We start from the raw sequence: 144,179 nt of genomic DNA on the forward strand, positions 1-144,179 counted from the left end.
GAAAGGTCATGAGTTATGTAAGAAAATTGGCCACAATTACTTTTTTTGATGCTTCAGAATTATTTCTATGTCTTCTAAGAAAAGGCTGTTTCTATTTATGTGGAAAAGCCTCCAGGAGACCATTCTAGCTTCTGAAAAGGCAAGGACAGCAATGCTTCAAGTAACCGTTAGGCTGTGTGATAAGCCTCACGCTGCATTTTGCTGATCGCGTCAGGCTCCAAGAGGCAAATATTGTAACTTTATAATATGAAATTATGTTCCTGCTGAGCATATGACCAGAGAGCTGACAGCCATTTCACCTGGATTTAAAGGAGTCATTCAGCAAAAATCCACCTTTCACATTCCAGCAAGCAGGAGTTCTGCCTTGGGCTCTTCTGTCCTCCTTACGTTACAGTGTGCTGGCAAATCATTGCCCCCATTTTGTAATATGTTGTCATTATGACTTCCAAAATGATGTCTTTTCCTTGGTGACCAGTGCAGAAAAGAGAGTAGCCTAAACAGACATTTTTATTATAAAAGCATTCTTAATGACACTTCTCAGTAATGAAGCCATCAACATTTCTAAGAAGTGTTTGCACTGGTTTGAAAACTTTTCTGGCAAAGAGTATCTACATGCGATGCGTTTCAAGTAACAAATCGAAATGGCAAACGTGAGCAATTCAATACTGGATCCCCAGCAAAATTTAGCTGCTTTAGAAAAGCAGAACTACATTTTCCATAATGACATGTTCCACTTGACAACCACAACTCTGAAGAAATTAAGTATTTGCAGTTAGCTCTTCCCCTCCCCTTTCTTTTTTAATGAATGAAAAAGACATGGCACCTGTAGGGGCTGAAAAACATGTTGTGGTTGTAATTATGGAGCCATTCGGACCATACAGCTGGGATTCTGCCAAAGCCAGATGAAGGTGCAGGCTGCCATGTGGCTTGGAGGTGCTTCCTTCCCCTCCGCGCCCCCCCCCCCCCCCCCCCCCCCCCCCCCGCTGCCATTAGGATGCCAGTGAGATTACAGTCATGCTCTGAAACGTTTTGAAGCTGCTCAGGGAGACAGCACAGAAGTGCTGTAGGTCTCAGACTCCACAGGTTGATGCTTTGTGGTGGCTACCCTAACTTTGTGTGTGTATGCGCACATGTGTTTCCTCCACGGTTTGCTGGATGTGTGTCAGCCTGTGTTTCCACATCACCCCATCCTCCCTGGATAAATGAACCGTTCTTGTTCTCAGCACTGCCAACTCTCCTGACGGCAGCAGTTTGAACCTTGCCGTGAGACAGATGACAAGCCTGTCCTCAGGTGTTTCCTCCTTCCTCAACATGGCTGCCACCTTCCATTTTGGACAAATGGGTTTGCAGCAGCTATTTCACCTCCATGTTTCTCTGCGTGGCTGCAAGGCCGGCCTTCAGCACAGGCGCTACCCTTCACTGCTTTTAGTGAGACTGAAATTGTGCCCAGGTGACGAAGTGATGGGAGTTGTGGAAATCCTTCAGGAAAGCAGGAAAATGAGACAGGAGTGGGTGCCAGAAGCCAGACTGGGGGCTTGGAGGGATGTGAGGGAGCTGAGGCAGGTGGTGGACGGAGGGCTGGCATGGCGTTGCTGTCATGGGGGTTCAGGTGAACAAGATGGTGGGAGCCATGCAGGACCTGCTGGGGAAGGGAAAGCACAGCAGAACAGCAAAAAACTCCACATGACGGCCCCCGCTCTCACATGGGACAGGGATGAGGTGCTGCTGCGGCCCCCCGCGCAGGAAACATCCGACGGGAACTGAAAGAAGGGGCGTTTGAAGGTAGATGGGTATTTCCTTGCTGTTTGACAATTTTATTTAACCTGCATTTAATATAATGATTTATGTAATGTGTAGCTCAAACACACATATTTTAAATTATTATTTAAATGTTTTCAGCGTGTGAGAATTCATTATTTCAACAAGACTTAAGATTCCGACCATAATTACAGCACTTAATAATGGAAACTAATTAGTCTAAAGTTCTTCTAGGAGTTAACAAGATGGTTAATGTACAAGAACATTCTTACACACAGAGAAAGGTTATAGACATTTTTATTAGCCAGAACTCTGAAAGACTTCAAGACTTTTACTAAGTCTTAAGTAAAATCTGAACACCAGTATGAAATGTATCTCTCCATTAACTGCTACAGTACCTTTCTGCTTTATTTCCTAGTTTTTGAACATAACAGTTTATCAGTGTACCCTCAACAAATTGAAATGGTTATTTAATTTTATCACAACTCTACCTATCTTTAAATAAGCATTTTGGAACTGCTGTCTTCTTCTGCAGACTGAAATCTCATTCATACCTCAGGGCAGCTGCTATCAGATCATTCTTAATCCATAGTAATAGGAGATAAAATTTTAAAAAAATCTAGTGTGGAGAATGCTCACTTCATGGTATTTGTGTCGCAGTTGTTTTATTAGGTGTTTGGGAGAAGAAAAGAGAAACCATTCTTCTAACAGTAGATAATCTTTATCTGTGGTGCTCATATGGGAAAACTATTGCATGCCTTTGTGTACTTACTATAAAAAATTCTGAAACAGCATTAATATTTGTGGTTTCATTTGTCCTACCATCATTCTTTAGGCTCCTAAGTCCTGATCCTTCAAACCGAAGATGAGAGCACTGGCCCTTTTAATTTTATTGATAATATCTCAGGCATTAATGTCACTGAGGCCAGACTTACCCAAATGAACTGTGCACCGAATACCATGTGTGCAGGGTAAGAGGTTTGGCATTCCTTGCTCTTCCTGAAGTATATTATACCGCCTGCAACATGTTGTCCCAAAGATAGAGCTCCGTTTGATGTTGTATGAATAGACTTTGTTGTTCTCTCATCCTCTTAACTGAAAACTTGACTTGAAATTCAGTAAAGTCCCAAATAAACCACATGACAATATTCAAGAGGCAGGAGAGATTAAAGGGTTGGGCAATCTTTGGAATAGACAGGAATAGTTTATGCATACTAGAGATGTATTCCTTTATAGGGCATAGCTAATGATACCCAAAATATCTTCTCCCACACCCTCTCAGGACTTAGGAGGGGAAAAAAAGAGAAAAGTGAAATGATGCAGCATACCCTGATCTATCCACAGCATCACAGAAATGGATTATTCTCCATAGATTTTTAATTTTTTTTCTGTCTCAAAAACTCACATGCAGCTTAGTCTTTCTCTGGGTGTTTTTCAGTACCCACAACTCCAATCAGACTGTGAGGTCATCTTAGTTTATGAGTCAGGCTATCATACCTGCAATACAAGATTACAGGGATATAGCAGTATTTGCCGAGTTGAAAATGACCTTATGTACAGCTACATTGCTATTGAGCTGAACTGGAATTATACATACCTGACCCATACAGGAAGACTGGAATCTGAATCCCAAGAATTGAGAACATCTTTAAGGCTACTGGGTTCCACAGATGCACAAACATAAAAGCTTTCCTACTAGCACCTTGAAGTTACTGTGTCTGAATTGATTACTCAGCAAGTTTACCCACAGCAGCTGACAGAAACATGAATCAGTGCTAAAACCACATACTATTTTGACTGACATTGGAAGAAAACCAGTTAGACCTGCTGGATGTTTTGACATCTCTTGCTAAATCAAAGTGATTTTATGAGTTAATCTTTTATGGCAGAAAGAAATCAGCTAAGAAGAAACTCAATCTAGAAACAGTAGCTAGTAGTTTTTCTTAAAGCAATCATTATATTGACTCTCTTCATTTAATAATTCATACATTCCAAACAACAGAGGAATGTGCTTAGACTAAAATCAATGAAAAACAGATTTTCAAGGGAATTTGGGATTACTTTTCAATAATTTATGTTTATATTAAATGATCTTTGTTAATAGAGTATTAAGTATGTTTGCGATGCTTATGTTGCAAGGAAGTTGTACAATGAAGTACAGCATTTATTCGAAAAATGTATTATCTGTTCTCAGCATTACAGGACCATTTTACTTTCTAAGCATACACATGACATTCAGAATAACTTGGGTATAAGGTACTGGTTTTCAGTAAACATTTCAGTAGTTCAACAGAATTTAACTCCCACTGTACTATTAAACAAGTGACAGGCTGAAGGGATTAACAAAGTCTTAACTTTTCCCTGCTGTGTCAAAAGAAACACCTCCTTTCCATGGACAGACACAGTTGGTATGTGCTGGCCACAATGGAGGTGATGAATGTATTGTTTATCAGAAATGCTGGCTACTGTTAAAACTATTTCTGCCTTACTGCAATGCAAGCTAACAAGCAATAGACATGATGTTAAGAAACAAAATCTCCTATCAGTATCTAATTCTCGTGGTCTTGAGGATACATAATTAGACTCCATAACAAGCTGCCATGTGTGAAGGATTTTTCAGCCTTCTTCTCCAGGTTGCGTGTCTCTGCCTACTTGAGGAGCAACTTTAATTGGTCTTTCAATAGAAGAATCCTCTCTTTTCCAGAAAGAAAATGTTTATTTCTGTAAATATTTGGACTTCAGATGCAAAATGAAGTAAATATCAAGCCTATTTTTTCCACTAAAATACACAGGGGACTAAGTAATGGGACTGCTGATGTAAACTTACTTTTAGAGGTGTCAACCTCCAGGAATGGAATCCAGAATCTGTAGTTATAAAATTATTGTTATGGGGTAGCAGTTTTAATTACTATGTAATTTTAATTACTAAATTACTAAAGTGTGTAGTCTGGAGAAATGTAATGATGGACCAGCTCTTAATAATTGCCTTAGTGCAAATTCAGGGATGTGACTCCCACTTTTTAAAGCAAATTATCTTATTTTTGTGGCTTATAGGACTCCACAATTAATGAAGAAGAAAAATCTTAAATTCAAGGCAAATGTGCTATTACTGCCTGTTTGTCTTCCCTTTGGATACACGTAGTAAAAACAGTTCTGCATCTAACAGAGAACCTTTTACTCCTTTTAAATTACCACAATGTTTCAGTGTTCCATTAAAATCATTACATGGTAATATTTTTGCAGATTACATTGCATTAGAGACTCTTATGATGTCATCACACTGGAGAGAGTGTTGTCTAGAAAGGTTTCTTCTCTTTGATGCTGTGCCATTTTTTTGGTTCCTGATAGAAGGCATGAAGAGGCTGAGAAGACTTGATTGTCAAAAGTACCACTGAAATAGAGATGGAAGCAGAGCACTGCTGATTTGTGCAGCTCAGAAAGTTTTTATGTTACTTTTCTTCCACAGTTTCCCTGGGGAGAAAGACTGAAAATATAGGCTGCTGTCACCCTTCCCTCAGGAAGGAAGAACACTTCCACTTTGTATAATCTGGTAGTAAAGATGTGGGTTCAGATCCCCTCGGGCAGAGCAGGGATGTGAACTGGTTTTCCCACATCCTCAAGTGAACGTTCCAGCCATTGGAGTACTGGAAAGGGCTGGGGTTATTCCTCCTCCTGGCCTGTGAATTGAGACTTTTGTTTCTAAAGCTATTCATGAAAACTGATGGGCACTGAGATATTGCAGAAATGTCAAAAGAAACTGTTCTAGTCTGCCCTAAATCAGTTTTGTTTTGTTTTGTTTTGTTTTTTGTTTTGTTTTGTTTTGTTTTAAGAAAGTAACTAGTACACGGAGGATTGTTTGGCCATTTCCTACATTCGAGATAGTAAACCCAGCTGCTCAAAATGAGGCTTTCCCAGATGGTCAAACTCCATTGTCCCCATCAGGACACAGGTATTTTATTGCCTTATCCCCTGGGAGTAAGTGCACGCATCCTTATTGCTCGTTCTGCTCTAGTGCCTCGGGGACAATCACAAGATTTATGTTCATCTTCATTTGTTCCTTGACTCTTCCTGTACTGTGTTCAAGAAATGTATTGAGCACAGATGTTTTTCTTGGAAGGAGCACTGGGTCATCAGTTCCAGGCCTGCCAGAACTGGTCCTGCTTTAATTGCCCACTCCATCACCCCCTGGGTACCTCCATGCAGAGCTCTGGGGAAGCACCTCCTTCGATCGCTTTGCATTCGGAGTCTGTCGCTGGGAGCCAACTCTTACCACATATTCTGAGGTAAGTATCTGTGTGTCCTGAAAGCATAAAGCCTCTTCCTCAAGTATTTAATTTTTGTTCCTGGAAAAACTTGACATCTGGTAAATGCTGTTTACTTGCTTATTGAAACTAAACTTCTAAGTTACTTCTTTAAGAAGGAAGAATGTATTTTATATCTTGGTCTATTTTCATATAGAACCACTTTTGTTAAAAATTCTATACTTCTGTATTTCCTATTTTTTAATAATAGCTTGTACACCTAGATATGAAAGTAGTCTGCATTAAAATACTGAGTTGGATTTTTCCCTTGTTGACATATTTCTAAAATATCAGAAAATAATCAAAATGTTGAAAATATAAAGCAACATCATTAACTTTTATTAAAAATGGAGTCATGTAAAAACTCTACAATGTAAAGTCATGCTAACAAAGTATGTCTAATATTAATACTGTAAGTTTTGAAATAATTGTGATAAATTAAAACCACTTTGTATTTAAAACTGCTTTGTTAGTTTTAGAAAGAATTCCTGAGAACTGAAAAACAACAGTGATAACATCATTCGAACACTAACTTTTTATTATTATTCTGAGAGAGCATATTTCACACAAGTGCAATTTCCCCCCATTTTCCAATTGTACAATTAGATTTCCAACTTTCCAAACCACAGATACACTCATATTTTGAGTGTGTACCCTACACTTCTTGAGTCTGGAGGCTCGCAGCTGGGGGTGTTGATGCTACAGCAGTATCTGTTAGGCATCCTCCAAATGCCTCCATCTCTTTTCTGTCACCCTAGTACCCATACTCTTCTGAGAAGGCTCCCTCACTGCTCTCCTAGTATCATGCCACACGCAGAAGACTGGCTCATGCTTTTCCTCTTCATCCTGTGCTTCCCCAAATCCTACACAATGTAAAAGTGGAAGGCCCATTAACCACCGTGTAGGCTGCCTCTTAACCAAGAGGTTCCTAGTAGTTATCAATGTAACCTCTTTTTACACTGACTTAATTGTTCTTATGTGGACTTGCATATAAAACTAGAAACAGAAATATTTTACAAAGCTGTCATTAACCCCAGAACCAAGTCTTCTTTCTAATTCAGATTTAACTTCCTGGATCAGTTCGGTGAATATGAAATACAATAACTCATATGAGAAGCTAATTTTCAGATGTTTTCCAAGTCAAGGTAAAATGAATATATACTGGTATTTTTTATTAATTAACACATGCTCCTTTTTTTTCAGTTTCAAAATTAAAAGAAAAATGTAACTAAAAGAGTAACTAAATCACTACAATTCTCTTTCCTCTCTTAGTGCTGATGTTGGTAGCAAAAATTTAAATTCTCCTTCCATCATTCTCCTGTACTGTGAGAAAAAAAAACCTGAAATACTCTGACAATAAAATACATAATGGTGTGTGATGGAAGATCCAAACTATACTGAAGATTTTTACACACTTACCAAAAAATAACAGTACTGAAAAAGCTGGACCTTTAGTCATAATGTGCAACCCACTTTCAGAGCGATGGGTGTGATGCAGTGTTTGCCTGCATAGCTCAGAGTGACATGAAAAAAGGATGGTTTTGCAGTCAATAACAATGAAAAGCTTTTGTTTGGACATAGCTGTTTTGTCTTGATAACTGCACTTTCAAAAAGTTTATCCGAAATGCGGAATACCACCGTGCTCTGTGATGACCTCTAAAATCTTTTTGGCAGGGCTGACAGGGTGCTGATAAGGACCTGTCATACACCCCACCACATGAAGTCGCATGTGTCACTGACTTCTCATTAGCATGAAATCTTGACCCTACCCAAGTCAGATTTGTCATCAATTTAATTGTAGCCGCAATTACCTCCTTAATGTTTTTGAACACCTTCAGAGAAGACAATAAGCTGCTGCTGGCCAAGTCAAACAAGCAAGCAACTTCATGGCAGATTTCCCTGCCGTGATCTCCTGAGGAATGGTTTTGTCTCCTATTTCCAGCAATGACTGCAAGAGAGAATTGAAGTTCTTTGCGTTTGGTGAAAGGTTGAAGCTGGTCAGAGAGACCTGTAGATGAAGGTCTTCCCCTGTACGGTGCCGTTTGGCTGGCTGCAAGCGTTGCTCCTGCTCCGGCAGTGTATTTCCACCCAAATAACATCAAAAACTGTACTCTGCCAAGAAACGGGCCCAGCAGCTCCATGAAGACAGCCTGTGCTCTTCAAATGGCTGCATCCACACCACAGACACCAACTTACCAAGGTTTGCTTTAACTTATTTTGAATTCAGTTTGTTTCCACAAGATCTTTTGTAGGTGGTTAATGGGTTTTACCACCCTGCTTCGGAGGGACCCACACCCCCAGATCTTTAAAGGGGTCTCTGGGGTAGTGTGTGAACTGAGGAGACACCGGGAGCCCAGAGGAGCCCCTGCTGCAGCAGTGCCCTGGAAGACGTGCTGCCCTTGTACCCTTAACGTCTTTTCATCTAATTTCTCCCACCTATTAAGCGCCACAGGGTGACCTGCTCCCGATATGGGGTGTGGAAAGTTTTTCTGGAAATAACCAAGCCAACACCTCCAGGGTGCCCGGGGCGCGGCCAACCCCGTGCCCTCAAGGACGAAAAAGGCCACAAGGCATCGGGCGCCCCGGACGGCCTCACCGGGAGGCCCGTTGCCGAGGCCCGTTGCCGCCCGGCGGAGGCGCGGCCCTGGGGCGGCGGGGGCCGGAGAAGACTCCATCTCCCGGCATGCCGGGCGGGGCGGGGCGAGCGGCCGCGCATGCCCCTTTGCCATAGCGCCCGGCGCTCACGTCTCCCCCTCAGCCGGGCTGCGCGCGGCGGAGCAGCGGTAAGACCATGGAGGCTGTTCCACAGACATGGCCCCGGCCCGGTGGGGCCTCCGCCGCTGCCGCCGCCCCTGCTCCCCTCCTGCCGTTGCCGCCGCCCCCGGAGCAGGAGCGGAAGCTGGAGCAGGAGAAGCTGTCAGGGGTGGTGAAGAGCGTCCACCGGCGGCTGCGCAAGAAGTACCGGGAAGGTAACCGTGGAGGAGGGGGCCGCCCCCTCCGCGCCGCCCGGGCCTGGTGGTCCCGCTCCCCTCACCGCGGTAGCCAGGCTGGGAGCGGGGGGCTGTCCGGCGGGGAGCCGCCGTGCCGCGGCGGGAGGAGGGGAGCCGCCCCCGCGGGGTCTCCGCGCGGATCGGGGTGTCCATGTCCCCCCCATTCCCTCCCGCGGGCGAGTCGCTGCGGGGCGACCCGGGTCCCCCCAGCCGCTGCCGGAGCGCTGCGGGCCGCCTGGGCCGCGGACCGCTGCCGAAGGGGGTGTGTCGGGGGGGGGGGTGGCCGGGAACAGCGCCGGGCTCGCTTCCTGCTCCTCCCCGGGCGACCGGGGCGCCGCTACCGTCGGCTGTCCGCAGCCCCGCCGAGGAGCCCTGGTCGGGTCTGCCGAGGTTTTGCCGCTTTCCGTGGGCTCTTGGCAGCGGAGACCCCTTCGTGGCTCAGGAGGGCTGACGGCGCATGTCTAGGAGCTTTTCCCGTGGGATGTAGGAGAAAAGGATTGGTGTGCACGGATAATGCTGCGAGGTGAAAACGTGCATTTGGCTAAAGGTGTGCTACACCTCTGTATGGACATGGGTGCGTCCCTACGTTACCGCTCCGTGTGACGTTTAATAGCTCATAGCTGCAGCGAGGCCTTTCACCACAGGCAGCTTCCAAGTCGTATGGCAATGTTTTCCAAACTGGGAATCTGCAGGAGTGGGGAGAACAGTAGGTCATGAATGCCAAGAGAGATTGAATGGTAATCTGGAGAGGCACAGGTCTTTGTGAATTGTTTGTGCCTCCTGTCTTTTGGATGTGGAGAAATAGTTCACGCTGGAGCACTAAGCAAAAGAGTTGGGGAAAAGCTGATCTAAAATAAATTACTCTGAGTCCTTGAAAAATCTACTTTGTCATGAGTATTAATGCTCTTACGCAAGGTTCTTATGGGTGGTATTGGAATGCTTAAAACTTCCCAGAAATGCTTTCAGATGAATGTCAGAGTTGAGATTTGTTTGCTGAAATCTGTAGTCTCCTCAGGTTGATGGTAATGATCTGCCTAATCTTTATAAGACAGGTTACAAAAAATCATCCATTCATTCTTTCAGTGAATCCACAGCTCTTTGCTAACCTGGTGCATCCCTCAAGAAGGACACTTACGAAGTGGGAACCCTTTCTGTTGTAGGCACTAGTTCTTCCCTCTCTTCTATGTCTGCCTATAACACTTCTGTTAAAGTAACAAGGTCATTCTGCTTTCTTCAGATGTCTCCATGGGAGCCTGCCCGTGGGATTTGGGCACAGATATCTACCTGTGTAGACACTGATCAAGAGTCACTGTTTATTTTGGCCTCGGTGAGCCAAAACTGAAGGGAGGATCTCCCTTGTTCTCCTGACATTTAAAGGAACATAGTACATTTTAATAGTCAAATCCTGGCAAAAGAGCCCAGCTTTGAGAAGTTCATATTTCTCTGTTATTTTGGAGTGCCTGCAGATTAAGACAAGCATTGGCACTGTTAACTTTAAAAAAAATGTGAGTAATCACTATAATTGAATTTTTTTTAGATAAGAGCCTAAATTACACAGAAGTCTATGTAAGCCTACTTCTCAGCAAAGAGCAAGTTAGTATGTAAGGGTAAGTTGTGTTTTATCTTTAGTTCAATGTAATTGGTTAAATGAAAGAGCAAGTAGTACTCTTAACTTACTTCCTATGTCCTATAAATCATGTGCTAGTGAAAACCTTACAGTGACTTTTCTAGTCACTCTAAATTAGCAACATTGTATGTATTTTCATGGAGAGAGTTAAAACCCAAACAGTACATCATATCACATTTGTGCAACAAGGAGAGTTCTGCCCACTACCTACTCATCCGATAGTAGGTGGTCTTTACAAGTTACTAGTAGTTGTAGTCCTTCATATATGTCAGGTTGTTTCAACTACAGAATTTTATTTTTGGAGTCTTTTCTCCCTACGTTTATCTGTGCTTCTAAAAGCAGACTTGAGAATCTCCTCCCTAAATGACTTTCATGTCATTCTGAAATTGTAATACTAGTACATGCTTGACCTCTGAGGGATCTTTTCTTGGGTTTTTTTTTTTTTGTTTGTACCCTGACAGAATCAAAGTTGACAGTTTGCTAAAGAGAAGTAAAAAAAGCAACAAATCATGTGTAATTTCTCAGTACAAATTGATTTATAACTTGGGTATGAAAAAGCAAAAGTACAAAAAATGCACCCTTGGTTATATGCTTACAGCTTATTACACGTGGAAAGCCTCTTGTCTCCACAGTGCAGTGCATCCACTTCCATATGAAACAGAAACAGAGCTGTCTGTATTATTCCAGAATATTGTATTGTCCTTTTTTTGTTTGGTCTTCTTTTTTACTGTGCCTCTTCTCACATTTACTAGAGTTCTATGAAGCTAGTTTCCATTTTGTCTAAATAAGCAAACAGTACTGGAGTTGCTGTTGCATGGACTTCGGTGCTTTATATGTAGATATTAAAATAGAATTGCCTATTAATTTTGTTGGCAGAGGAAAAAGCATGTTGAGTATCCTTCTGAAAGCTATATGATTATGTTGCACAGAGTGGAGAGGTCTAAGAAAGCCCTTGGTATTGTAATATGATCTTAAGTTACTGTCTTCTGTTAGAAGTGTAGAAGGGAAATAGATGCTTCCTTGAGACACCGAGATGTTTGTTGATAGAAGTTATACAGGCTTGATTTTAATAAGCTGATTTGAGAATTGATTTGCCTTGCTGATGTTAGCAAGCCTTGAGTTTCAATGAGCAATTGTAAAAGGCAAGCCCAGTGTATTATCTGACTTGCTTATAACTGGCACCATTGTTATAATTTTGTTTCATTTCCCACAATGGTTCCCCTCTTTTTTGAAGATGAGCCAGTGGGAAAGTGACAATGTGCTTCAAAACTGCAAGCTAACATGTTTCTGAAGAAGTTGCATACTTGTAAAAGTGCAAAAACAATATTTCTAACCTAGGGATGCATCGCAACAAAATTTTTGCACTTTCTAAGGAATTACTAGAGTAAAGGTTAGGCAGCATCATGTCATCTAAAGGTTTGGTTTTGTGTTGTTTTTTTTTTTTCTTGGTGAAAAACTATAACTCTTGAGATTTATCAAAGCTGAATCTTGGCTTCTTTTTTAATTTCTGCATTTGTTGAACTACTTCTACTTGTAAGTATGGTGGATGGATTTTATATGTACTTCTGTACTGTGGCTCATGTCATATCAGCATGCCAGTGTATGACAAGCATCTGCCATGTTCAGAATGGTTCAGCTTAAATTCTTTGAAGTTTGCATTGAAGTGCATTTTTTTTTCAACAATTTTAACTTTTTTACTGTGTGACGAGTACTTACCTTTTCCTATTTTTGGGATACGACTAATCTAATATGACTTCTAGTGGGAATATTTATATTTTTTTCTCCTTTTTAATCTTTTTTGATTTCCTTCCCTTCCCCTTATACTCTCTCTGTTAATTAGTAAATAAAGAAGGGAAGCATGAAATCATAAGTGCCATGGCTGATTTGGTGTTTTGCAATGGTAGGATTCTCTTTTTTCCACTGTGGATCCTATGGTAATATTATATGTCATATATTTTAAAATGGTCTAATGAAGTTTAAGAAAGTTCGGAGTCTTTAGTGTGGGGGAAAGAAAGTGTATTTTTTTTTTTTTTTCAATTAAGGTGTTGATTGGTCCTTGTCCACACTGAGTAAATGTGTCAACTAAATTAGCTAATCATTAATAAGTTGTTTCAAACTACTTTAAGGCAGTGATACAGACAGATAAAACCTGTCTAGTGGTTCCTAAAAATACACGTAATTCCTCATGTTAGCCTATAAACTTTGTCTTAATGAAGAAAACTTTAAGTGAGACAAAGCACACTGAGGTGTAATGTGTTCATTTAGGAGTGTATCTCATTAGCATAAGACTCATGTTTTTCTGCCTTTTTACTTCTGTTTCCTGTCCAAATGGATTAGTTTAATCTTAATTACCTTACTCACCAGGGTAAAAGCCAAGAGCTGAAACAACTCTCAAGTGCTCAGTTATATACTTATGAGAAACTTCAGGGTTCTGCATGCTTGACACAAGCACTTAGAAAGTACGGAAATCAGGGGGTTTGATGAGACTTGAATTTCTTCTACTAGCCTGTTACAACATGGGGATGGAGGGGAAAAAAACCCAATTTTTGTTTTAGTCTCTTGCTCTTGGTTCTGTTGCCTGGTACTGTAGGTGACCCCAAATTTTACAGGATTTTCCTCTATGCATCTCTGAGGCACCTGCAGCCACGGGCTGGAGCATGTCGTATCGGTTGCATATATGCATGTATGTTGCATATATTGCATGTATGCTGATGTCTGTCAAGCCTGACAGGCTTGTAAAAGCAGATGTAGTGGTTTGTAGGGAAATAAACATGACCTATTGAACATCTGCTATGTGATGTTTGTTTTTTCTTTTTTGTTTCCAGTTGCTTATAGCAGCCAAGTAGGTTTAATTTTGACTGGGATAAAAATCCCTTCCCCTGATATAGAAGCAGCCTTTTTTCCTCCAAGTTGTTTGTTACCTTTGTAGTCACACAGAGCTGCATTAAGTAAACATTTTCTGTGCAGCATAACTCTGTTATAAATGGGTTTTGTATGTAGTCTGGAAAGATGATTTACAGGACCCTCTACTTCTCCCTGGAAATCCTGTATTGAGTACAAGTGGAAAAATTTGCTGAGGTATTTGTAAAGTTATTTTATGAAATGTTTTGCTTTGTGTTTACTAAAATGTTTCATTTCTTCTTCCATACACCTGTTAAGGCTGGTCAGGCTTAGAATCACGCAGAACTGGTATTTGTCCCGATATTAGTTACTGGATCACAGAAGCTGATAGAAACATTTCTAGGTGGTAGTTTGGTTCCTTAAAAGAAAGACTTGTTGAAACTAAAAAGAAGTGGATAATAACTTTATTAAGAAATTTTTAAATCCAGAAGATTAGGAAGAATTTACAGGACCCTGCCTGAGAATAATAAGTAGCGTGAGTAGGTAAGTGGTTTAGACATTCATGTGAGAAGTGTCGTTGTGAAGTCAGTTGTTTTATGGTCTCTTCCTCTCTCATGTTTTTCATGAAAAGCCTTGAGAGAGCTTAAGTTCTTCCTGATGTGAAACAGGAAACATTTTGAAATAGTGGCATTTTTCACAGGACAGGAAAACTTTGTCACTGAACTCCACACGATAAGTGAACAGTTGTTACTCCTTTTTTTTTTTAAAAAATATAACTGGTTTACTGTAGAAATAAACCTAAGTTTTCAAGATCTCCATTTGTCTTTCCACACTTGCATTAATTTCTTGGAAGAGGGAGACATTTTATAATACTAAGTGTTACATTTTCAAGCAATAGAAAGTAAATGTCATTTCATTAAAATTAAAATTGATGCTATTTTATGACACTGGCAATAAGATATGATTGCCCTTACTGTTTGCACACCACAGTTTTGCAGTGAAACTTTCATTAGAAATCCCATAATATTTTACAGTTTGGGGGATTGAGTCATTGGTATCATTTAGTTAGCCCACAAATTTTGAAAACCCACTGGCTCCGGCACAGACTTGCATGCACTGAACAACCGGCTATATGTAACCTTCTTCCCTGCTTCTTTATTGCCTTGACAGGGAAGATGGTGTTCCTATTGCAGGGTCAGCATAATGAAATCTGTAACTGTGCCTCAGCTGCTTCCGATTTTTTGCTCCTATGTTTGCACAAATCTGCCAAAATCAGTAGTTTCTGTAATGTGTTCATCTCTGCGTTGGTGGTGTTAAGGTGCAGCACGTAGTCCATCCCACAAAGTCAGGTTTGGGGGAAGAGAGGGGTGATAGTTTCCAATAGAGTAGAACCAACACCTGGGGGCAGTAATTGCTTTAACTATCACAAATAGGCTCCCCACTGTTTGTGTGACAGCCATCAGAGATTTATAGCAAATCAGAGACACAAATCATTCTTTAGGGTGATATAAGCTGACCCCCAATAGATGCTTTAAGTAGCAGACGGATTGTACCCTGGCAGTCTGTTTAGTGTAAACAGATAGATAGGAAGTTTACCCAGCGGGTCAGATGTAGAAATCCACATTTGGTCAAGTGTATTCTTTCTATGTGAGTAGAAGAGCTAGATAGAGGAAAATGAGATTCTTGCATTTTTTCCTAAAAAAAAAAAAAAAAAAAAAAAATTTATTGTGAAATATTTCAGGTAAATCCTAAGAAAAGTAAAGCAAATACTAGTCAGACAAGAGAAGAAAAATATTAGCTATGATTGCTTGAACTTTGCCCAAGTTGAAGTTCATGTTCTGTATTTAAACATGTAAAATTGGAAAACAGTGAGGCCAAAAATACCTATTGTCTTTCACAAAAATACTGGATATGCTGTTTTAGTAAGACAGATGTTCAGTAAGTTTCTAGTTTATCTTGTATACACTGAAAGTTGTAAATAGCATAGTATTAGCTGATATTCCTCATGTAATTAATTTTATTAATCATTGCCACAGTGTCCAGATATTTAGTAGTACAGCTAAATTTCAACTGACAAGTCACTGTTAACGAGGAAATTGTTGGATATTCATAGGAATTTGATTTCAGCTTTAGCCTAGTGGACAGTGTAGGGTTGCTTTTCCCATTTACTGTTTAGCATGTTGTAGAAGCTAGTTTACTGTTTCCAGCAAGTAAGTGAGAGGCGGTCTGAAAAGGCTAAAAATGAGATGGATTTTTTTTTTCATTCTACAGTGCATTTCCATCAACAACAAAAAAGAAAGCTCAAAGATCTTGCTAGGCATTGCTATGGCCAGCAGCCTGTCATCTCAAGTTATCTAGCATTGTCATGGACACCTGTTAATTGTGGGGATAGGTTTGCTTTGCACAGTGAGCAATTCAAAGAGTTTTATTAATACTATTGTACAAATATGAACATGCTGCTTTTGCTTTTGTCTTTCAGAGTTAGTTAATGTATTGAGCTTATTTTCTCTTCTTACCAGTTGTAGTTTTCCAAAATGAAATAATGGCTGTTCTAATTCCAGTTTTCCTTAAGTCTTAAACAGCTGTTTCTTTTGAGGGGAGTTCTTGCTTAAGACCTAAAACCTCATTGCATCTACCACAAGTGCATGGTGTCAGTTAAATTTTGGAATGCAAGATCTTGTTTGGTGATGGATGAAGTATGTTGTACTTGGTTTTGAGATTGTCAGAGATGACTGCACTGTTTTTTTGAAGGACACCGAGGGAATTAAGGAAAATAGTAATTACAAAACCTGCTTTGTGGGTGCAGATAGTACCTTTAACTCTGTGATTTAACTATTTTATTGCTTGCTAAAACAGAATGTTTCAAATAATTTGTTTGGGTTTTTGTCCCATTCTAAAATGAAAAATTCTGCCTTTAGCAAAACTGACCTGTTTTTTATATGCAGAGGGTTGTGTTTTGTTTAAAATACCAACTGAAATGATTTGTTGAAGAATTGACTAATTTTTTCTATTTATTGCATAAACATGCCTTAAATGACAATTCCATTTAACACTCTATAAAGAAATGTCTTAAAAAAAAAAATCTAGGATGGAAAAAACCTGGATTTTGTTTTTAAAAAAAGATTGCCTGGAGTTATGGTGTTGGGATTGTCCCACCAAGAATGGCAAACCTGGTCTTCTCACGCTGTGCTGGGGACCTTTAATGAGATCTTGTAAATAAGTGTGGAATGAAGGGAGTTTTTACTGAGCTTATATGATTCTTTCTTCTTTATTAAAAATGTTTTCAATTGTTGAAACTTACACCTAACGTTAGATCTCTATTGCTGTTACCCACCATTAAAACTGTCTTGTAATTAGGATCATTTAAAAATAACTTTTGCATGCCTGCCTCTGTGACAGGATTTGGTAACTCTTGATTACTCTGTGGTTTAGTTTGGGGGTGTGATTTGGCTATTCTTGGGCAATATTAATGTGGGTGGAAAATACTTAGAGGGATTCATCTGTTCTAGGTAAATAGTATTGGATTTTTGTTATTGCATTAGAAAAGGCTGTGTTAGGAAGAACCTACGAGTTGGTCAATCATTTCTTTACTGACAGAATTGTTGGAAAGAGGTGGGCTTTGGGCTTTTTGTTTTTACAGGAATAGCTAATCTTCAAGGTGAAAAGTAGGTAATCTATTCATTTCTAGGCAATTCTGGATAGAGGGGAGAACAGACATTAAATAATTTTAAAATAGTGTCACTGTAGTGATTTGAGAGGTGTGTGAAACTCCTGTTATGAGCCAGTCTTGCCAATCACATTTTTCATCTGGACATTGGCATAACTGGTTCCTTGATGGAGATCTGAGGTGTATGAAGATCTCTGAAGAGTCAGTGCTCAAAACAGGTTTTAAATTGTGTGAAAGGTGATCTCCAAGTGCATAGTAAGTGTGTTCAGTACCCTTAAACTTTATACTATAGTAAGGTCGTATGTGAGATGAAAAGTTTCATGAACAAAAATGAATATTAACTTTAAGATGTAATTGAAGATGCAAGACTTTTTTTTATTCCTTTAGATTAGCCTACCACAAACTTCTGTTTAATTTACAGCAATATGGATTGCTCAACAGAAGATTTTATTTATATTATTTCTTTAGTAACCATTAGTTTTGTGGTGAAACCTTCCTGCATATTTTACTGCCTTTTTGGTTACACAAGCAATAATTCATAAATAAATGTTTAACTCCACTAGAGTTAATACAGTATTGGCACATGGTTTATAATGCAGTGTTTGAAAAATTAATAAACAGTGGATTATAATGTATTGTTTGAAAAATTTAATACATAGCTCTACTGAGTTCTGGGTATCAGTCTGAAACTGGATGCTGCAAGACCTGTTGTAGTCACTACCTCAAAATCTCAACAGAGAGGAACCCTTATTTGCATTTTCAACTCAACGTTAGTGCAGAGTTCCTCTAAATCTGAAGTGCCTGTCTGTGCCTTCTCAAAGCACACTCTGGAGAAGAATGTGGGGAAAAAAAACCCCAAACAACTCACTACCATGGTACTTGCTCATGGGAAACTGGACCTCAAATGCTTCTTTAAAAGTCCCTGCACAATGTTGCCAGTATCTTAAGAAAATCCTTTATCTGCAGTTGTTTTGGAGCTTACATTAATGAAAGGGCAGACACATGGGCATCATATCGAACCCAGTATTGACAGTGGGTTAACAGCAGATGCTTAGACAAGAGTATATGAGAAGTCCTGCTGGAGTATCACTGTATGCTTGCTTACCATTCTGTCTTTCAGTGATTTCATGGTCTAGCAGCTCCTGAGTTAGCAATTGCATCTTCAAATATGGAGTTTGTCATGGATTTTCTTCCTTTAGCTTAAAGTTCATGTAGCTGGGCAAGCTTAATTATACATTTTGTGAAGAAACATCTTTTTTTCTTCTTTCTTTGAAGCTGTCCTTTTATGTTTTTCTTGAATGTCCCCTCTTAGAACAACCAGAAGTTGTTCCATATTTACCTTTCCTGTGTCACTCGTGATCTTGTGGAAGTCTGTCCTCCTCTGTCTTCATGCATCTTTTTTTAGCCTCTATTTAGGTGTTCCTCATACAGAAGCTGTGCTGTATCTGTCCCATGTTGCCATTTTCTGTATCTCTAGACCTGCTGTATTGCTAGATAAAAACAAACCAGAAGTGCACACAAAATTGACTTGATATAGGATGTATGATGGAATTATTTTGTCATTAATTTTTCACTTTTGTTCTGCATGTCTCTCCTAATAGTCTGTATCATTCCATTTTATTTTTGTGTCAGCTTGGTGCCAAGAAGCTGTTACTGTCATAGGCAGCTCTGTTGTAACTCAAAGTTCATGTCTTGGAGTGCTGGTAGTCAGCTCCCGGTCTGTTGCTATATATCTAAATTTAATATCCCTTATCTGTGGACACTTTTGCCGCTAATCTGACTTTGAGAGGTGCAAATCTCTGCCTTGTTCAGAACAAAATAAGAAGAGTTGCTACGAGAGCAGCATTCAGTGTTCGGAGGCGTTGCTGCTTTGCAGTAAGAAAGGACTGGCTAGTTAAGAACATCTGGTCTTTGCATATTTCTTCTTCCCCAACTGCCTTATTTCTTAAGTTTTAAGGAAAAGTGGTATTTGGAAATAGAATAATTGCTTAAGAATAGACCAAATGAAGTAATGGACTAAAAGAACAACAGTATTAAGTTTGGGATTTTGTATTTGTGATGTTTTCCCTCAGTAAGTGTTCACTAGTTTACTTTTTTCCTTTCTAATTAGCTGTGTATTCTTCAAACAAAACTTTAGCAACTGCATGTCATTCGAGCATTTCACAGTTGTCTGGAGCATGCAGTAAGATTCAGAATATTCTGGCAGAGAAACTATGAAACTTTATCTAAATTGCACCAGAATTAATTGGCTTTGAAAATACACTTTGAACTTGGCTACTGCTTTCTGGCTTGGTGCTGTATAGGTTCTGCACTTTGGCAAGAGAAAGATTCCTAAGAGTGGTGCTTGTTTTTCCCCATGTGCTGATGGGACACCGTCTATACCCTTTCTTGCTCTCTTTTGTCAGCAGAGTATATTCTGTCCTGCACGATTGCTTCTACATAAGGCTCTCCTGAAAGCTCTGGAAAAGTGACCAACAAGTTTTAGCAGAAAGCCTGGGGAGAGGGGTGTGCCTCCAACTTGGGTGTTTCTCTGCTCTGGTGGTCAGTTAGTGACCACACTAGTGTCTTTTATTATAAAGCATATCTCTCTGAACTTGGATCGTTTGGGAAATACTGAGGGATACTACTCAAATATAATGCTATAACTTTTTTTTGTCCAGTCTAATAACTTTCTCATATATGCTTGTTGAATAGCAAGCAGAATATGTGATTTCTTGCATAGCTTCCGTATTTTGTTAAAGCTAAGTCACGTCCACTCCCTTCCATCTCTCACCTTCCATCTCACACAAGGGAGTATAAACACCTAACTTTAAACATGACTCATTTTAATGATTGTACAAGTGTGCTAGATGATTGTTTTTGAAGAGAAAATTGGTGTGACATCCCTAACCCAAACTTAAATAGGGAGTAACCTGGATGGTTGGTTTACCTCTTCTAAGTATACAACTACCTGTACTTGTCCATCAAACCCAGTCTTGCTGTAAGTGAGGCGAGGGATTGCTGATGCTTTACACTCATGAGGCGGGGGGAGGTCGCCACTGGAAGAATTCTGTTATTACTGCCAATTAAAAGAAAGTATATGAAAGAAATTGCCATTAAGTGGGTTAGAAACAGAAATCTCTTACTGATATGAGAAGGGCAAGGTCATACTATAAGCTACTTTCAGGCTGTAGCAGACATTAGTAGTTAGCACAATGTACACGTTTGTGATTAAGAAACACAAAAGGAATTAGTGAAGATCATGCCAGTGAGCACATATTTTTCTTTCTTAGGGCAGAAATGTCCTTTTAGTAAGGTATACCAAGGATTTGCACGCTGTAGAAACCACAATAGGAATTGTGGCTAGCCACCACTAGCATTTATCTTGTTTTTGTTTATCAGTACATTATGTAAAGCAAGCTAGAAGTGGATACTTAGCAGCAAAAGAGGGAAAATCATCGTGTTTAATTACTTTGAAGTACCAGAATTTAACCTGCAAGACTTCTTTTTAGCAAGGTGAAAAGCATGAAAATAAGTCTGTCCCTGGGGATCAGCAAATTAATCTATCTGTGATTTTTCTGACCGTAATTGGTTTGATTCTTCAGTACTGTCCCCTAGAAGCTAACTGACTGAGACTGGCTAGATCAGGCAGACATCAATGAAGGCTTCAATTCCTTTTCCAATATATCCAAAGAAATCTATAGTCTAAGTTAAACTTCGTTTTGGCATTTTTGCACATATCCACAGCACTGGCCATGAACATGAACGCTACTAGGAAACTTTTCAGTCTTTCATTTCTAAAATTTGTCATGCACAGAAACCTGAAAGCAAAATTTCCCAGGGACTTGAATTTCACAGGACAACCTGAACAAAATCAGTATACTGAGAATATTGCTAGTTTCTCAAGTACTCGATAGCCCCTTCCTTCTCTAAGACCTGGAATTCTGTGTTTGACTAGAGAAAGGGGACCTTGTTTTTGTTTCAGGCAGGTAAAGTAATCTCTTGGTGCATTATGTAACTTCTTTTAATTGGAAGATGGAGATTTTGCCATGGAGATAATGAAACACTTTGTATCTAATGTGCAATTTTTTTGTTGTTGTTGTTTTTAGTGGGAGACTTTGATAAGATCTGGCGTGAGCACTGTGAGGATGAGGAAACTCTGTGTGAATATGCTGTGGCAATGAAAAACCTTGCAGATAATCACTGGGCAAAAACTTGTGAAGGGGAAGGCCGAATTGAATGGTGCTGCAGGTAAATCTTAACACATTTGAAAGATGCAATTGCATACTTCTACTCGCAATTATTTGTAATACAAGGTTTAAGCATTTTTTGGGCTTTTTTGCCATTTTAAGATTTCTTCTAAAACATGTTAGTAATTTATTGCTTCCTAAAACAAGTACCTTCCTGATGTTCCAACTTACTAAGGAAATACAGGTTATGAAGTGTTTTGTTATAAGGTGGCCTTTTTTTAAAGTATCTTCAACAAACAACTTTTTCCTCAAACACTGAAGCTGTTTGCAGGTAAACCTATGAAGTGATTTTCTATGCATTTGTCTGAACCTAAACTGAACAAACACAGAGAGTGTAGCTCAAGTTTAATTTTCAGGGCTTTGGTTTGATTTGTGTGTATAGTATTGTTCGATCTTTAAATGCAAATCTCTGATGCTTAATTTCAAGTCTTAATCTTAACTTTAACCTCTGTGAAACTTGTTTTAAATGGATTTTAAACTCTTAAATTCCTGTGTCATAAACATCTAATTTTTATTGGGTTGTCCCAATAGCAAGGTCATGATCCGAGTTCAGCTAAACTATTTCAATCCTTGAGGAAAATAAACTTCTGCAAGAGGAAGGTTCACTTGGGGTTCCTGCATACAGTTGGCATCCAAGGCATACCATGGAATCTGTACAACAGGCTACTGTTGAAATGTAACTGGGAAGAGAATTGATCAATGGTCTGTCCTTTGGGAATGACTTTAGACAGGCGAAAAGTAATGTTGTGTGCCCGTCTGTAGGGTGTTGCAGTGTGATGAGCAAAAGGCAGCAAAGAAAAGTGGGCATGGCGTTGCTAAATTTAACCTCATTACATAAGTCCTTTGAGTCCGTAAACAAACAACACAAAACCAGAAGGGAGGAACAACTATGACACAGTTGATCTGGTGTACATCTTGGTGGCAGCTCGAGCTGTTCTATGGCTTCTGGAAATGGAGCAAGTAATAACAAGCTGGTTTCCTTTATGCCTACACAGACTCTTAAATATTTGAAAATAATTTCTTTAAGTATCAGTCTTTTATCTTTTAGCTTAAAACCCCCAAAAAAACTAGTTAAGTGTTTCTCTGTAGACCCTTTTCTGGACATTTTCATGTATACTTATCCCAGTTACAAGAGAGGTGAATCAGTTGGAAAGAACGACACCCAAAAATAGACACAGCATTCCCCTGGCCTTGTCAGGGATAAATAAAATTAAGAAATATTATTGAGGTTGTAGTAAACTCTTGTTATGCTGCTGACCTTGTTTGGTGGGTTTTCTGTTGGTTTTCAGTGTGGGGTTGGTTTGTTTGTTTTTGTATTGGTGTGGCATTGATTTATGCTCACTTGTGATCCCCAGCTGCCCATTTCTTTTTTTATAGACTTCCTCAGTGGCTAGTTGTTTTCTTGTATTTGTGCTACTCATTACTTTTATGGAAATGCTGAAATTTGTACTTCTTTTTATTAAATTACATTCTCTTGAATCATACTGAATTGTAATTGGTGGACTTGGCAGTGCTAGGTTAACTTTTGGACTTGATGATCTTAAAGGTCTTTTCCAACCTAACTGATTCTGTGATTTCTTGCAGTATCTTCCCTCCCACCCCAGCTTGGCATAGTTTGCAGATCAGTTAAGAGGAGTACTGACTGTTCCCAATGTTCAGGTTATCTGTGAAAATACTAATTGTACTGGACCCAGCAACATTGCTTGTTATTTTCTTACAATGTGATTGGCAGCTATTATGTGAAACTTTTTTCAGTAGAGCTGTGTGCGCTTACTTTAAAGTAATTTCAGCTAAACTGTATTCCCTTACCTTGTGGCAAGCTTCTCTGTTACCCTGTAGGACAGGGTAATGTTCCTTGTGGACACAGTTGATGGCCTGTGTATTGAAATTGCTTTGCTCTGTGTCTCACTTGTTCTCTGTTTGTAGTTTCTACAAGATTTACAAAGTAAACATTTAAATAAGTGTCCAGTTCGGGCCTTGCAGCATGAACTCATATTAAAAAGAAAATCCACGTGGTAAGAGACACTAAAATGCTCTCAGTATAAAGCTTCAATTAAAGCATTTACCTTTTCAGTTTGCAAAGCCAAGGGGTCAGGAGTTTTACGTCTAGAAAAGAGGCGGTACTTTTCACTTTTGTGTGTCTCAGATTAAACCGGGGCCTGGATGGCTAGATACCAGAACGTATGAGATTGACTTTGTGTTCTGCAATTTTTTGTTCCTTCTCAAAGGGCCAAGAGGTGTGCCAGACAGATGGCAGGTCCCATTGTTGCTACTCCTCCTTGTGTCTGGGTGCATAATTGCATGCCAAAGACCTTGACTTGCATGAGACTCCCCTGAAGGCTTTTGCTCAATGCTCTAACTGTGTCACCGTGATAGCAGGAAGGTAGCTGATGTATGAGCTGAAGTTTAATTTCAGAGTGGAGTGCTGAAAATACTTGGGAACCACTGGTGTATACCTGCTGAAGGAAGGATAGTCTGGGCTATTTTGTTTTTCTTTGAAGAAATATCTTTTCCAAGATCTGAAACTGAGAAGTGGTTTTTCCACTAGTTAAAGAAGTTTTATTTAATCTTTTCTTCATTTTTCTTGTATTCTCTTATAAACAGGCATCTGATAAAATAAATCAGAGAATGCAGAATAACCACTAGAGAAGCCATGAGTATGTCTTGGGATCGAGAATACAATTTTTTTCAGGGTTCCCCTTTTGAAATTCTCTCTAGCTATTTAGTTGAAGCCACTGGAAAAAATGCTTATTCTGATAGTAATTGTTAAACCAGATGACATACAACTTACTATTTTACTTCTTAATTAGTTGTTGATTTAAACAAGCACATATCCAAACTTTAGAAACTGTAAAAGATGGAAAGCAGTATCTGATAGACTGTGCTGATGACCATATGCTGCATTGTATAGGGCCAGTTTTATGTATTGTTTCAGTGCAACATTATACAACTTTTAGCTGGGAGGGGAAGGGGAAGAGGGGTTAAAACTTTCTCCTTTCCAGTTGCACTTAAAGATCCCCTGAGTGGTGGTGTAAAAAGCCTGCAACACTCAACTGTCCTTCCCTTATGTTCTTTTTGTATCTTTAGAAAACCAAATGCAGTAGCACATGGTATTTGGAAACTAACATTTCTGTTTCTTTTTCCTTTCATTTCTATTACAACACAAAACTTAAACCAAAATAGGGTAAGATGATGTTTACTCTGATTAATAGTCCTAACTTAATTTTTGCTGGCATAGGTAGGCTGATGAACCTTTGTAGGGACGATGAATACCAGCCTGTTCTGGTTCTAGTTAGAACAAAATAAGCTAGGCCAGCAGGTTTGCTTTTTTCTGTTGCTTTTGCATTAGTGTTAAGACTTGTGTTGACTTGGCTATTTTTTAAATAACAAAAAAAAATTCTGCACTTCTAACTTAAAAATAGCTATCATAACAAAGCACTATTTAGACCTGCATTTTTTTAAAAAGTCTTTTGACTGTTTCATGAGCAAACCAAAGAAATATGGACTTGATGAAGTTACTGTCAGGTGAGCGCAGAACTGTTTGAAAAAAAACTTGCAGAGAATAGATTAGAAGTTTATCTTAAAAATGTGATTTACTGAGGACTCTGTCAGTGTCTGTCCCAGCATCCATTACTAATCAATATTTTCATTAGCAATCTGCTAGAATAAAGTATCTTTATTAAATTTTCAAATGAGATAAATCAGAAAAGAATTGTCACTCAGAGAGGATTAAAATTAACAGTGTTGTTAACTAGACCAAATATTATCAACTATACAAATACAGGTTAGGGAGTAATTGGTTCTGTCAGGCTTTCAGAAAAGCATTTAGATTCTGTAGCAGGCCACAAGATGAATATGAAATAGTCATGGGATGCTTTTGCAATAAAGGCAAATATCATACTGCAGCATGTTAATCAGATTGTCCACAAGATATGTAAAGTACTCCTCTGGCTTTATTTAGCATTGCTCTTAGTCAAAACATCACCTTGGCCACTGCATTTAAAAAATAACAAATGGCAGCTCAAGTTCAAGACAGATAAAGAAATTATTAAAAAAAAAAAAAACAACTGTTTTTTTCCACAAAAGCCGTGTGGTTTTTTTTTTTCTAGAAACTGCCTGGAGCTGTCTAGTCAAAAGAAGAGAAGGCTAAGTGATCTCTTACAGGATCTTTGAGAATAACAGATCTCTGCTAGAACTGGAAAGTTGATCCTGTTTGTGTCTGGAAGATTGAATGAATGAATACGTTTGAAGTCCTTTCAAAACCGTTGCAGCTTTTCTTGCTGAATGCAGTTAGTCAAGCAATTCACTTTCAGGAGAACGGAATTAAAAGGGAGGTGGCATAAACAGGAGGAGGAAAACCATTTCAAATAGAAGAAAGACTTAATGTTCATTGTTCATCTTTGATAATACTTGGTTCTGACAAAACTATATCTATTTGAACACTAGAGCTAATTAGAGCAGTGATCATATGATAACTGCTAGCTATTTTTGAATTCTTGGAATTTGCCAGTAATGAAAGATATTGCCTCCAGAAGCTAGCTTGGGGTGGATGGGTGGACGCAACACCGGAGAAACATCTGATTACAGACTTAATTGTATTTCTCGGAAGGAAAATGTCTCAAAACCCTGGAACTGAGACCATGTATGAAAAATAAAATGGAAAAATGTATTGTATACAAGTTAGTCAACTTGAAGTTTAACAAAATATAATTATGAGAATTAAAAAAAAAATCTAGTACTTTAGATTGAGAAACCTAGTGCTCTCACTTATGCTGAATACAGGATTTCCTTAACATAAAACTGGGTGCGTATGACAACAGCAAAGTATTTTCCAGTCCAGAGGAAGCTTTTCTGCTGTTCTAGGTATGATTAATGGGTATAAGGGAAATTGAGAATTCTCCCTTCCTTGATTTTCATGGGAGGCTGGGAGGTGGATGGGTTAAACCTATAGAAGAGTTTACACTTTTTTTTCAGGCCAGCAGCTCTGTCAATTGACATTAGTAAACTTATTCCTCAATGTGTGGGAGGAGTGGAGAAACATTTTGCAGCTCTGAAGGCAAGCATGTTATTTCTTTGTACCCTCACTGAGCATCATCTTCAATATTAAGTTTTGGTTAGTAAATATTGTAAGGAACATAAGTCAAGCTCACCTTTTCTTCATTATAAAGCAGAAAGAAAGAGATGGACTGTGTCAGTTCTTAACCTGTAAAACTGGCTGCTTGAAACCCTTGAGTATTGATAACAGCTATCAGAAACTGCTCTTTGCCATGATAAAAGCTGACCACACCAACTTTCATTTAGCTCATTATTACTTAACGAACTTAATGAGATTATATTAAGTTCAAATAATTATTACTTAAGAGAACTAACTACTGATTCTTTCATGGCTTTTAAATTTCATATAGTGTTTCTTTGGCAATTCCCCTCTCCTTTTCTTTAAATTATATATTCTATTGAACCCCTTGGTTTTGGTCACTGTATTTGAAAACAAAGCTTCTCTCTCATTGCTGGAGAGTATTAAGAAATGAATATGTATTCATATTGGCTTTTACTGAAACTTCCTATATGTGTCCAGCCCAAATGGCAGAGCAGGGGAGTCAACTTGAACAGGTTGTTTACCATTTGAGATTAAGTATGGAAAACAAATTTCACTAAGGAAATACCCAGATGATTTTTTTTTATTATTATTTATTTTTAAAAAGCAAAGACTTGCACTGGACAATTCACCTGTGTCTCTGCCAGCAAACTTAAACAGTTTAGACCCAAAATGTTTATTTCACAGTTTGTGTAAACTGTAGCAAGTGTTAGCTCAGGTAGCTCAGTACATTGCACAGTTCTTCACCAACAAGTATGTTAATTGTAGAGCTAATATTGTGTCATCACAGACTGAAAGTTTCAATGTCAGTTAAAAATGGAGCCATGACAGTTCTCAGAATTATAAAATAGATTCCTTAATTTTATTTCCCTTTGTAGATAATTAAGGGAAGTGCTGTTCATTACTTGAGACAGTTGTTAAATGTAGAATCTTATATAGCTGCATATTCAAAAACACAGTGTGATCGATGATGGCTTTTAATGGCCATGAAATGTGTGGCACGTAACTTGTACATCACCAAGTTACCATGGGATAAACTACTGAGTGCATGACCTCTGGTTAGGTACTGTGCAGTGACTGCCCACGTGCTTACTCTTACCCCATGGTATGCGCGAAGTCTGCTCCCATGAGTACATAGACAGCTCCTCTGAGGCCACAGGAGCCAAAAGGGCAACATGTAGCTGTCCTGCCAGAATTACTGTAACTTCAGAAAGGCATGAAACGGAGATAACCATCAGTGGTTATGAAGTGCAGTGTTGCCTGCGTTTTTTTGTTTGGATGGCTGTATTTGGTGGGGTTTTTTGGTTTTTTTGCTTCCTTGTGGTACTGCACAGGTGTGCAGGCTGGCATCTGAACCTGAAGAATTTTACCCAGTCTTGGGCCTTCTGTGACTCCGGCCCCTCCATCCACCAGCAAAAACCCAGGAGTAGAAGATGCTTCTCCTCATGGTTGACTTTGATAGTGTCCTATGTGCAGACATGGAAGGTCAGTTAAGAAGAACATAGAATTATGAGAACTCAGTTGACAAGATAAAAAGGGGTAGAAGGATGGAAAAAATACTGATCTGCACCAGTACCGAGAATGAGGAAGAAATGGCTTCTCAGTGACAAGAGGAGCTTATGCTACACTTTACAAGTAGGTGGTTCTCCTGTGCAGCAGCTCATTAAGTGTCAAGCAGGGCAACACATCAGCTTCTAGTGAGTAAAAAAAAGGTTAACAACATCAATAGTTGAGGAGAAAAAACAATACATTCTCCCAAGGTTGTGAACTTTTTGATGTGTTCTGACTGACATGACAGCATCAATGACAGTGCAACACTATTTAAACTGCCATTGATTCTGGATGTTTTAAGAGATATAATGAGAAAAAAAGACTTAGAATAAAAAAAACCACTGCAAGATGCTAACAAAGTACCAAGGTAGCTGATAAGCAGTAAGGAAAAAGATATTTTTTTCCCGAGTTTCATTTCTTTGACTAAAGGATACACAGAACTAAGTAGTTCTAAACTGATCATATGCTTATAAACAAATAATACAATATAGTGTAAAATACAACTTTAGTTAGCATACCAGCAATAATTCAAGTCTGTTTCCTGGGTTCTCTTTTGTTTACTGATGTTTTTAATCTCTCTCTTGCTAAGTTAAATGATTGGCTCCTTCTACTTTGTCAGTTTTAGAATTGTTGTCTTTCCATACCTGCAGTCTCTAAGTGATGGAGTTGGTATGGTTTCACAGTCTATTATATCTGGCAGTATTGCAGCCTGGACTGCTATTCACGCTTCTGCATGCGATCTTACTCCATACTGTTAAGATGTGGATTTTATTTCTTTATTCCACCTAGCTTCTCTTTGTTCTGAAAATAGCTTTGGTTAGTAAGGAATTCTAACTTATTGATTATAAATACAGTGTTTACTGAGTTTATTTCTCATATAGCTGTCTTTTCTGCTCTAAGGTTACTGTCTGCATTTTAGACTTTCTATGTTTAGTGCAAGAATGCCTAGGGCCTGCTTGAGCCAACAAAACTTGTTTGTGCTTTGAATTTGTTAGATGCAGGTCAGTTTTGATCTTGAGGTCCTGTAAGTACGTCAGCACGGAAATGTGTCCAGGAAAACTTGTTTTTTTTTTCTCCCTCACAGCAAGAATTAGTAACCTGGACGTAATGTGCTACTGTAAATGCATTTACTGATTCAAGGTGGTCATTTCCTACCAGCTTTGGAGTAAAGCGACTCCTATCTGTACCTGTTTAATTGTGTGTGTTTCCCTTTAAGAAACTCAACTCTAATGACTTGTTTTTCCCTTCACATCTTATATGGTGGAAAGACTGGATATATTTGGTGCCTATAATATCACCAACCCTTAGATAAGGCCTGTGTATTCCAAGTCCTTGTCTCTGTGATTTAAATGCAGCATTATACCAACAAGTCCTTTCCTGAATCTGTGGTGTAAAATACTGTGGTGTTATGTTCTTGATCCTGGTTTGTACAAGGTGTTATTAAACTACACTGGAATTCATGTTTTCTGGAATGTTTCCTTCAAACCTCTGCAGCTTTGTTAGAGGAAAATTGAGTGAGTTTCAAGAAAGTATCATAAAAATGGGTTGTTATGAAAACATCATTCAAACAAGTACTATTTTTGTTAAACTTTCCATGCAAATACTTGGCTGGCGCATCTAATTAAAAATATTGCTTTGTGCAGGGTGAGTCAGGCTTTTTAATTTCACAGCAACAAATTGTTTCCAATTCTAGTTCTGTTTTGTGGACAAAATTCAGTTATTCTCGAACATAATGCTTGCTTCTCATACGCTAATGCTGACTACTGGTTGAAGTATGCAGGTGCAATTTAACTTTTTTGATAACATTCATTCCTTTACACTGGTTAACATTTCTGTTCAAGTATGACTAGATTATTTTTTTCTGGTTCCTATTAGCAAAGTAATTAAGTATGGGAAAAAATTTAAAGCTAAACTAAGTTTTCCACAGTAATACAGCTACTGCAGATGTGTTACTTAAAATCCGAAAACACCTTAGGCAAACTCAATTAAAATTAACAACTGGTGTATGTAAGTCAGCCCATAAGCCTGATTATGTTTCTTTTCCCCCACATTATGTGCTTTGCAAGACACAGATGTTTCAAAAGCCCCTGCATTTATGGGGAGCTAGTTAATAACTCTTTGGACTTAGTGAAGAACTGTGATGCTCAGGTCACACCTGCAGTTTACCCTCTGGTGATATTCTGACAAGACTTCTGCTGTCTTGCTTTAGAAGGCTATCCAGATAAAACTATTTTGAATCTGTTTACTCAGCTGTGACTTATGGCCTAATTTTTGGAAATAAAACACCACTGGACTTCAACTATGTCTTTGGGTGTATCGCATCTTTCCTAAAGCTCATTTAAACTGAAAGAGGGTAGATTTAGATTAGATGTTAGGAAGAAATTCTTCACAGTGAGGGTGGTGAGGCACTGGAACAGGTTGCCCAGAGAGGTTGTGGATGCCCCCTCCCTGGAAGTGTTCAAGGCCAGGTTGGATGGGGCTTTGGGCAACGTGGTCTAGTGGAGGGTGTCCCTGCTCATGGCAGGGGGGTTGGAACTAGATGGTCTTTGAGGTCCCTTCCAACCCAAACCACTCTAGAATTCTATGATTTACCAAAGTTGCAGTAAACCCCAGATTTGTTTAAAACCTGACAGCACTTGTATCTCTTAAACCTCTGTCTTGTGTCTTATCTATAGTAGTAACCAAAAATAGCATTCTGTTTTTCTGGGGAATTTTTCTTTTTGTCTTTTCAGTGTATGCCGAGAATATTTTCAGAATGGTGGGAAAAGAAAAGCACTTGAGAAAGATGAAAAAAGAGCACTTCTTGCTTCCAAGACCACTCCAGCTTTAAATGTTCCCCAGACTCCCAAGATTGAAGATCCCTTGCCAAACTTTGGCTTGACAAATCATGAAGCTATAACGGAAGAGTAAGTTTTACTTGTTTTCCGGACTCTTTTTTCCCCTTCTGTGTGTGATAAGACCTACCTGGACATTTTCTCCCCATAACATACTAGATCAATGTGATGTATTTTTAATAGTTAAGAAAGGGCACTTTCATGTGAACATATATGCATGTTTCAAGAAACACTTATGTTGTATTATATCTTGGTGGATGCCATAAAAAAATTGCTTGAGAATGACAACTTAGTCATCTTCATTTAAGCATTAGAGCAATTTCACTTTTGTATGTCATTGGTGTGAAATGCAATTTATATTAAACCTTGAGGTGAAATAAGGGAGACGTTAATTAAGTTAGAATCTAATGGCTGTTCAGCATTGTTGAAAAGTCAATTGCTTATGTAAGTACTAAGTGCCAAATGTAAATATCAGAGTACTTAAAACTTTCTCTTCATAAATAATTGCAGAGAAACTCTTGATTCCAATTATACACTTCAAAAGCAATTTTGAATTATAACAATTTTAAATGTGCTAGCTTTCTGATGACTGGCTCTGCAGAAGTTGTAGTATCCTTGAGGTGTTTTCTTAATAACAGTTTTAATTTTGTTTTTGACCTTCTTCACTCAAGTAAGAATTTTATTTTTGGCATTCAGGAGTAGCTTTATTTCAGTCACAGTCCCATTCTCCTTTTTTCCTAAATAACATTGGTCACACTTGTGGCTATTCTATGTATGACGGAAAGAATTTAATATTTTGCAAGTATAATGGCATAATGAATGCATAAGCATGTTATTATTAAATGTTACACTTACAACTTGCTTCATATTCTTTATAGGCCAATTCTTACAACTGTCTGCAATGAGTGTTTGTTCTGTGGAGAGATTTTTCTCATTACTGTAGCCCGTATTCTGTGAACAGCACTTTAAGTTAGATACTGTATGAGTTAGGAAAGGAATGAGCATGTTACTAATTCTATGAGCAGATGTGTCTGTCCTTACGATCTGGTATCTTCTGTGGTTTCTCATGTTTGTAGAGTAACTTGCAAAAGGCATAAAGATCCCAAATGTGTATGTGGTTGAACAGTTACATGCAAAATGAAAACATTTTCCCTGCTGTTGCTCTATTATGACAAGACAAAACAGATGCTTCCAAAATGTAGTAGCTTCCCATAAGCTGGCTTCCCCCACCGACTCCTGTTTAGTGCTCATTTTGCTAAGTCAGCCTCAAAATGTGAATACGTGTTTTTAATGAGAACTGCAAGGCACTTTCACACAAAGGGCTGATGAGATATTAATACCTTCTGACATCTCGATAATGCTGTCATTTTGTTAACACATAATTTTCGCTTTACTATAAATAGCAGCTTGTTGGTACTTGTTTGTTTAAATCAATAGATTTGATGATCATACACCACTTAAAGTTGATTTGTCTTCCAGTGAGAGGCCTTGTCATGATAAAGCATTAGCTCTATCTTTGCATGTGCTCTATCTTCATACTTAGTACAGAGTTTATAATGGCCGTTGCAGAACTAACTTCACATGAGTTTCTTCTTGCTGCCAGTAGTCTGTAGCCTTACCTTTTATTCTGACTATTGTGTATAGAAAGTAGTTAATAGAGAAGTTTTTATTTAATAATTTTAAAAGTATAGTGAGTGATGATTACTTTTATCTTCATTCTCAAAACTTTAAAAATAAATACATCCATAAAGACATACCTGGCAAAGGCAAGAGTCATAACATTGACCTGAGTAAGCAATAAATGATAGTAAGGTTTTTAGTTGCTATACCGGACCTTAAAGCAACAAGGCATAGCTGTTCTAAGTTACTGCCTAGAGAAATCAAAATTCAGTTCCTGCTGCATGCCTTATAGAAGAAATCAGAGTTTATCAGAATAAAAATGGATTGTGCATGACACAAAGCATACTTTCCTCCTGAAATGCTTTTCTACCATGTCTACACTGATCAATTAGTGAAGTTTTTGAATCTTGGTGAGGTCTTGGTAGACGGGGTATGGGGGAGCTTCCCTCCCACGCACTTGTTCAAATACTGCCACTCCATTCTGGTCATGTAACTCTCCAAGTAAGAGTGTGGCATTGTCTATAGGTATGGTTAAGCCTGTGTCTTTTTGCTTTACTCTGGTAAGCGTGAAGACAATGATTTTGTTCTTCCCATATATGATCCTCTCTGAAGGAGTAGTAAAAACAGGTTGCTTTTGTAGGAGCTCTTTCTGAGCTTACCTTTACTGGCAAGCCATTGTACAGGAGCAAAGCTAGCTCAGGAATGAAAGGTCCTACAGGTAGTGAAAAAGATGCTGGGAGGTGTGGAGAGAAGTAGGAAGCACTCAGCCAGCTCTTAAAGGCAATGGTACGAAACATCACAGGAACCAGAAGTGCAAAGTTTACTGCAACTCAAAAAGTCACTCAGCGACTTTGGTGAACCTATTTCCAGTTGCTCATGTTGCTCACCTCTTTGCCAGATGAAAACTGGTGAGTCTCACAGAAGTAATTAATGTAAACAGTCCTCGTTTACTTTCGTCTGTATGAAAAGTAATGTATTGTCCACAGTATGTACTTCCATCCCAGAATGAGTTCTTATGTCTCTAGCATTACTACTGTGCCTGTTGTGAACCTGGACATTAAAGTGGCACAGTCTTGAAAGATAAAAGAGCCTGTTATCTGCTTTTAACAGCTACTCCCTTCAATAAATCAGTTCCCCCTTTGTTCTCTTTTTGAGTATTGTTTCTCCTCTGTCAAATCAAGCAGTCTTGCTTTTTATCCTTAATGTTAAAAATCACAACCTTTTTGGTATGGATTCTTCTCAGGTGCTAGTTCAACAGTCTCTTAAGGTACAACCTATGATTCTTCTTTCATGTATATCTCAGCAAGCTAGATCTTCCCATTGGATACCTTATGAATGTTACAAAAGATTTGAGGCGTACCAGTGTTGCCACTCAGAACCAGATGTATAGCTTTGTTCTGCTCTTCTGACAGCAGCATTCTGACAGCTTCTGAATTTTGTTCCCCTCCCATCCTTGATAAATAATAGAGTAATTGAAAACTGTAAACTAGGAGATCAGCGCTTTAAGCGATTAATTTCAGAGATAAAGTGACTTTCCTTATGGTCATATAACTGTGCTCTATTTCTATTTACTTCCAAGAGAAAATGTGACTTACCTGTATAACATCTAGTTGAATAATATGTGCAATTTTAAGGGGCCTAATAATCAAGAGCTGCAGTGCATTTATTAAAGTTCTTGAGATAAACAGGTGCAAAAATGCACTCATTCCCTGGGTTATGTACACTTCTTTACCACTTTAACTATTTTTTTTTCCTGCAGTATTCCTTACTGCTTTGTTGTTGTTATGAGTACAACCATGGCTTTGTTGGACTCCATTGGCCCTGTAGATCTGTTTCTGAAAGTTTTTGCAGTTATCTGTCTCTCTAGGGCTCAGTCTTTCCCAGAAAGATGACAAATGATATTTTGGAGATGCCAGTTGGAATTGGCTACAGAAACTTGAAGCAAAAAGCAACATTTGCTTGCTGGAAAGTTAGGTCATTCTCCTCCCTGTGAAAGCTGTGAGTTCGCCTTTGTTTGTCTCTGTTAATGGATTTTCGGTATTCTAAGATCTTACAAATCATGATGGAAACTTTTAGATTTCCACCCTGTAAATGATCCAATAGAAAAAGCTTGAACTGTTGGGTGCTAGTGGTCCAAGGGGTTACTGTTGACTAAGCTGTATATTTTCTTTTTTTTTTTTTTAAATACATGGATGCACTCATCAAGTTCTTTTAAAGAAGAGGCAGATGTAAAGTGTGCACTAGCGGACTTGAACAGAATTGTTTAACTCCAGCACTTACTGGTTTGTTGCAATTGCAAAGAAAGAATAAACAGCAGGGGCCTCCAAATTCAGAATGCAAGGAAAATGAAAAAATAAAGAACAATGTCTTTGATTTTAGGATGTATTTAGTAGCTGAGTTCTCGATATTAGTGATAACTGAATGCAACATTCAAGTTCTGATTCTTTCAAGAGAGATGGCATATCTATCAGGTTAGACACGCTAAGTGCCAGGACGAGGCAAGACATTGTAAGTGATGACAAGATACCTGACTGCCAGTACTTCTGTACAGGTCATTGATCTTATCTGATGCTACATTATATATACTGCTAACTGCCTTAGATATGAAGAAAATGCCTATGGTTGCAAACTTGAAGACCACAAATGTTGCTCGAGGCATTGGTCAAGGAGACTGTCCTTTGGAAGATAAGAATTCTTTCAGAGGCAAGGCAGCAGTCATTATTCTCAAAAGTTGCCAGGCATCTTTTTTTTTTATTATTTTTTAAACTATTTATTAACTTAAAGAAAAGAGCAATGATGTCTTTATCTTCATAAAGGCATTTCAGATTGGTTTTGCAGTTGGTCACAGATGATGTCAGAGCTTCCCGAGTAAAGGCAAATGTCATCTGCCAGTCTCTAGCATATCTTTTGCTATGATACATAGCTTCCACCAGACAGTACAAGAATATCCTCTCTTCATTTCTTCAGTCTGCTATTTTCTTGCTGATCTCCCACTCTTACAGTTTTTTTACCTCAGGAGGTTTTGGCTGAGATTATCATGGGCCAGTTTTTCAATGTGTGATTGTTTTGGGTTTTGATTTTGGTGGTGTGTTTTTGTGGTTTGTTTTTCTCCCCCCTCATTGTCCATGATATTTTGGAAGGGAGTATGTGCATCTCTGCAGCATTCTGGAACTAAAGTATTAAAGTGTCCTCAGCAATCTATCAACCTCTTTCAGTCCAAGCAGTAAGTCATGATTTCTCAAGTTAATCCCCCTTCTTTTTTTTTTTAATCATTCACCTTTTGTTGTTTGGTAGCATAGTTAAATATATAGCATTACAGCCATTGGCCTTCTTACCTATAATTTCACCCTGAATAGTAGGGTAACCACATAGTGGCAGATAAGGAGATAGTGGTTTGGGTTTTTTTGGCTTACTAAAATGTTCTCCAGAATTCTTATGGAATAAATCTTCATTTTTGAGTATTTCAGAAGTGTTATGATTAGGACTCATTCTTAAACCAGACGGCTATTTTCGACTATTTCTCATTAAAAAGCTTTTGGATACTCCAAAAGAAAACTGATTGCATGGCATGCAATTGACTTTTTTTCACAAGTAGTTTTGAGGGAATACTTCATTTAGATGTTTGGAATAACTTCCCTACAACCTGGGCAGCCAGCTCTGCATAAACTGATTTAACTCTTTCACACCATCCATTGAGAACAGAATTGGAGTGAACCTCCAGCATTTTAAAAATATTAGCTAACTTAAAGCAAATAATTTTTTTTTTCAGGGAATAAATAAATGCTTTCATTTTTGTATATTTTTGTTTACCTTGGAATAATACCATTATGTGTTCTCTTGTCTTTATTAAACTAATTATGGCACTTGACTTCAGACACCCTTTAAAATGGGACTGACAAGTAGGTAGGTCATGAAGTGTTGTCAGTTTCTCTTTTAAACTCCTGAAACTTCAACTCTGACTTGTGTGACTTCAACACCAGTAAATACCACATAAAGGTAAGTGGGAAACACAAAGCAATAAAGAAAGCCTGTCTAGTGGACATGCAAGTTGCCATTTTAATTTCTTACTACAAATTAATAGTATTACAGCGGCTCTGAACATAAACTTTTCCACTTGAGGACCATCTGCTTTATTGATGGAGCTTCATTCTTTAGGTATCTCAGCAGTTCAAGGCATTCACTTCTCGTAGTCACTACTGTGGTGTTCTATGAGAAATTTTTTGCATTAGTTATCTGAAATTGTAATTCAGAATATAGCTTCAAAAATAACATTCGATACAACTGTATTCTTGCTGCCTCTTAGATTGCTCCACTCTTTGGGGAAGATCAGATTACTTGATGTTGGTAGCTGCTTTAATCCATTTCTGAAGTTTGAAGAATTTCTGACAGTTGGCATAGATATTGTTCCAGCTGTTGAGGTAGGTAATGTTTGCTCAGTTTAATATAAATTGGATTCTCAGATATTTTGGAATGCTTCAAAATGACTGTTAAAAAAAAAAAAAAGTATGTTTAATATGTAAGTGTGTATCCTAAGTATCTGTCTCTTACTATATCCTTTCCCATGAACAGGCGCTGAACTGTAGTTGTGTTTTGTTTTAAAAACCCAATTTTTTTCAAGAGTTACGCCTTTATAATGCAATTGTGAATCTTTAAATTGGAAAATCTTAGTAGCCATCTTTTAATGGCATTTCAGATAAATCCTTGCATTTTAAAAGGCATATATGAAAATTGAGTAGGCTTATGTTTCAGCATGAAACTCTCAGAAGTTGCATTCGCTGACAGAAGGAAATGATCAGTGACTGTACTTGGTGAGTTTTTCTGGGGAGTTTTATTAACCAGAATTGCACTGTAAGGGGGCTTTTCAGTTTACTGCTACAAGTATTACTGAACTTCTGCAATCCCGAGGACAAATTTATCAGCATTTTTGGGGTACGTTGCTTCATTTGCTCTTGACCCAACTTTTGTCAGCCCTAATTGTCATTTTGCTTGGCTGATAAATGCTAAGTGGAATGAAAATGAAAAGATCCAGAAAGGAATGCATTTCTGCCAGAATACAGAAAAACCTTTGGCCATACACATCTTGATCCCTTACAGTTTAAAATCAAACTCTATTAAAATCAATGGCCTAAGGTAACCTTCTCTAGAAGTGGAGAGGTGAGAAGTGTACGAGTACAATAATACAGTTAACTTGAAAGTAGTGTTCTCTAATTTAGTCCACTAACACCTAATTTATATTTTTGTGTATATGCTTAGAGATAATGAAAGAGATTCTTGAAAAAAATCTTGAGTCTGAGAAATTGCTTTTTAAAGCAAGTCAATGTTAGTCTCATCTGAAACACAAAAGCCATTTTGAGTGGACTCCATCTTGCCTAACTTGAAGAATAGGTATCAGTTGCCCAAACATGATTGCCTTCCACCACTTCAGAGGCTGTAGGACATCTGCATAGGGCTGTTGGGCATGACACAGGATGTAAAGGAGACACATGTCACTGCAGTGGCAGCCTATGGCATCTAACATGGTAATACTTGGCAAGTAAATTTCCAGCTAAGACACATAGATCATGGGTGCCTACATCTGAGGTTCTCTGTTCCAGTTACAGTCAGTGGAGATCTATTAAAATAGGCAGTGAAACCTAAATGTCTGCTGTTTCACAGTGAGGTGAACTGTGTTTTGACCTTGTGAGCTGTATTGACCAGCTCTTCAGAGACTGTAATGGGTGCCTAGGCACCTGCAGATACATGAGCTGAATCTAATGAGTAATTTTTGGGTATGCATAGTTAATATTCTGCTATCTAGTCTATCGTGCTGTTTTCATAAGAAAATTACTTTTGTTTTCATGAAAATCAATTTAAATGTACAGTTATGTAATGGTTTAACCCAGCAGGCAGCTAAAATAACTACTCATGCCCCTCGCAATGGGATGGGGAAAAGAATTGAAAAGAAAAAGTAAAACTCGTGGGTTGAGATAAAGACAGTTTAATAAGACAGAAAAGGAAGAGAATAATAATGATAAAAGAACATACAAAACAAGTAATGCACAGCACAATTGTTCACCACCCAGAACCAATGCTCAGCTAGTTCCTGAGACACGCTGCCTCCCAGCCAACTCCCCCAGTTATATATGGAGCATGATGTCATACAGTATGGAATATCCCTTTGGCCAGTTTGGGTCAGCTGTCCTGGCTGTGTCCCCTCCCAGCTTCTTGTGCACCCCCAGCCTTCTCGTTGGCAGGCCAGCGTGAGAAGCTGAAAAGTCCTTGACTGCTTGGCAAGAACTAAAACATCGGTGTGTTATCAACATTATTCTCATCCTAAATCCAAAACACAGCGCTATGCCAGCTTCTAGGAAGAAAATTAACTCTGTCCCTGCTGGAACCAGGACAAGTGACGAAAACCATTATGGGAAGACTCCCACAAAGGTTACCGTGGATGTAATGGAGGAATGTGAGTAATCCAGGCCAGAACACAGGAGAGGGAGTAGTCAGGTAGCTGCAATTTCTGTGTACTAACCAGTTCTTCAGGCTCTCTCCCAGTATAAGGGAACGATAAGATAATTAATTTCTTGCCATCTGACATAGTACCATAGCTTGATGATAGGAAGTCCCCGGAGTGCTACTGTACAGACCAACATAGTTACTGAGAGACCTGTCTCGGGCTCACCAGCTTCTCTTACTTCCATTCTCTTGGATGCTGTGGTGTGTTCAGGGCACCTTGAAACCTAGCTAGCAAGCATTCTTGGAGTGACACGGAGTACAGTTTGTGCACTCAAACGCATCTGCTGGAATAAGCTTAGGCCCACCTCCAAACCAGAATTAATAAGCCCTGACATATTCAAGATGACTCTACTTTGAGCTGCATCAGCACCATAACCTCCTGAATAAATTTATCTTTAGGCCAGCAGTTGCCTGGGCTGATTTAAGACTTCAGAATAACAGCCAGAGGGTTCTTATGGTAGTTAATGTTGTCTTCTGACCTCAAAATTTGATCTGATAACTTAGTGGTAGAAGCTGAAAATAGAAGAACTGGTAAAGTCTTCTGATTTAGCAGATCTTTTAGGTAAGATACCAAAATACTTTAAAAACACACTGAAGCATGGAAGCTTCTTAGGAAGTCAGTTTCTTGAATAATGTTGAATAGAGGGTTAAATAATTCCTTAATTAATAAAAATAGATTAATCCACTTTCTGCATACAGAAATGCTTTGGATATAGACTAAGTAGTTGTGTAAAATACTTCAGCTAATTTGAGGAATAAGAAGGATGTAATTGTGGAAAAATTAGGAGAGGAACTGAAATGTTATATAATAAAAGAATTAATGTCTTTAAATTGTTTAGAATCTGTTTCATATAGAGAGAATGTGTAAACTGTAGAGAGATGGATATGGAAATATATTTCCATTAAAAGGTTTTGTGTTTTGAGATGGGGCGGTGGAACTGCACCAACAAAAGATCGGTATTCTCTTTAGCTAGGCATTGTTCACTCACCATTTTCGGTGTCTTGGTGTAAGGTAAGAATCTTCACTTTGGGAAAATCCAAATACAGTTTCATACTTCTGGGAAACATGCTGAATATGCAGCAGATGTTGTATTGAAGTAAATATAATCTGAGATAAAAAAGAGGCTGGAAAGGTACTGCAATTAAAAATCAGAATATACAAGTATGATTGTGTTCTTAAATGTCACTGGATGCACTGAAATATGTCTGCTGTTTCAGTGTCTAGAAGGATTTTAATGTCAGTTCAAGACTTGTATATCTAGTGTTTAGTAGCAATCTCCAGTTTAACAGCATTTTTGTCCTAAAACCGCCTGCAGAGTTCTGAATCCACTCAAAATGTACTGTAGTCCTGAAATTCTTTAGCGTTATTTCTACATAACTGTTTCATGAGTATTTTTCCACTACCGAGAAATACTTGCAGTCTAAATTGTTTTTTTAACTGTGTATGTATAACCGCTAACTTTTTAAGTCTTGCTTCTAATAAAGTTAGTATGTTACTCTGAACAATTATTCTTCAAAGCACTTCTTTTTGTTAAAACTTATTAGAGGATATCATGAAATTACTACTGTTGATTTCCTGTTCTAAATATTACAAGGAAGCAGAATATAGCCCTGCAGGTATAATGGCTGCAATTAAAATTTCTTGATTATAGACACATAATGCAAGTCTCTTTCTTTTTTTTCATATTGGAGGCCAAGATTAAAGCTACTGAAAAATAAATTACAGGATTTTTTTGAACAATGATTACTTTTTCTAATTTACTGCATCCTCTCAGAAGAGAATGTGATATGATGTAAATAGAAATAACATTTTTTTGCTACTTGGAAACAATTGTGCGTATCAGTTGCTTTATGAATACTTTTACAATAGTGTCCTAGTGATCTCTTTTGAGTATTGTTTCATAAAACATGCTCTAAATATTTTCGTGGCATGAAAATGCAACAGATCTAACTCCACCTTTCAGATGTGCTCCACAGAATATTTCATCTCTGCTTTCACGTTCACTTACCTGTTTAGAGTGTGTTGTTCACTACACATTCTCTAGACATTAATAGTAATTTTTGTTTTGGAGAGGTTATCATTGATTTCCTGCAGGTTTGGATTGTATTTGCTCTTTAAACTAACCTTCATGTTTGGTTTTCTGTTTTTCTTATTCCACCAGAGCGTATACAAATGTGACTTCTTAAATCTTCAAATTCAGCAACCTCTCCAACTTGCACAAGATGCTATAGATGCCTTTCTTAAGCAACTGAAAAACCCCATTGATTCTCTACCTGCAGAACTGTTCCATGTCGTTGTTTTCTCACTCCTCCTTTCTTACTTCCCATCACCCTATCAGCGATGGATATGCTGCAAGAAGGCACATGAACTTCTCGTATTAAATGGCTTATTACTTGTAATAACTCCTGATTCATCTCATCAGAATCGCCGGGCTATGATGATGAAAAGCTGGAAAATTGCCATAGAGTCCTTGGGTTTTAAACGCTTCAAGTATTCCAAGTTTTCTCACATGCACCTGATGGCATTTAGGAAAACTTCCCTGCAAACAACAAGTGACTTAGTTAGCAGGAACTACCCGGGAATGTTGTACATCCCACAGGATTTCAACAGTGTAGAGGATGAGGAGTATTCCAACACTTCCTGCTATGTTCGATCAGATACAGAAGATGAACAGCTAGCGTATGGTTTTATGGAGCTACCCGATGCTCCTTATGACTCGGACTCTGGAGAAAGCCAGTCTAGTTCAATTCCTTTCTATGAGCTAGAAGATCCTATATTGCTTCTAAGTTAATGTAGTCGTTGAAATGCCCTTTCAGTCAAACCTCTTGCTTAACTAATTTTGCTATACTAACATGGGCTCAACACACACAAATGGTTTGCATAAAGAAAATGCAAAGGTTTACAGAGTTTGCTATTTTTTTCTACTTTTGAATTTTAAAATTTATTCTTATATGAAAGTGAAAAAGTACAAGTTTTATGCAAATGACTCATGTCATAGCATAAATTGCTGTTACTTTCTTTAGATTTGTATCACTAATTTTTTTTTTTTCCCAGAAAGGTACCATTCTTTTCTTTAGTGCTGTGAAGTGTGAATTCTATTTAATTTGCTAAATGTTGTTTCAGTATTTTAACTCAATGTGGTTGAGCTTAAGGCACTGGAGTTGGTGGGCTTCTGAGAAGTATATGTAGGAAGAAATAATTCGCACTTTAATTAATGTGCAGATAGGTTAAGACACTTGGTTACCCATGTCCCTTCTTAATTATGGAACAAAACTTTTTTCCAAAATTTGTTTCACTCTGGTTAAACCTGGGCTGGAGAAACTATAATGCTTGCACATTTGATTTTACGTTTATTGCAGCCCTCTTGAGATAACACCAAATTGAGATAACACCAAAACACTGGAATAAATTCATCCATAGTTACATATACTGCATAATTTCATTGCATAAATAGTAGTTAGACATGAGATTTCTGAAGAGGTTATCTCCCCCCGCCCTGAGGAGTATGGTACGTCAAGACAATTATGTTTCACTTCAAAGCTGGAACATGGTTTTGCAATTTTATGCGTGTACAAACACTAACATATATTAGTATTTCCCTGATGATGGTGTTCTGTATTCTCTTCAAACTGTGTTTTTTGGGGGGACAGGGTTCATTTTGTCATGTTTTAAAGTAAATTATTTATGCATTTTAAAAACAAATAACTCTTTATTTGTCCTTATTTGTAGACCTCCCAAGTAACTACAGACAGATTTTGTAAAAAGGAACATAATTATACAAGTTTCTCAAGGATACACATATTTGGACCCCAAAATCTTCTGTTTAGTTAAATAAAAACTCCATAGCTGTCTGAAAACTAGTCTGCACTGTAAGGAGATGGAACAGAAGTGTTTTACATCTATTCAGTTTTTTAACTTGTGTAATAAATTTGTGAGTTTTTGCAGGAAAAAACCCAATTGTGTTCAGTGGTAAACATAGAGGATTCAGTATTAGTTTAGCTCAGATTTCCCTCCATTTAAAAATAATGGCCAGAACTTTCAGATATGAATGTTAGGCTGTTAAATCTATATGTAAGTGCCTAATAATAACTGATTTGAACTAGGTGCCACATCATGGTTTTAAGACTGACTTCAGCAAAATGGTAGAAAAGACTAATATATAGTTTCACAGGTGGTTGTGATGAAATATACCTTACACCATATTAACCTACCATGTTGTATTTATAATACAGAAGTTACCAGATAAACTGAAGTTGTAGTGTGGATTTTACAGCGATTGCTACAAAAATGAAACTTACTCCTTCCATGGAAGTTTTGCACTGAAAGTGTCACAGTTTGACCTACCTGTTTTTCTTTTATACTGTCTCCTACATAGAGTCATCCCACATTGGTCCAGCTTACACTTAAACATGATCTGGACTGCAATGCTTTATTCTTTAAAGTAAGCTTTTTGTGTCTCTCTTCTTAAATATAAAGCATCCCCCAATACCTGATTCAAATTTGTTATTCAATCTGAATGATGTAGTTATACAAACCAAACAATTATATTCTGATATGTTAAAAAAAAAAAAGCTTAGACATACAAGTATCATGGTTGACTTTTTAATTTTTTTTTACAGAGAATACTTCTCTAATTAAATACACAATGGCTTTGAAATTGGCTCTAAGTCAGTATTTGCATCTAATGCTTTACCACTTCACATTCCCTAAAATGTTTGTCAGTCAGAGCCTTTCACCTTCCCAGTTAACCACTGACTCCAGCAGTGCTCATGTTAAAGCTAAAATATTGGTGCTATAAATTCAGCTCTTTATGGAAACTTAATCTGTGCATACTTCAAAGTGTACCTAACCAGCTAACATACATGTTGGCATAGGTTAATGTAAATTAGTTTGTGATTCATACAAAAAGGCAATTCAGACCAAGATTTATCCCCCAAAAAGAGTTTAAAATATTAACATTTAAAATTTAAACCTTGGCATGTTGGTGACACCATTGTATTTGTGGTTTAGGGAGCTGAGATTCATAAAGGCTTGGGTTTTTTGCTGCTCATTCTAAATACCTGAAGTGGTTTTTTGTTTGTTTAGGGTTTGGGGTTTTTTTTTGGGGGGGGAGGGTTGGATTTTTTGTTGTTTTGTTTTTCAAGGGACAGTAGATTGTGGTGGAGGAGGAAATTTACACAAATACTTATACCTGCCTGAACAATAAAGTGGTGATATCAGGAGTTGTTGGGTATTTGACTTTGGTGCAAGAAGAATGTTTCTAGGTTATGAAATGTTTGAAAATTATGACTGTGCAAGAGATTTGTTGTTAAGTTGCTGGAGAAGAAAAGGAAAAAAATGTATATTTGCATTTCTGTTGTCTTTATGTCACTACTTTTTGTGAACAAAGCACATTTATTAAAAAAAAAAAACAAACTGAAAAAAATTTTAAAATTGTTTCTTTGGGGTACAGGTGTCATCCTTTTTTCTTCCTGTGCAATGGGTTATGTTGAAATCCAGTGAAACCACTGCATAGTCATTTTCCTTATTGTCAGGAAAATAGTTTTATAAACAACTGAATTATAGTAAAGATGTTAAACTTGTACTTTCAGCTGCTTCATCTCCATTGGGGTTTTTGCTTTACAGAAGGGTTTTTGGAGTTCTTCCAGTTGATCCTGCATCATGTTTCTTTGCCTGCTTAGGATGCAATCACTTGCTAATACAGTTCCTCTCTTCTCTTTCTAGATGTTTGGAATTTCTGTTCCATCTCCCTGAAATACCTTTGCAGCACCCCTTGTACGTTGGCCCTTTGAGGTCATTGCTCTATTTTTCTGTATGGTGATTTTGAGTCCTGGAGTTGTTGGGAAAGGATGGCAATGGAAAAAGAACCCCAAAGGACTGAAAATGCAAAGCTCCAAATCAGATCCAGATTCTAAGAAAATTAGATTTCAGCAGATGCAAAGTGTGTCCCCAGCACTGCAGAGCCCAGCTGGTATATTCTGGTCTCTTACTTGACAGTGAAGATCAGAAAACATGATTTCACAGCTGTTCTCACTATTGCTTCCTGCAGAGTCTTTCTGTTCTTTTCAGCTGCAGGGAGACTTGCTGACTGGCTTTAAAAGTATTTATTTATTTAATTGTATCTCCATTAATAATCAGCATCTCTTTGATTCCTTGCAGTTGGGATAGGTATATGTTCAGGTTTTCTGCTCCTTCCTTCTTTCCTCAATTTTCCTCAATTCATTGTTTGTACCTGTAAATAGCATAAAGAATTTTTCAGAAGGGTTGCATGTCACAAACTTGCACAGAAACTTAGTTGTGATGGGTTTGGTTTTTTTACTTTTTAAGTAAAATATTCTCCCAAGAAGTTCAACAAATAGTTGCTTGAAGAGTATTCCTAAATCACAGTTGGACAGATATAGTACCAACTAAGTGTTGTCCATGATGTGGGTAAAGCATCTGAAGCAGGTGACATTTACTAAGCAACTGAGATGCCTACTCTTCTGCTTGTTGAAGAAAAACCTCTTAGGTTTTGTTTTTCTTTTTTAACTGATGTGGCTTTTAGGCCTGTTGGCCAGTTTTATTTAAAATCTGAAGAGGGGTAAGGATTTTTGAGATGGCTGAGGTTCTTGTGAATCAGTTATCTGAACAATTGAGGCAGGAAAAACTGACAAAGTTGAGATGTTTGAGTATGCAGCTGCCCCTGTTCAGCACTGGTGCTTCTTGACTAAGGGCATGAAGGGGCTGGTTGTGATGAAGGGATTACAGGAACAGAGGACATCAATCTGCAGCAGGCCAGCCCTCTTGCAGTTCAGAGAGCCCCTATGCAGCAGCTGGCTTAACTTGCTCAAAGCCGAGCTACCCTTGTTTTGCCCCTCTGAGCAATGGAGCTATTAAGATTGAGAAACTTCCCGCTCTTGTCCACCTGCCTGTGAGGGCCAGTTCAAAACACATGTTTCTAACACAAAGTGTCGTGAAACACAGATGGTCGTGTGCCTTCTCTACAATGCAAGGGTGGTGAAAGCTTCTGTTTGGGAAGCATGAGCCAGTCCAGGACCAGGGTCCTCTTCCTGAACAAGGCTCCTGCTAGCAAATGGTGGGAAAGGCTAGAAAGGGGTCGGTCTGTCTTGCAGTCCTGATTCAAACATAGCGTTCCCGCTTCTGTGTCCTAAGCACCAGTAGACAGTGTTTATAGGTTTGGGTTTGTTTTGGGTTTTTTTTCCATTCTTCCAGCCTATTACCATTGCATTTTTTATGGGGGAGAATATGCTTTCACTCTTGCCTACCATCTAGCTATTACTGAATTCCCTAAGAGGGAGGCAGCTGTGGGGCTGGAGGGTGCTGATGGGAACACTCTGGCCCATAGACGCCAGGGGAGATGTAGGTGGCTGTCCTTGTAAGAAAATGTTGCTCTGGCCTCTGGACAGCTGGAGCATCGCAGCACGGCCCCGACCGAGGCCTGGCCCTGGCAGGGCACACCACTAGCGCTGCTCTGCTCTCCCCTCACCTGCCTACACGCTGTGGACCGGACGGCTCAGTGCTGGGTCAGCCTCAGGGGATGGGCCATGTTGCTCTCGGTGTTTCCTCTCCACCCCAGGCAGCTTCTTGCCTCATGGCCCCTCACAACATCACTCCCTACCTTGCTCGGGTACAGCGGTCTAAATGAGACCAGAGCTTCCCTCAGAAGCAATACAGGGTGCAATATAGCAATAAGTGTTTCTGTTAAGAAATCTCTGTTTCTGTTAAGAAATCTCTTACTCCCGCTAAAGGTGAGGATTTTTTGCAGGTTGTCCTAGGCCCGCGGGGGTCGGGGGGGCGCGCACACACCCCCTCCCCCCCGTCGCCGGCAGCTGCCCCCGGTCTGTTTGGCACCGCCGGACCGCAGGCACCGTCCCACCGAGCGCCTCGTCGCTCGGGGAAGGCGCGGGCCCGGCCTGGCGGCCGCGGCGAGCCGGGCTCCAGCAGAGTCGCCGGCCTCGCCGTCCGGGCGGCCGCGGCGGCGTTTGAGCCTTGGCGCGGCCCGTAGCCGGGACGCCTCACTCAGCCTCGACATGGCGGCGGCGCTGCGCGGGGGGTGGGAAGTTTCCGGGACGCCTGTTGAGGTGAGAGCGGGCTGGGGCCGGGGCCACTTCGACGGGGGTGGGGGCACGGTGGGGCCTCTGTCCCCCGGGGCTCGGGCCGGGCCTGCCCCGGAGTCGTGTTCATGGAGCAGGGTCCCGTCTCCGCGGCGAGGCGGGGGCTCGGGCACCCGGGCGGCCTGGTGGACAGTCCCGGGGGAGCGCGGCCTCCCCGGGCAGGCCCGGGCCCTGGCGGGGCGGGGGCCGTCTGCACAGAGCGGCTTCCCGGGGCGGCGGGTGGTGGTCAGCGGCGTTGCCCCGGCAGCTCCACGGCTGGCAGCGCCCGTTCCGCAGAGCCAAATGCCCTTCTTAAATTTCCCGGGCCGGCAGCTGGTGCTTCGGCCGGGTGCTCTCCCTTTGGCTGACACCGGTAATCCGTACTGTGGGCTTGGTATTAACGTCTGAAAACTAACGGAGTTGTTGTTCTGAGGTTTAAGGCTATTGTATTAATGTATTAGCTCATTGCGACTGTTTGTTTAAAAAAAAGTCTCACAGAGTTGTTTTTTTTTTAAAAAAATATGTGCTAAACTGGAAGAATAAAGCTGAAGGAAAGCGGGTCTGGTATTTTAGATAGGCCTCAGCTGGACTTTAAATCAATTGCAGTTAAATTACTGAACCATCTTTGGATTTTGGTTCTTTTTTCTACTTTCTTAGACAAATTAGGGTAAAAATTACTTTGGGAATGGTGTTTCTTTACATACAGGAAAGCTCTTGGATAGGTTAGTCTCTAAATCTACTTAGACTCCAGGTTTTGTTTAAGATTGTGTTTGCAAAAGTTGACATACTTAAAAGTGGGTTTACACATTCTGCTTTGGAGCTAAGTGTGATTTGCTCAGATGTGTAGTTCAGGTGTTGCAACTTGAAACTCCAAGGCCATTAGTTTAAGAAAGAAACAGAACTGTCCACCAACTTTGAACATTTTTTGTCTAAACAGTCAAAATCTTAACAGAAATGAGTAACCAATAGCTATGTTTTAAAGAGTAAATGAGATACTGAGATTTCCCATTAAAAATGACTGAATTGCTGCATTACTTTTATTTAGTAATATCTGCCTGATGGGATACATTAATTATGAAAATACTGCCTTTTCTTTTTTTTCACCAAGAAGTTGACCATGTGTTTTGGTTAGAAGACGACTAATGATTAATAGTGTGGTTCAGCAGTACACCTTTTTGCTAATTGGCTAGAAGATCAGGAAGAGGAGGTTGCATTCATGGTTGGAGCTGTCATTTTGTGAATACTTTGTGCTTGAGCAGACTTTGTGTCTTTCCGCTGGGAACAGGCATGTTCCCCTGCCCTGGCACCCAGCGCAGCACGTGGGGCAGCAGCAGAGGAGCTTCTTTTCCCTGTTTCTCACAATATAATGGCAGCAAAACTCTGTCCGCTTGGCACAAGCTGAACCAGTCAGAGTAGTTTTCTGTCAGAGTGGCTGCTTGCCTGCAGGGGAGTTTGCTAGTGCAACGATCCCACCAGAAAATAATTTAGTGACAGTAGCAAAATTTTAAGCCAGATGTTAGGCGGGAGCTTCCGCCCTTTGCGAATGAGCCAGCCTGCTGACTTCCGTGAGGCTGTTGTCCCAATGAATACGTACAGTGTTAGCCCCTTGACTTGGAGGGGTTCCAGAAAGGCTCAGGAATCAAGATAATAGGACAGAGTGGCAGATGTGCTTCAGCGTAGCAGTAGTCATGCGTTAGTGCTGTGGGTTGGAAGGAGATGTGAAATCATTCCTCTATTCTTGATGATCTTAAAGGTCTTTTCCAACCTAAATGATTCCGTAATTCTATTCACAGTTTGAACGAGAGATAACTGGGAGGGTGGAGGGGCATGTGTAGGAGTTGAAATAAATGGCTCAAGTTGTCCATAAAGCGAATGTTGATTGTAGTACAAGAAACAGTGAGACTGCAGACAGTGCTGATACCTGATACATTGTAACCTGCAATAGGATAGCTAACTTTGGGCTGTGTTAGCTATATGAAGCAGGAAAGGAAAGGTTGAGAGGAACACGAAGTATACTGTCAAGTGAGAGGAGAAATATTATGAGATCTTAAGCATCTAGGCAATTCAGAATTGAGTTTGTATGTGTAAAACAATAATAATGAGTACTATGAAAATGTGCAGTTGAAATCCAAAGACCTTTAACTTGCAACAGCATCATGTAATAACCATTTGCTTTAAGTATATGGTATGTATTCTGTTTCGATTAAACAGATTTTTAATGCAAAGTTCGTCAAAGTAATATCTGCAATGTTGTTAGGTATTTTGCATAATATGAAAATGTATGTTAGCAAACTTATGTAATTTAAACAAAAGTAGTAGCATGTCTCTACACCAATTACTCAAGCTGGTCTTACAGTGGGTGTCAGTCTTCAAATCAGCAAATCACTTTGTCTTTTGTTGTTCACTGGTTTAAAAAACAAGAATTTAAAAATCAAGCAAGAATAAAATCTAAGTTTTGAGTTTTAGTCAAGGTGTCCTTTCATACTTCCCGCTCAGCATTATAAACGAAAGCAGTAAGCTATAACCTAGTTCTGAGTGTTCCTGACACATTGGCTGCACTCTCATACCATTAACTCTTTGGAAGTCTCTTCAAGATGGGTAATTAAAAAATGATAAAGGCTACATGTGAGTCTCCTTACTTGTTAGGGACTCTGCCCCTCACCTTTATAATCATACTCTTAGATAAACTTTTTGTTAATAACTTTAAAAACAAAAAGTTATACAAAAATATGAATACTACATAGAATTTCAATAAGTTCTAATTAAAGGAATTTGGATGACTGGTAGTTTTGGGGCTCTCTGTAATTTGTGATACTTCTTAAGAAAATTAGAGATGAAAAAATATTGATGTTGATTTTCTTGTTTCTGCATTTTCTTGTGATCCACCTGTTATTTTCTGCCTTGTTTTCTCTGGAGGTATAGGCTCTGTTTTATTTGTTCAGTGACTCCTGGTTTAGAATTTCTAGGCACAGAAGGATCAAAAATCAGAAGTAGAAGTGGTTCTCTTTACACGTAGTTTCACAGAAAGCTTGTTCTCTGAGTAATTCTTCTTGTCACTTACAACACATTTTGCATACAGAGCAGGTTTGTGGCTTCAAAGTACAAACCTTTTTTGCCTCTAACGAGAGCTCTGAACTATGCCTCTGACAGCTTTGTGGTAAGTAGAAAAGTATACAAATACAGCGAGATGGAGATTTTAGTGGAAATAGAATTTCCGCAATAACTATTCTGTTTCTAATGATAGCAATTAATAGTGTTGTTTATGTGTAAACTCAGTAAGTTTAAACACCAGTAGGACTGCAGTGGTCCTCGTGTTTCAAGACTGAGATGAGACCAGGGAAACGCTTATCCCCTAAGATATTAATGATCTCCAGTGAGAGGTCCCTAGCCACGTTTTCTTACAGAATTCCCCCTAAAAATATTACTATCTGTTCCTATACCATACTGAAAAGAAAACTGTGTCTATTAAATGGATCTGGGTCAGACAAGCTTATGTTTGAAATATAGTATTTATCCTGATTGTTTTGTTTGGTTTTGTGGGGAAAAAAAGTGTCTTGCGGGGTGAAAATAAAGGTTTTGATTGTATATTGAGAAAAGTCTGAATTTTTTCTCTGAAAATGTTGTCTAATCAGTTGATGCATCTGTGTGTCCACCCTCCTCCTGCAAAATGGAGATAATGATAATATCCTTTTTCATGATCTACTGTGGGTTTAAGCTCGTTAACTGATTACAAAGTTCTTTTTATAAATCTTGTAGCTGTTTAACTACTAAAAAGAAGCCTTGCAAAGCATAGTGAAAAGCTTTAGTATAAAGTGAGAACTTACCAAATGTAATGGTGAAGTAATACAATGTTTTAAAATAATATTAAAATAGTTTAGAAGGTAATGGATATCATAGGAATATTTTGGATATCCATAGATATCCAATATAGATACCCAGTGGAAGTTTTTTGTGGAAAAACTGCACAGGCCAGGTTTGGTTTACCTTTTCCTCTTGCTCACATTATGAAATAAGATTTATGCAAACTCTATTTTATATCGGTTTTAATAATGACCCCAATTTGGATAACCTTTAGCAACACACTTGATGTTTATTATGTGGTTTTTGATTTAGAAGTTAAACTTCTTGGTGAGAAGGGATGTGTCATGTTTATGTAGTGTATGATTAAAAGGAATTATTTGTCACTAACACTTCTTTTAATTCTTTTTCCAGGACTTCAGTGATTCTGGACCACTGTTACTGCAATGATATTACAGAAGGCAGCTATTGGTTTCTGTTTGTTGGATGAAACCCAAATATTTACTTTCAGTCAAGTGGGTAAAACCCCTTAACTGCAGTTTTCATGTGTAGGTCACTGCGTTACTGTGTTAGTCATTGTCTCTATGCAGCAATGACCAGGCTAGAAGAAGCAAACAGAGAAGCGAACATGCATTCGTCAGTCAGATACCTTGGCTATCTTGCCAGAATCAACTTACTGGTTGCCATTTGCATGGGCCTTTATGTCAGATGGGAAAAAACTGCAGATGCACTGATTTTGGTAATATTTATTCTGGGGCTCTTTGTTCTTGGAATTGCCAGCATACTGTACTACTATTTTTCAATGGAAACAGCAAGTCTGAGTCTCTCCAATCTTTGGTTTGGTTTTTTGCTTGGCCTTCTCTGCTTTCTTAATAATTCTGCCTTCAAAACAGATGTGAAAGAAGAAGCTACTAAATATTTACTCCTTTCTGCCATTGTTTTAAGGATATTATGTGCTTTGGTTGAGAGGATTTGTGGTTGTATCCATCATCGACCGACTCTGCTGACAACAGTTGAATTTTTGGAGCTAGTTGGATTTGCAATTGCCAGCACGACTATGCTGGTAGAAAAATCTATGAGTATTATTTTGTTGGTCATGGCTTTGGCCATGTTGATTATTGACTTACGTATGAAGTCTTTTTTGGCAATTCCAAATTTGGCAATTTTTGGAGCCATTGCATCCTTACTCTTTTTTCCATCACTGCAAATCCCCACAAACCCATTTGCCTTGGCATGTTTCTTCAGCTGCCTGATTTCAGATCCCCTTCTCGACGTTTACTTCAGTGGACTTTCAGTTACTGAACGATGGAAGCCCTACTTGTATCGTGGTAAAATTTGCAGAAGACTTTCTGTCATCTCAGTTGGAGTCATTGAACTAATCTTTTTCATTCTTGCAGCCTTTAAACTACGTGATTTGGATCTCTGGTATTTTGTGATACCTGGTTTTTCTATTTTTGGAATTTTCTGGATGATCTGTCATGTGATTTTTTTTATAACTCTTTGGGGATTTCACACAAAACTAAATGACTGTCACAAGGTATACTATACCCACCGTGCAGAAAACAACAGCCTTGCCAGAGTTATGGCATCCAAAGGAATGCGACACTTCTGTTTAATTTCGGAACAGCTAGTATTCTTCAGCCTTGTTGCAACTGCTGTTTTGGGGGCCGTTTCTTGGCAGGTAAATAATAATCTCTCCATCTCGATCTCCCTCTTGAGAATAGTCCTGAGAATTGTTGGTTCCTTAAAATTCCTGTGGCATTTGATGGTGTGCTGTGGCTCAGCAATTCAGAGTTGGAACCCTTGGCTTCACCAGTATGCTCTTCAAATTTAACACTTCGTGCTGCTGTGACTGTGGCCTGTTAAGGCAACTGGAACATACCAGCTTCTTTATGTGGGCAGAATGGAAAGAATTAATGCTTCTGGGGCAAAAGAAGTGTGCCAAATATTTTAAGTTTACCTGCTTACGAAATTATTTTGGTTTTGAATTCATTGTGCTATATGAGTACCTGCCCATATATATATATACCAGCCCCCTGAGCTGGAAGACAGGGATGTGGAGCAGAATGAAGCCCTCATAATCCAAGAGGAAATGGTTAGCGACCTGCTACACCACTTAGATACACACAAGTCTTGGGGCCAAATAGGATCTACCAAGGGTACTGAGGGAGCTGGTGGAGGTGCTCACCAAGCCACTTTCCATCATTTATTGGCAATCCTGGCTAATCAGGGAGGTCCCAGTTGACTGGAGGTTAGCCAATGTGATGCCCATGCACAAGAAAGGCCGGAAGGAGGATCTAGGGAACTACGGGCCTGTCAGTCTGACGTCAGTGCTGGGGAACATTATGGAGCAGATCATCTTGAGTGCCATCATACGGCACATACAGGACAACCAGGTGATCAGGCCCAGTCAGCATGGGTTTATGAAAGGCGAGTCCTGCTTCGTTAACCCGATCTCCTTCTATGACAACATGACCCGCTTAGTGGATGAGGGAAAGGCTGTGGATGTTGTCTACCTAGACTTTAGTAAAGCCTTTGACACCGTTTCCCACAGCATTGTCCTGGAGAAACTGGCTGCTCATGGCTTGAACGGATGTACTCTTCACTATGTAAACAACTGGCTGGATGGCTGGGCCCAAAGAGTTGTGGTGAATGGAGGTAAATCCAGTTGGTGGCTGGTCACAAGTGGTGTTCCCCAGGGCTCAATGCTGGGGCCAGTTCTCTTTAATATCTTACCGTCAGTAAGTTTGCAGACAAGACCAAGTTGTGTGGGAGTGTTGATCTCCTTGAGGGTAGGAAGGCTCTGCAGAGGGATCTGGACAGGTTGGATCGATGGGCCGAGGCCAACTGTATGAGGCAAGGCTCAGTGCTGGGTCCTGCACTTGGGTCACAACAACCCCATGCAGCGCTACAGGCTTGGGGGAGAGTGGCTGGAAAGCTGCCTGGCGGAAAAGGACCTGGGGGTGTTGGTCAACAGCCGGCTGACTATGAACCAGCAGTGTGCCCAGGTGGCCAAGGCGGCCAACAGCATCCTGGCTTGTATCAGAACTAGTGTGGCCAGCAAGACTAGGGAAGTGATCGTCCCCCTCTACTGGGCACTGGTGAGGCTGCACCACAAGTTCTGTGTTCAGTTTTGGGCCCCTCACTACAAGAAAGACGTTGAGGTGCTGGAGCGTGTCCAGAGAAGAGCAACGAGGCTGGGGAAGGGTCTGGAGCACAAGTCTGATGAGGAGCGGCTGAGGGAACTGGGGCTGTTTAGCCTGGAGAAGAGGAGGCTGAGGGCAGACCTTATTGCTCTCTACAACTACCTGAAAGGAGGTTGTAGCCAGGTGGGTGTTGGTCTCTTCTGCCAAGTAACAAGTGATAGGACAAGAGGAATTGGCCTCAAATTGTGTTGGGGAGGTTTAGATTGGATATTAGGAAAAATTTCTTCACCAAAAGGGTTATCAGTCATTGGAACAGGCTGCCCAGGGAAAGTGGTTGAGTCACCATCCCTGGAGGTATTTTTTTAAAAGATGTGTAGATGTGGTGCTTAGGGACATGGTTTAGTGGTTGGACTTGATGATCTTAAAGGTCTTTTCCAACCTAAATGATTCTATGAAAATTTGTTTTCAAAGTAAATGACAGTGTTGAACCCTAGTAATGCTCACTAGATTGGGGGCTTTTCTTATGGACTATTTTAATTGAATCAAGGCAAATTTATGTTTTAAGAATGATTTTTTCATTAATTTTGCTTTGCATTTAATCATTAATATGGCGTTAGAGATCAACAGATAAACAGTTAAATTGTTATAGTATGTGCTCTAAATGTCTTGTTTTCACGTCTGGTTATGCACCACATGATATGTCCTCTGAAAGACTAGTTCTTAAAATCACTCAGCATTCTTTGACTTTTCTTTCCATTTCTGAATTAAGGACGTTGTCTTTTGTTTAGCAGAAAGTGTACATTTCTCGCAAAATGCTTGTTTGGTGCCTAAGTGCATTGTGTGGTGTCACAGTTGCAACAGGGTGAAAATGGAGTTTGGTGTCTATTTTCTTTTTGGTTGAACTGAAACCCAACAACAATTATTTTTGCACCCGTGCATCTTTTAAATGAATTACATATATATAATAATATTATATAAAAATTATATATTATTTATGGCAGATCCAGCTTATAGAAATAACATAGTGTTTCCAACACAATTTGCTGCCCATTCCCACAGATTTTCTTAGATTAAATAACCTCCTGGATGAAAGGTATTAAAGAACTTGGTGGAAAAGGAAATGGACAGTTGTTTTGTGTGTTGGTTTTTTTGTTTGATTTGGTTTTGTATTTTTTGTTTGTTTGTTTGAGGTTTTGGTTTGGGTTTTTTTTCATGAAGAGCACTGGAAGTTAACAGACAAGCCTGCGTAGTTTTGCATTTTCTTTGGAAAAGTATCAGCACACATAGCTGTAGTGGAGGCTTGCAGAAAGGACAAAAGGAAGAAATAGAAGCAGAAAGAAGTAGAGAAGAAAAATCCCCAAACTGCATTTACAGAAAGTGAAGGTGCTAATGCACTGAAAGAAATGGGAAGGTGGTTTGTTAGACAGAAATAATAAAGACGGAATATCAGCATGCTAATATTGCTAACTTCCATACTTTTCCTTCTGAGACTTGTGTGATTTTAGCAAAATGTAATTCTTTAATTTTTATATGCTAGATGACTGTTTTTCAGTAAAAGCAATTTTTTACCATCTCTGTCAGATAGTCTTATTAATTTCTCTATCCTTGCCCCTCCTCCTTTAACATGCTGAGACACATTAGTTAATTATTACATAGTTTTAAAATTACTTGGAGTCACTCCACCTAGTTACACCTAAGAAAGCAGTTAGAACAAACGAAGCGCGGAAGTAGTCCAGATTGCCACCAGAGAGAGGCAGTTTCTTTTGGTGGCGCCCTGAGCCTATCTGCAGGGACTTAACCACCAGGCTTGGACAGGATCCCCTGCTGTGGCCCTTCAGCGGAAGAGCTCCTCTCCCCATGCCATCTGTTTAAAGCACACAGGCACTTCCTTTAGAACTTGCTTCCTTACTGCAAGCTGTCTGTGTAAGCAAGGAGGATTGGATTCATACCCATCTTACTAGTTTTTTCTCTTCACATTGATTGATTATTCATTGTCATTTTTTTCTGTCTCTGTCCTCTGCCCCAAAATAACTGCAGCCGTTACATGTCTGATAATTTTCAGGCCTCTCTAATTCTGAAGAAGTGCGGGTGTGCTGTGGAATGACTTGTGCAGGACCATTCACGAGAAGCAAACTGGCAGTGCGTCTGAAATCTTAGTATTTGTTACTGGCTAATTTCAGTTTCTAGCATTCTGTGTGTAAATAAGATAAGCTGTTGCTCATCACCTCTGTCTGATAGGTTGTGTATTTGCCTATTCAGTGGGAAAAAGAGTAATTGTAGTGTCAAAAGTGAAAGGCATCAGATCAACTATTTCTACTTGTCAGGAAATACAGATTATTATGATAATTTAGTTTTAGTAGATAATTACATTTACATTTCTTTTACTATATTTATATTTCTTTCATCATGTATTTGTAGTAACCAGTTAGATTAAGATTATGAATGCAGTTGTCTCCAACTAAAATAATTTCTGCTTCAGAAGATGTTGTGATGTTTGCCTTGCAGATCACTGTGCCTATTCCATCTGTTGTCAGAAAATGAAATACTTTATCAGACCTGGCCAGAACATAATTTAATAAATGGATGTATCGTTCATTATAGCAATTGCAGGATACTGTGGCCTTTTCTGTATTTTTCTGGATAGTGTCAGGTTTCAAAATAATTAGAAGTAAGAAAACAATGATGCATGAGCGCACAATTTACCATTTTGCATGGCATTTGTTTTTTTCTAGAGTTTTAAGGAAACTAGTCTTTTTTCTTCTTTGTAGGGGGAATTCAAGGCCTCAAGACTCAACTTCAGAATCCGTTGCTGGATTTTTGAGTCTACTGTTTCAGGAGGTCTAACAAGCTCAACAGTAATGCAGAAAATAAGCTTTTCCTGTGAATATGTACTTTCCTTGTGGTGATTTATATGTATTGTAACAGTTAAAGACACAAATCAGAGTGTTAGAGAACACTCTCTGCCTTTCGCCTTTAAAAAGTAATAGTTATTGCTAAATACTTAATGGGTTGGGATTTCAGGGTTTTGTTTCAGTTTGGTTTATTTTTAAGAAAACTTTGCTGCAGACAGAAGTTGGTGACATCAGTATGTGGCAGAAAGAGATCTTACAGCTGTATTAGATGCCTTTCCATGAAGACATCAGCTTAAAGTTTATTAGTGGTCAAAAAAGCAAATTAAGTATTGGGTATTATTAGGAAAGGACTGGAGGTATCATTATGCCACTGTATAAATCCATAGCTTCCATATTTTGAGTAACACTGCAATTCTTACTTGCCATCCTATAGATAAGAAAACAAGCAAAGCTTCGGAGAAGGGTGATGAAATTCATTATAGACATGAAACAGTTTATGTGGAGGGAATGGATAAACAAGGATGCTTCAGTCTGGAAAAGAGAAATCTAAGCGCAAATATGACGAACATATAAAGTATTGTATGTGATGTGGGAGAACGTAAACAGTAAGAGATAATAAATGATCGGTTCCAGTGCAAAAGTTGAGGGGATTCAAGTTGGCAAGGAGCGGGTTGGAGCCAGACAGGTGGGAATAGCTGCTCATAGAGCGCTGAGTTAGCTCTGGGGCTACATAGTGTGGCATGCTGTGTGTGCCGAGCAGTTGCAGAGGCTCAGGAGGAAGCCGGACGAGTTCATGGAAACAAATTCACTGAGGTTTACGTACTATATGGAAACCACTGGTGGCTCAGGAAGTCCATTTGGCCACCTTGGAGACAAGACATCCTTCTAGATGGACCTTTGGTGCAGACTAATACAGCTACTCTTACATCCTTGTATTATGGATTTTTTTACTTAAATTTTCAACATATTTTTTCCTTACATTCTTAGGAATGCTAAGTATTCCTCAGTCACCAGTTCCTGAAAATGTGTTTGATCTTTTAAAAAAATCATTTAAAACATTTTTCATATGTGCAAGATGAGAGTTTTCTTTGCAACTTCAGTTTGGGATTTATGTAGTCATAAGTAGTCATAATTAGTAAGTGCTAATTATATTTGAAATCTGCTAAGTGTCACCTGGAAGGTGAAGCATTTTTTATTTATACCTTTCCTCACTCTGAACATGTACTGAAAGCTTGTTTAATGATACTGCATTTGATAAGAGAGGTGGCTTGAAATCACTTCATGGTCTGCCATTTGACCTCCTATATAATGAATAGAATTGGCTAAAAACCTGAGCCCTGGAAAGGTCCCTCCTAACAGTCAGCTATAAATAATTAGCTCTAGCGTGTAAAAAGTCTAGCTCAGCTGTCTGTGTGACGTTACAGCCAGAAACGGGGTGGTGGAAGGGAGGGAAAGTTTCATGGAAAACTTACAGGCACATTACGTATGCCCTTTTAATGTTTTTAATAACTGTAATATCTGTGCATCATATAAATCTCAAGTGTATGAAAGGTCAAGACCTAAAGAGACAGTTGTCTGCTAATTGGTGGCTAGAAGTATCCTATTTGATTAAAATTGTCAGAAAAATACCAAATCTCCTTTTGTGGAAGGGCCTTTAAAGTGAGGTCAATTAACTCGCTGTTGCACACACAGTAGTTTTGTGACACATGCAGAATTGTTGAGGCCGAAAGTCCTGTTAGCCAAGGACCTTTCTTTATGGGGAGCTTAGCCCTTGTCATAAGCCAAGAGTTGAAAGTCTCTGTTCCTGGTGCTTCCATATGTGCTTGGGAAGAGCTGTGGCTCCTGAAAGCAGAATCTCTCTCTGACAGATCAAGCTTTAAATGTGAAGAGTGGAATCGCCAGGTCTGTCTGAAACCGGAGGAAGAGCTCAGGAAGCCTGAGAAGTATAAGAGTAACTTGTTAAAGCTGTTTGCATTCAAAAATGCAATGACAGCTTTTCAGTGGGTCATGGTTCAGTTGGGACATGGTCTGTCTCTGAGAATAATTCCTGCTTTAGCTGGAATGGAAAGACACCTTGACTTGTCTGGGGGAATACATTGAAATTTTCCTTGCAAAATCTGCAGGAAGTGTTCTGCACCTGCCTTTACATTTCCGTGAGTAATTTCAGTCAGATCAATAGACTCTTCAACTTACTCATTTCAGCAGTTACTCACATGCCTGTCCATAATTAGGCTTTTGGATGGGACAGGATCCAGCAGAAGTCAGGCAAGTGACTCAGGCATTACTTCTTTCAGAAGCAAATGAAATGATGAAAAATTTGCAGATGGAGGTCTTGGAATTTGCAGGCAAAGATCTTGGAAAGGTTTGGAGGAATCTTTTTCACAGAAATTTAAAATCAGATTTTGCTAAGTACTCTATGCCAAGGTAACAGTACAGTTTTTCTGAATTGCTGGCCAAAGAGAATTATTATCCCTGGAAGACCTATATTTAATATTACCAAGAGAAAAATTAACTATGTCAGAGACAGGTAGAGTAATGGAATGAAGTACTTTCAGTACATTATTCTTGGTTTTAGTGAATTTTATGGGTTAGTAAAATAATAGTATTCATGATATGCTTGAGTATTTGTACTCAAATGGAAGTACTACTGAAATCAAATTATTAATGGAAGAAAAGTTAGTTTAATGTATGCATGAGTATTGTGGGGAGAGTTAATGATTTTGTAGTCTTTATTGTGGTCTGATTGCCTGGTGTTTCTTGAAAGCTCAATTTACGATGTGTTAATAGAATTGAAGATGGTGACTTTTTTAACTTCTCTAAAAACAAGAATATTTTCTGACTAGCAAGAAGTTTTCTAGGTAACATCTATATTTACTTGCACATACTTTTGTTAACATCACTGTCTCTCATAACATCCTCGTTAGCAAGCTTAGGAAGTGTGAGTTGGATGAGAGGACACTGAGGTGGGTGGAGAACTGGCTGAATGGCAGAGCCCAGAGGGTTTTGATAAGCAGAGCAGAGTCTAGTTGGCAGCCTGTAGCTAGTGGTGTGCCCCAGGGGTCAGTGTTTTGTCCGGTCTTAACATATTCATCAATGACCTGGATGAGGGGCCAGAGTGTAACCTTGGCAAATTCGCTGATGACACTAAGCTGGGAGGAGTGGCCGACACACCGAAAGGCTGTGCTGCCATTCAGCAAGATCTGGACAGACCAGAGAACTGGGCAAAGAGGAACCATATGAAATTCAGCAAGGGCAAGTGTAGGGTCCTGCACCTAGGGAGGAATAACCCCATGCACCAGTACACGTCAGGGGTTGACCTGCTGGGAAGCAGCACTGCAGAGAAGGACCTGGGAGTCCTGGTGGACAACAAGCTCTCCATGAACCAGCAATGTGCCCTTGTGGCCAAGGTGGCCAATGGTATCCTGGGGTGCATTCAGAAGAGCCTGGCCAACAGGTCAAGAGAGGTTATCCTCCCCCTCTACTCTGCCCTGGTGAGGCCACAGCTGGAGTTCTGTGTCCAGTTCTGGGCTCCGCAGTTCAAGAAAGCCAGGGAACTACTGGAGAGAGTCCAGCGGAGGGCTACAAAGATGATTAAGAGACTGGAGCATCTCTCTTGTATGAGGAAAGGCTGAGAGCGCTGGGTCTGTTTAGCCTGGAGATGAGAAGACTGGGAGGGGATCTCATCAACACTTACAAATATCTAAAGGGCAGATGTCAAGAGGACGGGGCCAGACTCTTTTCAGTGGTGCCCAGTGACAGGACAAGGGGCAATGGGCACAAACTGGAACAGCAAGTTCCATCACAATATGAAGAAAAACTTCTCCACTTTGAGGGTGACAGAGCACTGGCACAGGCTGCCCAGAGAGGTTGTGGAGCCTCCTTCTCTGGAGATACTCAAAACCCGCCTGGACACGATCCTGTGCAACCTGCTCTAAGTGATCCTGCTATAGCAAGGGGGTTGGACTAGGTGATCTCTAGAGGTCCCTTCCAACCCTTGCTGTTCTATGATTCTGTGTCTTGCTATGTCTTTAGAGACTGGTTGGTTCAGTTTCTTTTGTAATACATTTCTTACTTCTTCCCCTACTCTTTCGTTATCTCTTAAGCTGGATCCTAAATCCCCCTTGCTCACTGGTCATCATTGCTTCTCAAACTCACCCGCTACCCTGGTTATTTTTGCTGCCCATCTTCCTCTCTGCGGTAGGTGCTTGGCCCTGCTTGGCCTCTGCAGTCCTGTCCCAGGGCTCTGAAACTTTGCCTGCTCACATCCGCAGTGGCAGCACACCTTGCTGCTCTCGCCACTGCTTCCAGAGGGGATCTCTGGTGACAAGAGAAAGGAAGTTATTGTTAGTCTAAGGAATCTGATTTATGGGTTAAGCTTTGCTGTCAAAGTCTCATTAATTTCAGAATTCAAAGTTTTATATTAAAACAGAAATCCATTTAGTATGCTTTTAAATTGACAACCACTTCTGGTTTTTCCTGAGACAAATGTATGTAGACTAAAGCACAGACTTCCCTGTGGTTAGAACATGAGTCAGGGATGGGAAACATAACACATTAAATCTGTCTGCCAATGAATGTGATGGATATTTTCTACAAACTGTTTTCTAGATTTTCCCAGTGCTGTTTTAATGGTCAGAAGTAATGGATTATGTATCGTTCTCCAGAGACTATTCTTCCATTCAATAATTTGTTATAAGACTGTTTCCTCTGGCAGTTGATCTACATTGTAACTTTACAAATTTTCTCTTTAAGCTTCTTTTTACCCGTAACATACATACCTTGTTTTCATTTCTTGGAATAAGCTATCTATCAAATATTTGTAGATTAGTTATCATGTTATCCTTTTTCTCCTGAGCCTTCTCCTTTATGGAGCATGTACTACTTTGGTTTTGCAGAGTCACTGCAGAGGAGCTAAGCAGAACTTTTTCTTTTATATTTCCTTATATACGTGTGTGTCTTTGTGTGGATATATAAAAATAGGCAAATATTAGTCAGCTTGGATAATGGAAAGCAAGGCAGATTCTTTGCTTATAAATACACAAAGACATCTTTGTAAGCCTCCTCAGTTATTATCTGTTGTGTGTAATCCTGAGCAGCCTGCTGTAGGTGACCCTTCTTGATGACCTCCAGAGGCCCCTTCCAGCCTCAACCATTTGGTGATTCTCTGATCATCTTAGTTGACATCTGTTTAGGAATTTATTTTTATTTTAATCAGAAGAGCTTCCAATTTAAACTAATGTTTCATGTAATTTTTCTTCCTCCTCGTTATTTTCGTCCATCACATGTCAGTAATGCTCCATTGTTAAATACAGTTCCATAATTGTTCCACTTTCAACAGCAGTTTACTCCTTGGGACTGGAGTTATCCATGAATATAAAATTATGTATCATGGCTATAAAACACCTTTAAATACTTCTGATGTTTTGACAAAGTTACATTTAACAATAAAGTGTTGCTTGAAAAGCTGAAAAAGATGGAGAGAGAATACTACTGGCAAATCTCACCCAACTTTTATTGTCAATTGTTTCAGTAGCCAGAGGAAAGAAGAATTTTTTTTTTTACCTTTTCCACATTATTCGAAATGAGAACATACTGTGTATTTCCTAAATATTCATCTAGAAGAAGAGAGACAAAGGCAAAACCCCGCAAAGACTAAGAGATAAAATGGCTTCTCATGTTTTCTCATGGGATTGCCGAGAATGGTCCCTGTCTTCTGTTTGCTTTTCGAGCAGTCTGTCTGGAATGAACGGGCACTTAGAGTACAGAGTTGTACTGCAGGCTGAGATTGCCAGTGCAGTCGAAAACAGAATGAAAAAATGGGTTGAACAGATGAAAGAACAAAATCCCTTTCTGGCTCCGCCTATGCATCTATGGCCATCTGCTCCATTAAGGACCAGTCATCAAATCTTTAGGATTTAGTAAAGCACTGACAGTCTCCACCTGGCATCTTAGCTTGTTCCTCTTTAATATTTGGTACAAACTAAAAGCAGGATATAGAGCAAGGTCGATCCCTGAGATGATCCTTACTGTTTCTGTGTGGGATCCTTATCTCAGAAGTACTTGTGAATTTTCTTGCCAGTATTTTCATATTAGTAGGAATATTTTCAACAGTTACATGTAAATATTTTTTTTAGATATCAGACTCAATCAGAAGTTTGGTGAAAACTATTAATCTTTGTGATGATCTCAAGTTGTGTTATTGTAGAACACACTGTAGGCTTAATAACTTGCATGTGTTTTAGGGGATTAAGGAAATGCAGGGAGTGTTTAGAGCAACATGGCATGTTGTAAGAAAACCTCTACAGTAAAATTATATAAAATAATAATATAGTAATAGTCTTTAGGATATTATGATGGCTGTAGTTTTTATGGGCAAGTGTGGTTTTTATTTTGTAATGTGTTTACTGTGATCAGAACACTAATGCAAAGTAAGAGCAGTTTGCTCTAAGAAGATCCAAGAAAAGTCATATTTATATATGTCATATTTATATGTGGTGGAAAAGCTGAATTTGTCATAAAAATGCATTATACTACTTCCTGGTCCACGTGTTCAGTCTTTCCAAGGTTTAGAAAATCCTCTAACTAACCAATCGCAAATGGGAAGCTTTTCCAGACAAGCCCTTCAATTTCTGCAGGATCCAAGTCTTTCTCTTCTCCCCTCCCCTTCCTTTTCACTTAAAGCAAATTATCCTTCAGGTTTCTACAATTGCACAAGTAAGTCTCTAAATCTTGAAACTAATTTAGCTAGAGAGCTCCACTATTTCATCAGTCTTGTATTTTGCAAGGTTTCTGTAGAACAGAAAGTAATCTTTGTAAGTTTTTATTGCTGGTGGTCTGAGTCCTTTTCATTTTCAGAGTGCATTTGGAAACTGAGCACTTTCTGCTGATACATTTGAAACAAAAATTACACTGTCTTAATTACAGAATTTTTTTCTTCTTATTGACAACGAAACAAGTTGAGGTTGCACCATAATTGTTACACTCTTTTAAGCTTTCCTGTATTCTGGTGATTTCAGGTAATTGTGTGGATTTGGGGGAAATTAATTCTGAAAATCCTTATTGTCTGACACAAAACTTGAGAATCACTATGCGAATGCTTGTCTGCGCTTGTCCTCAATACGTTCCACCTGCCCACTTACTCATTGATCCTGACCTCTGAGTGTAGGCAAGATGGAGACAGGGAAAGGCAGTAGATCTGGAATGATGCCATTTACCTCCTGAGATGGCTAAGAAAACGATGTACGTAAAAGTGATTGTGAATCTCCTGTAATGTATGTGCGCTTCAAAGGCACACATTGCTCCTTGTAGCTTCAAAACATCAAATTACATTATACCACATGAAATCGGATCACAGTTTTAACACTAGCATTATCACCTATTGATGAACTTGTTCTATCCGAACCAGTTTTGTCGCTCGAATGTTAGCAAGTCAATGAGCATATTAATTGCACTTTTGTGATAAGGTGCCTGAGGTTGTGGGTAAAGGGAAGCTTTCCGTGGTTGTTCTGTAACATGATGTAATGTCTGCTCAATGTCATGTCCTCGCATCCTTGAGAGCTAGAAGCTAGAAGCTAAACAAATAAACTTCATTTGTCGTGAAAAGCATAGTAGGAGCTGGATATAGTTTTATAGTGGTTCAGGATGTTGGAATTTGAGAATAATGCTATCAGTTAATAGTTACCAGTTATTTGAGAACAGTGCTATCAGTTAATAATGTTATCAATTATCAGTTAATAGCAGATTCTGGTGTTTATTTGTGGTTAAAAGTATTGCTGTCACCATTTCATGGACACATAGGTGAAATTCTTCTGTCAGAAGTATACTGGCAAACAGTATTCTTCCTTAGGGCAGGAAGCACATTAGATTGGTAAAGTTGTTCTTTCAGACTAAGTGATGTAATATTTACATGTTTAAAAGCTGAATATAGTTGAGTTAGTGCCATGTGCCAACAAGAACCGAGTTGGTTTAGGTGTAATTTTATTCAGTATAATTTTCTTTCCAAATTAGTAATACCTTTGTCTATGTGTTAAGACGAACTACCAGTCCACATTAAATCACTGAGCATTAAACAATAAGGCAATATCCAGATTTTTAAAAAACATTAATACTGTAGATTTATGCAGAGAGGGTGAATATAACATCCATGTGGTCAGAGGCCACAGGGCTCTTCTCAAGACAGAAATCCGTAGCTATAAATTTATTTCCTTTGCTATATAACAAACATTAATATTTAATAACTGTACCATGGATATTAAAGTTCTTGCTTAATTATATATTATAATACTGTTTCTACCTTTCCTAAAGCATTTAATGCCTCATTAAACGCAGTCACATCATATTAAAATAATTAAAACGAACCTGTATCTGTTCTGCCTCTTGCTGACAGCTGCTATTTCAGAAGTCCATTTTTATTTTACTAGTACTAGTGGTTGAGACTTAACTTTTGAAACTTGTTTTTATTACAGAAACCATCTACGTATCAGTGAGTATAATCTTTTCCAAAACTATTTTTTACCTACAAAACAGGAAAGCTCAAAGCACAAAGCTGTGTGAATGCTACAAAGTCCTGTAGTAGATGTCCCTTCTCATCTGATATTTATGTAGCTGATAAAGAATTGTCTTTTTAATTGCAATAACGTTCATCGATGTTCCCACATGTCATCTTTTGTGTGATACATAGTATTCCACAAAGAATATTTTACAAACTCTTGATGTTAAAAAGCTGGAGTGGTTAAATCTGTATTTTTAATTATGTAATATAGTATGCTATCATCTGATGCTAGGTATGTAATATTCTGTGTTGTACTTTACTGATTAAGGCCTAATCTTGCAGATATTTACAGATACTCTTATTTTTTGTACATAAATAATGTTGTGGCATTTGATTTTCCTGCTTAAATGGGTAAAGCTAAGCTATGATCAGGGCTTTTAAAGCTAAGTCCTGTGCTGTTAGTGTTCAGATGCATTCCTTTCAGAAGAGTGATCCCTGCTTACCAGCCACCTTCTCCTCAAACCCCCAGACTGGCCTTTCATATGTCCTTAGAGTACTTCACCGTGTAATATGTGGGAAAATAAGTATACGTTATGTATAACAACTCGCATGTTTCAGGACCCAATTATGTTTTATCAAACACAGGGAATTATTCATAAAACCATAACCAACAGATAGGAAGGATTTTTCATGCAATACATAAATCTCTGTTTTCTTTTTAGCCAACCAATGGGATCTTCATGAGTGCATTTCTCATCGTTTTACCTCTGGAGTCCATGGCTCACGGGCTTTTCCATGAGCTGGGAAACTGCTTGGGAGGAACGTGTGTTGGGTATGCTGTTGTGATTCCCACCAACTTTTGCAGGTACAGTGAGCATATATTTCAGCTTCACAGTAGTGTAAGTGTACTGTTAGCTAGTAGAGGCAATGGAGGGCTGTTGCTTGTATTTTTCCAAAATTACAGACAAATTTAAATAATAGGCAGATTTTGTATTTTTCCTTTTCCTCACCTTTCCAAAAAGAATGAGTAACTCCAACTCCACCTTTTTAAATGCATTTAATTTGATTTTAGAAAGCCAATGAATGCTTTATGCATCAGTCACACACAGGCAGATTCCACAGTCCGTTTCTCACCCAAAGAAGGATGGGGGCATTTTACTGAGTGGAGATATTTTATAACAGGAGATTGAACAAAGCAAACAGATCAATTTAAAACAGTTTTGAATTCTATTAAATGAGATGGTGTCTACATTTAATGGACAGTGAAATTAGATTTGTGAGTGGACTATATGTCAGTTACTGGTATTGTGAATTTACAGCTGATTTTTTGTTCCAGTATAATGTTACCATATGAGAAATGCTTGGAGGTGGAGGAATTGTACTATTATTTGCCCATTTATGTGTTTTTCTTACAAGCTTTATACTTGCAAATCCTTCTTTAGCTGTATAATTAAAATTGCACGTATACATTTTTTTGTAAATGATAAACAAGAGCTATGTAAGCTGTCTGTTTGCATTACAAGAGAAACAGAGTGGTAAGTTGAAATGAGAGGCTTAAAAATAGAACTGCCCAATTTATGAAAACTGCCCAGCTTGCAGTATGTGTAATGGATTCAGTGGATAGGGAAAAAAATCACAGGCAAAGAAACAGAAGGTAGTGTGCTGATCTTAGATCACTGTATCTTAAATAGTGTAAAATACTGTAAAAACAATTTTTTTGAACTTCAGTCTACAGTCTTCAGCTGTGCACTCTTTTAAAAAAAATCCATGTAGTCAATTATTGTTAGGGATACAAAAAGTAAATTTTCAAAATTTACATTACAATAGAAATAAATTCTTTTTGTTCCCATGGCAATAATTTAATTCTTTCATTGTATTATATTATTCTGGTTGTGGCAGTTCCCTGTAGTTTCTGAGTGAATGAGATACTCTTGAGCAACTGTTTAGGACCTGGTAGAACTAAACTTACTTATTAACAAAGGTTAACTCTTTCAGTAATGGGCCCAGTCTTCACTTGCTAAGACACACAGAAATTATGATGTATTCAATGGAATTGTAGTAGTGGAATGTTAGCTTTCATGAAGGCACTAGACAGGTGAGGAGGTGCAAAATTTAATTAGCTAGACCAAAAAAGAAAGCAGGTAACTTTACATACCAGCTTGCAAACAAAATACATGAAGAATACATACATACACACATAAATATATATAAGAAACTGAAGTTCTATTTTGTATTAGTAGAGTAAGACCATCTCCGTATTTTCATCCACAAAATCTGTCCATTGCCCAGGGAACCCAGGGACTCTTTTGTTATATATGCACATCATATACATCTATATATACATGGTTTGTTCCAGGTCTAGTTTGTAATTTTCTCAGAACTTTCATTTTCTAAGTTTCATCTGAAACACGTTTCTTACACTGAAAGATCAGCATCTGAACAGCACACAGAAGAATTACTGTATTTGTGTGAGTACCATATTGAATAACGGCTAGTTTGGAACAGAGAGAAATTAATTCAAAATATCTGAGCAAAATGCATACTTGGATTTCTCTTTAGTCTGTTATTAGAAACTAGTTTGCATGATGTTTTGTGCAGACTACCACTCATTCTCCTTGTGCTTCTTTCCAGTGGTGTGTGAACAAATGCCTGTCTGAAGACAGTGCCATTTCCGTGGGACTTAATGAAATCATTGAAGCCCAGCGTGTTCACATCACAGCTCCTCTCTCTCCCTCTCTGTCTGTCAGCTGCAGGAATAGCGTGGGGTTATGTAAGGACTACATTTTGAAGTGAAGTGTGACAGAAGGGAGGGGAGAGAGTGGTCCCTCACTCAAATACAGTAATTTGAATTGTTTATAAACTGTACATTGCAAGTAAATTTGAATTTAGAACAGTGCTACTTCATAGCAGAGAAACTATGCACAGGGGAAAAAATCACCAATTGCTATAAGTCCACTAAGGATGAAATAATTATAAATCATAATCATAGCTGTTTTTCTTTTCTTTAGTCCTGATGGCCAACCAACTCTCCTTCCACCCGAGCATGTACAAGAGTTAAATCTGAGGTCTACTGGCATGCTTAATGCCATCCAAAGATTTTTTGCATATCACATGATTGAGACATATGGTTGTGATTACTCTACAAGCGGACTGACCTTCGATACCCTTCACTCCAAAATCAAGTCTTTTCTTGAACTTCGGACAGCAGATGGACCCAGACATGATACCTACATTTTATATTACAGTGGTCACTCCCATGGCACTGGTGAATGGGCACTAGCAGGTAACTAGTTTGGGGATTTTTTTTTATTAATAGTTTTGGCATTGATAAACTTTCCAAATCAATTAATTATTTCTTTAAAAAAATCATACCATATTGCAAAACTTTGAAGTTTTGGTCACATTTATTATCTGATAGTCCAGAATGCCAGAATGTAAAAGAGCCACCAGTCTTTGGATAACGGGTTCATACAAGCTCCTGGCAGGGAAGGAATAAAAGAAAGGGTAATACACAGAACATGGCTGTTAGGAGATTCAGGGACTACAAGGAATCATCAAAATGGGCAACTACCTGTGCTAGTGGGGAGAATGGAGAAATGCAGAAGCCCCTTTTTGTATGCAGTTAACTAAATCTAAAGAAGCAGCTCTTTCCTTACCTTGCTCTGTATGACAGTCAGGTATATTGGTGTATGAACTTCCGTGTCATTTTAGTATTTTGTCACTTTGATAAAAATCCTTTTGTAACTAACTATTCTTTTAGTTGTTCTCAAAATTGTCTAAATATTGTTGACCTCAAGTGTACACCTACAAGTTTCTTATTCCCCTTACAACTCAACAAAGTAACTTTAAAGATTGCTTTTTTCCCCAGAAAAGTAAAGTGAAAATGACCCCCTTCTGCCCTAAAGACCGATTTCCCTTGTATTTTGAGGAATATTTGTTCCCTGTAACGAACAAGATAATCTCTTCTCGTTCCCTGGACATGGCAGAGCCAGCACACCTACTTCTGAGTGAATTATACAGTGTTCAGTGTCACTGTGTCAGGCTGTCAAGAAGGACTGCGTGCATGTCCTTAAGATGTGCTCTTTTTTTTGTAAAAGAGAGAATTAATAAAAGGAATAGGAGGCAAGTATAGAATCCACAACAGAAAAGCACATCTTCAAACCTATAGCAAACCGTTTATCACGAAAACAGCTACAGTTTGCTGGCATCCTAGAGTTTGGGAGTCATTGTGGGTGCAGTGTAGCCTCAAGACTACAAACCCCTATATGAAGGGCTGGTTTAATGCCTAGTCATATGCTTGGCATAGATGTCACCATTTCCCCCTTTCCTGGTCTGTTTTTGGTCTCTTCATAAGAGGCAGTTCTATCTCAACTGTATAAAAATTGTTGGCAAACCTGCCACACTTTTCAAATCGTTATTAGGTTTAGCCTTGATCTCCCTCTGTATGGAACTGGGCTTCTGAGGTTGCCATGTAGTAAATATGTTGAAAATTTGCAACTTTTTTCTTCCTGGGACAGAATTCACTGTTGGGGGGAGCACTGTGGTGCAAGTTCCTTGCTTGTTTGTCAGCAGCCTCGCTCCAGGGGCATCTGCTCTTGGACAGTGTAGACAGATCTGAGCTTTGTTGTGTGGTCATGCTGAGGAGTTCAGGTGCAGGTCACTTTTCCTCTGGAGGCCGTGTACCTGTTTTGGTGCAACTCCACGCCTTAACCGTTAGACCTGCAACGTGTATTTATTCTCAAAGGCTTCACCTGTATCAGTGATTTAAAAAAGCCACAGCCATACTCAGAGCTTAGCACAAGTGATGTAATGTGGTATGCATTGGGTAATGCAGTGAAGAATGACTTCTCCGAGAGTAGGGTGGTCTTATCCATAAGCGCAGCTGTGCAGTTGCCAAGTGTGTCCATACATTGCGTGGAGCAGGCTCGCAGCGAAACTCTGCCTGCCACTCATGCTGCAGCTGGCAGCATGGACACAGTTACCTTACTAGTGTATATAGAGATAAATGCAAAAATTAGACAGCTTCCAGCCCAGTGTTGGCTTACATCTGGCCAGCCTGGAGCGTGACAGGGGAGCTCAGGTCTCTGTGTATTTGTTCAGGTAGCTGTAGTCTAAATTAAACTCTGTCTTCAGTTTTAGGATAAGGGCCAAGGTAACCATTACAATAAAAAGAAAGTTTCTGTGCTAGAAGATGCAGAGTGTGAATGCAGTGGTGTTCAGCTTTCTCACAAAGTTGCTTTTCAGTTTCCTACCCCTCACAACTTCACCTTCTACTTGGAGATATGTGTAGTCACATAAAGGAGAGGAACAGGCAGCTGTGACATGTCTTGCATCCTTTTTTGTGATTAATTTTAGATAAATCATGGAGTGGAACCCGATACTCCTTCCAGATAGCACTGCGTCTGAATGTAACTTGAAGTATGAACTGGAAAGATGAAGGCTGTTTGGTTGTGTAATTGTACTGCATGTATTGGACAGTGGCGTTTCATGACAGATGGAATATTTGGTCATCAACTCCTGTAGCGTGTACCATCCTCTGACCTCTGGAGAGGATGAAGAGAGATGGCAACAAGGAAGTGCAACATTCGGATCTAATAGAAAAAGTAGTGTCTCACTGCCAGCTTATGCCATGCTACGGCACAGCAGTAGCAGTGTAGTCTTTGCTTTGTAATGATATTTAAAAAGGAGACTTACTGGATTTATTAGTTCAGTAATGATGTTTCTCTGTTGTTGGAAGCTGAGATGTAACACAGCGGTGTATAAAAGAAACTGTTAACTAGTCATGCATAAAGTATGAGCAGTCAAATGACCTGGGAGGTCGTCATGTTCTCTGAGTGAACGCAAGGGCAAGATCTGGGCTGTTGTGGAACTGTCGGCTTAACCGTCTGCAAAACCTGCCAGAGCACCAGATGTGGCCGGCGCCTGGATTTCTTACACAGCTTGGTGTCGAAATCTTGTGCTGGCCGGTGACTCCGTGTGTTTGAGGTCAGTGGGGTTAGAAGCTGAGCGTGTGTTTGTGTGTGTGCATGAAGGATGAGACTGTTTTCTTGGGGCAGTTCTATCCGGTAATGTTTTGAAATCACATACACCCCTGCAGAGTTGCACTAAAATAAAGTTTATTTATAAGCCTTTAAAATGTGAACAAATAAAGAAATTTATACTGCTAATTGACCCAGAAGGCTTACCTAGAAAAGGGAAACTGCTTCTATACAAGTCTCTGCTGTAAATAACTACAGCAATTTGTGGGTCATGTACAAAGAGAAGTCATTACTGTAGGTTTGTATATTAAGATTTTCTTTGTTACTAAATTTTCCAGGTTTGGGGATTTTTTTGGAGAAAGTTGTAGCGCTGTAATTTTGCTTTTACTTTAACTGTGATAGCATTCTCAATGCTTTAACTATGAGCTATTAATTTGAAGCACTTTTTTGTCACCCCTTATAGCTAAAAAATGTAAGTGCTGAAATATGCAGCTATTCTTTTTGAGATTCATCTGTGCAGTTTAATTCCTACTACCAAGATTTTAAACACTGCGAAATGTACTTACATTCCACAATGAAAATCGCTATGGAATTAAAATGCAGTTATTTTAAATCACATTTTTCTACCTTTCTTCTAAAAGTTGTCTCTTTTTTTTTTTTAAAAAGTTGCCATTTTCAAGCTAGAGTGTTTTTGTCATAAATCTGTATCATAGCTCCAACCTGCCGACACCTAGACATATCAGTTCTTCACATTAATAGTCGCTGTGGAGCCAGTGGAGATTTATTCACTTGTTTGGAAGATGTTTTCTTTAAGCACTTGAGTAAGTAGTCTGCTTTTCAAAGCTACAGAGATCCTGCAGTACCCATTGCACATCAGCAGCAGGACTCCCTGCTATAGGTAACTTTAACTACAATCTGCTCTTTCAAAGCATTGTTGCAGCAAGAGCTGAGACAGAACATGAGAAATTGGACATACTAGTTGCCAGTTTTTTCTGAGCAGATGAGAAATAAATATTGTGGGAAAATTCCTATGAAATTTTTGTTTCAGTGAGTTGTAAATCCGTATTAATTTTAATTTTCTCAAAGCTCTGAAGAGGACCCTGTCTGTGAGTGAATCTTCCATTTCTGATCACATTTTTTCAAGCCAGAGCGATGGTTGTGCCTGCAGACGGCTTTCTAATTGTGCTTCAAAACTGTTAGCATGTGTTGTGTTCCAAAGTCCTCTCTTTTCCTTAACAGAGGAGTCCTTTTTAATGTTAATAAAAACATAATAAAAAGAGTGCTTTTTCCATTAAAATATTAAGAATTTAATAGAAAACAAACTCTATTTCACGTTTTCATCCCTTATTTAGCTATTCCAGATTTCTTCAACAGGCTGTAATTTCTGTCACCCTGTGAGGGAATTCTTTTTCTTTTCCCCCCTCTTTTTTTTTAAATCAAGGATGAGTTGCCTTGCCACAGTAAGTCAGGTGGAATCAGTTAATATCTCTCTGGAGGTCTGCAACATCTACAAGCAGGGAGGATCAGTTGGAAACTTCTGTTATCTCTGTCCAGATTGTTAAAATAAGGGATTCTTGGAACCCACAGTCAAAATTCTACAGAGGTTTCTGTTTCTTCCTGCCAATCTTAAATACTTTTTTCTTCTGGCAGGAGGTGATGCTTTACGACTTGACACACTGCTGGAGTGGTGGAGAGAAAAGAACGGCACTTTTTGTTCTCGACTCATCATTGTTTTAGACTGTGAGAACTCTCAGCCCTGGGTTAAAGAAGTAAGAAAAGTAAACGACCAGTATGTTGCTGTGCAAGGAGCAGAAATGGCCAGAGTTGTAGACATCGAGGAAGCAGACCCTCCACAGCTTGGTGACTTCACCAGGCAGTGGGTTGAGTACAACTGTAACCCCGACAGCAACATCACCTGGTCTGAAAAGGGACGTACGGTGAAAGCGGTGTATGGTGTGTCAAAGCACTGGAGCGACTACACTTTGCATTTGCCAACGGGGAGCGACGTTGCCAAACACTGGATGATCTACTTCCCACGTATCACCTATCCCTTAGTACATTTGGCAAACTGGTTTTGTGGTCTCAATCTGTTCTGGGTCTGTAAAGCATGCTTTAGGTGCTTGAAAAGATTCAAAATGAGTTGGTTTCTTCCCACAGTGCTGGACACGGGACAGGGTTTCAAACTCGTCAAATCCTAATTAGGAACCAAAGAGGAAGTTAAGTGAGAGCTCTGTGAACTTTCTCACTTTACTGTACTTACAACTTTTTATATGACTATTTTTCTCTGAAAAAGTCTGCTACACTCACTTTATTCAGCTCTTTGAGCAGCTACAGTATATGCAACAGTTAGAAACTGAAATCTTAAACAGAAGAGAGTAGGACTATAATATTTGAGTTTTGTTACTGGTCTGTATGTACATATGTAGGAGACTTATTTAATATGACCATGCATTTTGGAGACGGCTTGCATGTTCATATGCATTACGTAAAGCAGCCTTCGTTCAGAGTCACCAGTTTGATGGACAGCAGCTCCTGTGATTGTTGTAGCATGCTTATTTCTCATTTATATCCACTATAAGGTTCAAATACAGGAAAGGAACCAAGCTAATATTCAAATCAATATATATGTCCTTGAAATTATATGGTGGGGTCAAGGGTATTCTGAAACAGCACTGAGCCAAAAAAAATAAGAGTCAATAGCCATCGTAGGTAAGTAGCTACCAAGAATCTTTAGTTTTATTTGCTTTTACATCTTCAGCCCCTGCCTCAGTTCTCTACTGCCATCAGTGGAAATTCACCACGGAAAACAAGGAAATCAGACAACCCTATAATGTTCTGATGCTGCTCAGACGTTTTCTGGAGTGCAGTTTTAAAAACTTTCAGCGTTACTTTCAAATTCAGTATCTTGCGGGTGATCTTTTATTTTTTTGGTAAATATTCCCAGTAGTTAGTTCATATATGGAATAAAAAGTGCACTGAGAGTTTTTCCCTCATCTGTTAGGGTAGTTCTGTCTTTTCCAGGCTCTTACTAGTTTGTATTTTGAAAAGTTACCACAAAGTAAAAAAAAAAAAACAAACCCCAAGGAATTTAACAAAGAACATAATCCATAGATAAAAAATGGAAATACAAGTGTTGCCTCGCTTCCATGTTTATCTGAAGTCTTTGCTGTGCCTAAGACCTCGATTCTGTAAAACGCTGAGTACGGGATTGGGCCGACAAGTTCATTATCTATTAAAACCACAAGCGAAGTTTGTCAGAAAGAATAGATTATTCCCGTAGGACAGGAGTGAATCCTGAGTATTCCTCAGCTCTGTTCTTCCAGCCACAAGGTCCTAATCTTCATCCTTCCACTCAGAGAGCTGGATGGGACTCTAGAAATCCTGCCCCGGCCTTTCCTCTCCAGTCAGAGAAGCTGTGTGGCTTTCTGATCTCATTTTCTCAAGTGCAGAAAATAACGAGTGAAATAACTAAGCAGCTAAGCCAGTACAATTTGTGGTGGGATTTTTGCCTATCTATGTGCAATCCAGTAGACCTAGAGTTTACTTTTCTCTGTTTCCATCAGTATTTTAATAAAAATGTTAGGCATTAGCTGATAGTTGTCTAAAATACAACTTATTAATTTTTTGTATTTAAATAAAAGACTTTAGGAGCTCTTTAAGTCTTTGCCATCAAGGTTTTTTCTAACTCCATTTGAGCTTTTTAGCCAGCTAAGTTAGAGAATCTGCTAACACCGATACCTGTTAGTAACTCCTGAAAATAAAATGTGTGATTACATTATGAGATCTGCAACAGGAGTAATTTGCACCCACCAACTTCAAAATGGTGATTTTGTAGGATTTACAAGCGACAGTCACTAAGTTTCTTCATTAGTGTGTATCACACAACTTGGTTTAGCAAGACAGCACCCCCCACCCCGCTTTGCCTTTCTCCATCCCCTTCTGTAAAGTGAAAAGAGGATAAGGAAATGAGAGATGAAGCGGGTCTTCTCTAAGTAGATACTGGTGATGGCAGCTCTGTTACGGATTTGAGGGGTGGCAGTTCTCAGTCAGGACAGGGTAATCGCACCATCTAACTTCAGGTGTCCAACTTAAGTTCCTAATGTGGGAGTCATTTAAATCAGATGTCTGAAAGCTTGACACCTGAACCCATGCTAGTGACCTGAAATGCTCTGCTGCTCATTAACAAAGAGAAGTCAATATTTCTAGAGGAAGAATCACTTGATCTCTGTTTTAGGGTGAATTTTCCTGTGATTGTGCCTATTAGATTTGTTTTGGCTTTGCTTTCATATGCCAAAGGTCAAGCAGACAAATCCCCTATGTCTGTTTAATAACCTTAGAGTACTTCTGTTGTAAGTCACCCTCTGGAGCCTGGGTTGGGCACATGAGCTCCTTGTTCCAGCACATAAATTGGATATTTGAAGTGAGGCTGAACGAGCATCCGTCAAGTTGCAGAAAAGCAGCACTTTGCAGAAGTCATTTGCAGCCATTTCTAGCCATCAGCCCCTGGGTATAGAGAAGAAAGATTGCTTAAAGACAATCATTTGGTTTGTAAAATCACCATGATTTTGAATGCTGTTTCAGTAAAAGTTCATCTGATTGCATCATAAATTCTTCTAACTTGAGCGCTAGGAATTTTTAACAAAGTCCCCGTAAAGCAGCACTGTAATTAATACCTGATAGTCACCCTGTGAACATTTGAAAGTCAAGAAGACAGTCCTTGTTTTCGAAAAGCTTTAAACATCAGCCATAACACTTCTCGCTAATTACAGTGGGTAAATCTTACTCTGTACCTGCTACTGTTACATTTTTTACAAACATCATCTGTGTCTGTCTTTTTGTACGTGAAGGGGAACAGGAGAAGGATGGGAGGCTCCGAACCTGTCCTGGGACTCCGAGCAGTATCCGCTCGGCAGTGCGGTGATGGGCCTAGCACCGATTGGTGCTGGTCTTTTGCCTCTGTTTTTAAATGGTTTCCAGCTTGCTTATCAAACTGTTGAGTTTTCTCTAGGATAGACTGGGCGATCTTTAGCAGTTTGTTGAGAGTTAAATAAGAGTCAACTAAAAATACAACAGAAAGGTTATTTGCAAAACTTACCACATGATTGCAGATTTGTCTCAGTTTTCTTAATTAAACAAGTCTAGTTTTCTGAATTTGAAATCATTTTAACATGAGCTAAGGTGTTCCTACTTTTGATCTTACTATTTTTTTAAACGGCAAAGGCATGGTGAAAATGCTGATTTAAACTAAATGTTTACAGCCATTCAAAACTGTGAGGCCTTTTTTGGACAAAGAGACTGCCTTGTGGGTTTCAAAACGCCGTGCTGCCCAGGGTGTGGGGTGATGAGCCTCAGGAATTCAACAGTATTAATTCTCCATTTCCACACCAGCTAATACCAAGGCGTCCTACCCTGGCCCCTGTTCCCAGGTGGCATTTTTCACCAGCCTCTGCCCACCCGGGCTGTGCCAGGGACCATGTACCAGGAGCTGCTAGCAGCGGTGAGGAGTTTCCCCTCTGCTGCTCCCTGTACAAAATATGGGGGCAAAGCTTGAAAGAGAAATTTAAGTCTAATTCCAAAGAATGTTGCATACTATCAGTTACATACAGGTTGTTTTTCTTTAGCAGTAAGCTGCTCGCCAGTTGTCTGGATGAGGAAAACCTAAACTTGTTTTGTAGAGGCTTGTCTCTGTACTGTATATTCAGACATTTTTGTTATAAAGGTTGTTATAAATTTATATCACAGCAGCAATTTTATGTTGACTTTGTTTCATTTACCTCCTGTATAGTATCAGCCTTGCTGAAACAGGCAAATGCACTAAGTCAGTCCTACAAATACAAGTCTTTAAAAGGAATTTGAATTGCAAATTCACAGTAGTGTTTTTCTCTGAACAAGTATTGGGAAAAAAAAAAGCCATTCTTCATTTTTGCACTACCAGAGTTACATATTTGCAGTTCCTCATGCTTTGCATGCCTTGTGGTTGTTGTTGCTCAGCCTTCAGTTTGAGTTTTTCCCAGAAATAATTTCTGCACCTTTATTAAATTTTCCCTTTATTTTGCAAAGGCATAATTAATGCTATGCTTGCTGTAAAGCACCTCTGTTGCCAGCAGTAGCGAGTGGGTTAAATTTCTTGTTTATAAATACCTTTTTGTAGGAGGATTTTTACTGAATTTGCCGATTTTAGATTTGTAAATAGATTTTTTTTGTGTGTGTATTTGTGATATTGCTTAAATATATTTTGCTGTTTTGGATGCTCAGTTCCATTTTGTTTTTGTTTATGCCTTGATCACTTTCAAAATATCGGTGTTCCTTCTTGAATTACATGGGGTTTTTCTGTACAGCTTGTTTCAGAGGTGGGTTTTTTTGCTAGAAATTGCAACAGTTTACTGAAAATACTCTTAAAGATTATCTGTAGTTTAACAACTTAATAGAAAGGGGAAATATTAGCTTGAATTATTAGCACACCTTTCACCTCGTCATTTTTTTATCACTTAGTCAACAATCTAGTAAAAAAGTTCGTTCTGCTTTGAGACACTATTTAGTAGAGACTGAATTGAACATTGACGTATTTGTGTTTAGTCACACTTGTCATCTCCAGTAAGATCAAGTTAATGGAGGGTTCCTGTCCAAGTTAGGCCAAGCCTGGGAGATGAAACAGAAGGACACCACGATGCTGCCGCACGCTGAGGGGTTCAGATCTGCACGTCGGCTCCTCGGAAACTGCGGGGGGTTCCTGCACTCCCACCCACCTCGTGAAACAGTCCCAGCATTACTCTGCACAGCCCGGGGCTGAGCCATGCACCTCTCAGCGAAGACTTCGGTGGGAAACGGAGGAGAGGCGGAGCTTTTAGTGTGACAAGGGGTGAGGGCACGTCAGTAATAATCCAGTGACCAGAGCTGCGGAGAAGCGTGCTGCACTGTTAGCAGTGCTTTTAACACATTGCCTGGCCGAGTACAATGAAGGTTTAGTGGCACTTTCTTCTTTTTTAAGCAGAAGGAATTCATGAATTCCTTCTAATTCATGATTGAATCCATTTGAATCCATTACTTCCGCAACTTATTAATCAGTATTCCTTTTTAATTAAATTTCTGTAGATCCTTTCTGTCCGTTTCAAATTCCGAGGTAACCCTAGAGAGCAGCGCAGCTCGCCCTCAGTGCTGCCCTGCAGGGATTCCAGGTCTCTCTGAGTCAGGTAACCCAAGGTACGTCTGCACCCACAGCACTGCGCGTGGGGGGCTCTTCCCTTCGCTTTTTTGGTGACCTAGGAAATAAAGCTATCACATTTAGTCAGTGTAAATACCGTGTGAACATTCAAAAATGCTTCTCCTTAGATACTATTATGTGTTGGCAAACAAGCGTAACCTAAGCACACCTAGTGAAGAGATTTTATTTATGGTATTACTGTGGTGTAAGAAGGTATTTTTAAAAAGCTTTTCAAATTTAGTTCTCTCTGAAAATTGTCCTGTTTCTGAAAAGCCTTCTGTTATTGAAATAATGCAGCTGTCGGGAAAGAAGATATAACAAACAGACTCATGGAAAATACAGTATTCAGTTACACTTGACTAGTATGTAGGATGAGATATAGTAATATTTTGGAAGAAAAATAAAGAATTCCAGTATTTTTTTTTATTATTAAAAAAGTCTGCAACACTTTGTAGCAGAATAAAAATCAAGCACGTTGATTTGGAAGGAGTGCATAAAGGCTTTGATCAGTGTTACCTGCTGCTCCAGCACTGCACTCAGCTGGTCTCTATCAGCTCTGGAATACATTGCCCACTGCCACTGTGGAGTAAAATACAAATATGCTGTTACCACCGTATTAGCCTGGAGACCCGACAGCTGGATCCAATGACAGCCCTCGGTATCACAGAGCTCCCCTTTGGAGATTGAGGTCCAGAACGAATACAACGTCCCTGCACAACCAGATGCACACCTGAGGTGTTTGTGAAGGGTCGGTCACCCTGCAAGGCAGCACTTGGACTCATCAGGATTCTGAGTAGGACGCTATTCCCAACCGATGCTGGCAGCATCCACCTGCTTACAACTAGCGACACAGAAATTTAAAACTTTGCTCCTCATCAGCACTGAATTCTTTTCTCTATATAACATTCATGTAGCCACTTCAAGGTGTATTGAAACATTCTGGGATCTTACCTCAGACGTTGCTCTGCATGGAGCTGGGGAACTGCCAGTGCTGACTCATGCCAGTGCTGAAGCTGATGGAGAACTGCAGCCAGCTCTGCTGATTACAGACAGTTCTGTAGTTAATAGCTGCTAAAATAAATCAATGTGAACCTGACTTTGCCATCCCACAAATGCAAAGCCAGGATGCTGTAAGACAGTTTGTGTCGGGATTATAAAACAGACAAGTTTTAGATGAGGCTTTGGGCAACCTGGTCTAGTGGAGGGTGTCCCTGCCCATGGCAGGGGGGGTTGGAACTAGATGATCTTTAAGGTCCCTTCCAGCCCAAACCATTCTATGATTCTATGATCCTAAGTTGGCTTCCTTTGCAAATTGAAGAGAACAGCCTGATTCTGAGATTGGCAATAGCCGGAAAAGTAGTAGAAATCTTTTGCAAAAAAATGTATGCTTTATAAATTATGTATAAGATCCCTAGATACCATGGTACTGAAAACATTATAAATGCATAAGAGATCCATTAAGAGAGGTGGGGAGGGGGAAAAAAAAATCTGACAACTTAGGTTTATATAGCTGAAAGCCCTAAAGATTTCTTCTGCCTTGCAAAAAGAGTATAAAGATTTTTATCCTTAGAGAAAGGTTACTTCTTTTCCCAGGAAGGAAAGGGCAGAAGAAAAGGAAGGAGAAAAGGAAAAAAAAAAAAGCCAAGAGGAAAAGGAATACTACCAGATGGGTGAGATTCAGCGCTGTGGCCAGGGGAACAGGATTCACAGACGTAGAACTAGAGCAAGGCTTCAGAACCGATCAGTTTTGTTTCTCACGGAGGTGGCCTGTCTGCACGAGCAGACTCTTACCTTCCAAACCCGGGCAGCGGCATCCAAACTGCCTACCGACCGGCCACCTCCCACACCAGCTCCCAAGCCCTGCGAGGGAAAGCTGTCAGCCCGGCCAGGACTATGCTGTGGCCCATCCCAGCAAACCAACTGGATAGACTGGCAAGTTTCCATTCTGGGCTCATGTCCTGGCACCATTTAATGTACTGTTATAAAGATGGCTTCTAAAAAATTAGGATGATGATTATATTTTTAATTCAGTGCCTGCAGTCAGATAATGCTGTACAGCTACAGCTGGCCAAGTAATGGGGTTTTATAGTATGGAGGCAATAGTGGATGTTACAGACCCCCAGGCGTGTTCCCACAGTGGTGTTTGTGCATGAAACATCTGCTGTGGGTACTGAAGAAGGTTCCCTGTGTTCTGCCATCACTGGTGAGGAGGATCAGACCACTTAAACCAGGTCTCCACCTCTGTTTCATTTTTACTCTTGGGTGAAGCTCAAGATGCTTCTGTGGAAGAAAAGTCATACCTTCCCTGCTGAATTTGAAGCAGATTTCTAATATCTAAAATTACTCATGGAAATGGATTGTTTAAAAATTGAGCATGTTCAGGTAAGAGATTTGATGAACGCAGACAGAATACAGTGCGGGCGTGCACGGCCAAGGTACCTGAACTGCAGGACAGAAAGTGGAGCTGGGAGGGGAGCAGGGAGCCCTATAAAGGAGCCACATCCTGCATGTCATGCACCCAGCGTACCACAAGACTGCTTGATTTAGGGTGGGAAGTCAAATATTTTACTTGTTTGACATCGATGTATAAAAATAGTACAACTAAGATAACTCCCAGGAAGGATTCAATGACTGACTTACAGCCTGCCTAACCTACGAGTCCAGCGAGTGTGTACCGGGCCACCACTCGGGAGATGCCCCTGTCTGAACAAGCCAGAATAGACTGGTTCCATCCAGAGACAAGAGGACGTAGGCCTTTGGACCAACTTGCTTTTGATGCACAAAGACATGTACGCCAACACCAGAATTAGCTGCTGGAGACTTGTAATAGATGTACAGAGTCTTCAGGCATATCCATTTCTGGGTGAGCAATTTGTCCTGCTGTGGATGCCAGAGTTCAGCTTAGCAAGCTCCTGGGAATCTCCTCCAAAGCTTCTAATGCATATTACAAAACTGTATTATTTAGAGACAATTTCTGTGAAGGGGGAAAAAAAAAACCAACAGAACTCAAACCATCTGAAAAGCTAGTACTTTTCTGGAATTCATTGCTGGGCATCAGCTGCCCTGTGGCTCTTCTGAGGAAACAACAAAAGGAACTGATGGCAGCCGGGAAACTGCCACGCACAATTGCGCAGTGAACTGTTGCCACTGGGAAGTTAGCAGCTCTTGCTTGCACATACCCTGGAGAGAAGGTTTGTTGGTCATGGTGTGATGCTGGATATCAGGTTGCAGCTGGAGTACTGTTACCGTAGTTCATTTTCTAATTCTTTCCCCAGCTCTTCACTAAATAACCTTAATAGAGAGTTAAGCTGCGAGTCCTGCCAGAGGGTGTTGCAGATGCAGATTAAAGAGATCCAGGACAGACTCATGGCAGACAGCTGCGCCGCAGGCTCTGAGACACAAAGCTATTAACCCAACTTCGGGGCTCCTCTCAGCTATGGACTGTGTGACCCATTCTTAGGGCTCATCCTGGTTTTGGCCACTGTCAGAAACACGGTGCTGGACCGGCTGGGGCTCAGACCAGACCCAATGCGGCTGTTCTCATTTTACGTTCTCCTGCCCCCAAAAGCCCGCAGCCCTCCTGTCTGCCCAGCGAGAAAAGCATGAAACAGCCCCCAAAAGCAGCACACCGGTCGCCGGATGGCATCTACTGTGTGTCACCTCGTTGGTGACAGAGCATGAGAGGGTTAGTAGGTATCTGTTTGAGGATCCCAGGATCTTTAAAGTCAGTAAAATATCCCGTGACCATAAACTGCAAAACTATTTTCATCTGTAGGTCCATATTAGATTGTAGGACAGTCACTGCGTGACCCCAAATGCCCAGAATTGTGTCAGTGTGCTGATTCAATCTGTAATGTCAAAACTGAAGTAAATACCAAAAAATACCACTTAAGAGGAGAGAACTCATTCCCTGTTCACTGTCTCTTCTCTTCTAGCTACAGTCACTGCTCTTTATATTTCCCGTGATCCCAGGATGGTTTCAGTTGTTAGTTACAGTTTTGATGTCTTCAGTATTTATGAGGCACTCAGCTTTAGACTGAAAAAGGAAATAAGTCAAAACCAGTCACAAAGCTGTCAGTTCACAGCTCATTCCAGCTCATCCATCTTTCACTTTTCATTTATTTATGGGTTTTCTTTCCCACAGCAGAAATCCCCAGTTTGAGCTCAGACACAGCTCCTACTCAAGCCATCAGCTTTACCCCAAGCCCACTCAGATGAAGCCGTGATGAGAACAGTACCACCCGAGGGCTGGGGACTAACCACTGAGCTCGCAGCCAGCAGTGAAGGCATCAAAGCGCTCACCTGGGAGCACATCTTCATCCTGTATCTGCACCGCTCTGGACACCCACACTGGTCCTTCTGCCGGTCCCTGTACCCTACGCTCTAATAAACATTGGTGTATTTACAGGAAAGTCAAAGAGCAGACGTAACCTACTTTAAAACCTCAGGATTTTAGGCTGGCACTTTGCAACAAACATCATCCTGTCACCTATGCAAATTCAACCCAGCTTTTAGCCCTCTGTTTGGGTTTCCACAGCAAACAGAAACAGCTCCTTCCCCCACCTGAGCTTTTTACCAGTCTCACACACACTGTGCAGCCAGCCTGCATGTTTGGGGGTGGGCAATGCTGGAGAAGACCCACCCTCCTGAGAAACCCCACTGGCCATTGCCCTCCCTCCACAAGGAACGGGGGGGCAGCCCCAGAGCCTCCACCTACTATCAGTGTGTGGTGTGAAGGTGCGGTGCTGCCCCACACCCAGGATCTCAAGTCTGAGATACATGGAGAAGGCAAGGGGTGCAAGCAGGCCTCCCGGGCCACCAGCAAGGCAGGATGTCATTGATGAGCTGTGAGTAACATCAACAGAAAGCCCAACTGCAGATGGGTAAGCAGCTCGGGACCAGGAACTGTGACACCCGTTCCGGAGTTAAATGTTCAAATTGATTTCTGGAGTCTTGTTTCACCATTAAAATGGTATTTTAAAACCATGCTGAGGGAAAGAGAAGGCAGCGGCAGGAAGCCTTCTTCTAGGCAAGTTGGCACTACCGGCAGTAAGGCTGTTGGTTGGCGCTAAGGTCAGGGCAGTTTGCAGCAAACAGGTACAAGGTTCAGATCCCCCAGCTGATTCCAGTGCTTACACCTCATCCTCCTAAAGCCCCAAGGTCTGAACTCTGCGCCAGGGCCTGCCATTTGTCAATGACATGTCTAAGTCACCTCTGCTGCTGTGTCCGGCTGGAAGCCCACAGCCCACACAGGGCTGTGTAGCAAACCACCCAGCTCGGGGTTACCAGCACCTCTAAGTCCATAAACTTTTTCCTTGTTCATCTCCTTGCAGAGCTTGACCTTGGGCGTATGATTAGACAAGACCTCCAAATGTGCTCTAAACAAGAGCTGTAAGAGGGGAAAGAGACATTCCCATTTAACTAGGTGACTGAGGACACCGGCAATGCACCTCAATTGCCAACACTTTAAACAGTATTTAAAGCTGTCTGGGATTAGGTTTCCTCACTGGGGAGCGTGTGATGCTCTTCAAGTACAGCACATCACCTTGCTCTGAGCCAGCCCACCGCACCACGTGAAGTGAAACACTTCTGCGATGAGGACTGGAAGAGATGCTCCACCAGAGTCTACTTCAACACTGTTGGAGGTGCTGCTCTCACTGAGCAGCCACGGGAAGTGCACTGTGACCACCCACGCCATGGGGGAATAGCTGTAAATACCAAGTTTTGGGTAAATAAGAAAATTCCTGTCTCCTTGCCAAGCAGCTGTTGATTTATCAGGGCAAGGGGGATGTAAGGTTCCAGAAGCAGCTTGCCCTTGTGTACAACAAATCCCATCCTGTAACAGCCTTGTGGCGTACGCAGGAAAGCCAGCAGTGAGTATTTACTTACCACCCTTCGTCTCAGGAAACCATGCATGAACGCAAGCACAGGAAGCTGCATTTTAAATGTCAAAATGTGCTTTAAAAGCTTCATGTTGACTACGCTTTTCCAAGCTAGAAAAACACCAACAGCTTCAAGAATAATACAATGCAAGAAGAAATTAAATTACTTATGTTTTTTCTTTCTTCCCTTCATAAACCACACTCTCCTAAAGTCAAGCACTAATATATTAAAATGTTTTTCACCAGTGGCATTTTGCACATCAGGAAGAGCTCATAATTTTATTTCAAATAGGTATTTGCATATTCAGTTAGTCAAATCCATTTCCTCTTATGATTAAGCATGCTATATAATTGATAGTATTCTTCCCTGTAGTGTGACACAGCATGTGACTCAAAGCTTGCCTTCATAATGATATTCATGAATGCTAACGCACAACACATGCAGGAAAGCATATTGCATTCCTGTATGCTCAGGCAAGAGGAAAATAGCTGTAGTGCTCCATAACTTTGCTTTCTTCAGAGGGCTAGATGGTGTCTTTGCTCTGTGAGAGAAATATTTTCAAGGAAATACCAAGGAAGCTCTCTCCACTTGTAATTTTGCGAGTTTGAGGCACGTTGAGGGAAATGAGCTGATCATACCAAGAACGTATCCGTTTCTTATAAGCAGGACACCAAGACTGCAGACTGTTTTAGGATGGGTTTTTTTCTGTTTTGTTAAGTATTGAATTTACTTTAGGAAACAAGCCAAACTTATACTTAGTGAGTTGCTCAAAAAATGCACAACCATGCCCCATGGGTTTTTTGCCCCATGCAGAGTCTGGGCAGCCAGAACTGAGCCCTGTGCTTCATCAAACATTTAGAGAGGCATCGCGTGCCCAGCCACCATCTCACTGTATTTAAAACTTTCTTCCACCTAACCTAGACTTTTCAAACTTGTCCTAATTGAAAAGTAAGCCCCTGGCAAGTATAAAATTTTAATATTAAGCCACGTGAGATGTCCAGTGAAGAAGAAAAGTTTTTAAAGAAATTGAACCTGAGAAAAAGATAACCACTGAAGCAACCCCTGGGTAACTGAAAACCTTAGCAAAAAAGGACCCAGGTGTTGAACACAGGCTTAGTTAGAAGCAGCGCACCACTGCAACACTGCATTCTCCACATGCATATGCGTACGGGCCCTGAATATCAGCTGTACATGTTTCTCCACTTCTTAAGAAGTCTTCACTTCTTATTCAGATCAATGTTTCTAATTCTGAAATGATACATAATACAAGGTAACGTCATTATATTACAAGACAGCTTAATTTGCAAGTTCATTCCGTGCCAAGAGCAAGGCAGCAGAGTCCCTAATTCTAAATAAAATCTATTTTATGCCAAATATCCTTGCCAAAGCCCTCTAATGAGCTGGCACCACATGGCTTCATGGGACCATCCTACTGTCAGCAGTGTTTTCCAGGCATTACCGGTTCCTGATGACGACTCCTTTTTTCCCCGCCTTGTGTTTGTCTGCTCCAAGTAGTAAGCATGAGAATTTGCTCTCTCAACCACCACACACATTAAAAAAGCAGGTCGCTTCAGTATATTGCACTTCAGCTCTGTCATGTCTAGCAATATTAACCATTACTATTAAATATTTATATAGTGAAGCAGTTCTGTCGCTGACAGAGAAAGCGGTCAGTGTTGGAATCTGAATCACAAATGTCAACAGTAGACCTCTCACTCACACACAGACCAAAGAAAAATTTTACGTGGGATTCGATTGCTTCCCGTGCTTACATGAATTATCCTGAAGACTTTGCTCAGCCCAAATGCTCTTTGCCTGTGGAAAAGCTGAAGGTTTCACTTAGTGGCCTAGGAAGAGCTGAGAATAAGAGAATATTTTAAGGCCTCTCTTGACAAATAAGCATGTTCCTCTCAGGAGGAACCAAAAAATTAGATCAAAGCACTATCCTCTCTCTATTAATTTAATCATCATAAGCCAAATTATAAGCTAGCTTCTTACAAACTCCCATTAGAGGAAGCTTTCCCTAAGAAGTAACTGAATAAATTCCAGAAAAAATCCCGGTGTCTCTTCCCATTGCCCAGCGCACAACACATCCCTGCAGTAGTGAAACATACTGCCCAAGTGCTTTAACATTAAAGGTATTCGTTAGTTATTCAGGAGTAGTTACACATATTAATTGGTCTGTTTTGTACTGTATTGCCATCCACAGGCATTGATAGCTGAGTATAGCAAAACATTAAAATGAAAAAAAACACCCCACAACCCTGGAGAGAATGCTTCCCTTCTTACCTGAGAGCTTACAAGAAAGTCTAGTTAGCACCAAGCTGTGGTTTTCAGAAGCTGCTAACACGTCTTCATGACCTTTCTCCTCTTGTGGTGGCCACTTGTCTCCTGGTCATTACCACTGTGTGTGTCAGACACAAGAATCCACTCCACAGCCCCACTAACACCCACACAGTCTTGTAGAGATGCACTTGACAGCCAGCTCCTTACAGCCTCCACTCTGCTCATCAATAAGAGGCAGCTTTGCCAACAGCTCCAGCAGATCACAGACAACCTACGGCCAGGAGCCATGGACCTGTGTCCAGTAACAAATTTTCCTGGATGCCCTTGATGCAGCGTGAAAAGGTTTCAGGGCTCAAGGAGGGAGAAATCGTTTCCTTGGATGCGGGGAGATGTGTTTCCTCAGACCTGCCCTGACTGAAGCACCTCATCGTGGGACAGATCACGTCTGTAAAGATACAATAAACAACCAGCAAAGCTGGGGAAGCAGTACACCAATACCCATCTCTGCAAAAGCCAGTCACCAGCACTGCCCAGAAACCTCCTGCCTCTGCTGATCAGCCATCAGTTAGGCCCGAGCAGGTTATTTGCTGGCTGGTGACAGGATTGTGCTCAGCTGATGTAAAGAAAGTACAGCTGGCGCAGGTGGGACGTCATATATATTCAACAGGGTGGAAGTGATTAAAGAACCTAATCTGCTCTTCCTTGCTATTACACTATGTGTCTGTCTTTGTTAGGGAACCCCTTACTCCAAAGTGTGGTTTAGCACCATGATGTGTTTGTCAGCATTAATGCACCATGCTCTAAAGCATCTACTTCTTCCCACAGCTACTGTAGTTGGTAGAATTGATGGTCTTCCTTCTGGAGACTCACCTTATCCTCCACTGCCCTGATCAGCAAAGCCTTTTCCTGAACTAATTTCTAATTAGCTGCAAGGTAAGGGTGAAGTATGACTTTGGAAAACTGAAAGCCTTTTAGTGTTAAAATTATATACTTCAAGACGCAGAGGTAAAAATTATGAGCAACTAGAAAGCCACTCTCTCCAGAAGAACATTATGCAGCCTCTGATGAAGGCTGTCAGAGCTGCATTCCTGCTATGACAGGAAGGGGCTATTTTTTATTATTAATAATTTAAAATAAATTCCAGTGAAGCTGTGGCTGTGCTGTCTTCATGCTTTGTGTAATTTTGAATGGCTAGCCCATGAATGGCTGGTGAGAATTTTAAAACCTATTCTGTGAATCTACCATGAAACATTGCTTGTCTTTCTTTAATGAAATATAAGAAAAATGAAGCAAGATGACTGTTCTCTTACAGCTCAGAAGGAAGTTTATACTCCTGTGATTTATTAAGCTTGTGGCTGTGATGGGGTTTTTTTAATGCTTTGTTTAATATTGTATGAACATTGCTATTAAATGTCGTGAATATTGCTATGAAAGTTAATGAATATTGTAAAATATGGGGTCTGAACAATTCATGAAATGCAACATACAATTTCATGAAAACTGGGTGTGTGTTGTCTTGGAGTCTGCCCAACTTACAACGTATTTCACTGAGATCTTAATTATTTTCTTTATACACTGGCATCTATATTTCATGAAAACATCAGGGAGTCTTTTTAAAATACTTTAGATATTTCATGAAAATTGCTGAATATGACAGCAGAACTTTGGCTGAAAGTTATGCTTTTATAGAACTTTTTTCAGTTATACGAATGTAAAATACTTCTTCATTTAAAAAAAAAAATTCATTTTGCTGTAATAAATTACACCAAAGAGGAAAGCTTGTAAATTTACTCTTTTTAAGGAATTAAATTTTGATGCTTACAGAAACTATTGCCAAAGTCCAAGAGATCACAAGTTTCCAACTTTACAATTAGCTGCCCACTTTGTTTCAGGTATCTTGAGGACCAGGATGTTGTGTGGGACAGAGCCCTCAGCTGGTTGTCCTGTTTCATGTGACCGTCAAAACAAACCTTCAGGTCTTAATGCCCCTTGCTATGGCCTATGCTGAATATAAGCTGTGAAAGGAGGGAAAACAGGAAAAAAAAAAAAAGAAAAAGTGTGCCTTCTTTCCTTCTGCTTTCCAGTGAAGCCATTTGCCTGGTCTTTGTCTGCAGGAGTAATACTCACTCATCCATGTTTTCACAAGTCTTGTTGCTTATGGTGAGATTTTCTTCAGTTATAACATAGCTAACCCCTCATCCCTCTCCTTCTGACCTTGAGAGATCCTTGAAAACACTTGTTGTCAGTCTTCTTAACCTACTAGCTGTTCTTCAAGCATTTCCTCCTTTGATTTTTCTCTCCTTCTTGTTCAGATTTGCAAGGAAGGAGGAAATTGTCCTTGACAGCACCAATGGTTCATGTTCCATTACTATGGAAGGCAGGTAGATTAACATGAACTTCTTACTTGGATGACTTAAAAGATGCGGTCTCCCCCACCCTTCAATTAAGAGATGTTTACATCTTCCCTAGACTGGAAACAAAAAATTGTTTCCCCGCCTCATTTTCCTCAAGAATGACACCATGTGGTCAAGAGTCCTCTCGCTATATTCCTGTGATGCGCAGCCAGTGGGGGTAGGTTGGTGATTTTTTTGCTGTGGACCATTGATCAAGAAGAGCTGGCTGGCAGCAACAATGGTTCCTATCACTGCAGTGGGAAAGGGAAGAAGCGTTTTCAGAGGATATTGGCAGGGAAAGACTTGGGAAAACCATGGAAGAAAAGTCATGCTTTGAATGCCTGCAGGAAGTAAGCGAACAATTGTACAGTGGTTTCCACTGGCAGATTGCATCTAGTATTAAAAAGCACAGATGCAGTTGTTTAAGAAGGTAAATGGAAACTCAGCAAGATGCAGGCAGATTGATTCCCTCACAAAACGCTGCTGGCATGTAAGGGTGTAGCTTGATGTAGTGGAGCAGATGAGAAGGGAGTGCTGCCTGGCAGCGTTACAGCTGTACCTTCAGTGTATCCTGCAGGTAGGTACAAAGTTCATTCACTGGTTATAATAACCCCTGTAGGATTTCCTTGTCGAATTGACTTGTTAGGCAATTAAATGCTCTATCACCACGACATAATTCTATGAGTCATCTGTCATAAGTGTCATCTCAACAATCCAATGATAAAACTGAATCCAACTGCTTTAAATGATGCCTCGCTTCTAGATCGCTCCAGATAGTTATTTCACTGTAATGTTTTATTACCCTAAATCTAGTATGTGACACACTAAAAACACCGCCAAGGCAGACAGGTTGGTTGCTGATGCCAGAATCTTCCTGGACCTCTCTCTTGTCAGCCCTACAAACCAGAAGCTGTCCTTACCTTGGGCCTGGCTTTGTCAGCAGCCAGGCGAGGCTCGCTGTGGGCTGCTCTCTGACATAACACCATCCAGCTTGTCAGAACAAGAATATGATAAAAATACTGCTGGAGTTCTGGGGTTTTCCCAGTTTCCTGTGAAGATGACACATAATAACCCTGTGTGTACATGTCTATGTTCCCAGTAACTTTCAAACTTAGTGGTCAATACAAACCTCATTTCCTGTCAGGCTAGAGAGGTTAAAGATGTTAGGTTCCTACAAGTTTCATGAAAGTATGCAGAGGAGATGGAGAGGGACCTCCTGTAAGCGTCCCTCCTGAATGAAAGGCTGAACCTCACTTCAGATGCTAGTTACCATGTAGAGGAGGGAATACATCGTGAATGTTCTTATTGCTGGACTGTAAATCATGGCTAGTGCCATTAAACACCAGAGTCCAGCTAGGAGGTTCAAATTACCCAAAGGTAATTAATTTCCTTTGGGTTTTGCTACTCATGAAACCTGCTGTTTGTTCTTTGGGTCTTCTACAATTCGCCTTTACCTCACTGTGTTCATCAAACAGGCTAGCCCAGACATCTCCTGGTTCAGGTACACCTGCAGGAGATACTTCTCCAGCCCATCCTGAACCTTTTCTTCTTCCCCAAAGTCATAGAGATCTGACATAGCGCTGAAGTACCACGGCCATATTCTGCTGCTGCTGATGCCAGGGATGTGCAGATAAAAATGCCCACAATTTTCTCCACAGCTGGATAAGAACTGAAGGTAAAAGGACTTCTTGGTCCTGGTGTGAAACACAACAGAATGACTGCCATACATTAAAAGCGTATCTTTGTCTGTACTACATCAATAAGCAGTGAACTTAAAGCACCTTCAAAACAGACTGAGGAACAAACACTGCCTTGGCAGTCAGTACACTCTAATTATTTTGCATTGTTCGTTGTTAGCTGCAGCTGCTTTCATGAGCAGTAGCTAAGCTTAATGTGAAATAAATACCCCTGTGAAGACACATCTTCAGTTTTGGACTTGTCATCTCATCCAAACTGCTGCAGTGTCACACGAAAATAGCTATTTTCAAACATTCATTCTCTATGCCACTTTCCTGAACTGTTTTGTAAAGTAATCTTCAAGCCACGTTTGCAGGGCAGTTAATGGTATCCAGTGAAATGACCCAGCCAAAACAAAACTGGGGCATTTTCGCAGAGTGGGTAATGCAGTACCACAGTGCATATCTCCTGCAGGCTCAGGAGAGCCCAGAACAGCCCTCGTAACTCAGCAGCAGACCCCTGCCCTCTGCCCCCCAGCTGGCTGTGTCCTTGTGTGCCGAGCACCTGCAAAGGAAGCAGGAAGCTGGAGCCTGCCAGCATTATTCTTCACTGACAAAACAAAAAGTGGCTGGCAAAAGTTGAAGGTTGCTTTGTGGTGTCTAATGCCCTCCTCAGCTTGCTCAAGATGGAGTCTGGGACAAGATCAGGGTGATTAAGCGGTAAGTGGCTCTCCTTCCCACTAGGTAAGAGGTCTAATGTCAGGTCTTGCAGAAGAACCCCAGGTTCACGAGAGATGCGTTCCTCCAAGATCCTGGTACACAGTAAGAGGCAACTGACCTCCATCCCCTACAAACCCAGTTCTTCCTACTTCTCCAGTTTCACCTCCCAAGCCATTCTCCCCAGTGCTGCCCCAACACTTCACCTTTTCCCATAATTTGCCTTTCTTTTCATTGCAATTCCAAAGTTTTTCCTCTCCAGCTTTTCATGCTGCAGTCTCCGCCCCTGACAAACATTCACACATCATTTCTTTACTGAACTAGCTGAATTGTAACCCATGTAAAGCAGATAATTTCTTATTTCCTTTAAGTAAAAAGAATAGAAACACAGTTTCCTCCAATAGTCATTTCTGAATTCAACACTGATTTCTGTCAATGACAAGCATGAACTTTACATAGACTGGATGGTGTTGCGGTTCAGTGGCCACAGCATGTCCCCACCAGAGTCATTCTCAAATGGCAACTTCACAAAGCCACATTTTATTGGTCCGGGAGACTCCCTCCAGTCTCCCTAAAGAGGGAATGAAGCTCTCCATATGGGTCCCTCAGAGGTGCACAAGGTGCTTTGCTCTGGCTAGGGTGAGTGTCAAGTAACTAAGAACATTTGAGATATAAATAGAATAATGATGTGCAGGTGACATCTTCCCAAAAGACGTGACCTTCACTTGCTAGCACTAAAAAAGCCCTGTTTTATGAAATGGAAAATGAATTCCTGCCTGAATTTGAGTCACAAGTGCTATTCCACATCTGCACAGGACATGCCAGATTTCAAGGTAATCTTGAGTACATGTGTGTAATGTAGACATCCAAAAGAGCCAATCTTTACATTTAAAGGACGTATCAACTTCACTCTAGCAAAGTCAGCACTGTAATATGATCCCCAGATGAAGTTGAAGGCTGTAATTCATGAATGCACAGAGATTACCTATGAATTCCTACTGTGGTGACCTCAAACTCTTGGAAAATCCTACCCCTGTTTCAGGTATGCCTCTGCTCTTCATGCAACTGCTGCTAAAATGACAAAGATTTACAAAGGTAACTCATAAACTGCAATGGTTCCGTTGCTGTGACACACGCATCTGAGACTGCAATAAAAATGGAAGAAGCAGGCCAGAAAACAGGAGCATGACAATTCCTCTGCAACACAACGAAAAACTGGATTACACTGACCAAAGGGATACATGCATTTCAAAGAAGTCTTCTTGTAACGCTGGCACAGTGCATTGCGAGCAAATCTGCTTGACCTCATCACAGTCTGCATTTTCTTTTTGTTTAAAGGTACAACAAATCACTACAGTGAAGTAAATAATAGTCACAGACTTTTCTGGAGTATACACCACTATCTGTTAAAGCTGATATTGTAAACTGCACTGCCATTAAGTCTTCAACACTTTGGATTAAAATGAGTTTTTAGTAATTGCACCAAGTCAAAGCTGCTCCTGAGCTCATCAGTCACAAGGGGTCTCTTATTTTCTCCCTGCCGTGTTGGACTAAATGGGATTTTGCTGTCCTCTTCTGCCTATACCTTTTTTTTTTTCCTCCTATCAGTAGCATCCCCCCCCACACACACCTTTTAAATAGAGAGCTTTCCTCTAAGGACTCAGTTGTACGGACATGAGAGGCAGGCAAGTCTCCTGTTATGGCTATACAGAGCATCTAAGTTGAAACATGGATTTTGCATTGAAAAGGGAAGAAATACTGTCATCAGTGTTCCTTTAAATGCCTCTGCTACATCACAAATGTAATCGGTATTTTCGTAATAAAAATACAACTGGGTCTGCAGAATCTCTGAAAACTAGGCCGCATGTTTTAGTGACTAAATTTAAGAATGCAAATACCATTGGTTTAACTTAAATTAGCCATGAAATTTTACCCTCTTATACTAGACAAGCCTAGCACAGACCTACTGTCTTAAGACCATCTTCTTTGGCTGCATTTTTGAAAACAAGTTGACTCAGGATTCTGTCCAAAATTGCTGCAATATAGTATAAAATTTCCCAGCTGTATCTCTGAGATCCCCTCTGGAACAGGTGAAGCTGAGTAGGAGGTTACGTGTGCACCAGCAGGACATATCCTGGTAGAATGCTTAAGCATTAACCAACACATGCAAAACGGCAGCTAGACTTACTTCATACTGTGCTACCCAAGACCTCTATTAGAGTTAGGCCTTCCTCCTACTGATCTCACCAAATCAGGCTATGATGCGCAAAAAGGAAAGAAAAGACTTCATGTCTACCACTTTGTTTTATTGACTGAAATTAAAATTAGTCTGCCAGTTTGGTTTTATCCATCCAGTACTGAATAAAGTTGTTTTATCTATAGCAAAAATCAGACGTGCTCTTTTCATATGTTGAAAGCTATGAAATCTGCATGTTATAAACTCTCTGTTACGTATGCAATCCTAAGATCATCCATTTTGCTTTCTGGAGTTTTTTAAAAATCAGAACTGGTATGCTTCATAACAGGAAATTGGAAAACAGATCTTCTCCTTATGAGATGATCAATAACAGAAAAAGTTAGGGAGTTAGGTTAGGAAATTGCTTCTTCTCATGTTGTCCATAGAGATATAAAAGAGGAAAATTAAAGAGTTGAGGGAGTGAAATCAAGTGTCAGAGCTGGGTTTTAAACTTTCAGATGAGAGGTTTAAAGGATATGCTTTCTCCAGTAGAATAACCATCTTGATTGTCAAAAGAGTCCAGGTCTAGATCAACCTGCACAAAACACTCAAGAGGAAATCAGGTGCGTAAATTCTACTATTTAGGATAGCTCTGGAATGTCCTTTGTGACTTATGTAAGAATACAGAATAACTGCTTAGGATCTCTCTGTAAAGTTCATCTTTCTTACTTCTCCTACCTGAAAGACTTCAAAATTTCTGCAGCAAGCTCCACTGCAGAGTGTAGCTCTTTCCCAGGTACATCACTATAGAGGAGTAAACACTGTAAAACCTGAGTAATGCAGGGAGACTCCGAAATGAAGGACAGCAATCCTGTCCACAAACCCCAAGAACTTCCTGGGTTTGCTGGCTAGGTCTGGGTAACATACGTGTGCATGGTCTGGGGAGCCAAGGCTTGTAGCTACAAGGGCCTGGATTAAGCTTTGGGGACAAGACAACAAACTTCAGGGTCAACCAGGCTGCTGGCACATAAATTCCTTCTCAGACCTAGGGCAAGTCGGGGTTTCACACTGTGGATTCTGCTATATAGTGCTTGAAACTAAAGTGCTGCAAGATCACCTTTATTCTCTTTATTTTTACTTGGTATTCTTGGGAGGATTCAGATCCCAATTGTTTCACTGATATTGTCTGAAATGCACTTCATACACTAAGATACATTTGGGGACTTTATCTCGTCCCCAGTCCTACCATTCAGGAAACTGATCCTTTTTGGAATCAAGGGCTGTAGTCTGTGAGTTACAAAAACCTGACCCAAACAGCAGAGACCAGCTCTTCCTGTATTACTGTTGGTTTTGGAAATACCCCGGCGCAAATGAGCTTTCTATACATTCAGGGAGCAGAGCAAAAACCCTTAGTGTACAAATCTCATAAACATCACATCGACTGATCAGAGGGGATTTTATTACAGGTTAAACAGGGCATGCTGCAGGAGGGCATGGCTAAAACGCTTTTAGATAGATCTTAGAAGATGACAAGATGGAGACGTCTTGTAGCTAAATTCAGAGACTTCTGACTGCTTGGCAGGCCCAACAGGTAAAATGCCATGTTATCTGTACCAGAAGCCAGCGATCCAGTGAACCAGGGCAGCAAAGCTGCCAGCTGAGGGGACAGTCACGCAATCAGACGTCGGGACCAAGACCTGCAGAGTTAGCGCAACGCCTCCATCTGAAACAATGAGCTTCGCTGAGAAGGTTCAGCAATGTAGTGTTACGCAATTGCACAAAGCTATGCAGCTGGTCAAATGCTTCTTCCTACTTCTACCGCTATTTATATATTCTCAGACTGAAAGCTGGCATGCAGACACTGGTTGGCCCGAGAGTTGCATGTGCTTTGTTTTCTTTAAAAATGAGCTTAGTTTCACCTCAAGAGTTTTGGAAGCTTCCTAGGCTAATAGATCCGTTAAATTTAGGCTCTGAACCAAACTCTGCAATCCTGGGTTTTCTGGGCACGACAGCTATCAAGCATTGTTGAGAATCAGGTCATATATTCAGTAGCTTTTCTTTAGATAACCATAGTTTTAAAAAATCCCCCAAAGCCTAGGCATTAATATGTCATACCATTAAAAGACAAAAGAAACGTCAATGTAAACTAAAAATGTCTTTTGATAATATTTTTAAAATACAATGATGCTACAACAAGTTAGATTAAAGCCTGAAACTTAATACTAAGATATAGTCCTTTTACAATAAAGTTTTACTGCTGCTTTAAAAAGAAGCTAAATACCTGAAATGGATTGAGGTGATATAAGAAGTCTGCTAATTTTTTTTAAGTGTTCACAAAACCATGAAAAAGAGAACTATGCCAAAATTCAATTTAACCTTTCTTTTTCTTTTTTCTTTTTTTTTTTTTTTTTTTTACTATAAGGTTGCCACATAAACAAAACTGGTTTCTAATCCATACATAAAAGACAGCAGGAGCTTTTTAATGCAGAAGTGAGAGACATGGAAGCACAGCTGCAGAAGCTGTTCCACCTGGAGCAAAGGCAGTAAGAGAGCTCTCCAGAGTAAGAGCAGGTAGAGCACAGAAAGAGGTCACTGGTCCTTGAGACCTGCAAAGAGCAACTGCCCCTTCGGGATCCAAAGCAGGTACTGAGGTAGCCACAGTAGTTATCTGAATTATTTACACTGAGAAAATTAAAATCAAATACTCTTGCACTACAGTAATGGCTCTTTTTAGCAAGCTTAAATAACCACTAAGCATGTGAAAGGTTGACAAGAAAATTATGAAGACACTTACTTTAATGATATGGTCTTGGTAAATCTGTTTTCTTCACATGATTTGTCCTCTGAAGGAACAGAGAATCACCTTCAGATTTTGCTGCATTATGGTCATAATTATGCCAGTTAAAACAAGGTATGTGCAACTAGGCTTGGATAAAAATAAGTGACTGAGATGGTTTTCTTCTTTAGTATCATCGTAGATAGATGCGCTGCCACAGGGACTGTTAAATGCAGAAATAATGTTCTGTTTTTCTGGTTAAACTCTTTCATTCTCTACTGAAAAGGGAAATTTGCAAAAATTCTATAATTATTTATTTTTTAAAATTAGCAGTAATTCTAAATACTCAGTGCTACACAGAGAACTGATCTAAAATGAGTAAATATAACGATTTAATGCTTTGAATATAATGAGCATAATGCTTTTAAGAGACCATTTTTTCAAGACTGCTCCTCCTCAGCTTCCCCAAGTTCAATAATAATGAATAGCATGCAGTGCCTCCTCGAGAAGATACACCCCACAATGTCCAAGCTGGAAATGCAAAGCACTAGCACCTCCCAGAGGCTGCTGACTGCTATCAGCTCTGTAGCACCCCAAACGGTATTTTCTCCCAGCTAGTAGTCTCATTTTAGGGGTGCAAATGTTGACACAGGTGTGAGTTAAAGGTATCTTGCAAATACTACACAGGAAGTCTTCAGCTGAAGCCCTCACGCAAGTTATAGTCACACTGCCAGTGAATAATCTGGTGAAATGGAGATCTTCCTGCTCCAGGAGCAAGACCTAAAAGGTGCAGAAAGCTGGGGCATTCAGCTCAGTTTGGGATCAGGAAAATGAAAGAAGGCAGTTTCAGTTTCTAAATGGAAAATATTTTAAAATAATTTTCAAACAGAAAAGAACTCTAGAAATACAGGGTTTATATTGAATGGGAACATAAGCTTCTTGAAATCTCAGCATTCTCAGAAATTCTCAGTTTTGATTAGGCTGGTTAATTAGCAGTAGTATTGGCTTTGCAGACTGAGGCTGCAGTACTGGATTATAATACATTACAGCAACGCTTTCCATTCAAGGAACGGACAGAACAGAGTGCTGAGATACATCTTCATCCCACAGCAACGTACTGGTACCTTTGATCTAAAAGCTATCATCCATTCTCACAAAACCTGATTCACTCTCCGTTGAGATCAAAAGATAAAGACTTTTCTGGCTTCAGTAGCATCTAGATGTGGTCTCTGTTGTCTACAGAACCATCATTGCCACAGAGAAAGTAAAAGAACCACCAATGGAATTATTAAGCTTTCCCTTTTTGTAAGTGAGAATGTAGAAGATTTCCAGTCCTACAAAAATCAAGGGGAGGAACAGATTCCAACTCCCTGAACAAAAATGTTTCCTGAATAAACATGGGGAATGTCGTTGGTAAAAAAAAATTTATATGCAGAGAATAATAAAAAAAGTAGTTTAACCAAAATCAAAGAATATTTTCAAAATAGAAGTATTTTGACACAGTCTTTAATCAAATAGATTGTATTAGATCACAAAGAAGAAATAATTTAGGCATCATTGCCTTAAATGTAAAACAAAAAAAATAATGCAAAACAAACTTTATGCATTCTTCCATTCTACTATATTTATGATAAAAGTATAGGACAACATAGTTTTGAAAATCAAAAGCCTCTTGTCAAATATTTCAAAGTGATTTGAGACAAACACAATCTTTTTTTAATACTCTAGTGAAAAAAAAAATTGTATTTAGAGAAACAGATTATGATGACAAATTTTCACTGAAGTGGTTTTGGCTTCCTCAAAAACGAATAAATACTGGCACTGACACTCTGATTATTAGATAAGCCTTGACACCAAGAGCTGTGACATAGTTTAAGTTAATCTTTAGCAAGGATAACTTGTGCAAATGCCACCAAAATGAATAAAAATCAGACAAATGTAATATACCTCTTGAAGCTACATGCTGCCATTTCTTAGACTATTTCCACCTCCAATACATGATGCTGCTTCTCCATTGCAAGTCTGCTGCTGACTGCTGTGGAAAGTGTGACTGTCTGAACTTTCAAATGGATGCAAAATTGTTCTAAACAGCTACCCCAGACAGCCAGACCTCTGCTAATCTCAACAAAAGCAAGACACAAGGGCAGCAATCCTTCTTCAATTATTTGATAATAACTAGAGTAACTATATGTTAAGTCAGGAAGCCTGATCCCTCAGTGCAGGGGCACATGCTTCCAATTCCCATTCTGCATGGTACCGAGGGACTTCTGAGGAACTTTTATACTCCACATGTAACTACAAGCCACAAAATTCAGATCACTAGTTTTGCAAAACTCTGAATGTGACAGAAGTTAAATCCGCAAATTTGGAAGGAATTAGGCTCATTAAACTGCATTTCAAACTGACATATAACTAAGCATAAAATAATCTCAGTCCAGAACTAAAACTGATACATATTACTGCAGGAAACTTGTTTTATTTTCCTAGTAATGACTAGACTGAACAGTAAAGTGTAATCATTTATAATCCTACAATTCCACAATATTAAAAAAATCTTCACCATGCCAATAATCCAGGAATTGGTTCTCTAAAAAAGCTGCATAATCATCTCATTTTAGCTGACTACTATCACTGCACACATGTCAACATATTCTCTTCTTTGTGCAAACAAATGGATCTAAATGAAAACACAGACTTGATGAGATTCATGGAGTGTTACCTAACCCTAAGCCACAGGAAGCATATTCTATGGTAAGACAACAAAGACTTCCAGTTAGAGGATGATACTTCCTAAGAGTTAAGTCTATTAACCTTTAAACAAGTACTTTGAAAAACAGCTTGGAAAGCCACCAAAATCCCCAATCATTTAAAGGAGTTCAAGAAACTCCTTGTTTAACATTAAAGAAACATTTTTTTCATAATTCAAGCAAAACATCCAAACATTCCTATTCCTACAGCCATTGATTTAAATGGAAATATGACAGCAAGACTGAAATATGAGAAGTGTGTATGCTGAAAGGATGTGAGCTCACAATAGCTTTCTCAAAGTTAGGTAGAGGAATCAAAATGTCTAATGCTGATTAATCAAATCACATACTTGAGCTAAACGAAAAAACAATTTAAGCTTATAAATAGTCCAAAAGTTCATACATGTGTGCAAGACAAACCATCACAGCATTTAAGCATCTCCACTATGTGTCTTCAGCGCCAAAGTCCAAAATTTAGATTCTAAAATGCTTGTTCAGCTGTCGCCTAAGTTGGGAAGCATTTAACTCCAGTTTCATAGAAAGATGTAGGTGCCCAAAGTGGAATGTAAATCAAACATGTGCACTTAAATCCAGCAGTGACAGTCAAAACAATAGACCCCTACATTTTCACCAGCAGAGATGCACACAGTTCTTCTTGATAGAAAACACTGACACAATTAAATGATTGGAGACTAAATCCAAAGTCTCACCTTACAACACACATTCTCTCTTTCTGGCCCAAAGAATACTTAAGTATGCCATTTAAAAGAGGAGCAATTTCAAGTGGAGATTGAGAGCACTCTTTGACTGAGCTAAAATTGCCTCATGTTGGAGCAGTCCTGTTCCTCTTGCAGTATATAATGCTCCACAGAATTACAATGGGGAGATGGTTGGGTCATGGAATCCATATTGACAACATGACTTGATTCATCATCCTTTCTGTAAAGTAAATACCTACTCTTTCTTTTTCAAGTGAGTTCCTGCATGGATTACAAGATCAGCAGACAGCAGCTACAAAACTGCTGTTCAGGTTTGGAGATTTGCAAAACAATCTAAAATTTCCCTTATATGAGTGAACCTACAGAAGCAATCTGAGTTACAATGGAATGGGCTGTAGTCCACATAATTAGATCAGTTGTCTCATAATAGTATCTATCATAGTAAAAGATGCATTTAAACAGTATTAAATATAAAAATTTTGACCTCTAATCCATTTGTAACAGGCCACAAAGCCAAAGCGAACTCCGAATGGTTCTGTCCTGTCCAGGTTGTCTTAAAGATCCCTGACCACATCACTCAGCATATTCCTAGTTCAAACTGAGTTTGATCAAAGAAAAATGAAAAAGTTAATAAACAGTGAAAGTGAAGATTAAAGAATATCTTTGGTAAGATACAAAAATATGAAATTGCTGAGGAAGAATCTGTTTTGCAACTAACAACGTAATTTCTTCCATAAAGTTATAGAATAATATAGAATAATATAGAATAATAGAATCATAGAATCATAGAATCACAGCAGTTGGAAGGGACCTCAAAGATCATCTAGTTCCACCCCCCTGCCATGGGCAGGGACACCCTCCACTAGACCATGTTGCCCAAAGCCTCATCCAACCTGGCCTTGAACACTTCCAGGGATGGGGCATCCACAACCTCTCTGGGCAGCCTGTTCCAGTGCCTCACCACCCTCACAGTGAAGAATTTCTTCCTAATACCTAACCCAAACCTACCCTCTTTCAGTTTAAAGCCATTACCCCTTGTCCTGTCACTACACTCCCCGATAAACAGTCCCTCTCCATCTGTCTTGTAGGCCCCTTCAGGTACTGGAAGGCTGCTCTAAGGTCTCCCCGGAGCCTTCTTTTCTCCAGGCTGAACAACCTCAACTCTCTCAGCCTGTCCTCACAGGAGAGGTGCTCCAGCCCTCTGATCAGCTTCATGGCCCTCCTCTGGACTCACTCCAACAGCTCCATGTCTCTCCTGTACTGGGGCCCCAGAGCTGGATGCAGTACTCCAGGTGGGGTCTCACAAGAGCAGAGTAGAGGGGCAGGATCACCTCCCTCGACCTGCTGGTCACATTTCTTTTGATGCAGCCCAGGATACAGTTGACTTTCTGGGCTGCAAGCGCACATTGCTGGGTTGTGTTGAGCCTTTCATCAGCCAACACTCCCAAGTCCTTCTCCTCGGGGCTGCTTTCAATCCATTCTCTGCCCAGCCTGTAGTTGTGCTTGGGATTGCGCTGACCCACATGCAGGACTTTGCACTTGGCATTGTTGAACTTCATGCGGTTCACACGGGCCCACCTCTCCAGCCTGTCAAGGTCCCTCTGGATGGCATCCCTTCCCTCCAGCATGTCGACCGCACCACACAGCTTGGTGTCATCGGCAAACTTGCTGAGGGTGCACTCGATCCCGCTGTCCATGTCACCGACAAAGATGTTAAACAGTGCCAGTCCCAGTACCGACCCCTGAGGAACGCCACTCATCACTGATCTCCACCTGGACATTGAGCTGTTGACCACAACCCTTTGAGTGCGACCATCCAGCCAATTCCTTATCCACCGAGTGGTCCATCCATGGAATCCATGTCTCTCCAATTTAGAGACAAGGATGTCATGCGGGACAGTATCAAATGCCTTGCACAAGTCCAGGTAGATGACGTCAGTTGCTCCTCCCTTGCCCATCAATGCTGTAACCCTATTGTAGAAGGCCACCAAATTTGTCAGGCATTATTTGCCCTTAGTGAAGCCATGTTGGTTGGCTGTCACCAATCACCTCCTTATATTCCATTTGCCTGAGCATAGTTTCCAGGAGGATCTGCTCCATGATCTTGCCGGGCACAGAAGTGAGACTGACCGGCCTGTAGTTCCCTGGGTCTTCCTTTTTTCCCTTTTTAAAACTGGGTGTTATGTTTCCCCTTTTTCAGTCAGTGGGAACTTCACCGCACTGCTAGGACATCTCAGATATGATGGATAGTGGCTTAGGAACTTCATAAGCCAGTTCCCTCAGGACCAATGGATGCATCTCATCATGTCTCATGGACTTGTGCACCTTCAGATTCCTTAGATGGTCTCCAACCTGATCTTCTCCTGCGGTGGGCGGTTCTTCATTCTCCCAGTCCCTGCCTTTGCTTTCTGGGGCTTGGGCAGTGGGGCTAGAGCACTTGCCAGTGAAGACTGAAGCAAAAAGGTCATTGAGTACCTCAGCCTTCTCCATAGCCCAGGTAACCAGGTCTCCTGTATCATTGCTTCCAGCCTCTGTAGGCTTTCTTTTTGTGTTTGAGTTTGTCCAGGAGCAACTTGTTCATCCATGGGGGCCTCCTGGTGTTTCTGCATGACTTCCTTTTTGTTGGGATGCATCTCTCTTGAGCTTGGAGGAGGTGACCCTTGAATACTAACCAGCTATCTTGGGCCCCTCTTCCTTCCAGGGCTTTGTCCCATGACACTTTACCTAGCAGGTCCCTGAAGAGGCCAAAGTCTGCTCTCCTGCAGTCCAGGCTAGTGAGCTTGCCGTGTGTCCTCCTCGCTGCCCTGAGGATCTTGAACTCCACCATTTCATGGTCACTGCAGTCAAGGCTGCCCTTGAGCTTGACATCCCCTACCAGGCCCTCCTTGTTGGTGAGAATAAGGTCCAGCATCGCACCTCTCCTCATCAGCTCTATCACTTGGAGAAGGAAGTTATCATCAATCCATTTCAGGAACCTCCTGGACTGCTTATGCCCTGCTGTGTTGCCCCTCCAACAGATACCAGGATGACTGAAGTCCCCCATGAGGACCAGGACTTGTGAACATGATGCTGCTCCTATCTGTCTACAGAGAGCCTCATCCACTCGGTCCCCCTAGTCAGGTGGCCTGTAGCAGACCCCTGCTATAGTGTCTCCTGTCCCTGCCCTCCCTTTAATCTTGACCGATAAGCCGCTCTCGGTCAGTTCCTCACTCATCCCCAGGCCCTTGAGCTGGTTATTGACATAGAGGGCGACACCGCCTCCTCATGTCCCCTGCCTGTCCTTCCTAAAGAGCCTGTATCCTTCCATCCCAACACTCCAGTCGTAGAAGCCATCCCACCATATCTCTCTGATGCCAATAAGCTCACAGCCCTGCAGTGCACATCTCTAATTCCTCATGTTTATTCCTCATGCTATGTGCATTTGCATAGAGGCATTTCAGTTGGGCCCTTGATGAAGCTGACTGTCTGGCTGGAGTGGCTGGAATTCCTTTAAGGTATTTCACCAATGTTTCCCTCTTGGTTCCTATTACCTTAGGAACAATTGGTTCATCTCCTCTAGAGTTCAAGTGTGCTGCAGTGCATCCGGCATGTCTCTGAGCACCAGGCTGAGGTCCCTCGCTAGAACCCCATCCCTCTAACCTCGGCATCTCATCTCCCAGCTTACATAAATTATCATTATTTTTTCCTCCCTTAACTATATATTAATCAAGTCTTGTATCAGAATCCCTTATTTTGCCTCAGATCAATGTCAGAGAAGTCTTCATTGCTTTATAGAATCTTTCAACTAATAAAATAATTAAAAGATGTTACTTATACCTATAAACCTTCACTGTCTTACACCCTCAGGCTACCACAGCTACAGTAACACTATTACTCGATAACCCACTTTCTACAAAATACATTGCTATCATTAAAGAATATAAAGTTGTAGACTCAGAAATACAAAGGGAGCTTGGTCAAGTTGAAACTATGGTTTAGGAGCTGGAAAGAAAAAGCCTGAATGTTGTGAGAGATGTTCTAACATCTCCCTGGGGTGGCTGTGGGAGGGCAACAACAGAGCTTTAGAACTGACATAACAGGATCTCATCTGCATTTCAGAGCTGTACATCACAACTGCAGAGCTGTTGCACCGAACAACAGAGTTGCTTCATTGCAATTTTTCACTGGAAAGAGAGAAGAGTTCATGTTCAGGACATGGGTATAAAGCCCATAGAAAGAGTACCTGGAACATTTTCAGGAGAGCTGAAAAACCACAGAGATCCAAGGGTCTTGAGCTAACCAAATTTCAGGTATTATTTTTTGTAGTACAGTTCCATATGTTATTTGGGTCAACAGATATGGACTAGTATGCTTTATGTTTCTTCCACTGATGATTATACCCAGTCACTAATTCTGTGCTGAGATAAACAGTTCTTGCCTAAAAACCAAGATGGAGCAATGGAAAAATGTTACTCTTTTTCCAAATTACTTTTGTCTTTTGAAATCAACATAGATCTGGTAAGCAGTATCAGTTGACATCCATGCTTATAGTACAGGGGCATCTGGAGAAGCCACATGCACTACAGCAAATCTAAATTGTCATGACTGATGTTTATGTCTAATCAACCCCACACATGTGACAGGATAATTCTGCCTGAGTTGTTTACTCTCAGCACTCTGAGTCATATAAGGTGTCAATTATACTGAAGTTAATACGAAAATATTTAATTTACTAACTGCAGGATCACACAATGAATCAGCCTCTGAAGAAACAGGATTAGTTAAAAAACAACAAACAATAATTGCTTGTCATTTAAAAAAAAAACCCCTACACTATAACAATATAAAATCTAGCTCAGTCTTATTTTCCACATGCAAGTCAGATTATTTAAATTCATGAATAATGGATATATATCTTTTATGATGTCTTGTTGCTTTCTATAGTGTGAAAAGACAAGCATTATGCAAATAGAACATCTTAAAAAACAGACTCGTCAAATAGGCACTGTTTTCTATTTTTCTGTTGCTAATATAATTGACAAAATAGTTGATACTACTGATTATGTTTTTTCTTGTACACCACTTATTTTATGGACTTAAACAGCTGTGGTTTTGCCTCTATGAGTTTGTGATTTTATTATAAACTTGTAACCATGCTGTGAAAGAGCAACAGGAAAAGTCTTAGGCATACTATCCTACCAGCTGATAAACAGCATTTGATAGCAATAAAGATATAATTCAATCAACATTGGTACATTTCTAAAAAAGGGATAAGATTAATATTATTTCCCCCTCCTCCTCCTCAAGTAGTTGAACTCATATGAAACAAATGGAGATTTAATTAGCCAATCAGAATGTATATGTTCTTGATTTATATAGAATCCCTTCAGAGATCTGCAAACATCTGTCACTTTTAACAATTCTAGGTCTCACCCTGGGACACTGTCCTGCTTTCGGCTGGGATAGAGTTGATTTTCTTCCTAATAGCTGGTATGGTGCTGTGTTTTGGATTTAGGATGAGAATAATGTTGATAGCACACTGGTGTTTTAGTTGTTGCCAAGTAGTCAAGGACTTTTCAGCTTCTCACACTGCCCTGCCAACGAGAAGGTGGGGTTCCACAAGAAGCTGGGAGGGGACACAGCCAGGACAGCTGACCCAAACTGGCCAGAGAGATATTCCATACTATATGATGTCATGCTCAGCATATAAACTTAGGGGGAAGCTGGTTGGGGGAGCGACCACTGCTTGGGGACAGGCTGGGCATCGATCAGTTGTTGGTGAGCAATTGTTCTTCATTTGCATCACTTGTTTTTCTTGGATTTTATTTCTCTTTGTGTGTGTGTGTGTTATTCTCCTTTCCATCATCATCATCATCACCATCATCATTATTATTATATTTTATTTCAATTATTAAACTGTTCTTATCTCAAGCCACGAGTTTTCTCACTTTTACCCTTACGAGTCTCTCCCCTGTCCCACTGGGGAGGGAGTGGGGGGGAGTAAGCGAGCTGCTCTGAGCACGGCACTGAGTGGATGTATCACATCCCCTGTCATGCACCAGCCTCTAGGAAAATCAAACAATACAATGGACTGCTAAAGACTACACTGAAAGCAGTGGGTGGTGGGACCTTCAAACATCAGGATACACATTTAGCAAAGGCCACCTGGTTTTGTTAACATTAGGAGATCTACCAATCAAGCTGGCCCTGCCCAATCAAAACTCTTACATACTGTAGAAGGGGATAAAGTCCCTGTAGTGGACATAAAGATATGCAAGGGAAGACAGTCTGGGTTATTCCTGCCTCAGGCAAAGGCAAACCCATCTGTGGGATTGCTTTTGCTCAATGACCCTGGGTACACTTGGTGGGTCATAGCATCATAGAATCATAGAATGGTTTGGGTTGGAAGGGACCTCAAAGATCATCTAGTTCCAATCCCCTGCCATGGGCAGGGACACCCTCCACTAGACCACGTTGCCCAAAGCCTCATCCAACCTGGCCTTGAACACTTCCAGGGAGGGGGCATCCACAGCTTCTCTGGGCAACCTGTTCCAGTACCTCACCACCCTCACAGTAAAGAATTTCTTTCTAACATCTCATCTAAATCGACCCTCCTTCAGCTTAAACCCATTACTCCTTGTCCTGTCACTACACTCCCTGATAAACAGTCCCTCACCAGCTTTCCTGTAGGCCCCTTCAGGTACTGGTAAGCCGCAATTAGATCTCCCCGGAGCCGCCTTTTCTCCAGGCTGAACTATCCCAACTCTCTCAGCCTGTCCTCACAGGAGAGGTGCTCCATCCCTGTGATCAGCTTCATGGCCCTCCTCTGGACTCGCTCCAACAGCTCCATGTCTCTCCTGTACAGGGGCCCCCAGAGCCGGAGGCAGCTTGCTGCGCGCCCTCCTCGCTGCCCTCAGGATCCTGAATTCCACCATTTCGTGGTCACTGCAGCCAAGGCTGCCCTTGAGCTTGACATCCCCTACCAGGCCCTCCTTATTGGTGAGAATAAGGTCCAGCATGGCACCTCTCCTCATCGGCTCCTCCTTCACTTGGAGGAGAAAGTTGTCATCGACACATTCCAGGAACTTCCTGGATTGCTTGGCGCTCAGCTGTGTTCTCCCTCCAACAGATGTCGGGGTGGTTGAAGTCCCCCATAAGGACCAGGACTTTCATTCCATTAATAAAATGTATTTTGCAGCTAGGAAATAAAAGGTGTAGACTACAGCTCATTATTTTTGTATGGTCTGGTCATTATTTCTCGATACAGTACCTCAGACAGTGCTGTCCTTATTCTTGAATTTGAACTCACAGATAACACATCTTTACTTGGTGATGTCTCCAGTGAACGTTGGGTCTTTACGCACTTACAGAAGAATCACCTAGTCCCTTTGAATTCAAGGCTTTGGGGCAGATTCAGATTACCCAAATACCTTTTCTATGTTACTTATATCTTCCTATTAGAAGGTCAAGTCTCAGACCGATTGATTGACTGTTCTCTGGCATTGCCTAGCTGTGGAGGCAAATGAAATCAAGCACTTTCATTCCTCTACCTTGGTTTACAAAGTTTCAGTGCCTTGGAATGGCTGCTAGAGTAAGCCTAGAGGCATTCTGACATGGGAAGCAGTTACATAGGTCCTCTGTAAGATCTCTTATGATTTAATGAAGGGCAGCAAAGCAACTGAATTCTGTCTAAATGGCTAATTGAATCTAAATCCATTAGTCAGCTCAGACCACTTCTTGTTTAGCGTGCTTTGACATCACTGCAAACTCATCAGTCTCAATGCTTTCAAAAGGAAACTTAATTCTCTGGCCTTGAGGTGAAGTTACTCATACTGACGAGTATCTCTAAGGTGTTTTCCCTGTGTTTTCTAAAGAGGATGCTCATGCACTTTTCCATTTAATAGCCATGGGAATCAAGGACATGACCCTGACCCTGGAATTCTCCTTTCTTTTTCAACTATAACAAAAATTAATTTTACTCATTGGCCTCAATCACTTGAATTTTACAAGTACTGGATTAAGATAGACACAACAGGGAAAAATATGCAGTGCCACATTAAACAAATAGCACATCAAAGGCATTTTCATTAACATTCAACTTCAGAGCCAATGCACACTTGTCAGACAAGACGTATTCTTTGTGATCTTCATGGTGTCAGTTTAGTGGTTATGTTGTAGCTACTTCAGATGCATTTTTAGTTGCAGCTGGAGAAATACCCAGCAATAGGCTATTCAGAATCTACTGATTTAGTTATTGAATTAAGCATGGAAAAATATCTACAGGGGTTATCTTGTCTGTTTTCACAGTTAATTCGAAGCAGTTTATGATGTTCCATGTACCTTGAGGTTTTTGACATACTGTAGATTTTATACTGAAAATGGCTAACTGTAGTAATGTTGTTGGTCATAGCTGAAGATTTAGCAGGTTGGCTAGGAACAGTTTTTGCCTCCTGGTTAGGTGGGAGTAAGAAACTGTGATTGTGCCACTAAACTTTGGCACTAATTAGATAGTTGCTAAATGTTATCAGTAGTGAAACAGTTAAAAATATTGGTATTGAAATTATCATCTCTGATGATAACGCTGTTGTTTAAGGCATTTGCAAATTTACAGTGATACTACTGTGTGGATCCACAGGCTGTTCATACATGGCTCACAAAAGCTACAGATATTTTTTTATTTTTAATGAAGGAAACGCAGTCATGTGTCAACTCTATGGCAGATTCCGTGCCCATGATATAGGGCCCTCTCCACGCAGCAGATTTCATACAATGAGATTATATACCCAGTACTTCCAATTAGGAAGTTATGGTACCTGCATGAAAGCCTAGCTTGGTGATACAGTTTCAGAGGTGGTATAGGAAAGATATGTTATGAAGTCAGCTACAAAAGCAGTGCTAACACATTTCTAATACCCCTCTCCTCAGGCTATAAAAGCATGGTGTCTTCCAATTTAGGTTTCTACAGTCATTATCTTCTTTATGAAAAAATATTAAGCAAGACTGTGGTGTTGTAAAATTTCCTGTTCTGTTGCAGTAACTTTTCAATAAAGAGCCCTTAAAGAAAGAATTCCTGATCCAAAGTTTACAGTTACTTTAAAGAAACTAAAAGAAAATGAAATGGGCAAGCAGTGCCAGAAAGCAATGTGCATGTCCATACTTTCAACTTGTTGGATGTCTAATTGGGAGTTTAATTTTGAATTAGCTGATTTTGTCTTTATTCATTTATTTAACCACCAGGTTTCTACTTTGTAATCATTATACTGCTGATTTGTCTGCCAGTCTAGCTATAGGCTAATAATGTTTTAGATCTAGGAATTAAGAATAATTCATGATATCTAACATAGACTGAGCTTTTGAGACTTTCTGTTAGTCAGAGGATGCTGCCTGGGAATTAAGTTTATGCCTGCGCTCAGACCTCACCATAAGATACTGATAACGAATAACATAAATATGGACTTGATCAGACTCTTTCTTCCTAATTCTTTCAATATTGTTATTACTTAAAATAATGAAATGTTCCACACTGATTAATAACTTTGACTTTAGTAATTCAGTAATTTCCTTTTCTTCCATTGAGGCAGCAGAGTTAGTTCCTATGCCCACTATCCTAGGCTTCAGGATGCAGAAATTGTTTAAGAATTCCTTTCAAAAAAACAGTGACAATTGATAGCCCTTTCCTGACCTGCCTGATCCTTTTTAGGTCCCTTTTGTGTAGATAAACTCCAAGCCAAAGGCAAAAATTGATATGCTTGCCTTACAATTCTTAACACCTGATAGTATAAAATTTAGAGGAGCAAGTTGGACCGGTTATGAAACCTTGGGGGTTTTGATTTGACCATGAAACAGAACCAGATATGACAAAAATATGAACTTAAGACTGGAAGTGAACGTCTTGGTCATTCAATAAGGATCCTTGCAATTGCAAGTATCCATGTCAGGTAATATTTTGGTTTGTCCTAACATCTTTTGCAGGCCTCAAAATACAGACTTTTTAAAAAATTTTTATTTCAAAGAAGAATAGCTTCCTTTCTTAAAGGAAAAAAATTCATTTTTTTCCTCAGAGAACACCCCCTCACTATTTTAAATTCAGAATTGTGTATAGCCAGACCTCTATTTCTATTGCAACTAGGTTGTGTACTGTTCTTTTGGACCTCTTGTTGTGTAAGTTACCTTGCCTCTGTGATTGTGGAGGAGTCACTTTGTTCAGGCACATTTTACCATGCACAAAGAACACTGCATACGGAACACATCCAACTTAAATGCAGAAATCAGTTTCTTACTGGCTAAAACACACCAAAGTTCACTAGGATTAATGAGCTGCTCAGCTAAGCATTAGTATGCTCCCCACTCACCACAATAAGACACCTGAAGAGCAATTGCTGGCCAGACAGGTATCAGTCAAGTGGGGGAAGGTTGACTTCTGCTCCTCCATGGAACGGATCCTTGATGGTGCTGAACTGTCATCCTCTGATTGTCTTTTTTCCTAAAAGTTTTTATACCTTTGTATGTTGTTTTTCATTTCCCCTTAAGCTGCTAAGGATCCCTATCTCAGTAATCCTCTATTTGCAATTTTACCTTTCTTATCTTGCCTGGCTTTACTCTACAGATCCTCTTATTGCTCTTTCTCGCCTTGCAATTTGCTTAGCAGTCAGAGCTAAGGTTGCACAACTGGCTATGTCAGCGGTGAGCCTTGGATCTTTGGTCAGAGGCAGCTCTGGCGGTAGGGGCAGGCCTTCAGGAGTGGTTAGAGAGAGGTAGACTTACAACTATGCCAGCATAAAATACCATTGTAGTTACAGTAATTAACATTTTACATACATATCAGTGTGTTTATGTTCTCAACTCTATTGTTAAAATTATTTATGTACAGGCTGTTGGTCTGAACACATTAAAGATTTTATTACTTTTTCCAGAAACTTGTTTCTGGCCCATAAAACTTTCTTTACTAAAATATTGAAATTGTTTCATTTTTTGAGAGAGTCTGTTTTCTTTCAGTGCAGCATTAAGAGAAGAGCATGCAACTGAATCACTTCCACAATAAAAAGTGCAGCCTTTTAGGTGTGGTACTCCAGCTAGATATCCAGACAACGCTGTCTTTTTAAGGAGGATATCAGATGTGGAGACAATGAAAGAACTGGGTGCAAGATCAGAAGGTAATAATATATCCATTCTTATTGACTGAAAATCTATCCCAAAGGCCTATTTCTCTTCCTCTAGAATGTTCTGTTTTCTTACTGTTATTGTGAAGCATTTCTACGGAAATACAGAAGTACATAGTGTTTTTATGGAACATAAAGCAGAGTTCCACTTAGTCCCTATGCAAAGTGTGGGCTGTTTTTTGTTTGGTTTGTTTTTGTTCGTTTTTTTTTTTTTTTAATTGTCAATATGGAAAGAATGGACAGGTAAGGAATGAAAGGCTTAGAGTGGTGGAGTTTGAAGACAGGTAGGTAAATTACATTTGCTGATTAATCTGTAAAATATAATATGTGCAAAACTTTCAAATAAAATAACTGTAGGAAAATGGCCAAGTTATGACACTTAAATCTAGGCATAGATTTTTATTTTCTTGCTGGAAACATCTAAATTAATGCTTTCAGTGATACTTGCCAGCGATACTGGGTTGCTGATTAGAAGGGATAGAGGTTCTTCTTACCAAGTTGAATTGCTGAGAAAGATCTTTTTTTCCTTGAACATGTCAAGTTGATTAAACTGAATAAAAACAGTTAAAGAATAGTAATCTTTTTAGCTAGAGGCACAAAGAAGAAGTATTTTGAACTGCAGGGAAGATTCAAAACGATTTTATTTTTAAAAAAAAAATACAGAGTATATTTGCATGTGTAAGGTCAAACAGTGAAACAACACAGGGAAACATTTTAAAACTAATTGAAGTGCAAATGTAAACTCATTTCTGGTTGTTGTTTCACTGTAATTTGGTTTGTTTATCTAAGCACTAATGTGGAGATAAGATGAGATTTTTGTTTTCCTGAGGCTAAAATAGCCTCATGAAAATTTGGTATTACAAAGGAGGGAATAGCAGTGTTGGCATAAGCAGTTTTACGCGCTTCCTTTCCCTGTGTTTCCTCCACATTTTACCATTATGAAATATGAAAGTAAAACTTTGGGCCATTCTAATCCATGTCTATCTTTTCAGACCACAAGACAGCTCTGTAGATATTAGGGATCGTTGCTGGGAATCCAGGCAAAATTCAAGATGGCCTCAGTGCACTTGTGTTGGCATTGATTCTGTGCTGTCAGACCATACCTAGGCTAGTGGTAAAGGCAAGTGATCTTCAGAGCTGCTGATGCAATCCTAGCATGCCCACTGCCACTGTACTTAGAACTCAACTAGACTAAGAGTAAAAAACTAAATACAAATGAGATTTACTTAACACAAAAGTATGTTTTGGAAAAACTAGAATAAGAAACATATCCCAATTTAGTGCAACACTGAAACAGACAGTATTATGTGAAAAAATGTACAACAGAAGCTCAAACTGAATTTCATTCCTAAACTGTTGTCCAGGTACAAACACGTTCAAACATAAAATTACTTGGCCATATTTTCTTCAGAAGGTAAGTTTTCAGGGAGTATTCTGTGAACCACCAAGACTGCTTTGGAGCGGCCAAGAGAGAAGGAAGCCTTTAGCTCCATGAAGGAAAAAACAAAGGTAGTAATAGCAGTAGAAGTGTCATCACAGGGATAAAGTACCAGTTATCCTGCATGGCAAACACTAGTTCCCGATCTGTGAAATAAATGATGATTAGTTAAATTGTTGTGGTCAGTATACATATACACACATACATACATGTGCAGGGACAAAGAAAGAAACTAAGAAAAAAGTGAAAAAACTTTTCACTAAGAAAAAAGCCCCATACCAGTAGAAGGAAGATTTTAAAATTCATAAGCCAGACAAATGATGGCAAAACATTGGTTCTTGTGTCACAGTTAGCAGTGATAGATTTTGATTGTCTCCAACAACTGCGAGCTATGTGCTTTTTAAAAATGCTTTTGACACCAGAAACTGGAAAGGGCTTCTTGGTTTTAAGCTTGTTATTCATTTCCCATACCTCTTCCAGCCATGGTATACACTTGAAGGAAACCAAACCAAACCAGGATGGTCCTGCAACTTTTTAACACTAGTGAAAAAGCTGGCAGCTAATTAGAGTATACTTTGTATGAAATATGTCCTGTGAATCTTTACTGTGTAGTGTATTCCAATTTATTATTTTTTGTATTTACAGAATAGCTAAAAGTAAAAACATATTCTTCCTTATGTCTTCAACCCATCTTTTTCAGCAGAGATAGAGTTCAGAAGCTGCATTGGCAAATAGTGCCTGGTTGTTGCAGTCCTTAAATCTACCAGTTATTAAAAGCACAGGTGCCTAACACTCAGCAGGGAAAATGAAGCACCTTAGAAGTGACTTCAAAGAAGCTGCAAAGATGAGTGGAGAAATGCAGAGAGGAGAAATAAGGTCTGAATTCCATTTCTCAAAGGTGCTTACCTGCAGTTACGATTCTTAGATCTCAGCTTTTCCTCTGCTGAAGTAGCTTCATTTTAGCATAGCTGAAAAAACTGAAAGGTAGCTCTAAAGATGGCACTGGTTTAATTACATTTCACTGTATAATGCAAACTGCAGTCCTTTTTCTCTAGTTTTAAAAAATTAAAAAGACTTGTGTGTTGGGTTTGCGTGGCAGGGTTTTGGTAGTGGGGGGGGCTACAGGGGTGGCTTCTGTGAGAAGCTGCTAGAAGCTCCCCCTGTGTCTGATAGAGCCAATGCCAGCCGGCTCCAAGACGGGCCCGCCGCTGGCCAAGGCCAAGCCAATCAGCGCCTCTGTGATAACATATTTAAGAAGTAGAAAAACACTTAGAGAGAGAGAGAGAGCTTTTGCAGCCGGAGAGAGGAGTGAGAAGGTGTAAGAAACTCTGCAGACGCCAAGGTCAGTGCAGATGGAGGGGGAGGAGGAGCTCCAGGCGCCGGAGCAGAGATCCCCCTGCAGCCCGTGGTGAAGGCCATGGTGAAGCAGGCTGTCCCCCTGCAGCCCACGGAGGAAGGATGAGGGGGTGTAGCGATTCCACCTGCAGCCCGTGGAGGACCCCACGCCAGAGCAGGTGGAGGCACCTGAAGGAGGCTGCGGCCCGTGGGAAGCCCACGCTGGAGCAAGTTCCTGGCTGGACCGGTGGACCCGTGAAGAGGGGAGCCCACGCCAGGGCAGGTTTGCTGGCAGGACTTGTGGCCCCGTGGGGGACCCCACGCTGGAGCAGTTTGCTCCTGAAGGTCTGCACCCCGTGAGAGGGACTCCATGCTGGAGCAGGGGAACGATGAGAGGAGTCCTCCCCCTGAGGATGAAGAAGCGGCAGAAACACCGTGAGATGAACTGACCGTAACCCCCATTCCCCGTCCCCCTGTGCCGCTGAGGGGGGGAAGGTTGAAGCCGGGAGTGAAGTTGAGCCCGGGAAGATGGGAGGGGTGGGGGGAAGTGTTTTAAGAGTTGATTTTATTTTCTCATTCCTCTACTCTGTTTTGCCTAGTAATAAATTAGATGAATTCCCTCTCTAAGTTTGGTCTGTTTTGCTCGTGACAACAATTAGTGAGTGATCTCTCCCTGTCCTTATCTCGACCTACAAGCATTTCATTGTGCCTTTTCTCCCCTGTTTAGTGAATGAGGGGAGTGAGAGAGCGGCTCTGGTGGGCACCTGGCCCCCAGCCAGGGTCAACCCACCACAACTTGTTATTTCTTCAGGGGAAAGCATGTTTAAGACTACATGCTGGTTTTCAGTTCTTCACATGGAATCATAGAAATATTGGTTGGAATGGATCTTTGTAAGTAATCTAGTCCAGCCTCCCAGTTGTAGCAATACTGTTGCTGAATCTAAGTCATGTCAGCTGTCACTTCATCTAGCTGAGTCTTGAAAATCTCCAGAGATGGAGTTTCCATGGCCTTTCTGGGTAACCTGTTCCAAGGTTCAGTATCTTCCTGGTGAATAAGTTTTTCCTAATGCCCAGTATGAACTTCAGCTTGGGGCCATTGTCTGAAAAGTTTGACACCATCATTTTTCTAACTCCCTTTCAGTTAGTTCTTGTAGGCTGCAGTTAGTTTCTCTCAGCCTTCATCTCTCCCTTGTCAAACTAAACAAGACTTTTCCCCTCATCCTCTGCCTCAAGAACCCTCTGCTGTATTTTGTCTAGTTATCTCAATTTTCTGCTGAAACTAGGTGGCACAAAGCTTGATACACTATTCCAAGTGTGCCTCACCAATGCCAGGTAGAAAGAGATGTAGTCACTTCTTGCAGTTTGCTGGCTGTAATCCTAATCTGTGTGGTGCTTGTTTTATATAAGGGCATTCTATTGGTTTATATGCAACTTGAGATCCACCATTATGACCCCAGAAGCTTTTCAGCAGGGTTGCTCTTCAGCCAATTGGTTCCTAGTCTGTTGTGATGCTTCCAAGTTTTCTGCCTCAGGTGCTGTACTTTGCACTTCTCATGAAACTTCATAAAGTTTCTGTTGGCTTGATCTCCAATGCCTCATCAAACTGAAAATGGTATTTTTCAGAATACAGGTTTTCATTCAATGCTTGTAACACTGTAGAATTAATCTAGTGTGGTACTTGAAAGGTTTGAAGTACTTTAGTGACAAATAACTTTGTAATAAGTGTTTCCAAACAAAATCTTTGGCCAGAATTTGCCACTTTGTTGTAATTGTTTTATTGCAGTAGAAGTCAGATTTCATTTGCAGAAATGGTCTAATGTAGGAATGAACAAGACTTATGCCTTAACTGTAACTTTGTTTTCTCTAATCTTGCAGCCACTGGGTCTGAGTTAGCCTGTGGTCTAATTTTATAGCAGATACAATGGATTCTAAAAGAAATTTTGAAAAGAGCTCACTTGACTTCTGTGCACCCCCACCTTCTCGTTGGCAGGCTATTATGAGAAGCTGAAAAGTCCTTCACTGCTTAGCAACAACAAAAACATCAGTGTGTTATCAACATTATTCTCATACTAAATCCAAAACACAGCATTATACCAGCTACCAGAAAGAAAATTAATTCTATTCTGCCAAAACCAGGACAGTATCAAGCCCTTATTCTTTACCATCTGTGTCGTGCCCAGGGCCCACACTTTCTAATACATTCCAGTTAATCACTACCACCTTTCCTGTCTTTTGATATATACACACAGATATCATTCCTTTAGTCTACAGGCTGTCTCTCTAAAATGTTTATTGAGTTAATTTAGTCCATGCCTTTGGGCTTCACTTGTTGTAACAGGCCTTCAGGGCAGGAAAAACGTTGTGTGATGTTGGATTGTTGCATGCTAAATCCAGTTCTGGTTCCATTATTGTTGCGCTTGTCCGGTTCTATCATGGCTGCACTTTGCACAATTTCATCGAAGTTCACTCTTTGTTATTCTGGGTGATTCCGACTGTAATACGTTGATAGAGCATACAGCCACTATAGAAGTAATGATATACAGTATTATATAGCAGTTAATGTCATACAATTTAATTCATTGTCTATTCTCACCCAAAATCAAATCCCCTTGAGATACACATCTGACTTCCCCATTCTTCCGCATTTACCCACTGCTGCTCCTCCATGCAGGTGGGGATGAAGCAGAGACACGTACCACAAAAGCAGTCAAAAGGGACTTCAAGCTCTTAGGACAGTCACTGAAGGATTTGGGAGTGCAGGTAATATTCTCCTCCCTCCTTCCAGTTGAGGGCAGCAATGTTGGGAGGAACAGGCGGACACAGTTCATAAATGCATGGCTCTGTGGCTGGTGTCAACGCCACAACTTTGGGTTCTTTGACAACGGGACAGCCTACACGGCACCAGGCCTGATGAACCCTGATGGGATTCACCTCTCTCAGAGGGGGAAGAGGATCTTTGCCCAGGAACTAGCGGGGCTCATCAACAGAGCTTTAAACTAGTCTCAAAGAGGGAGGGGGATAACATCAGGCTTGTCAGGGACATGTTGTGGGATGATGTGCCCAGGTTGGAGGGACGGGGCACTGGCGAGGGCCCTCAGCCTACTGCCCAGAGACGTGCTGGATGCACTACAGCACGCTCGAAGCCTAGAGGAGATGAGCCAGGGGCTCCAGATGCAACAGGAACCAACAGGATAACACTGGGAAGATACATCAAAAGAATTCCAGCCACCCCAGCCAATAAGTCAGCCTCATCAGGGGCACAACTGAAATGCTCCTACGCGAGCGCATGGAGCATGGGGAATAAACAAGAGGAGCTGGAGACGTGTGTGTGCCTGCAAGGCTATGACCTTATTGGCATTACAGAGACATGATGGGATAGCTCCTATGACTTGGGATGGAAGGGTACAGGCTCTTTAGGAAGGACAGGCAGGGCAGACAAGGAGGGGGCATTGCCCTCTATGTCAATGACCAGCTGGAGTGCATGGAGCTCCACCTGGGGATGGATGAGGAGCCCACCGAGAGCCTATGGGTCAGGATTAAAGGGAGGGCTGGGGCAGGGGACATCATAGTGGGGGTCTGCTACAGGCCGCCTGACCAGGGGGACCGAGCAGATGAAGCCCTCTATAGGCAGACAGGAGCAGCCTCATGCTCACAAGCCCTGGTCCTTTTGGGGGACTTCAACCACCCCGACATCTGTTGGAGGGACAACGCAGCTGAGCACCAAGCAATCCAGGAAGTTCCTGGAATGTGTCGATGACAACTTTCTCCTCCAAGTGATAGAGGAGCTGATGAGGAGAGGTGCCATGCTGGACCTTATTCTCACCAATAAGGAGGGCCTGGTAGGGGATGTCAAGCTCAAGGGCAGCCTTGGCTGCAGTGACCACGAAATGGTGGAATTCAGGATCCTGAGGGCAGCGAGGAGGGCGCGCAGCAAGCTCACTACCCTGGACTTCAGAAGAGCAGACTTTGGCCTCTTCAGGGATCTGCTTGGTAGAATACCATGGGACAAAGCCCTGGAAGGAAGAGGGGCCCAAGACAGCTGGCTAATATTCAAGGGTCACCTCCTCCAAGCTCAGGAGCGATGCATCCCAACAAAGAGGAAGTCAAGCGAAAACACCAAGAGGCCCCCGTGGATGAACAAGGAGCTCCTCGGCAAAGTCAAACAAAAAAAAGGAAGCCTACAGAGGGTGGAAGCAAGGGCAGGTAGCCTGGGAAGAATACAGAGAAACTGTCTGAGCAGCCAGGGATCAGGTTAGGAAAGCCAAAGCCCTGATAGAAATTAGTCTGGCCAGGGATGTCAAGGACAACAAGAAAAGCTTCTCTAGGTATGTCAGTGATAAAAGGAGGACGAGGGAAAATGTGGGTCCCCTCCGGAATGAAACGGGTGACCTGGTTGCCCAGAATATGGAGAAGGCTGAGGTACTCAACAACTTCTTTGCCTCAGTCTTCACTGGCAAATGCTTGAGCCACACTGCCCAGGTCACACAAGACAGGGACTGAAAGAATGTAGAACCGCCCACTGCAGGAGAAGATCAGGTTCGAGAATATCTAAGGAACCTGAAGGTGCACAAGTCCATGGGACCTGATGAGTTGCCTCCGCAGGTCTTGAGGGAACTGGCGGATGAAGTGGTCAGGACACTCGCCATCATATTTCAGAAGTCCAGGCAGTCTGGCAAAGTTCCTGCCGACTGGAAGAGGGGAAACATAACCCCCATTTTTAAGAAAGGAAGAAAAGGAAGACCCAGGGAACTACAGGCCGGTCAGTCTCACCTCCGTGCCTGGCAAGATTATGGAGCAGACCCTCCTGGAGACTATGCTCAAGCACATGGAAAATAAGGAGGTGACTGGTGACAGTCAACATGGCTTCACTAAGGGCAAATCGTGCCTGACAAATTTGGTGGCCTTCTATGATGAGGTTACAGCATTGGTGGATAAGGGCAGGGCAACTGACGTCATCTACCTGGACTTGTGCAAGGCATTTGACACTGTCCCGCACGACATCCTTGTCTCTAAATTGGAGAGACATGGATTCCATGGATGAACCACTCGGTGGATAAGGAATTGGCTGGATGGTCGCACTCAAAGAGTTGTGGTCAACAGCTCAATGTCCAGGTGGAGATCAGTGATGAGTGGCGTTCCTCAGGGGTCGGTACTGGGACTGGCACTGTTTAACATCTTTGTTGGCAACATGGACAGTGGGATCGAGTGCACCCTCAGCAAGTTTGCCAACGACACCAAGCTGTGTGGTGCGGTCGACATGCTGGAGGGAAGGGATGCCATCCAGAGGGACCTTGACAAGCTGGAGAGGTGGGCCCGTGCGAACTGCATGAAGTTCAACAAAGCCAAATGCAAGGTCCTGCACATGGGTCGGCGCAATCCCAAGCACGACTATACGCTGGGCAAGGAATGGATTGAAAGCAGCCCCGAGGAGAAAGACTTGGGGGTATTGATTGATGAGAAGCTCAACATGAGCCAGCAGTGGGCGCTTGCAGCCCAGAAAGCCAACCATGTCCTGGGCTGCACCAAAAGAGATGTGACCAGCAGGTTGAGGGAGGTGATCCTGCTGCTCTACTCCGCTCTTGTGAGACCCCCACCTGGAGTACTGCATCCAACTCTGGGGGGCCCAGTACAGGAGAGACATGGAGCTGTTGGAGCGAGTCCAGAGGAGGGCCACGAAGCTGATCATAGGGATGGACCACCTCTCCTGTGAGGACAGGCTGAGAGAGTTGGGATTGTTCAGCCTGGAGAAAAGGCAGCTCTGGGGAGATCTAATTGCGGCCTTCCAGTACCTGAAGGGGCCTACAGGAAAGCTGATGAGGGACTGTTTATCAGGGAGTGTAGTGACAGGACAAGGGGTAATGGGTTTAAGCTGAAGGAGGGTCGATTTAGATGAGATGTTACAAAGAAATTCTTCTATGATATTTGTGCCATCACTATTGAAATAATCTAATGGTAAACCATGAGATCAATACCTAAATAACAGAGATGATGCACATATTGGTATAACTACATTGTGAAAGAGGAGTATTTCAGGTTTTGATATTTATTGTAAGATGTTTTGCACTGTGTGAACTGTGTTTTAATGATGGTTTTATTTACCCCAAAAATGATACTTATGTTGCTGTTTGTTTCAGAAAAGCATTATTTATAAGCTCTTCTCAAATACAGGGAGACAAACAAGTGTACTTATTTGGATCAACATTTAAACCACAGAATACTCATTCCTAATTTAGCTTTATTTTAATTGTTCACAATCTTGCCATAGTTTCTAGATAAAATGGTAGCCATAGCAACTAGGTATCATGCAGCAGATAAAAATCAGTATCACATCCATCTACCACACACAAAAATTTTAGGATAGAGCTAAGAGAAAACAACTGAGGAATATTCGTGCATCAAAATTGTCATATTGAGAAGCTAAATTCATATACATTACCTCAGCAGATTATGTTTTATATATAAGGAACTGTTGCAACATGTTAGTCTGATGATAGAAATTCCAACCTGAGAACAACTCTCAACAATAAAGGGTAATAGCTGAGGTACAGAGCTTCCCTTCAGGACAAAACAGCATCTGTCTCCACCAAGTGACTGTTTTACTAAAAACTAATTTTACTTATGTAAAAGCACTGGCAAATATACATAAAATAAGACATACTAATTCAACCTTAGTGTGGCTTTATATTAAAAGAAAAAAAAAAAAAACAAAACACAAACCAAAACCAGGCTTACCTAATTCTGTTCTCAGTAAACAAGTGCTACAATTTCACTTTCAGTGAGATATGACTACATTTAAGGCCAGCATAGTGGTAGATGCAGTTTTATTGTAAACATTCAGTTTTCTGAAAAGAAATTCTCAGTTGTGGGAAATATGAAAAGAACAGTCAGCTTAAACAGAACAGCTTCCAAGGCACAAAAAAGCCACAGAAGGACAGTATATTTACCTAGCTTTATAAAATTACTTTTTATCACTCTCTGGCATAAGCAAAAGACAAACTGATTCTTAAACGCTTGCTAGTGTAACAGCCTGGCCTGGCTCTTTTTTTCATAACACTATTCCTATGGGAGATCAGAACTATTCATTGTTCCACTTTGCAGCCTCGTTTATGGCCTTTTAACACAACAAAGAAGTTACAGGAGTATTAACAATCATTTCCTTACTAAATTTTCATTTAAAGCTATCAATTAAGCAGCTTTTAGTCAAAGACTGTGCTTGTTCTCAAAGAAATAATGCATTTTACTCGGCTAGCAAGCTATAAAAAAACCTCTCTCTGAATCAGGACTCAGTATCGCAAAAACTGAAAGACCAGTTCTGACCTGTTACAGGAACTGAAGATGCTTACAGCCTTATTTCATCACTCACCACATTTGTTTATCTAATGGTCTAACTGAGATTACTGAAATGCAGAGCGGAGCCACACTGAAAAAGCAGCAGGCTATTAGCAGACCAGCAACTTAGTTTTTCTCATCCTTCTTTTTTGTGTGCATTTCTAATCACAATGCACATACGTGATTGGTCAAATTCCTTAAGAAGCAAACTGAAAGATCAAGCCAATGCACATCTCAATCTAACCACACTGATGTTTGAAAAGTTCATCACATCAGCTCACAGGTGGTAAGTTCAAATGAAAGCTTTTAAATTAAAATCAATCATTTTTATAATGACATCAAAGACTTTTTTTTTTTTTTAAATTTAGTTCCTGATTATAGCATCTATTTTCGCATCTTTGGATTCAAATCAGATTGCATGGGATTGGTACATTTCAAAAAGCTTTGGAAAAATATACTGGCATAAAGCTAAAGTTAGTTAAAGGATACTACTAATTTCAGAGGTGACATTAATCTTTTTCAGGGAGAGAAGAAATTTTCAGAAGTTACTAAATGTCAGCTCAGCGGCAATTAATAGAATGTCCATTTCCACTTGAGCTGATGACAGTCATATAGAGCTTCTATATAGAGTTTCTACCCCTTGCATTCACTGCTTCATCATTAATATCCACCTGCTCTCAGAAGAAATTTTAGATTACCAGTTTTGCTAAAATTTCAATAGGTTAATCTTCCTCTGTGTCAACTTGCCCAATATTATTGCTGTATCAAGTGCAATTTTATTAGCTTGTTCATCTCATCTAATTCAAAAAGCACTATCACAAGGGGGCTGGCATACAGATCATTCTTTTTTATGAGGTAATGTTTACCCCAAAAAAGCAATACGGCACATGAGTCTGCATATTCTTTGGGTTTTGTTAGAGGTTTGCTCAGTTAGCATAAACCCTTCCCCTGCATCCAGCAACACACCAGCATTTTTCCTCATTCTGCCTCCCAGCACTTTTTATAGGGGAAATTCCCATCATAAAGGAAGATCTGTGTAAGCAAGAGGTGAATTATCTTCTTCAAAAATATTTGAGAATAGTGTGCAACACCTAAGCCACATCTCTTTGTCTCCTTACAGGTATATTCTTAGCCCTTGATTATCCACTGCAGGATCTGCATTGGAGAAAAGTAGTGCTATAAAGTTCTGCATGTGAAAGGATTATCTACATACAGATCCTGTGGGTGATGCTACTATGACAATCCCATGGCCTCTGGGAAAAAAAATGGAATAACCAGGGGCTCTTATTGCCAAAAAGGAAAACCATAAAAGATGAAAGCTTTTTCTGACTGTTCATTTCAGATAAGCTCTTTACTTCCCTATACAATCATATAAGTTCTCACTTATCATAGAAATATGCCATTTTAAGACAAGAGAAGTCCTCCACATCAACAAACTGGCAACTTTTCTTGGACAGTTGAAAGGCCTGCTAATGGGAAAAGAACTGAATTTTTAACTAGATTATCAGCAGTATGGAATTAAATGCATAATAACATAGCAATAATTCCTTGAATAAGCTTGAGCGTGTGGAGAAGCCACAGATAGCAGATTGCAAACACCATCACTGCTGATTCCTTGAGGGATTAATAACAAGAAATAGGTGTCCATCTGTCCAGTTTTAATACATGTGATGTCAGTGGTGATCAAGAATCACTTGACCTGTGAAAACTAGCTAGTTTCCTGAGCAAATCTTACAGCCTTAATCAACGGGTCCTCATACTGCACTGGTACTTTGAGTCTCAGCAGTCCAATCAAATAACTATCTATGGGTGCTAGGTGGACCTTGTATTTCTACATCTTTTGCCTCCAGACCAAGGACAAAGCATACTGGAAAGGCATTTTTGGGAAGGCAGAATACATGCTCACTATGCTACATCTGCTCTGTGAAATAACAGAAAATTCTCTACAGATTTTCTGTGCTTTCATAGAGTGTTAGACGTAAAGTGTCTATTTACTAATTGCACATTAATTACCAGAGTACTTCCAACACAATCCTATACTGTAATCAGCAGCATATGAAAATTGCAAGCTATCTAGCAAATGAACTTGAAACACTCCAGATGTATGTGTTAAAGTCCAATTGCAAAAAGATTAGAGTTAAAACATTGGTTCTAGGGAGCATATAATTAATTTTAAGTCACACTGAATTCTATAAAATTACTTTTGTGTTTAAAATTAAGCATATTCTTCCGTGTTGCTCCTTCACAGCTTTAAATCCAATCATTCAGTTTGGCAAGACTGTTTGTAATCATATCTTCAATTCCCAGCCAGCAAGGTGACTTCATTCCTTTAACTTTAAAGAGTGATTTACATTTCAAATACTTCGTCATCACTGGCCATGCTGGCAACATAGAAACAGATGTCTTATCTGCCCAGTGTAGGTAATAACAATCTCATAACAATAAATTCAGATGGAAAAGGTTTATCTTGCTGTTGGAATGCCATGATCTGCCTTCTAAGGTCTGCTTGTAAGAACTATTCCAAAATCAATTATTCCTGTAGTAAAAGAAGTGTAACCTTCAGTAAACTAGCTTGACGTTTTCCTGAAGGACTTTCCAAATTTCCATTTAGTGTGTTTCATATAAATGCAACTTGAATTTCTCACCTGCAAAAATGCCTATGATGCTATAATATTGTCCCATGCCAAGTAATATGCAGCTAATACAAACAGAGTTGGAAAGACTCATGGGTCCTTCTTGAAACACAAAAGTGGGGGGGGGGGGGGGGAAGAGGAGGAATGCAATAAAGATCGACTCTCATTTATTTCAAAATGTATTTTCTTTACGGATTCCCAGATGTGTTGGGAGGTGACGAAAACCCAGGTTTGATACTTTACTGATCAACCGTTTTACTCTGTGAATTGTCTAGAACTGTTCCACTGATGCTGTATTATTATTATGTGTGCACACACACTGCTCAGTAACCATAAATCTTCATATTCTTAATAGTTTTAATTTTAACCTTAATGATAATGTTCCATCTACGCGTAATTCCTTTTCCTCCTTAAAACCAAAATACCGTAGTTAGTCATGCTGCCAGAAACAAAAGACACTCCCAATTCTTTGGCAGTCTCAATTTATTTCCATCCTACGTTTGCAACTCTTCTTTCAGTCGACTCTAAACCAATTTCAACTTTAGAAAATCATGTGTGTCACAGTGGAGGGTAGTATCAGAATGACAGTTCTTTCTGGGCTGGCATTCTTTCATCATTGATATTATCTCAAGTTTTCAGAGGATTATCAGCTCAAATTTCAATGCCTCATCACATCAGTATATCCTGGAAAATCACTGTAAGCTTCCCATTGATTTCAAACTATAATAATCATTCCCTTGGTCCCACTGAAGGGCTACATTCACTGTAAAATCTCCACTGGTATCCTCCTCTGAAGGACAGCTGTTTTCAGAGAATGGCTGAGGTAATGGGAAAACATTTATTAAACAGGCAGATTACGGTGAATAAAATGGAGTTCAGAAAGCAGATAGTGATGGTCAACAGCTAATTCAGTCCAGTTGCCATATATGGCCTTTCTATTGTTGTTTTGTTTTATGCATGTTTTTATATCACATTTATCACAGTAGTATCTGAATGTCTTCCAGTACTACACATAGCAATGTGACTAGCATCTGTCACACGTTGTTTGTTCCTTATCTTCTCCCCAGGGAGAACTACATGTGCTGAGGAGCATTCTGCTTTGGTAAGGCTTGTGTTTTTTTAACCAAGTGCTACTGGTTACTGCAGGAAGGATGTGGAATTGTAACTGAAAGGTGATCCAGAAACAAAGCTTTTACTTAAACACAATATGAGAAGATTAGATCAAATCAAAACTGAAGAACCAAAAGCATCTGAGGTCCATTCCAGTTTCAGCATAAACAGTGGCTTAGAAAAGATACGCAAGTGCTTAAACTGAAGTCTAATTTTACCTCACATTTTCTTTTTTTAAACACAGCATGAGAAGCAAAACAAACTATAATTTCCATACCTTTTCATGGTCTTCATTTTTTCCAAAGGCTGCAGGCTCCCTTTTGCCATAAGATTATTTATGATAGCCCCCCTTATGATTAAAGCACAGACATGAGAAGGATTAAGCCTGAGGCTGTAGTATCTCTTTTTCTGCTTTACAGTACTCCGCACAAGAGCTCTGATACAGTATGTATCCTGTAAACCAAAGCATAACAGCAGGCTCAGTTTGTTCCATTCTGAAGGTAAGGATTGTTTTACAGCACCTTTTTCATGTGCAGACTAAAGCTGTAAAGATGCCTCTGAAGCAGACAGAAGCCTCAAAGCCACCATCTAGCAGGTTCTTTTTAGTGCATGAGTAGGAGTTAAACAGAGCCAGCTCTGGTTAAAAACAGTATACATCTGGCCAGTGTGCACCAAGAAGCATAATGTCACGTTTCTGACAACAAGAGGACTATCTGCTACACCTTTTCTACTTAAATAGTAATATCCCAGACCAATTCTGGATGCTTTGTGTTTTACACAATCCTAGCATTTCTTACTGTAACTGTTCAAGCAGTTATCATGCTTGCTGTGTGACTGCACCACTACAAATCTACATCAGTAAGCCCATTTTTTACATGACCATGTCACTTAAAGTATGTCTGCACCACAAACTCTTATGACTTTGTAGACATATGCCTCCAGTTACCTCCAGTACTGGAAGAAGTTAAGCTGTGCAACTCAGAGCTCAGTATAGGCTGGTGATGCAAAAATATACTAATCTTCTGAGCCTATGTTAAACCCTGGATTTTCATGTCTTTTCCCAGTACCCAAGCTCAGTAGTTTGAAGGTGGCTTTGACAGATCTACACCACATAACCATGTCAATACATGTAAGAGGAAAAGTCTTCCATTTACCTGGAAAATTTGAGATATAAGAATTTAAATCTGCAAATATTCCTCTACCAAAATCTCATTTTCCCCACTTTACATAATAAAATATTTTACATGAATATAACTAGGCTTATTTTGAGTACAGTGCCACTATCTAAAAGCTAGTCAAAGTAGTGCTCTCTTATAACAAATACAGCAGACTAGATTAATAATTTCTAGGAAATCAGTAATAGCTAAATGAATAAACTCAAGCACTAATAGAAATTAAATGTTAGAACATACAGTTCATACCATGATTACTTACAGGGTTTGCAGGGTCCAAGTGGACAGCCTTATTAGCATCACCTATTGCTTCTTTCCAAATTTCTAAGCAACAAATAAAACTGTTGACATTTTCCTGATGATTAGATGCTTTTCACAATGAAATCAGAGCATTTAATACATACAGTATTAATATGCAATACTGGCATTTTTTTCAACAATATTTCCTTGGTAGTATCTGGAACTCCTCTCCTAAAAATCTTAAGTTTGCTTTACTCTAATGAAAATTACTTTTCCTCTTTTTCTTGTGCAGCCATTATATCTCAGCATCTGTCTACTCCAAGTGCCTCCTCTAAAACACTCCCAGCTAGTGTCTAACACAATCCCTTCAGATGGCATTTCCTCACTCAAACATGAAGTTGTACAATATATTCCAAAAACAGCTTAACAACTTGCTGCCACCAAGAAGCAATGTCCCATTCACACAGAATCACGGAACAGTAGGGGTTGGAAAGGACCTCTTAGAGATCATCTAGTCCAACTTCCCTGCTAAAGCAGGTTCACCTACAGCAGGTTGCACAGGATCACGTCCAGGAAGGTTTTGAATATCTCCAGAGAAGGAGACTCCACAACCTCTCTGGGCAGCCTGTTCCAGTGCTCTGTCACCCTCAGAGTGAAGAAGTTTTTCCTCATATTCAGATGGAACTTCCTGTGCTCCAGTTTGTTTCCATTGCACCTTGTCCTGTTGCTGGGCACCACTGAAAAGAGTCTGGGTCCATCCTCTTGACACTTGCCCTTTAGATATTGGTAAGTATTGAGAAGATCCCCTCTCAGTCTTCTCCAGGTTAAACAGACTCAGCTCTCTCAGCCTTTCCTCACAAGATAGATGCTCCAGTCCTCTAATCATCTTTGTAGCCCTCCGCTGGACTCCCTCCAGTAGTTCCCCGTCTTGAACTGGGGAGCCCAGAACTGGACACATTTCTGTCACATACCCCCACTACTATGCCTAGTCTCCAGTTAACACGTCTCTTCTAACTGGCTGACTTTTTAATTGAAGCATACTAAGTCTGCTAAGTGAGTTTAATCCTTATAATACAATAAAACGTCCCAGACCAAGAAGTGGTATTATAAATGCAGGAAATGCTGCAACCATAGCTTGTGCCTTGTTAGACAACAGAAAATCCACATGGAAATCAAGTTCTGGCTGAAAGACAGATTTTATGGTGTGCAAGACCCAGTCTCTGCATGCAATTTCTGTTGAAGCTGGGTACTTATGTCTTCCTCTCATATGAATTCTTTCATGCCTAAGAAAGGTTACGTTTAAATTGCCAACTTAGGGTCCTTCTAATTCTACCAGCCTGTTTTCATGAAATTTGTGGGAACTGAGTATCTCTGAGTTTCTGACACTTTGACAGTTGGCTGAAATAGCCCAACAGGATCAAATTCCTAGATTAAGAATCTGGAGTGTAATTGCATGAGCCACTTTTACTCTTGGAAACCAGCTACAGGTACTCTTGGAAAAAGACCAAAAATGAATGAGCCACAAGTGACAGACATTAGTCACGCTGCCTTCTGCAATACTGGTGACAGCTTACGTACACCACTGACAGAACAGCACACAGCAGAACTTGTACATACTAGAACAGAAGATGCCCAATTTTCACTGACACCCATTCCAGGCATACTGTGGCTCCAACAGGATGGCATTAGATATGCTTGCAGCAAATTTTTACTGAATACAAATTTCAAAAAATAATTTCTAGACAATACTCACGGTGGTTTTTCTCACTGCAAAGTAAAATCCAGAAGTCAAAAATCAGGCATGTTTGAGCCAAAATTATAACCTGCACTTTTTGAATGAGGTGTGACCTCTAGCCACTGATGTGGCTAAATAAATATTTGGTCTACTGCACCAGGGATATGGGAAAACATATAGTGAAAATGCACATCATTGTTACCACTAAAGCTTACAGTTCAAACAGAAAAAGCAGACAGCTGGAAATAAAACAAGAAACCCAGAAAAATGCAGCTACACCTTCATGGTCACAAAATAAATTGAAAGAGAGTTGAGTGCAGAACTTACAAGCCCTGAGTTCCAAGTGTTCGGAAAGGAGGACAGCTGGTGTTGCAAGAGAGTTACCAATGCATGGTTGACCCTGACCACCTATATAGCTACTGATACCTTTCTGAAAAGGTGAGTATTCCCTTCTCTCTTCCCACTGCACCCTCTGCACATCTGCAATGACTTATAAAGCCAAAATATACAACAAACCTCATCTTTCATCTTCTTTACCTAGTTTTACCAGGTATTATTGGGTTTAGATTTTAAAAATACATTTCTTAAAAATACAAGTAGATTTATACAGTATTTTAATTTAATTAAAAAAATCAGAAACACATGCTGAATATGGTCAGCAAACATAAAATCATGAAAAACTGAAGAGAATAAAATCTAAAAACTGGTATATGTTATCATACGTAGCAAATACACCTATAACATATATATTTGATTATGAAACAATATGGAAGAAATACATAAAATGCAGACATTTTAAAGAAATTATTTGTACAATTTAGTCAAAAAGTTACATAATGCCTTTCTGAAATGGACAGACGTGTGAATACTGATAGACTCCGCCCCACTGAAGCACCAAAGGCTTGGGGAATGGCACAAAATACTTCACTTGCATCAACTTTCTGAGCTAAACAATCCTGCAAATTCGTATCTGGAGCCAGACAAATAAATATAGTTAACAAGATTAGCCATGACTGGAAATGTTACTTTTGTTTTGATACCTGTAGTTTTGAGTCCTGAGAGCACAAGTAGAAATGACAATCACATTCATGCACTACTGTATTGCCTGAGTATATGAGTATTTAAAGTGGAGACTTTTGAAATCCATTTGAGCCTGGTCCAGCCCATTGGAAAAAACAGAAAACTGTGTGTCAAAATCATATCTATAGCACTGTCCAATCAGTACTTCAACATTTGAAAATCAAACTGCGTTGCTGTACACATGTATTCAACGAGAAGAACAGAACTCACTCAAAACCCAAAGTAAAACCTAACGAAAAAGTTTTGCCACTTGTAAGAATTGCTGATAATGCAATGAATGTATTTATGAATAAGAAAAAGCTGCATGCATCTGTCAGTCAAGATTTCCACAAGATGTTCCACAAAAGGGGCACTACGCTCATATACAGTAACAGAAGGAGATACTTGCAATGGAGGATGAGGACAGAGACAGACTGAGACCTTGTGTGCCTTTTCTGGAGACGTCCTTTATGTCTTTAATTCCCCTATATAATCTATTAGTAACATTTTAAAACATAATATATAAAAAGGCCTGTTCAATAAGCTTCTCATATAAACTATTTTAAAGTTTTATTGCTTTTTAAAAACAAAAAGCAAAATTAAGCCGAAGTGACTTCCACTTTCAAAAGGAACCCACGCCAATTTGACTTGTCCAAGCAGCACTGAAGTCCCCAATGTCAGAAGCATTTCTCCTAGAAACTTTTAGACCTTGTACTGATAGCACTCATATCACTGAAAAGTAGTGTCATATCTATACCTGCAGCACATAAATCTGAGATACACACTGCACAAAGTCTAAACTTGTTCAAAGATTGTTCAGAAATTATTTAAAAAGTTAACACTATCAAATTTTTAAAAATGTGTTCTAGAAGTTTGGCTGCATTTATGCAATGAACAGTATTCATTTTTTGCATAAACACAGCATGCTTTTGATTATACAAATTGCTTTACATGCATGTTCTCCAGCATGTGCAAAAAAAACCTCATAGAAGATAAATTTCTCCTTTAAAAATGTATTTTATTTTTCAAAAATAAATTATACTTTCATTCGTATGATATTGTTGAATTTATTTTGGGGGAATAAACCATCTATGAAAAGATCATATTCTTTAAGTATTTTCTACTATCTAATTTGCACACATTAAAAAAACAAAGATTGACAAAAATCCCTGGAGTAGTTCCTTTTCAGATTAATTGTTTTCATTTTGTGTTCTAAACGCATACTTTAATTCCCCTGCAGGTCAAGGAAGGCACATTAGCTTGGAGCATCAATGAGATTTAAGGACTGGTGAAGAAGCTACTGCAAGAGAGGAAGCCCTCTAGGCTGCCCAGCTGCCAAATTCACACTGTATTCAAGTGCAAAGTGGTCTAAGACCCCTTTCCGACCCAAACAACAACACTGCTGTATGTGGATGAATGTCAAATGAAAGTATTTTTATTACCCAATTTCCCTACTCTCTCTGACACTCTTGACTATGGTAAGAAACAGGAAGCAAAGAACAAAATTATCCCCATAAGCATATTTTTGTTCCTGGAATTTCAATATTTGTTGAACCAAATTTAACCAAAGTTCTCTAGAACTTTCACGTGTGCATATACTCTTCGACAAAGTGCTGGTGTTTGAAGGAAAGATGTGGAAACACAGCCAACCTTACATACTCTCTGAAGAAAAAGAGATGGGTTCGTGAACTATAAAGTTATGATTTATGCAGCAGCATTACACTACATCCAATATCATTACACCAAGTAAACACTGTCATTACAAACTTAATGATATTCTTGAGATATCCACATTAGCACCATTGGTCTTTTATTTATTTCAAATTACTGTTCTTATTTACCTCAGCAGGGCTCTATACGATTACTCCCCAGACTGCTCAGACTCCTATGGGGATGATTTATGTTGTCATTCCAATATAATGTTTCCCATAATTGTACTGTGTTTAAAAAACATTAGAACCCAAGGGGCTAGACAAGGAATTATAATATTAGCAGCATGCTCATATAAATCAATTTACTCCCTTGGAGGGAAAAAAAATGAAAAAAAAGTTAATAAGATTACAGAACTGCAAAGCCAATGCAAACCTACCATTTTAAGTGTGTTTAATCAATAACTGCAAATGCATCACAGATAAATTCTGGAAATGAAAACATAAGCAGGAATCCATTTCCACATGTGTAGTACTATGTTCTTGACATTAGTAGACTCGTCACAAAAAGTAGGAAAAACATTATTTCACTGAAAAAAAACACTTCCAGAAAGTGGAGAGCACCCCAAATGCTGTAAACGCACAGTATTTTTTAGAGTTCTCCTAACACAAATCTAACATGAGTGACAGACGTAATTTCATAATTGCATAATTTTAAAGATTCCAAGTATATTGCAGGGATCAAGAAGTAACCCATGATTTCAGAAACACTGACTATTACGGATAAAATCTAATTATAAGGGTTATGTGGGTAGAAAACCAGGGAACTTCAGCCTCACTTTTCCATTACCTACTAAAACATCTCATTTTATTTTAAAAAATCTCACAAGTCAATTTTTAATATGTTTAATGCAATGCAAAAGCATAAGATAACCTATTATAGTCAGAAGATGGATGACTTGTAGCTCAGTCTGATCTGAGCCTCTAAATGCAGTATTGTTTATTATATTCACTGATCTAATTTTGCTGTACTGTAGCTATATTCTAAGATGCAGCTGTCAATCACTTTAGGGTAAATTTTGTGTAATAAAAAACTACAAGACCGAAACAGGACAACAAATATTAAAAAACACCATTCTGGTATACTCCCCGATCGAAAATGTAGCAGCTCACTAACCTAAGATATTTTTTCCCCACAAAAGAGCAGGCTATTATGCAACATACATACCATAAATCCCACTGCAGATGTACCTTAGGGACAGATGAAACTTCTATTGCTTTAGGGAGCTCATCCAAAGCCTCTTTATGGTGATTCCGTTTTTGCGAGGCTACAGCTAAATGATCAGAATCACAAACTATTTTTTGCAATTTTAGTCTTGCTGAAGTTCGCTTTACCCTAATGAAAACTACTTTGACTCTTTTTCCTGGGCAGCCATTATGTCCAAGCACCTGTTTACTTCAGATGCCTCCTCGAAGTTATTTTCAGGTAGTGCCTAACTCAGGACAGACTCTTAGCTTCTGTAAAGCAATCTGCTCTATGGGATTAAATGGAAATATGCCACTTCACAGCAGTTGAAGATCTAACCCTTCAGTCATTAACTAGAACAATGAAACTTGCTGTTGATGCGAGAACTGTATTATTATCTCACATTACAAAATCTTCAGTCCTTCTAATAATGAAAGGAGATGTTTCATAAATCTGACAAATTAATTTGAGATACTGTGAATTTATCATGATATTAAGCCACAAAAAATTATTTATTTCAGGCTTGTAAAAGAAAAAAAATAAATGGTTTGAATTCCAATATCAAATCACACATAAGGCACAAATTGAACTGCTTAGGTCAACAGGGGTATTGTTGTGGTTAAATTTTGGGACCTGGGAAATAAGAAGAACTGCAGCTGATCAGAAATTGTATTACCAAAAAAAAGTTTAATCAGAAAACATCAGGTTGTTCAGTGCAAAGTATTTCATGTAAGCTGCCACTCTGGAATTAGGAAATCTGGAAAATCCAGGTAACATATCGCAGGACAGCTTACCTGAAGATTTTGTCCTGGAGCCAAACAACCCTGCAAGCACAGACACCGTAGCAATTGCAAAATGTGCTGGTGGGAACTGCAGCAGAGGCAGGAGCTCTGAATGTTCCATGTTTTAGACTTACAGCAAAATTAAAAATAATAAATATAACTCCCTCATGAACAGGAAGACCAGTAGCTGGAGCTCGGCTGTTGACTGCCATGCAATCAGATGTTAACACCTTTTAAAAGATGGGGGAATAAGAAAGGTGAAGACTTGAGGGAAATCTGAGAAGTAACATGGAAATTGGTCTTCATGCTCTTTAAATTTATAGCCAGGCCTTTCATAAGAACTTTCTCTTGCACACAGGAGGGCTGTCCTGCCCGGTTATACCAACTTTGGGGGCAATAACATTGCCAGCGGTGCTGGATGCGTCATCCTGAACTGACATTCATCAGTCAGACTGAAGTTCTCCTCCTTTTCTCCTGCTGATCCCACCACACATGCTTCCAAATTTCCTAGTAGCTCTCCAGGATGGTATATTTTGCGAAATACCACTTGCTCAGTATTTTTCCATTCAGACTCCAGAATTGCATGCCAGTTTTCCTCCTCCAACAACACGTCATTTAAGACTGGCAGACTTCACAAAGCAGTCAAGATATTTTTTTTCCACCTCATGGATTTTGGAATCCCCAGAGATGACTTTGAAGTTACTGGGTTTTTTTATTTATGAGGAGGCAAGCATTTGGGGAGTATTACACAGAGAACTTCCAGATTTTGTATGGCAAAAGCTACTGTTTTCATACAAGCACATAGTACCAGGGGCTGAAACAAGGAGCTCTGGTCTTCTGCTTCTCCTCTATTAAACCACTTGTGGGTTACAAATGCGAGTAGCCACCATCCCACTCACAGCTGTGGAGTAATGCCTCCCACAGCCTCCTCAGGAGCCATGCAATCCCCAGCAGCCTGAAAGTCAAATATAAACGGACAAATGGTGATGGGGAAGGAGGACGATTAATTCTGCGCTTTGAATTGCCGCAGGCACACAAAGCCCTTCCCCTCAAGAGAAGAGGCAGCAAAACAACCGCGGCGCACAGCGCAGCCCGCTCCCCGTCCGCGGCAAAACATGGCGACTGGCAGCAAACCCACGGCCGCGGCGCCGCCTCCCGCCCCCAGGGGGCGCCCGTGGCGGTGGGCTGCTACCCGCCCGCTGCCGCCGCGGGAGAGGTGTGGGGCTATGGGCGGGCTCGGGGGCCTGCGGCGTGTGCCGGTGCGGGGGAAACGGGCAGGAATACTCTTCCTCGCTGCTCTGCATCCGCTTGGCTCTCGTTATGTGAAGCAGAAATACAAAATTTTAAACTGTCTTCTTTACTTGTTACTGTTATTCCTTTTTTATGGGTTAATCACAGAATTATAGAATCATAGAATGGTTTGGGTTGGAAGGGACCTCAAAGATCATCTAGTTCCAACCCCCCTGCCATGGGCAGGGACACCCTCCACTAGACCAGGTTGCCCAAAGCCCCATCCAACCTGGCCTTGAACACTTCCAGGGATGGGGCATCCACAACTTCTCTGGGCAACCTGTTCCAGTGCCTCATCACCCTCACAGTGAAGAATTTCTTCCTTTTATCTAATCTAAATCGATTCTCCTTCAGTCTAAAGCCATTACCCCTTGTCCTGTCACTACACTCCCTGATAAACAGTCCCTCTCCAGCTTTCTTGTAGGCCCCTTCAGGTACTGGAAGGCTGCTTTAAGGTCTCCCTGGAGCCTTCTTTTCTCCAGGCTGAACAACCCCAACTCTCTCAGCCGGTCCTCATAGGAAAGGTGCTCCAGCACTCTGATCAGCTTCATGGCCCTAATACTTGTGTTTTAATAAATTAATTGATTATTACTACTTTAATCCTGACATTATTAAAATAAAGTTAATCCATTCTGGACATTAAATCAACAAACATATCGATGATTCACTCATGTAACTGAAAATAAAATAAACGTTCTAGGCTTTAAAAATTACCCACTGCCATTTCATAACTCTAAAAATGGTGTTTGATGTAAAAAGACATTATTATGATACTGGCTTTGCAAAATACTGCTGTTTTTTCAACACAGCCAGTCTCGTGGCCAGTGCATGTAGGTTTTTGTGAGACCATCAGAGGATGGCGATAGAAGTGGCTGCTGGGGGAGCGATCCTGGACCCAAGGTAGGAGATAAATGAGGGCAGCATGAAAGCAGCATCAAGCAGAAGGTGGGAGTGAATTAATTTCCCTGTGGCCCATCCGCTGGGTATTGGTGGGTATCAGCTAGTATTTGGGGAACTCAGAATTCTTTCCTCCTACACAGCTGCCTTCTGAAGTTGGGTTAAAAATTTGGCTTGAATAAGGTTGTCCTTCTGAACAGTCATAAGCATCGCTGTCATCTGTGCCTGTTCCAGACTAGGCACTGCCCTGTCTTAAGAAAAATGAAAGAACAGCCCAAGACCAATAATTGTTACACAAAGAACGTCACACACATGTTGATCAGTTGGCCATGTTATCTTCCTTAGGAAGAAACCAGGTAATTCGCATGAATTAAACAGTTACGACGTTTGTCCCAGTCTTTTCATAGCAGCATTTGAATTTCTTCCCAAACCAGTTTTAAAAGTTAAATCCATTTATGAGCATGGCCTCATTCCTTGGAAAATACCGTTGTTCAGTGTTAGCCATGCAGTTTTGTGATTCCTAGCATCTGGCTTTAATTAAAAAAAAGCAGCGCATTTTAGCATGAAGACACATAACATAATTTCAATGTCTGGATAATTTAAAGGACATAGACTATATTTCAAAGTTTATTTTAGATTGTTGCAGTGGATTATGTTTGCTTAATCATAAATACCTTACAATTATTCTCTTTATTTTAAAAAGGAGGAAAAAGCTCAACATTTGTCTATGGTGAGGATGCCAAAAGGTTAGAAGGATATAAAGAAATACCACTTTTCCATCTTTTTTTCCTAACTTATTTTCTTCTGCTTCTCGTTAAGTGTTGTATGCTTAAGCATTGGTCTGCCATGTGTTTCCCGAGTGCAGCTGCACACTCCTATGACAAAGAGCTGACACATTAAAAAAACAACGAAACAAGCCATATCAGAGAAATGATTGCTATTCATTCACTGCTCACACATTCATTAGTTTGGGCAAGTCATGAATTCATGGGGTCTCTTGCCCTTGTACATATTTAATGTCTGTAAATGAGCTATATCGTGGGCACCGCAGGGCTACTGCAGAGACTGTGACACATCCAGGTGTGTCAGTGATTGTTCACAGCTAACTGCTGCCTAAGTTATCTGGATAATGCAAGAGGTTCTGCATTTTCTCCTTAAATATATGACTGGTGCAGTTGTCTCTAGCAACTGGATAGTTAAAATTAGAGGTTGGCACGGCAGAAACATAATTCAAAATCCCATATGCAGAAAAGGGCAGTTTGGGAATACATCTAAGGCATCTAACGTCTGTCTGCTGCCAAAAGGGGCAGTCCCGCTGCCTTTCCCAGCCTGAGCAGTCAAGCCTCTCACTGGCCCCAAAGCTGGCATTTATCTGACACTGTGCTAAGGCAGTTCATGGAGCTGGCTTGCCAGAATATCTGAAACATTTTCTTGCAGGACCAGATAAGCACCAGTGCCAACACAGGTGAGATAACTGGAGCACATGGATTAAAGAAGGGAGCAGAGGTGGGAAAACAGAACTCTCTGGTTTTTGCAGCATCTGGTTCAGTTTAGCAGTACTGTAATACCACCCTGGAAGCAGCGGAACATCTAACACCTAACAGGAAAGACTAAATGCAGATTAGGAAATCCAAAATCCTATTACCTCTGCAGAGTTTATGTTCCTGAACTAGCTTTCATCCATATAGGAAGCAGAGGCTAAGGCGTTCTCCTAAGAGCTGACACAAATGGTCATACCAAGAACAGAGCAGGGCTTATTATTTTTTTTAAATCACAGTGAGAGATATTTATTAGTGAAAGCAAGCCTGTAGTATGTGGGAGACCAATATGGAAATCCCTTTTGAGCATGAAGAGGTTCAGACCACATCTTCCATTTTCTAAAATAGTACCCTCTCCATCAGGCCCTATTCAGACCAGAATAGGAGACCAGCATCTACAGCTTACAATTTGCAGTGCCTAACCTTGCAGACCCTAATCACGAGCACATGAAAAATCACATTTTCTTTAGCTCGCCAGACGAGCAACTATAATACACAACAAGCCCGTTCGAAACTATTAGCCCACCTAGGTTCAGAATAATACCACTGAATTGGCAAAATACGAATCCTTTCACACTCGTGCTGTAGAATACATGAAAGTCTAACTCATAACAGAATGCCATTGTATGAAAAATAACCTTCATCTTAGCCGTAATTTTCCTGTCCATAGGTGCTAAAAAATTACTCACAAAAGAAGTAGTTCAAGTAGAGTTGCTAAAAAGTGAGCAGTTGTGTACAGCAGCTGCCTCTAAAGATTAAAATCATTTTGTCTATTCCAAAACCAGGATCTGTAGGAGCGTCACCTTCCCCAAAATTGTAATGTAGATCTTGAGAGGGCAGAAACAGGTTGCTGTAAAATATGGAAGCAGTTTGCCTTGGAGCGAAAATGGTAGCCAGTAATGACAGTCCATTTTATGCCCCGGTGACTGAAGGGGGGATTAAGTTAAAAAAAAAAAGAAGTCACAGCGTGGTTAACAGAGACTCTGAGATCTGAACTATACTTCAGGATACTGAAAAAAACTGTTGCTATGTTATTTGAATTATCCTTTCTGTTCTCCATTCATATTGTGCAAGGGAAACAGGCAAGTCCAAATGTTTTATGCTTTTTGCAATATTCTGTGATTAGTGCTCCCAGTACCCAAGCAAAGACATGGTTTAAATGGAATGGGTATTCAAAACTCTCATTTCCAAGTAAGGAGGAAATATTAGATATGTATTTTTTTCCAAGAACACAACTTTAGGGAAAAGAATCAGTTACTTTCTATAAATGAGGAGAAAGTTTGATTGTCCCAATTCTAAATTGCTGAGAGCTGATGAATCTGTAAGTATATTTTTAATTAAAATTCTCTGGTGAGACTTCAGGTAAATCCAGAAAGACGATATGGGGACTAAAGTGTACACATCCAGGAAGCCACAATGGAGATGGCAGAGGTGCCCTTTTCACTGTTCATCATTCCTCTTAAAACAGTGTAATTGCGCAGCAAATTCATTAAACCAGAACTGGAGGAGATGGGATGAGGATGACTCTTTAACTGATGGTTAGCAAAGCCATTTTGAAAGGAGAGCTCATGTCTGTGCTCATTGCAGGTAAAGCTTTTATGTATTTTATATTACAGAATAATTGGATATAAGCAAAGAACCCTAGCTGCAGAGACAAAGAATTTGGAATATCATCTGTCTGGAGGAGGTCCCTTAACTTGAGAGCCTTTCCTACAGCTGCACTTGCTTGTTCACTTGGGGAGTTTTGAATTCTTCTCCAGATGACAGCAGAGTTTCAATGAACAAAATGGAAGAGCGCCACACACAATAGCCTGCAGGTGAGTGCCCTTTTTTTGGAGATGGGAGATAAAGTTTTAACATCTGTCATGCCTCATCTTGGAGGGAGACATGGAATGGGTCTCAGCTGCTAAAAACACATCACCTGTGCTTCAAAATACAGTAATTCTCACCCTCATGTGCATGAAGTGCTTTATTACAAAGCCCTCTGGAATCAGGCCCTCTTGGGAACGGAGGCAGAGGAGAGCTCAATCTCTGGGTTCTCCTTGGGCTGAGGCCGGGAGTCAAGCACCGAGCTACGACACCTGGGCGGTTCTGACCACCCCTGCAGGCATGCAGCAGTCCCAAGTGCAGGCATCCTCCTCCAGTAACACAATCTTGTGCTTAGGTGCCTAAATTCTTCCTGATCCTCCTTTCCAGCCCCTAAGTCCTCTATCGGATCTTGCAGTTTGTGCTACAAAGACATACAATCATAAAAAAATTTTACCACAAAAAACAAGTGTAAGCTTATGAAACTGAGAGTTGTGATGTAAGTTATTTTTTAAAATTACAAAATCATCTTTTATGTACAAAATAAAATATTTTAAGTCGTACAGTTGATCCTACAGCTAAAATTTGAGCATCTCTGATTGGCTGTGTGCAGCATCCTCCCTCTTCCTCCCCCAGAAGAATTAAGATTGTTGGGCTTCAGACACAGAATCCAGAGAACATAGAATCTACAAGAAAAAAAAAAAAGCTAATTCATATTCTGCCTAAAAACCAGCATAGTAGGGTCTTGTGTTCCTTTCTATGGATCACCATGTTCTCCTATTAAATCTTAATCAATTGAATACTGGTTCTGTCATATAAAATGGACTAAAAAATTACAATTCATAGTAGGGAGAGTAGACAGTTAATTTAAAAAATTGGAAAATAGTACCTACATCATTTTGAGAGATGTGGTACTGTGCAATCCAATATTAGGCATTATATGCTTTTGCTTTAAAAAATATAAACACCTTCCACCCCTACATATGTGATTTGGTATGCTTCCTTGTCAGCTTTCAAAATAGATTTGCATAGCCTGTACCACTGATTTATAGAAGTCTGGTCTGGGGTGTGGTGTGGTGAACATGATGTCTAGCCTATTTTCTGTATGAATTATAACTGCAAGAGCATGGAAAATGCTCTCACAGCTCTCATCCAGCAAAACACAATAAACTTTTAATTCTTTCACTTTCCTTGAAAAAAAACCCCAAAAAACAAACCTGCAGAAGAGTTTTTAGATTGTCAGTATCCACATAGACCTTGGGAGTGCTGCCAGAGGCAAAAGCCATCTGTCCAGAGACCCTGTGTTTCCACACAACTGCTCTGAACATACTTTCTTTACTCAGAGAACGTAAGACGTCCTGTTGTAGGTTCTACTTTCCCCTGCCTTATAACAAAGGAATCACATAAAAGGACAGGGAAAACATTTATCCCTCACCCCATTACCAAGTAGCAAAAGCCTAGTGCTGAACTAATAGACCTTTCTCTCCACCATCGATGGTCACTGGATGTTGGTATTTTGCTCCCCTACATGGATCCATATTAATGAGGGAAAGAACCAGGTTGCAGATTTGAGAGCCCTTTGCAGAAAACTCTCAGCTCTTTGTTTTCAAACAACTACAATTACACTTGTGGTGCTCTGACTGTCCCAGCCATTCCAGTATTGCATAAGCACCCAAGCTGACTCAGGAATTTTCAGATCAAAGCCAATGTCTCAAACTGCGCATGGGAATAAATGGACATTACGCATCGTGAAGTACTTTTGTTGTACGCTCTTGGAAAAAAGTAGGCTGCTTATTTCTCCACAGCATCACTTTCTTTTTCAAGACAACACAGTAAACAACACGTCACATACCAGTATCTAATGTTAGAGTTAGGCACCAATGTCCTCCTCCAAAACAAATATGAATATCTTACTGGGCAGCAGAAGCAGAAAAATCCTGCCATGCTTACCTAAGAGCAGCAAGCAATATGCAATTCTCCATAAATTTGAACTTCATCACAGCTGGCAGTCACACATCTTTAGAGTGCAGATGTATTATTTTCTATGCCTTCCAGCAGGTTTCCTGAACTTCATACCATTGCCTCAGTCTAGAGTATTGAACTGCATCCAGCTGTTTCCCAGCTCTGTCCTGGTCAAAACCAGGTAATAGGTAAAATGATGAACTGCAACATTAGTATAATATTAAATAATGCCTAATGAAGAAAACATTAACCACCCACTTTCAAGTACTGGTTATCTTCTCTAATGAAAAATGGAAAAATAACTGTTTCAGCTACACATACTGCAGTGGTTACTAGAGCCTGTGGTGGGTTGACTTTGGCTGGACACCAGGTGCCTACCAAGCCGCTCTATCGCTCCCCTCCTCAGCAGGACAGGGAGGTGAAAAAAATAAGACGGAAAAAACCTCGTGGGTCAAGATAAAGGCATTTTAATAAAGCAAAAGGAAAAGGCCATGTGCAGAAGCAAAGGAAAAACAAAAGATTTATTTTCTGCTTCCCATCAGGAGGTGATGTCCGGCCACTTCTCAGGAAGCAGGGCTTCAGTATGCGTAGCAGTTGCTCCGCAAGACAAATGTCATAAATAAAAAATGCCCCTCACTTCCTCCTCCTTTCTCTTATTTTTATTGCTGAGCAGACATCATACGGTGTGGAATATCCCTTTGGTCAGTTTGGGTCAGCTGTCCTGGCTGTGTCCCCTCCCAAGATCTTGCCCACCCCCAGCCTACTGCAGGGGGGAATGTTGGAGAGACAGCCTTGGTGCTGTGCCAGCACTGCTCAGCAGTAGCCCAAACACCCGTGTGTTACCAACACCTTGCTGGCTACCCCTACACGGCACAGCGCTGTGAGGGCTGCTGTGGGTAAGTTAACTCCATCTCGGCCAGACCCAATACAGACTGAAAATAGTTCAGCACAATTAGCTGATGAAACTAGGAGAAAATGTAGAAAACTATTGATTAGACAGCTAGGAAAGCAAACATATATGTTGGCATTGCATTCCAGTCAAAAAGTCATTCAGAAACATCACGATAGCAATTTTCTCCCCTTGCATGAATGCTATGCCTCTTTCCTTTCAGGTCAATTTCTAGTATAGAAGATTTTTTGCTTCTTGAAGAGTGTAAAATAGGCAAACCTTATGCCAAATTTCAAACTGATAGAATTTTATAATGTTAAATTGTGAAAAGCTCTCATCTTTCCAAAGCATTGGTATCTATATGCAGAATAGTTTAGATTACTTCTAGATTAGACTCCAAAGCATTAAATACTCAAAGTTGAGATCAAGTGTAATGATCCACTTGTCTATTTTTTATGAGCTTAGCTATCTATCATTTCAGACTGCAATCATCTCAGTGCACTACAGAAAAATTTCAAACTTTGGCCATGAGCTCATGAGGGCACTCGTAGTCCTAAATGCTGATTCATCCTTGCTTCCAGGTGCTATCTGCAAGTAAATATTTAGTCATATACAACATTCTTCCTTCATAACACTGCTTTACTATGATTTCCCCAAGGACATCATATCACGAGATTGTCTCTCTTCAAATCAATCTTCACCTCGAAATTTTGAGAACCCCTGCTTGGTCATTTTTGGTGATCCGTATTGCCACCTAGATTAACAAGGCTCAGACTGAAAGTTGCTTCTCAAAAATTTAAGTAGTCAGAAAACTTCTTGAAGATTTAATGTCTACCTAAGGAAGATTAATATTTTAAAGACTTTCTCGGAAAGCTTTAGTCTCTGAGAGGAAATTCTGCAATGATGCACAGCAATTTTCTTTTAGAACTCTGATTGCCTCTCCTCTCCTCTCCTCTCCTCTCCTCTCCTCTCCTCTCCTCTCCTCTCCTCTCCTCTCCTCTCCTCTCCTCTCCTCTCCTCTCCTCTCCTCTCCTCCCTTCTGTTCCATTAAAATTTTGAAGCAGGGAGACTTCCATTCCTGATGACCAGCCTTTCCTTCAGAAGGTAAGTGAATAGAAATAAAACACCACAAAATAGATATGTGAGTTAGCCAAGCCATAATTCTCAGTTCAGTGTTGACAAGCATAAAGATGCAAAATCATTTCAATTGCAATGTACTGCATGGAATGGAATGTTTTTGCTTGTTTATAGCATACATGAATTTTGAAAAAGATCTATGTAAGAGAAAATATCAATGCACAAGTCTGATCTTACGAGGTAATGCTGTGAAAAGGGTAGAAAGTCAATCACATGCATCTACAGAAGATCAGTCTGTCCACCTGGGGACCATGATCTCCGTGCAGTTTTAATCCCTGGAGGTATAAATCACAGGAGAAGATGCATTCTTTGAAGATGGTTGTCTTTTTTTGTTGTGGCACACACAAAGAAAAATAAGCATTCAGCCATCAGGAGCAGTAGCAATAAATATTCAGCATTCTAATATCTAATACCTCAGCATATATACTCTAGAACACTGTTTTTACCACCAGTCTGTTTTAGCATGTCCAAATTTTTATCACTGACTTCCAATTTAAGATGAACCACCAGAAAGCCAAATAAGTCATTACTTCTGGCATTATGTCTTTGTCATTAACAAAAATAATTGTTGTCCTTTGCTGTGTATAAACCCATTTTCTAAATGTGTAAATGTTGAACAGGAGTGATCCCAAATTCTCTGTGCTAATTCCTCCCTTTTTTTTTTTCCTCAGAAAACCTCAGTTTAATCTCTATCTTTGCAATCTTCTGATTTGGAGCAGCTCCCAGATAACCTCCAGAGTAGTTAAAGCAAATGACCTGAGAGCTTGTGGGGAGCATTGCATAAACACTCACCATGCAATGCTTGCGTGATTCTTCCAAAGGACCATTCTCATTAATGTTTTGCCAGTATGTTTAGATGAACTATAGTGGAATGATTTGGTCTATAATTACACGTAAATTCCTACCTTGCGAAGATGCACACGGTAATCATGATTCTTGAGTCATTCTCACACCAGTCCATATTTTCCTAGCGTAATGCCGTTAATTCCACTGAAGTTACGCACATACCCATGGAGTGAAGAGTGTCCTTGCGGGCTGGAGGGCAGCCCAAGTTGTGGGCTTCTACCTTTCACAGCATACCTCCTATAAAGGAACCAGAGTGTCATAGTTAGGGCTAAGTAATTCTGTTACACGCACATGTAACATGCCATGCTGTCTCTCTCACACACACACGCATTGCTGCTCTACAAGAATTTCAGGATCGGAAAACTGTAAGAAATCAGCCACAGTTTTTTAATAGATGTTAAATCAGAAAGAATTGTATCCACAAAAATATTAATTCTACAAAACCACAAAGTACAAAAGAGGTTTTTCCACTCTAACCTATAGTAGCCTAGGCAACAAGGGAAGGAGGGGTCACCAGTGTCTCAGGAGGCATTGGACAGAAAATCAAAGGCAATAGGGGCTTACAGCTTATAAAATATTGTACAACCAGATTAGTACCACATGTCTGTACTTTTCAAGTGGAGCTATCTTTGCAGCGGGAAAATGAACGAACAAACAAATGTATAAATGAAAGAAACAAATGGAGACTTCACCAAAAATACAAAGACACAACCAAACTGGAAAAAATGACATAAACTTAGCTTCCTACATTCTGAACTGTACCTTGATATGCAAGTGGATAGAGAGGAATCAGAAAATTGACACGGGAAAAGAAAGATGCTATCATACCACAGCAATGTAGAGTCCTTCTGTACTCAATTTGACTTACTTTTTAAGTTAACCTAGAAACTAAACTTGCCATGCTATTTTCTTCAGCACAGCAATTACAGTCAGATAAAACTCATGTAAATGACATTAGGCACTCATGTTTTGTCTTGGAACAGACTTTGGCCGTGTTAATTCCTGGT

The 144,179-nt window shown here is 40.2% G+C and overlaps 2 protein-coding genes across 3 annotated transcripts; both read left to right on the forward strand.

Annotated features, from left to right (window-relative positions):
- The first annotated feature begins 8,804 nt into the window (after nt 1–8,804).
- On the forward strand, nt 8,805–44,434 carry BMT2 (base methyltransferase of 25S rRNA 2 homolog). The gene is made up of 5 exons (XM_054817167.1): nt 8,805–9,028; nt 21,273–21,414; nt 30,792–30,965; nt 36,817–36,931; nt 41,171–44,434. The coding sequence occupies exons 1-5, from the start codon at nt 8,851–8,853 to the stop codon at nt 41,798–41,800; spliced, it is 1,239 nt and encodes a 412-aa protein (XP_054673142.1). The 5' UTR covers nt 8,805–8,850; the 3' UTR covers nt 41,801–44,434.
- Nucleotides 44,435–46,861: 2,427 nt separating this feature from the next.
- On the forward strand, nt 46,862–77,700 carry TMEM168 (transmembrane protein 168). 2 transcript variants are annotated; one of them, XM_054817117.1, is made up of 5 exons: nt 46,862–47,090; nt 51,315–52,581; nt 66,112–66,254; nt 68,398–68,672; nt 73,018–77,700. In XM_054817117.1, the coding sequence occupies exons 2-5, from the start codon at nt 51,445–51,447 to the stop codon at nt 73,563–73,565; spliced, it is 2,103 nt and encodes a 700-aa protein (XP_054673092.1). In that variant the 5' UTR covers nt 46,862–47,090; nt 51,315–51,444; the 3' UTR covers nt 73,566–77,700. The 2 variants fall into 2 exon arrangements, with proteins under 2 accessions (XP_054673092.1, XP_054673087.1); XM_054817112.1 differs by lacking the exon at nt 46,862–47,090 and adding an exon at nt 50,035–50,259.
- The last annotated feature ends 66,479 nt before the right edge of the window (nt 77,701–144,179 follow it).

The sequence above is a fragment of the Grus americana genome, chromosome 1, assembly GCF_028858705.1.
Source record: "Grus americana isolate bGruAme1 chromosome 1, bGruAme1.mat, whole genome shotgun sequence".
Taxonomy (NCBI): Eukaryota; Metazoa; Chordata; class Aves; order Gruiformes; family Gruidae; genus Grus; species Grus americana.

What these genes read in the sequence shown, in the direction of transcription:
- BMT2 (XM_054817167.1), top strand. Translation starts at nt 8,851, where the DNA reads ATGGAGGCTGTTCCACAGACATGGCCCCGGCCCGGTGGGGCCTCCGCC. An exon ending in CGAATTGAATGGTGCTGCAG is followed by an intron (nt 21,415 to 30,791) that starts GTAAATCTTAAC and finishes TTGTCTTTTCAG; the next exon opens with TGTATGCCGAGAATATTTTC. An exon ending in ATATTGTTCCAGCTGTTGAG is followed by an intron (nt 36,932 to 41,170) that starts GTAGGTAATGTT and finishes TTATTCCACCAG; the next exon opens with AGCGTATACAAATGTGACTT.
- TMEM168 (XM_054817117.1), top strand. Translation starts at nt 51,445, where the DNA reads ATGTGTAGGTCACTGCGTTACTGTGTTAGTCATTGTCTCTATGCAGCA. An exon ending in TGGGGGCCGTTTCTTGGCAG is followed by an intron (nt 52,582 to 66,111) that starts GTAAATAATAAT and finishes TTTTCTTTTTAG; the next exon opens with CCAACCAATGGGATCTTCAT. An exon ending in TGGTGAATGGGCACTAGCAG is followed by an intron (nt 68,673 to 73,017) that starts GTAACTAGTTTG and finishes TTCTTCTGGCAG; the next exon opens with GAGGTGATGCTTTACGACTT.